Here is a 144,179-nt window from a genome sequence, read left to right on the forward strand (position 1 = left end):
TGATCAGATATGAATGAATGAATGAATGAATGAATGAATGAATGAATGAATGAATGAATGAATCAGTGAACAAACTTCTGATTCCTATTACAGACTCTGCAATTCTATAGATTTCAAAGATTAAGCAGCACATTTTATAGGAGGCATAGTGAGCTTGGTTTCAGAGAAGATGATGAATGGATCTGTACTTCTATTTGCAATTCCATAATGTGAAAAATATCTATGGATTTTTAATGAATATGTGCTATTGTATACATCCTCACACATACAGTTGAGGATGCATCATACTTTATGTTCTGTGGCAAATTTCTGTGATGCTCGGGCCCAGCAAAGTAGATATTCTATGTAGGTTCAGGTAAATTAGTGCTGGTGGTTCTGGTTCAGCTTGATGTGATATCAACTAATTGTGTTGATGGAGTAATTATTTGCACCATCTACCTTACTACATCTCATTAATCTCCCCTCAGTTTCTAGTTTGCTGTAAAATAGCATCAGAAGTGGATAAATTGCAGAACCTTGCAGGAGAGGCAGAAAGTTTTGTGAGCTTTGCAGAAGAATATTTGGGGCTCAGGATACCTAGACAAGTGTGGTAGACAGTTAGGGATTGATGAGTAAATGCAGAAGCCAGATATTTTTGCTGAAAAGGTTAGCAGTGGCATGATTACTCATTCTATAGTTCTAGTCTCTGATATCATCGGGCTTTGTTCGTCATTGAGGTACGTTGTATCTACCATCATTCCTCTTTGATTAGCTGAATTTTCTTTAGGAACCCAGATTCTGTGGCATTGTTTTTTCATTATCTCCAGCAATGGGATAGAAAGCTCTTCTAACTAAAATAAGGGTGTGAGAGAACCTGCAGCTTTACACAGAACAAGGATTTTTAAAGGAACATTCTTTGACTGGTCACTCAGCTAAGATGCAGTAGCAGTCAAGATCTCTCTGGAAAAAATGAAAGCCCATATTAGACAGGCACCCAAGATGATAGCAGACTTAGAAGGGTAAAGAAGAGAGGACTCATATTTTAAACTAATTTAAAATTGTTACCTTGGTTTAGAGCAGGCAAATAGTCCAGTTATGATAGCTTGAGAGCTGATGCTCTTAGTCGAGTGCCCATAACTGTCATTGTATAAACTTTTAAACCAGAAGAAATAGGTCAAAGCTAGGTCACACCCTTCAGCTTTGTATGTAAGTGTCTATAGTTATGCTACCCATTTAAATTTATGGAAATATAGGTAGGATTCAGTTTCCTATGTACATGTGTCTTGTGCCTCTTGAGATGCTTAGGTTTTCTGGGACACCCACTTGCAGCTGGTACATGTGACACAGGGCCTTTGGAATACCCATGTCTCTGTGCACTGGTAAATGAATTCCAGGCAAGCTGTCCCAGGGCATCTTGGATGGGAATCCCAGAGGTGTTCAGGCAGCTGCACTGAGCTTCTAAGCAGTACAGTCAGAAGAGTCGCTGGATCAATTCAGTTTACCCTAAAGTGGTTCAGAGGGTAGGTGAGAACCATACATCACTGGAGATATGACACAAGCCTTAGAGGAGACACATGCCCTTTTTGAAGCTCTGTTTGGAAGTCATTACAGACTTGATAGGGAATGTTAAATGGCTCTGGGCTCCTACCTTTGGACAACTGCATTACCTTACAGGCTCTACTGCTGTATTCACCAATTCTCTGTTGACAAAACCAGGATTTTAGACACCTAACTCATGCAGACACCTCCATGGAAACAGACATGTTCATCTCAGATTGAACCTTGTCCTTTACTTCAGCACTGAGACAGAGAGGTCATGCAGAGAGGCTGATTCAGCCAATGGGTTGTGCACCAGTAAGTCACTGTCTCCAGCACCTGAAACTCCTCTTTCTTGCTGGGGATTATGCTTGTCTGTGCCCAAGCATGCATGTGATGGTAAAAGCCAGAGGTCTTAAGCACAGCTGTGCGTAAAAGAGAGGCTGTTGCTAACAGGGCTGATGGCTGCAGCACTGGTCAAGGCTGCAAAGGCTTTTGTGCCCTGACAGCAGATGCTTAAGAATTGCATCCCATGAGCTTACACTTGTGTTCTTTTTAATATATAATGACATATACATAGAACTTCCCTCTGTGACGGCAGCAAAGAGACAACGTATACAAGGAACATCAAAGTTTTCATCTTTCCACTGTCCATCTGTTGGTAGTAAGGTGGAGTAACGCCATAATAGAATAATTACCATAATATTCTCTAACAATGGGAGTCTTGCTGATAGCTCAGCATATTCAAATAGGGGTATGTCATTTCTCATGATGCAGTGAAAGACAGTATTGTTGACTGCCAATATCCATAACTTTGCAGGTAATTGCAGCTGTGTATGAGCCATGCTCTTGTTTAATTAAATTTGTTTGCCCAATAATTGAAGGTTTATGGTAACATGATTATAACTGTAGTATACTGCGTTATTTCTGAACAATGGAAAAGTAAAAGTTAAAGGGTATCCAGTGGAACAAACTACCTCCTGCATGCAAATAAATTGCCCAGTTGCTGTTATAAACAAGAAGCATTGTGTTCTGCCAGACTTGCAACAAAGAAATCATTATATGTCTGGCCCATGTGTTGAAGAACAATAATCCCTATTTCCAAAATTAAAACCACAATTAACCTATTATTATGAGTCCACAACACAAGAATGAAGAAAATTATAGTGTTAGGGCCCTCTGAGTCTCAGATCTGCAATCAGAAACCCCTGAATCGATGATTCAAATTTTTCCCACATGAAGATTGCTTCATGTCTGACTCTGTTGATTATGGAGGCATCACTCCATGGTCTGAGTCACTGAAATGCTTCTCTCATTACCCACCTGCCAAGCAGAACATTGCCAGGAAAGGCAAAGCTTCACTGGGATGTACCTCAAATACCTTGGGAGGTGACTTATACTCTCTTAGTTACTGGAAATCAGAAAATGGTACAGAAACCATCCAACAGGTGAACAGTGGTGACACATTTTCTTTTTTTCTTTATTTGAGCTAATAGAAACAGGCTGAAATCACTTCTCATGCCCTTCTTCAGGGTTGCGTTTCATTTTCCTTTGGGTGTGGCTGGGAGTCTTGGTCTTGATCATTCACTTTTAATAAAATCATGGAAAATACAGTAAAAAAAGACAGAGGTGACATTTCAAGATTTCTACCACAAAGCAAATCCTCTAAATTACAGTTGAGAATATACTGATGTGTGTGTATGTAAGTATTTGTTCACATCCTTGTTGTTGTCTGATGTTAAGGCCAAGATCTTCATAAATCTTGTGTTTTGTATGTATTATTAATGCATAATTGAATTTAAAATGAAAACGTTGTTCAGATCAGTGGACACAGTGACAAATAGCAAAAGTTAGTAAAAAGTCCCCGGGTAGTCTTCAGTATTGCTTAAGCTTCTGTAGAAAATGAGTGAGAACACTGCAGCTAAGGAATTTGCTATGTTATTTAAGCTGTCTGACAGCGCAAAAACAACTTCAAATTTTGAAATGCAAATCTGCTGTGAGTCAGAAAATACAGAGAATAATTTTAACATGACTCACTCACATCCTATCTTCAGGTTTAAGGCTGAAGCCAATTGCTCAGTCTGGAATACTGTGCATGGGCAGGGTCAAAACAAAAGCTCAATGACTATGTTTTTTCTTTTTGTAATGGAAACTTGGAGGAAAAAACATGATCCAGAGCAGGAAGTAAAGAAGTTCTGGGTGAAACATGTTTTATTGACATATTATCATGACCAAGTTTTTTGTCTCATCTGTTATTCAAGTAGCTTCATTCTTCCTTGACACTTCTGATTTTTTTGCCTCCTGTGGTGCTTTTGATGGGACTCCTTTAACCATTGCCTTCCTTAAACTGCTCCTTCCTTGTACCCAGGTCAGTACTCCAGCCACATCGCTTTCTGCCCTGCACACCCATGTTTTTCTGGTGAGCAGATGTTACATTGCTCAGGCATTGAGGCCAGTGTCAAAGAGATCTCGAAACAGGTTTTCTTTTAAATAAATGTTCCTTGCCTTCCTGGCCACATGATCCTTGTTGCTTTGGCATGCATGCTCTAAGCTGGAACAGTCACACAGTAGGAACACTGCTCTGCCCTGATCTCTGCTCCGATCTCTGCTCCAAACTGGGACACTCAGCTGTGAGCCCAGCTGTCTACTAGTCCAGTACAATGTCACTGTCCTGGATCCTGGTATTTGTAGTAGAGGTCTCTCCCTGTCCCTTTGCATGTGTTCTTTTGACTTCCAGGTCACAGCATATGCATGAAATTACTTACCTGCTTGAGTGGGCGTAGACACTGATGCACATGGCTGGGAGATTCAGTCCAAGAATTCACTTTTTGATTCTGACAGCATTAGATAGCTCTTTGCTCTGCTTTCTGAGGATTCCTGTAGAGACCTTGTTTTCAGGATACACTTGGAGTGGGGGGAAGTGCCATACGTGACAGAAAAGGAAGAAGGTGGATTTCTAACCTAGCTTCAAGGCTTACAGAAAATCCAGTAAAAATCCTAATTTTTATTGATTTAGATCTAACGTGTATATCTTCAGATGACAGAATCAACAGTTCTCAAAATCTCATCTGTGTTCTTAGAGAGGGACTACTGGTGTGGCCCTGCTTTGCCATACCCCGTTGGCTTCTGTGCCCGGTGTCACTGGGGGATTGCACGCAGAGGGGGTACCAAGGGGACTGATGGAGCAGTGATGGGAGTGTGTTCCCTCTCTTGTATCTTCCCTCCCACTTTCTCTGGCTGGAGCAACCTGCAGTGCTCATCTGCCTCCTGCACTCAAGTCCACACTGGAGAAGCTTTCCCTGAGCTAAACAGGGTTGCAGCAGGTGTGGCACGTGGTATGTACAGTTCAGCTGCTTTGGTCATTAATGGGGTCCTCTAGAGACTGCCTGGGTAGGCTCATGTGTCATGTTAGCAGGGGCTCTGCTCTCCCAAGCAGTGTCCTTCAGGTGCGATGTAAAGCCACAATCCTGTCTGCTGACAGGAACCACTGATCCCGTGGTATATCTTCTGTGTGGAAATAGCGGTGTCCTACCAGGTACTTTAGAAATTATAAATTGTTTGCCTACACCCTTTCTTCCTCCCTCCAAAAACATGAAGATGAGTTAAAAATTTTAAGTTTAGAAAGTAAAATGAGCCACTCAATGAGCACTAAAAATGAGAAAGCCAGTTTTCCTTTGCATTTGTGCCTTTGGGCCCCAGCCCTTTCCCTTTTCCCCTGGTGGCCCTGTCTCTGCTGCATGTTCCCAGCACCCTTGCAAACAGGTCTAGAAGTCTGCATGTGTCAACTGGCAGACCAGGATCTGTCTGCTGAATGCTTGCCTTGTACAAACTGGAACTTTTTTGAATTTTTTTTCCCTCAGAGTGAAACTGGAAGGAAGGTGGAAGGTGGGACAGCTCCCTACCAGATGGCCAGCATGATAGTACAAGTTTTGTTCCTCTAAGAAGGATGATAAAGTTTATGTTTTGCAATTTTCTTCTGAATTTGGAGGCTCCAGTGTTTCTTTGAGTCACTGGGAAACAAGGAGGGTAAATTTTGTTTGGAAAAGAATAAGAAAGGTGTCATTCTTGTCTAAATGAATGGACGTGGGAGCTACAAATGCAAGCACTGCATATCCTGAGAAATGATAAAATTGTAAACTGGTTGCAGATGGCATGGAAGTGATATATTAATTTTAGTGCTGGGGTTTTTTATTTAGTGTTTTTTGGTTTTGTGGGTTTTGTTTGTTTGGTTTGGTTTTTATTGCTACCTGCCCTCAGTGAGTTATATTGTTTATTATATCCAGAAAAGGAAAAATTTTACAGATAAAGAATTCTTTATTGCTGTTTCTTTCTGGTGATTCTTGTTCGTGGCCATATCCCTCTCATTCTTGGCATTGTTTCTCTATACCTATTACTGCTTCATAGGTAGGTAGGTAGGTAGGTAGGTGTGGAAACATTTTTCTGAAGTTAATTTTTTGTGCTTTGATCATTCTCAGTTTTTGCCTGAACTATTTCTAGTTATACCACTTTTTTCTTGAACTGTGGTACCTTCATGGGACATTGTACTTCAGCTGAGAATTCTGGCACTACAGAGTAGAACAGAAGAATTTTTTCATATGTATTACAGACTATATTTCTGCATGTGTGTCCCAGTATGATGTTTGCTTTCTTTGTGATATCATGACACTATTTCCATTCAGCTGTGAATTACCACTGCTGCCTAAGGGTTCTTTTCTTCTTACTCTCTGAATTTGTATGCTCCTGCCTTCATGTGGTGCTATTCATTTTCCACTTTTATTTTCATCTTCCTGCTTTGCAGAAGCCCACAGGAACCTTCTCAGCCTTTGGCTGCAGCCTTCTGAGAGACTTGTTCTTGTGCTTAGCTGAGGAAAGAGACTGCATGAGCTTCAGATCAGCTTCAGAAGAGCTTGTGCAAGGGAACATGTGTTTGTGGTGATAGCTTTATATGGAATTATAAGTCTCTGTTGTTGCTTGCACAAAAAAATGGTGTGGAAAGAAACTTTGACTACAAATCTGTGTCGCTGTGGTAAAAAATCAAGTTAAAAATTGTTTAAGAAAATACAGAGTGGTGTCAATGCATTCTCTAAGTAATCTTCTAATTCTTTGCATTGCCTGCTGTCTTAAATCAAGCATGGAATGTCCACTTTTCAAATTAATATTGAAATTCCTTATGATACTGTCAACTATTTTTCAAAACTTGGCAATTATTGCTCTCCCACGGGGGAAGATAGCTGAAGGATGAGGGGGATGCTTCTGCCTTCTTGTAGTAATAAATAATAAAATGTACGGTGCTGCTAGTGTGATTTTTTATGAAGTAACAGTTCAGTAAAAAATGGTTACAAAACACACTAAGTATGATATATAGGCATGAAACTATGACTATCCAGCATTCCTGAGCAATGAATTATTAATTCTTGTAGTCAGAAGACAAAGCTTTCTATATTGAAAAATAGTTGATACCTCTTTAATTACAGCCTAGGTACAAAGCATACATTGTGCTTTTTAACCACCCACTGATAGACACTAAAGTGCAGTGGACCTGCATTTCCTGATGTATGAAATTGCTCCTAGGATTCTGCAGGACCCATGAGAAAATTGCGAAGAATTCTTACTTATCCCTTAGCAAGTTTGTCTCGGCTGAATAAAACTTCTAAGTCTTTCTAAAAGCTCCATTCTTAAGATCTTGTGTTTAGGTGGCCCCCTAATGGTGCACCAGAATCTCAGCTTAAGGTGCCCAGCTGACTTTCAAATACTTACTTTTAATTATAATTCTTTTCTTTCTCCTGGGCTTAATTTTGAAAATGTAAGTGTCAGGGGTGCATGTGCTTAAGAAATTGTGTTGATATTTCTCGCACGTATAAAAAAGCAAAACAAACCAAAACAAGAATCTGATAGCTCAAGCAATATTTCCACTGCGGTAAGAATACTTGGTTCTCTTTTTCTTTCCCTCTAAGCAGCAAGCACACTGTGTGTAGTCTTCAGTAATGCATTCGGCACAGCAAATGTAAGGTTGTAGGAAATAGGCTGTGAAAAGAAACCACAGATGCGAGATGCTAATTACGTTGTTTGATGTGCTACTGGAGCTCAGGTAATGCCAGCAAGGTAAAAGGACTCATAAAGAGTAGAATATGCACTCGTGCTTAAGATGATCCGGAAAGCTATTACCAAAAGATAATCCAAAGAGGATTCCTCGGATGGAAAACAGCAAGTGGCTCAGTCCTCACTATTCATTAACTATAATGTAAACAACTTAATTAACATTCAGGAAGACTGTTCATTTATTGCAAATCCCATTAGGAAGTGAGGTGAGTATCTGTAGTGAGGAGAATAATACAGAAATAACATGATATATTGTGTAGAAGTGGGCCAAATCACAGGGTCAGTCTCTACTCTTGGGATTCAATGCAAGAATGACTACAAGAGACTAGAATGTGTGAATTATCTCCCACAGGATTTCAAGGTGTTTTAAACTATACTTGTGACTTATCTAATATCCTCCTTCTTTCAGGGGGGTTTCATCCAAAATGCAGTCTCCACCAGTCCTTCCATCCCTGACCCCAGTGCACATACACGTGCACATGAGACATCTAAATTATGCAATCTTGTTCTTAGCAGAACTGGGTTGGTTATCCTACATATGGCATATCTATGGAACAGAAGGCAGGGGCTGGTGGGTAGAAATGTGTTTTAGAAAGAAGTAACTAGAATCTGGAAAAAAATAGAAGCTTATCACACTCTTTAAATAGTCAAAAATCACTCTTCAATGGAAGGGACACATTAGAAGAGCAGAGAGTCTCAGATATTATTAGTGAATAGTGTGACAGCAGGACATAAGCATCTGACATGGGAGACATCATCACCAAACACGACAGAATTGTGCATTTTGGCCATTGTTCAAGAAATTTCTTGGTTTAAAGGCTGAGTGACACCTCCTTGCTCACTGTTTAGTCTCTGACTTGCAAGATCAGATGCTTTTTTTATGATATAGATTAGGATTAACAGTAGGAGGAAACAGGTGGTAAAAGGATGACCATGGATTTATTTATTATTTTGGACATTATTTTCCAATAACTAGCAGGGATACACTGATATCTGTCAGTGTCATGTGGACATAATTTACCCATTTTTAGTCCCCTTCTGCTGTCTGAAACTCTAAATCCTGTTTCCAGAGAACAGAATTATTAGAGTAGCTATATGACAGATTGTGTTGTCATTTACTCACTGGAGGCTTCTTTTATGAATAAAGCATCACCGTGAAAAATAACTTGCTTTACCATTGTGCTGATTTAAAAGAAATGAACCCAACTCAAGAGATTAAAAGTCAGAGTTACACTTTACTAAAAAAGATTACAACAAATACAATGATACAGAGAAAACTGGTTTTAAACCCCCAAAGACAGACGTATAACCCAGCACCCTAGGACAAGAACGGGACAGTGTGTGTTAACCCCTGTGCTGAGCACCACGTGGCCCCCCAGTTGCGAAGTAAAAGGAAAGGAAAACCTGTTGGTGCAGATGATGGTGGCAGTTCTGCTGAAGTAATGATTGCAGTCCTGTCGAGAGTGGCAGTAGCACTCTTGTTGGCGTTCTTGTCCTCTGCATCCGAGGAGTGTTACCAGAAGGCCCAAAACCCCAAGACTAGATGTACTCATGTTCAGGTCCAGTATCTCTCCCAGGGCTGAGAGTTTCCCAATGGGTGATTTAACTCTGTGAGTCAAGGGATAATTTTGGGGTCTTTGATGGTCTAGCTCCTTGCAGCTGCATATTATGATAGTCCAGTATGGCCCATTAGCAGAGATGACCCCTCAGACTGGTTGGAGAAGGTGCTAATTCCTCCCCGGGATGGGGAGAGTTATCACAGCTGAGTCATTGGTGTGAAGACCAAGAAACACTCCTCACAGAGTTCTTTAATACCCAGCTTGTAGCCTGAGGTGTCAAATGTGCCCTGGGCAGCTGCTGCAAATGATCCATTATCAACAACCCATCAGAAATGACACAGAGGGTGTAGAATACACGGTTTTGGTTATACCTACATAGCGATAAACTGGTCCAGTCCCTGTAACTAGGACAACAATTTTGAATTGTGCTTTTGCTGTAAGATGTTTTTCAGTTTCTACCATCCTTCAACTTTGACAAAAGATTAAAACCATATGTCATTTCTTATAAAGAAGTAACATACCTCTGAACAGATTAGGTTGGTTTCTCCAAGAAATATTATCCACATTTTCCTTTTTCATAGCAGCTTGTTTTATGGACTGATTTATATTTAAACAGTATATTGATGATATAGTGAGGATCAAACCATTTGTAAAACCAGATATTTTGAGCTATAGCATAAAGCAGAAAGGGGAATTGCCCTCCTGACTGTTTTTCAGTCACAGAAAAAAACCCTTAAAATCACCAAAGCAGTTCCTTAATCTCATGCTCTGGGAAAACACCTGTTTCACTAATGCAAGGTATTGGTTGCTGTACTGGATTCTCTGGATAATGTCTGTATGAACATCTGTAGAACTTTAATAACCTGTTTAGCCATTGGTGTACTGGAGTAGACTATAAATGAGTAGAGATTATTTCATGCATAGATTAAATAATAGTGACAGCATGTTTTTCAGCTTTTGCTTATCTGCAGCCAGCCGGCCCTCTGTTCCCTTCTCTGCATTAATTTTTCTCATCTCTGATTTCCCTCTATTGGCATATGGAGAACTAAATTAACTGAAACCCATTGGTTTAATTCTGCAATCATTTATCCTACTGATTTGTTCCTTTATACAAGAAAATGTGGTTGCTGTTGCTGGTTTAATTTTGTTTACATCACCCTTTTAAAGGTGGCAAACCAGCTGACAACTCTTTCCCCTCCTGTCCTTGCTATATTGCCTCCTATTCTTGTGGTACTGCAGACTTTGTTCTGCCTCCACAGTAGTGACTACATAAAAAGTCACGCAGCCAATTTTATCCAAGAGAGACTGCTTACCCTACCCTCCTCTCCCCAGGCAGGCATGATTACAAGCAAGTCTGGTAGCAAGACAATTTTGCTTTACTTCATAGCCTTCATAAGAAGAAACAACCAAAGTAAGATAATCAGGGAAGAAGTGTGAAGAGAAGGAAGAAGATTCAGAAGGAAAGAAACTCAGAAATCAAATACACTCAGTTTGCAACTCAGGCAACAGATCTGTCAGTGAGGATACCCGAGGTGGATCAGAAATAGGAGAAAATAGTGGTAGTGCAAAAGAAAGAGGACACTCAGGTGGGCAGCAGAGAGGACAAGAGGAAGAAGCAAGAAAAGAGGTGAATGTGAGACCAGTCTTTTTTTTGTGTGACCACAATCACCAGAGGTTCAAAAGTTTGGCTGGAGACAGCAAATTCAGAAAGTATGTGTACCTAACTGAAGAAAAGCCAGTCATAAAGGACAATGGTTAATGACCTAAACCCAAATCCACTTACAGAGTCTGTGTGAGTAGTTTAGTAATAGTCATTTAGGTGTGTGCATAATGTAAGTGTGGGTGTGTGCGTGCATTGGGAAAGTGGAGAGTACTTTCCCGATTGTAACCTTTCCATAAACAGCACAGATCGGGTAATGTAAGTTTGAACTGGAAACAGAGCCACAGAGCTGAAAGACATCTTAAGGCTACTCCTTGGAAATATTTAGTAAATTCTAAAAAGCATCACCAGATGGTCAATTTCAAACATACTTAAATGTCCATTTTCTTGCTGACATATGAATGATCGTTCTCAGGCAGCTTTATATCTAAAAGATATTTAACTGATGTTTCTCAATCAAGATTCACTTTTAACCAGAATTCTGCAGGATTGCAGAGGGTTGATTTTTAGGAAATTAAATGACTGCCTTGTGATGAGGGATTGATATAGACGCTGTCAGTACTCTGAAATACTCTACAGAGCACTATCAGCAAGCATTTCATCTGCCTACGAAACCCCAGAAATTTCTGTGTTAAGCCAGTCAGTGTGTACTCTTGTTTCTTGAATACAGTTAGCATTTCAGATCTGAAAGGGCAGACTTAAACCCACTAGGAATATCACAGCTAAGTTAGGAGAGGAAGATGTAAGGGACAGATGGATTATTATAATGGTGAACAACCATGCTGACTTAATTTCTCTTTAAATTATGCTGATTTACTGCAAAATACTAGGAAAAAATCTAACTGCCCCATTAACAAGAGTCCACATGGGAGAATTATTGGAGGATGTGTAAATGCAGAGTGTGCTTGCTGTGTAAAAGTGCAAGGTCCTTGCTGTGTAAGCTTTGTGCTAAGTAACAGCAATGAAGTAACAGATCTAAGCCTGAAAATGTGACCAAGCCCTTGCTGCTGGAGTTAGGAAAGACTGAAGCTGCAGCTGATACTTGCAGAATGTCACTGTGAGGAGTGGCTCCCACGATCAGCTGTTATGTCATCCTGTGCAGATGTTTTTGTTTGAATTCGTGCAAGTTCATGTGAACCATGTGAACTAAATGCAGTGCTGTCTCTGCAAATAACAATGCACAGCAGTTAAGTACAAGCGTCATGGTAAATTCATGCTGCATCAGAAAGTTAAGCCTTCAATAAGTTTCAGAGCCTAAAACCACTGAAGCAAAAAATAAATGATAGTGACTCATGAGGGCTATAGAGGAATTCTTCTGAATTAATAACAATATTCATGTGCTGCTTTCCTGTCAGCACATCAACCGCAAGTATCCAGAGGCTGTTGGTAGAGTATACAAGGCAAGATCTTCATTGTGGGAAATGACTGGTGATGATGAGTGTCCCATTCTGCTGATGGATTCTTCTGCTGCCTCTTTGCTACAGGGTACAGCAAACCCTCTCATTTATTTAGTGCATCGGTCAGCCTGACAACTCAGCAGTGGTGGCTCAGAACAGAGCTGCTGGGACAAGTTCAATGAAGGGTTCAGCAGTTCAGCACTTAAACTGTTTATATGTTATGATGCCTTAACACTGAATTCCCTTATTCAGAGTTTTGGTAGCATGGAGCCAGGGGAGAGAACAAGCTACAGCTTGGTCAGACAGGTCTGAAGCCTGGGACAGAACAGTTGATGTTTGTGTTTTTCTGTCTCTCTGTTACTGATTATAATTCCTCAAGCAGCTTAACTGTCAGAAATAGCACCTGATTTGTTTTCATCTACTGGCCTTAACTGATATTTAGTATTTAATTTCAGGCATGTTCTTTAGTAATTAAAACACTATGAATTTGGCTGATAATTAATGTCCATTCTATTTAGCTCCCATTTGAAGAAAAGTTGTTCATAATTCTCTGAGAATTGCTTAAAATTAACTCTTAAGGTTTCGAGGTATTTTGTAACTGGGAATCAAGTGTCAGAGAAGAAGTTTCACACAGATTTAATCACAGTTACTTGTTCTACTCCATCAGATCTTCTCCAGTAAGGTCCTATGAGACCCCACTAGCTCTTATTCAGTTAGCATGTAAGATCACTGACTCCTGATTTTACATATTTACTACTGGGTGGCAAAAGGTATCATTGCAATTCATTTGGCCTAAAAGGTCCATATTCATCTTCAGTTTTCTGGGAGTACAAATGGAGTCTACATTCAGTGCCAGGACTCTAGAAAAATTTAGTTGCCCAGATGGCTGGGCATGTACTTATTAGTGCTCCCCCATGGCTACAGGCAATATTATCAAACATGATCCTGTGTGGGAGGGAACAACATGACAGCAACTTCCTTGTTCATTTCCAGGAAAAGTTGTAACATGGTTTTTCAGTGCTGTTGCTATATATTATTACTGCTATGGGCCAAATTCTGTTTACATTTCTATGCCTTGCTGAAAGGTGATAGTATTCCAAGTCCTGCTCTCTTGTCACTGTCACTTGTGTAAGTTCTGAGTTTGTAAAAAGGTTTACGTGACAGTGTGTAACAGAGCTCATATTTGAATCCTAAATTATTTTCTTTTCTTGTCTCCCTCTTTTTTTTCCCTTCAGTCTGTAACTCTTGAACTACTTGATGCTGCTTTTCCAGTCTTGTGTCCATCTTTGCCAGAAAATGACATTCCTTTGACTCCAAGTCTTGTAGTAGAGAATAACTGAGATCAGGGATGTTCTGAGTATAGCATCTTGTTTTGCTTTTTCCTTTTTTAAAATCCTCTCTCTGAACACTCATGTTAATTTTTATAGTTTTTGCTTGTGATTCTGTCAAAAGCCATTCTTCCATCCAAAAACCCTTTGCCATTTTGCACCTATATTTAATTAAGGTAGGGAAGAGACATAATCCTACTTGTCAGTTTTAAGAGTTGCAGACAAAGCTTCCCTGGGTTCAGCTATTCATGTAGCCACACTGCTAGTCTAGTTTGCTGAATCCAAGTAGGGTTGCTTCATCTGACCAACAACCTGTCCTCAGAGGAAGTAAATTGAACAATAAATTCTTCCCAAGTAGCTGAACATCCCTGTCTGCCCACCAGCACCACAGGCTGCAGCTGCAGCTGAGGGTTTGAAGCACCAGGTCCCATTTTCTGTTGTGATGCCAACGCCTCTCAGCCCAGAACTGCTGTTTACACCTTATCTTTTGTTGCCAGCTTCTGAATCTGGCAGCAGCATGATTTCTTCTTTCCTCTCTCTACCTCCCTTCAGCATCACCCAGTGCCTCAGTGCTGAACACAGGTCCTGCCCCCTCCACTTCTCAGAGGCCAGCTTCTCCTCAGCTGCTGCTGCCAAAAAGGTGGAAGTTGTTGGTGGAGGAAGATGACTACTCCTACTCAAATCAATAGTGGGAGACTGAGACCAGCTCACTCTGGAGGAGGATGTGTACAAATTATGTGATGGAGCTGGGAGCTCACAAATAGCCACCCCTGCTCCAGTTTCCCACTGCTAGGTGCCCCTCACAGGCACTCAGCACACCCTGATTTTCTGTCTCACCCATTCAGACTTGGTTGTATGAGAGGATTGTTACATGCATTTGATGCTCATCTCTGTAAAATTCAGCCTTTAGGTCTTCTCAGTAGCAAAAATATAATATGTGCATATAATCAGTCACTCGTTACAGAAAGTTTTGATTAATTGTCATGAATACTGGAGGTAAACTGTGGGAGTCTTAAACACCCATTTGTGTTAGACGACTGCATGTGCCCATGTATCGTTGAGACAAAGCTTTAACAAAGCACAATGTAGGAAGCAATCCTACATTGTTGTCTGGATGATTAGAATATTCCTTGAAAAGTCACTGAAGCCTGTCACTCAGGCTTCCTCAGTCTCAGAGACAGGCTTCAGTGTTGGGCAGAGTCTTTTTTAAGGTCCAATTCAGTGTGAGAAACAGAAATTGTGAACAGGGACAAGAACTGGCTGGGAAGGCTTGCCTGCCACCTCTTCTGGTCCACACACCACAGTGGGCAGGCTGTTACCCCTATGACAGCCGTCCTTGGTCAAAGCACGGCACCAAAACACATTCTGTGAGGTATATAGGTTCCTCAGCATATTTCTGTAAAGGGTAAATCCGTTTCTGAGCAGCAAGACAGTAAAACAGCATAGCCTGTGCTTCACTCTTGGGCCACTCTAGCCATGAATATACCCAGAATGGTACCACAGTGTTTGGTTTGTTCTATGAGAAGTGCAGATTTTCACCTCTGCTGTGTAAGAGAGAAGAACTAGAATAAGAATTTAAGTAAAGTTGGACAGAAGTTCATAATTTCTATACTTCCATAGATTTATTATCATGGATACTCTTTCGCTAGATACGTGTTGTGGATGTAAATTGTGTCCTCTTCTGTCTGTGAAGCTATACAATGATTCCCTCCCCCAGCAGAAAAAGTGACACTATCACTGTGAAAAACATACTTACATGATCTACTTTTCTGGTTTTTATTAACTCAACGTTGTCTCCTACAAATACGATTTGTCATTCATCAGAAGTTTTGAAATGTAGACTTAAGTTACACATAGGTATAAAAAGCATAAAACAGCACACACGGTACCACTGTTTAGACCAGAAAACATTGTGTTGTCCCACAGATAAGAGCACTATTCAAGCTCAGCTCAGTTTCCTTCTGCCTCAGGGATTCAGTCTTCAAAGCTGCAGATGTTTCTGCTTCTTTTCCCTCAGCTGGTGAAGCCCTGCTGGCTTTCCCCTGATGTTTCTCACCCATGTCTGAAGCACGGACCAGGGAACCACAGGGCAATCCCATCCTGCTCCACTAGAGCTTATAAAACCTTGGGCTCCTACTGGCTCTTCAGATACATTTTCCTCCTTCTCTTAATATTTATGTACAATATATGAAGGGATACGATTTTTGTCTTTGATTTAGACATATCTCTTGCCTCATACTTAAACAATAACTTGAAAAATATTTTACAAAGAAAAAGAACATTGTTCATCTGAACGTAATTCATTATTATATTGCTATATTTTATACCCTATTATTAATATATACAAAATTTCTTAATTGCCTTTTACAGATGCATGGAAGCATATAATATAACAGTTTTAAAGTATCCCATCTTTAGATTTTTTTTTCCTTGGCTCATGTCAATCTTTAATAAACTATGGTTGCTTGGAGAATATAGGAAGTATTTGGAATGTTGTTTAAAGTTTAATAATAACTGGTAGCATTGTCCATTTGCAGCCTGAATGGTTGGAACACCTGTCAGGGCGATCTGGTAGAGATAGCAGCATCATAAGACTTAAACAATCATGGAGGGATGTTAATGTGCAGTGTCAACAGGTGCCAGGTCCTGTTCTTTGTTTGGGGCTTTTCTTTTCTTCGGCTGGGTTTTGCTGTTGTTTTCCCTCTGTTCTCGGTTTTGTCTTCGGGCTGCTCGTCCTTTGCTTTCCTGTCTTGTCTCCTTGCTTTCATCTTTGTTGGGCTTTTTTCTTTTCTCCTCCCTATTTTTTTTCCCTGAAAAAAATGATGGCACATTAGAATATTTGCTCAGGCTGTTGCAATCTCTGAGTCCCTTGTTTTCCCATAACCTGTGAAACCAGATCTGGGCTATGGCAAAGCTCCTGTTAGGAGCTGGACACCCATATTAGTATTTGGAAATGCCCAACTCTTCATCAAACTACTAAATTTGGCCACTGGATTAGTACCTCCCATCAGTCTGACTCTGAGCAAAGAGCTGAGAGCTCCCTGGGTAGTCCCAGTGCTTTAGAGCTGGTATAAGTGTCTCACATATGCCTGTCTCCCATAGCCAGGGGCATAACTCCGAAAAACCACCACTGGCTATTTTGTGGACATCAATGGCTGAAGCTGGATAGCATGGAAGTTAGCAATTTTGTGACTCCTCTTCACTGTCAAAACTCAGCATCTGTGCCTCTCCCCTCCCTTAACCTCCACCACACCCACATCTCAGGGGATTTTTGTTATTTCAGCATAAATCCCATGACAAAGTATCAGCTCCAGCACAGGTATGTGATTGTCTTCAGACTAAAATGTTGTATTCCAAGTCTCAAGTCAGGCTTTAGGCCACTGTTGCAAAATTAGGTATTTGAGTACTTTATTGCTTTAAATACTTACAAGAGTAAGATGCTGAGGATTTTGTTACTGCTACAGACCTCTGCAATAAACCATCCCATCCCCTTAGGGACATTAAAAGTTTGTATATTGGCTGTGGAGATTGTATTACAGAGTGCATTTATGCTTACATATGAGGAGGAGTGTGGTGTGGCACTGGAACAGGTTGCCCACAGAAGCTGTGGACACCTCATCACTGAAGATGTTCAGGGTCAAGTTTCGAGCAATCTGATCTAGCAAATGATGTCCCTACCCACAGCAGGGAGGGGTTGGAACTAGATGATGTTCAAAGGTCCCGTCCAACCTAAACATTTCTGTGATTCTATGATTCTATTCCTTCTATTTCCTTTACAAACCAATGCAGGAATGACATTGGATTGAGCTTGTATGTACATACAAGCCTAAAAGAGATTAGATTTTTTTTTTTTTTTTAATGTGTGGAACTGGTTTATCAACTGATCCATGCAGCTGAAATTCACCTGTGGTTAGATGAATCCCAGTAATATCTTCAAAGGTAAGCTTGCTTGAGACTTTCATGACAGAATATCGTACTGACCCTTATGCCTCCTTACATGGAGAAATTTCTAGACAAGTATTGAAAAGCATCTGGCCAAACTCTCTTTTATGATATCCTGATAATGATACTACTGAAAATAGTCTATCCCTCTTTGTTACAGAAGAAAGTACTTTTTGCTTTTAAATATCAACAGGCATAATCCAGGTTTTCCTACACTGATATTGGGCAAGTTACTCAAATCTGGCGATAAGTTTTACTGTTAGGTTTTGCTGATAGGTTTTGAGGGTGGTGAATGCACAGAATTGTGCCCATTCCAGCCTCAAAACCAAAGCTTTTTTGATTTGATTTTTTGATGCCTCTCTGGGCTCTATGGGAATATGTCACAATGGGGGATTAGGTGCAGGGGAAGTGGCTTTGTTCTAAGAACAGATAACCATCCAAGGAGGTACTAGTCAGATAAAGGGAGAGAGATTCAGAGGAGGTGAAGAGAAGGCAGAAAGCAAAGAACAAGACTAAGATGTAAGAATATGCTCTATCCTCTTCTTATTGTGTAAGTCTATGGGATTATTTTAAAGCTTGTCCATTCCTTACCACCACTGGCATCAGAGAGCAAGGAAAGGTTTAGATACACTTTAGATGTTAAGTCAAACAGGGACAAATATCTGTTGTTATTGTCTGTTGTTCCTGAAATGTGCAGTAAGGCTTTAAATGTAAAATGACACCTTAAATTTTAGAGAACCAGTCAGATATTACCTGAATATACACCCACATACCTGCAGAATCCCTCTTAGTTTGTCAGTGCCATAAAAGATACATAGAGGTGATCAGGGGAGACCTGCAGGATGGACATGGGAGGCTCAGTGAGAGCTACCACCCACTGGGAGAACTGGGATTGCTCCATGCAGAAGTGAACATACATCTTACCCAGCTATAATAATGTCTCTTACTAATGGATAAATGACAGTATGGGATTTCATTCCAGTGGTTTGTAAATACAGTTGGCCCAAGATAAAATGTTATTCAAATGGAAACTGTCCAGACATTCAGTGTTTGACATTGCTCACTTGGTGATTAGCCAAAATCATTCAGCTGTGACTTCCCAGCTACAATTCTTTGAGTATGTTGGAACAACATGTAATGATTTTCCTTTCAGTTATGGACCAGGATGTATGTATTTATATGTATGTATGTATGTGGATATACTGAGAATCAGATATCTCTGTCTAGCTAGAGACTTATCTAGGCATGGCTTCACTGTCTGTGTTTTAATTATCGGTGTCTTTAAAAAGAACAAGGAAAACTGATTTCTGCAAAACACTTACAACTGAGTCTTAATTCTCTTCTACTCTGAGGATAGCTAGTTTGGACTTCTCTGTGCAAGTTTGTATATTGTTTAGTGCTATCACCTCCATGTTGTTGCCATTTCTGAAAAGATCTGCCCTCATGACCTGTGCTGTTCTAGTAATGCAGTAAAGCACAGAAGGTGCATCTCTGATGGTTCTTTAGTTCCTTTCACTTTTTTTTTTTTTAAATAGGAATTTTTATATGACAGTATAATGTTATTTCCAATAGTCCTTCATTCAGTTCAGACCCAAGGGAAGATTCTATCAGCAGTTATCTGCTAGAACTGGGGTGTAGCAAGAGCCATATTCTTGTGTACATCTCCCTCCCTGTTCATATCCCTGCTCTCTTCTTCCCAGAGGCTTGTTCCTGAATATTTTTTAATTCTTCTTACTACTTGCCGACACCCACTTCAGCAGCACATTGAGCTGGACACCAGAAGCTGTGGAAATTGACTGACTACCTGTGAAATGAAAAGTGGAAAAATTACATGGGCCATTATGTTTACAAGCTCATCTCTGAATAAGAGATGGCCTTTCAGTACTTAAAGAGAACTTATAAAAAAAGATGAAGAATTACTCTTTACATGGGCAGATAAATGATAGGACAAGGGAGAGTGGTTTGAAACTAAAAGAGAAGAGATTTAGATTAGTTGTTAGGAGGAAGTTCTTTTTTGTGAAGGTGGTGAGACACTGAAACAAGTTGTCCAGAGAAACTGTAATCACCCCACCCCTGAGAGTGTTCAAGGCCAGGTTGGACGGGGCTTTGAGCACCCTGGTCTGGTGTAAGGTATCCCCCCGCCCATGGCAGCGAGATTGGAGCTGGGTGATCTTTAAGCCTCTTCCAACCCAAATCATTCCATGATTCCGTGAACTGCTTTACCTTTGAAGAAGAAGACAAGGAAAGGGCTGCATGGGTTTAAACATGTAACGTATTATGTGTGTGTGTATATATATATATATATATATATGCATAAATCTATGTGCTGTGTAGGTAGCAGTGCTTTTTCCCTCGGCCGCGCTGCCGTTAGGGAGTCTCCCCTGGGAGCGGTTCCGGAGCCGCCCGCGCGGGGGCGCCGCGGGACCGCTCCAGGAGCGGGGGGTCCCTCCCGCAGGCCGGCAGGACCTCCCCGCTCTTTCCTTGCCCTCTCCTCACGCTCTCGGGAGCTAGCGAGGAGCGCTTCCCTCTTCGCTTTGCCTTGCCTGCGTGTGAACTTTTCTCAGTCGGCCAGGAAGAGGATGTTAAAAAAAAAAAAAAAGGGCAGCGTGTTGTTGTGACAGCATGGGAATGTCGTACTTTCCCGGTGGGTCGCAAATTCATACAGTGATGGACTAGCGCTGCTAATGTCTATTTCTTCTTCAATAAACCCTTTCAAAACAAGTAGATAAATAATAAAAATTTAGGATAAGTCGTTTTAGACGGGAGATAATGAAGCATTTTCCAAGAGAATGTTATGCTCATGAAGATGTGGATTCATGAGATTCTAATACTTCTCTGATACTACATGCTACTACTATTGTATAACAAACGTAAAATACTTCCAATATATATTACAGTAAAGTAATTATTTGGCATTAAAATAGCTTTTATTCCAGAACCGAAACTTTGTATGGGCAACTGTACTGGAAGAATTAGCCTGCAGGCACTGTCCAAAGAGTTTTCTGGTACACAGGAGACACTTTGCTGCTTCTAATAATAGCAAATCTGTATATTGAAGAAGATGTAGAGACGTGCTATAACTTTGAGAAATGCAATAGTTCAAATTAAATGCAGACATGAAATTAATTTATATGACAATATAATTACATGTCAAATCAGATTCAAGGTGCTGAATTCTTGTTAATCTAATTTATAGACCCTGGTCAAAGAAACTCCTGAATCTATATTTACGCAATCCCTCTCTGAATACATCAATAAGTATGCAAACTAGAGTATTTCAGAGAAACCTTTGCATTTTCAGGTGTGGTGTTTCCATTAGACCTATAGCTGTATTTTACTGATTACAGGGAGGAGGTGTTGGTAGTGACTTAGGAGACCTTGGTACTCAAGATCACTGTGTGACAGAGAGTTACTTAGAAAGTCATGACTGGCATGGATTAACTACCACAGAAGACAAATTTCATCTGCTTTAGGCATTGTCACTTAGTCCCACCTATTATATTCAGTGGTAATTATTACAGGGAACTCAGTGCAGCGTATTTGTTCATTTCTCCATTCTGTGGGCACTGAAACCCCAAACCACCATAGGAAGACATAAAATCTCATTGTGCAATCTGCTTTGCTTTGATGGGGGGTGTGTTACAGGGTAGGCCTCGTGGAAAACCCAGAGGGATTAGAATCTGGCATCAGACATTTGGGATGATTGCATTTCTTTCATCACTCCCATGAAGAAATTTGGCCTGGGAGAGCAGAAGGGGCAAGAGGAATAATGGAACTGTGCCTGTTGGGGTTGCAGACACTGATGTAATAGTCTCTGCTCTGGAAGGGTACTGGTGCTCTTCTACTGTGCCTGCCACCACAGACCACAAAAAGTCTCCCCACTACACTGTAAAAAGCTGAAGAGCTGTAACAAAAGACCACGAGCCACTGCTGTAATAGGACACAGTGTTCTTTCACACTCTTCACAGCCTTGTATCACCTCTTGGCACTTTCCTGGCTGCAGGAGCACTGTCAGCACCAGTGCTCCAGTACCAGTGCCCCAATCCCTCCGTACCCCAGAGGTTACAAGGACAAAGCTTGAGGGTTAAGTGCCACCATGCTGTGCCACTCTCCTTCCCACCTGTCCATACCCTTCTCAGAGACATTTTTAGTCCTCTCAGACTAAAAGTCTGTCATGCTTTCATCATGACATGACCTGGACAACAACAGCATGGCATGTGCTGAGCAATGATTCCAGGAAGATGAGCATGCCTCAGGCTCTAAACTCACTATAGCTCCGTCTACAATACAGTCATGCCATATTATGCAAATGAGTGGATCATAATAATTTTCAAATAAAGTGACTTTTTTTTTTCTATAACACAGCCTATAGCATGTATTCGTACTACTTGCTAGGATAACAAGCCTCCAAACGCCCATCTGCCTAGTGATGCAATGGACATTCTACTTTCATTCCCAAGTCACAAGTGGCTGATTCGTTTGGTAAATCTTTTTGAAGTTTAAACGGTATAACTTTCTTAACACCAATTTTTTTTTTTCCCCTAGCTACTGGGGCCCTATTTTATTATCAGAAGATTTCCAGGTTACCAGGGTGGTGAGGATCAAAAACTTCAGAACAACTCAGGTGCTAATGACTTAGTGCATTTCTTGGCCTTACTTTCTCCTAAAGATGGCCCAACTGAAGAGAATATAGGTAAAAATTTTAACAGAGCTAAGGTCCAAAGGCATTCAAGGAGCAATTAACTTGGCCAAACCTATGTTCTCCTGCTGTTGAGATGCATGTAGGCTATCCTCATTCTGAACAATGGCTTCCCATACCACTCCAGATGGATACAGAACTCAAAGCATGTGTCGTATCCACATGGATACTTCTCTAGATGTTGACTTCAGATGTCTTTGTATGAGATTTATGATCCTTGAGGGTTCACTTGCCTCTGAAAATAGGATCTGAACCACTAGGCTACATTCACTTGAAAAATATTCTTATTTACATTGTGTGTGCTAGCTTGTTCTTGCAAGAAGAGAACAGCGCTGAAACAGGCACATTAGTAGGAATGAGAATGTTGTTTCCAGTTACAGAAATAGCTCAGGCCTGTGCCACAACCATTTGCATAAAATGGGCAGAGAGGAATGGGAGGAGGCTGAGGAGCAGATTAGCTATGCCAAGACAGGAGATGTCAGGTTTTACTGGTGTAGGAGATAAGTATAAAGCTGTATCCTGTTAGGTGCGTGGGAAGTCATAAGTATGTGGGCTGCTTGGGAAATGACCCTGCTATGTTCATGAGCTCATAAGCAAGGTTTATGAAAAGTCCCTGGCTTGTGATGAGGTCTTTGCAAACGTGTTGGTTCTGCCTTTCCTGTGTCATAGAAAAGACATTACCAATGCCTGAAAATAGAAGAATATCCACCAGTCAAAGAAGCAGACAGAGGAGAAGGATTGCTATAATGAGTTCTGTTTGCTGTTTCCTTCTCACTTGTCTGTTGGGACCGAGGGAATTTGTTAACAGCCTTGTTTTAATCAGGACTAATGTGCTAACAACAGCAATTTTGTAATTACGTAACAGTTTTCATCTTATAAGAACCCACAGCTTATAAAGTTTGAACACAGCTTCCAAAGAGAGGAAAGTAATGTCTGTTTAGCAGAGTAGAAAATCACTCCCCATTGCTTCTCACAGGAAGTGACATACGCCATGCTGGTATTCAGGAAACTGGCATTTTCTGCCTTGAGACTTTTAACAGTGACTTCTGAATGGGATTTGGTGTTTACAGCTCTTCTAAAAGTGTCAGAAAAGGTACATCAGTGTCCAAATCCACTTGATAGGCCTCTTTTAAGACTGTTGGAATCAGGTGCAAATACGAAGGTTGGGAATAAGAGTGATTGGTAGTAAAAGCCCTCACCCTGTCATTAGAGCATCAGAATACTGGGAGGAATCTCCAATAGCTTGTTTTCCTTTTAGGCACCAATAATTCAAGCCCTCCTGTTAACTTGGATTGAGGTCATAAATAAAGTCCTTTTTAGAGACTTAGTTCAGCTGGTGCAGGCTTTTGAACGAACCAGAAATAAAAATGTGATGCTGCATTATGTCAGAGCTGCATGTTTAGTCTGCCTCTCTAGAAATAATCAAGAAAAGTTATACATGATAAGAGACAGATGCTAGTGCCTCAGTGGACATTTGAAGTCTTTCTAGTACAGTAGTAAAAAGGCGAAAACACACAAAGAAACTTTTTTCTTTAGTACTCAAATTTGTGCTCGAAGTGCTCTGAAGCAAGAGGTAAATGAGAAAAAATGCTTTCCTTGGCTTTACTTACACTGATTGCCTTAATATAACCTGCTAATTCAGATGATACCTCTGTGACACCAATGCCTGGATGCATCTCTAGGAATGCCTGTTTCCATAAGCAGTGTTCCATAGTTCAGAGCTGGGCTACGCTGATGGTTGAGTACAGATCCTGGAGAGAATTTGCAAGTGCTGACTCCAACATTTGGGCCAGGCCAGCAGTTCCTGCCCAGGTACTACACACCAGGACCAGGGAGCCCAGGCATCTTCCACCATTTCATTTGCTGATATAGGAGCAGTTATACCCTCCCCTAGAACCTCCTCCTTACATTTTCTTAAGCTTTCTGATATGCCAGGAGGGTGAGGAGTCAACAGGATGCAGCTCTGGCTCCTCTCAGCACGGTTCACTTGTCCTCTCCTCTCTGAGCATGGTTTGTTTGTGTTTCTGCCTGGGGTGACACCTGTGCTGACAGGTAGATGGGAGTCCCTGTGCATCCCACAGGTAACCCAGGCCAGCCAGATGACTGGATCAGACTGTCAGCAGTAGGTAACATGCAGGGGGACAGCAGCTCCTGATGGATCCACTCAGCAAAACCATCAGCACAGAGCCGGGTGCTATTACCTAAATTCACTGGAGGCTGGATTCTGCTCTCTGTTGTACTTGTTCAAACATATGGAGGTCACCAAGGTTGGTGTCTGGTGTAAATGAAGGGAGAATTTGCTTTCAAGGATACTTTTCAAATCAAGGTGTTGAAAGTTGACTGTCTCTTTCTGTTTTGTGTCTCCAATGTGTGTGTACTATTTCTGCTGGCCAAAACATTGATCCTCCCCTCTCAAAGTAGCGCAAATATGTCCAAATGCATTTTCCTGCTGATTAAAATGACATGTCAGGTTTCTAAATTTCATACAGATCAGAGCATCCAAAGGTCCCCTCTCAAAAAAGGTGACATGAGATTTCACTTTGACCATCTCCATATGCTGCTGAAGAATTTTGCTCATCTGTTGAGAGAATACCTGGCAGTTTACCATGTAGAGAGATGCTTGTGGAAAAGTACACTGGGATCACCAAGACTCTTGGGCTGCCTCTGAAAAAGGCTCAGGAAATTTTTATGCCAAAAGGATTCAGAACATAGCCCTAGGAAGATCAGGAAGCTTGGATGAACAAGTTGTCAGAGGCATATCAGATTTTCAGGCTGTTGAGTTTTTGTCAGCCTGCCAGGTGGGTTGCCAGAGGTCAACCCGATGGACAAACTGCCAGGATATTAGGTAGAAACCTAACAAAAAGACAAAATTGTTTCAAAAGCCTACGGACTTTCTAATAGGAATTAATTGAAGTCAGCAAGTTTCTGGGAAATGTGATGACTAATAATCTGGTATTTTCCATTTATTTGGAAAATTACGGTCTATAAAATATTAAAAATAATATTTCTAAGTTGGTGTCAAGGAGGATATGCATGAAAAAAACTTGAATGTAAATATTTGAACATTGCCCATAAGTCTTCAATTTAACATGAATCACAGATACGAATTTTTTTTTTTTTCCAAAAATGTGATAAGTTTATTCTTTTTAAATCCCTCTGAGGATAAACTGTGCATTTAGAGCTTTTTGTAGTAACACAGCTTTGCACACTGAAGTGAGCTGCTGGCTTTATGAGTAGCCTGAAGTGGAATGTGAAGAATGATTATGCCTTGTGCATCACTGGAGTCCACTTCACTTAGTATACTTTATAAACTGACTGCCATGCCATTTAGTTTGGCCCAAAGGCTAGAGGAGATGCAGCCCCCATTGAGATGAGAAAGCAGCCTCTCATGACAGAGGGCTCCTCCAAGTGCTGAGGATGGTCTGTAACCCCTGATCCACACCTCTCCAGGAGATCTGACCCGTGTCTCGTCTCACACAGCTTCTACTGGCAGTGTACGATGGCAACTCAGCAGAACTTGCTGCAGGCATGTTTTATTTTTTAACTTAGTGCTTGGCTGGTACCTTAAGAGTGTTACAGCAGTGCTGGTACATTGGTAACAGCCCTAGGTGTGCCTGTGGTCTGTGTGCAGACCATACATCAGGGCTGGTTACAAGAGTTGAACTACTGCAATGCAAGAAAGGTTAAAGGGAACCTGAAGCAAAAGTTCAGCAAGTGATATTTTCAGTGCAACAATGTATTGCAACAAGTCAGGACCTTTTCTAGCCTCTGAAATCTGGGACTGTGGGGACCAGCACTCTCTCTTTCCAGCTGCCTCCTACCTCCAGATGAAGAAGCCCACTGCACATTAGTCAGCAAATATATTCATGCTTCTCTTTAAAACTGAGTAACTAATCACTTTCCTACCTCCTCCAAGAGTTTTTGCTTTAGTCAAAAGTAGAAACTGCTCACTATCTGAGCACCACCTGCTTTAGTTGGTGACTTGTTAGGCAATCTTTTATAACATCCGAGACAAACCCTGTAGCCACTAAACCCAATAATATTTTGCAAGGGTTTGGTATGGCATTCTCCGAAACACTTTACAGACTGTCATATGGAAGTGTAGAAGTCTCAGGGGCAAGAAAACAGCAAATAGTTGGTGCACACATACTGTAGCAAGATACTATAAGGGACAAGGTGCTTTGTTCAAGGAATTCAGAGCAAATAGACCCTTACTCCAACCTCAACCAGAAACTCTAAGAAGTAACTTAAAATTCTTCATGTACTTTTGAAAATGCTACCCAAAATGTCTCTTTGTCCAAGAAATTAATATATGTGCTCTGAAAGAGTGAGTTGCTTTCAGATAGAAAACAGAGACTCCATCAGCCTTAAGCCTGAAGTATTTAGAGGTATTCACAGAGACCCTTCCATCTCCATATTGCATCTTCCATTGTGTCACATTTAAACTTGAGAGATTTATCCATTGAGGCTTTAGTTCAATTTCAGACCACTGTGGAAAAAAATCCAGGAACAAAAAATATGCCGTGTCTGGGAATGTGATCCTTTGTCTCAGTGACAAAAACTTCTACTCTTTATAATATGGTCTTTATATGATTTCCTCAGGTTCCACAAGTGTGAAACAGAGAGAAGAGTACCTTAATTTTGGGATCTATTGATATCTTTGGGATCTATGGTTAAAAACCACTACTACTGCAAATCAGAGGCACCGAAAGGGACAGAGAGTCCTCCTTGCCTCAATTAATGGTTTGAAGGACCAAATGTCATACTTCAAATGGAGAGCTCACAATTCTTCTTTACAGAAATATTGTTTCCTTGCACATACTTAAAGGTAGTAGGGGCTGGATCACCCACTGGCATTCCCTCCCACCACCCACATCATATGAGAAATAAAGTCAGTTCCTCTGGATTTAAACTAAATCCTTCTGGTTTAGCAATGCACATTTCTACTTAGGCAATAAACATCTGTCGTCTGCCATTCATTAATATTAATTATAAATGGTCACTAGCTCATGGGATCCAAGTCCACCAGCTGAGATTTTTCTAAATTTGACCTTGTTAGGTTTGTATAAAAAGTGTTCAGAAGGGTTCTTCGAAGCTCGAAGCCAGCAATAAGTGCAATTTGCAGAGTACAGCATTTAGATTACGCACTTAGAACAAGGGCAGTCAGAAGGGGTGATGGGGAGCGGAGAAGGGGAGGGAAGAGGGAAGACAGAGCCTGAAACAGAGCTCCTTTAAATGCTTAAGAGTTTTAGACCTTTCTGCAGGCTAATGACAGGGAGAGGCATTGTCCATAATGAAACCAGCCCATCCATTAAACATTACTGTAAATGAAAGGTTGCGTGAATTAAAGGTTGTTCATCTCATGTTTCAGGAATGTAGCTGTGTTTCATGTCTGAAGCCTGTTTTCCTTTTAAATGGAGTTCTTTGGATGACAAATGAGAGAGAATTTCAGAAAGCAAATGGGCAGAAGTAAATACATGCTTAAGAACAAAGCAGAGACATAACTGTAGCTGTAAATCTTTATACTGAGGCTACTGTTTGCCTTAGATATTGGGAAGGATTAGATTAGAATTGAAAAATTTCATTACTGGGTCATTTTGCTTATGTACCAAAACAACAATAGAAAATTTGTTTGTCAAATCCTGCCTTAATACTACCTGTATATGTTTCATACATGAAACACTGCTGAAATATTTTGCTATTAATTTGGATTTCAAGGAACTAAAAATAGAAAATTTAGAAAATGCTTTTTCTGAATTTTGCATGACTACCACATTTTTAAATTATAAGTGTTGTTTTTTTCCTCCCTGTTAATTTTTTACTACTGAAAAATCACTTCAACAAAAATTACTTGAAAATAATAGTTGTTTTCATCTGTCCTTATTTTAGCCCTTTTTTTTTCAGGCCTAAGCACACAGCAATATGTCCCTCATGGGCCATATCTTCATCTGCTCTTAAAATATACACACCTTCATTGGCAGAGAGATGCTAGCTCATATCTCTGGTGAATTAGTAAGAAAATCCAGCCTTAAAATCTTTCCTATAACAAAGATGCAAAACTGATGAAGGCAAAGAAAAACATGAACAAATATCTCAGCAATGCAAATTACTAAACTGGACAAAACGAAAGGAAAATTGAATTCAGTTCTTTGACTCAGGCCCAAAAAAAGTCTGAGGTTGGTAAAGACAGCAGGAGGCCTTATCCTGATGTCAGTGAACAGAGGTACTTGGATTTGTGCTCTGTAAACGTACAGTATGTTGCCTGTAAGACTCCCTGGGAGTCTTACAAAAGGCAACAGATAAGAAAAAAAATTTGTGGAAATTCTGTAGCCATTTTATAAATGTTTATCAAAGCATTATCTAGTCCATTACTAGTCTATGAAGCTGAACTACTATACTTAGGCTCTCTTTGATGGATGTTTGTCTAACCTCCTAAAAATCTTCCACGATAGATGTTCCCTCAACCTCCCTCCTGTTCTTTACGATATCTGATAATAATATTGGATGTTATCATCTCGTTGGGAATGTTGTGAAGCTTCTTTGGACCTTTATAAACAAAGGTATGGCAGCAAGTGTTTAAAGTCGTAAGTTTTCAAAGTTATGAAGGAGGAAGAGAGCTGGGAGGTGGCAGCCTAAGCAAACCAAAGGCTGCATCAGGTGTCAGAGCTGGCAGGGAGAGTGAGCTGAGAAGAGACAACGAGACTGGAGATGTAGAGACTTGGGTGGGGAAAAGCAAACAGAGCTGACTGGGTGGGGAAGGACAGGCAAATATCCAGAAAGACGAAGAGAAACAACAGCCGAGAAAGTGCTCCTTTGTTTTCGCTTTATTACAAAGGAATGCTGAAAATCCTTGCTTTTTGGTTAGATCCACAGTACCCTGAAGTCAATGGGATTTCAGTGGGTCTTGGATCAGGCCCTTTAAAATAAGACCAGCTTTAACACAATAATGAATAAGTGCCACTGCTGCCCATGACTGCAGTATTATAACAGCATGGCTATACATGGAAGTGTTCCACAGCCCAGGATTTAGCTGATTAAACAATGCTGGATGTGTCGCCATTAGACTCGAAACATCCACTGCCTGATTTACTCTGTAGCTCACATACCCCAGATGTTTTGCATTCTTGGACTAAATTTGATAGATGTGCTATCAAACTCCTCTTGCATTTGTTCTTCTTTCCAGGACAGACAGGTCAAAATAGGGAAGGGTTTAGATCTCCATGTGGTGAGGGCCAGGTGAGCTCTGCTGTCAGCAGTCACCTCCCTTCACTTTTACTTTGTAATAATATTGTCCAAAGGTGAGAAAACAGCTCGCTATGGTCTTCTGAAGAGTGAACAAGATATCCTGCTGTGGCACACAGTCTGGAAGAGTCTCATTTCCTCTTCCAGCAGTGACAAACATGCATCTCCCTCAGAAAAAACTCCTTAAATCAGTAGAAGTTAGGGGAAGGACTTTGGAAGCATCAGCTGTGAGATGTGACAGAAGACCATTGTGGAGAGAAAGATGAGTATGTGATGATGTTCTGGCAGAGGAGGGAAAGGAGGTGGGGTAGGAGAGAATGATGTGCTCTCTGCACATGGTCTCTGCCCTGTGGTGCCAAGAGGCGAGAGCAGCCACAGTTTCCTATTTGCCTCTCCCTGAAACTCAACAATATGAAGTTGCTGAAGGTGAATATGCCATGAATAAGTTTAGTACAGCTGTACCAGGGCAGAAGGCCAGAGACTAGGCAGACCCCTGCATGTCTGCACAACATAACTGGTACTTTGTTTAAAGACTCTGACCTGCAACAGTGCTCTCTCTTCTCCAGTCAAACCTACTGTGGAGGGAATAGCCCCAGTTAGTTTGGCTGCAAGCCAGAAGGTGGCCCTTGGCCATGTGGGCAAGGAGTAGACTTCTGCCTGGTGTTTTGCAGGATAGACATGGATGTGGATTTCACCTTCTAGAGCTGGAGCTCTCAATCCCAGACATTTTTATTGAAGGGGGAAGACTTTAGGTAGGTGCTGGAAATTTGGTGTGGAATGAATATCTGATGGATACTTTGGAAGAGGGAGTTCTTGGGTGTTTCGTATTTCTTTCTGTTTTTACTGCAAAGCTCAGGCATCTAAAATATAGTCAACTAGCCAATTCTGGAGCACAAGGAGGCACCAGAAGGGAAGACCAGAAAGAAAAAGAGCTGATTTCTATCCCTTATTTGGTTTAGGGATCTGAGGAGGACTGCTCTCACATTGTTCACATTTTAATAAAATAATGCAATCAGCGTTTTTCTGATTCACTTCCCTTATGAGAGCAATTGACTACACACTTCTGTCTCAGCTTTGACACTATTCCTTAATACAAGGTTGATATTTTTTATCACCAGCATGTCCACCACATTTTTTATAGTTTGCTGCAGAGGACCTCAAGTCATCTGAGTGACCTCCCCACTCAAGGTCCCCCAGGAAAGGGAGGAAGCAGAAGGTGGCAAGAGAGGAGCTAGCAGCCAGAAAGGAGAACATACTCTGAGGAGCACAGAGACAGTGTCAGCCCAGCACCCTGTGGGGCTAAAACTGATTTTGTTACCTGAGGGCACAGCCATTTTCACCTGACTGTTCATCAAGATGCATATTATTCAGAGAGTACAACCTTGGCATGGTACACACGTACACAGCGTCCGCAGTCAAGCGTACCACGTGTGCAGAAGTGCACAGCATGTATGTAACACTAGCTTGTGTGGTTCATACGTGTCTGTCAGAACTGGAAGATATGATGAGAATTTAGTGTTCATACTAGCACAAGCAAAATGAACATACTTTTAGCAAAACAAAATATTATTATTAATTAGTTCAGATTTTAATGTCTCCCTTTTAGGTAGTAACCTAGTAAAACTTTCAAAAACTGTCTGTGATTAAATCTTTCAAATGCTCTAAGGTTAAAAACAACTTTTTCCAACCTTTTCAGCCCTTGATTTGTAGAGTCAGTACATTCTTTACTATTAGCTATTTGAGATTCACAAATATTTCAACTCATTTCAACCTTATTTCCCCCTGTGAACCCTTCTCACCCAGATTTCTTCTCTAGGTCGTGTCCCTGTCTGGTGGCCAGCAGCAGTGGGCAGCCCTGTGCTGTCTATGCCCTGCCTCACTCAGGATATCCCCAGGATGCCATTTCACTTCGTGTTGCAACTAGCAGATTCCCGGTCTCAGCAGCCCTACTCTTGGAGGCTGGAAATGTGTTAAAGTTAAAGAGTCAAAACCCCTGCAAGGAAAGGAAATGAGAAGTCCTCTTGGCAGCAACAAACGGAAAATAAACAACCAAACTCTTCACAAGACAGATTCCTCAATTATAGTAACTCAGGCTCGCAAAGGCCAGAGTTAGGGCCCATTGGCGTATGCAGTATGTAAACACAGGGTTGCAGTAATTAGTTTCGTGTTCATTTTGAGGTTTCAGAAGTCCTGTGACCTGCTGTGGAGTAAGGTCATTAACCATAACCACACTAGTGACCTTCACACAGGACACCCCATCTCTCACAGTTATTCGAGAGAACTGCGTACTGTGATGTCTCCCTGGCTCACATGTTCCAGCCCTCTTGTTTTAAAGGCAACTGAGCTATACATGAGGGAGAAGAAGTGACTTTTGGGATGGGCTGTGACTGGAATATCCTGCTTTCCCACACAGCAATGCTAAGGACTTAAATGTGATTAAGTAAAATTACTAAATACCAGAAATATACAGAATTTCCTCCAATTCTTTTTTCTTTAATCAGAAAAAGTTGTTTCAAAATAGTATATTGAGGAATTACTGAAGTTGTGTGGGCCTCCACTGCACTGGTAAGAGAGTTTTATCCTTGGTGTGTGGAGTGTATAGGGACAGACTATTCAGAGCTTGTTCTCTAAAAGGCAACCTTTGAATAAGCAGATGTGCAGCCATTACTAGATATTTACCAACACAACAAAATGCTGCTCTAACCTTGATTTTGCCAACGCTTGGTGAAATTAGTAGTGGACATGAGTATTATTCAACTCTGATTTTTGTTTTACTGTGGCTGACCCATGGATCCTCTGAAACACACTCATCTTGCTCACAGAGTCTGTCTGAGTGAACTTTGATTTAGATTTTGCAGTGTTGCAAAGTCATTACCATGCACATGGAGAAAATGTGCCCTTTAATTTGAAAGTTAGCAGCTAAAAGTCCACATCACTCATACTAGTCTGTACTTAAAAATCATTAGAAAGAAACAGCACTTTCAGGAAGCAGATTATTTTGCCCTTCTTAGAATCTATCTTACAGCATCATAGGTGCAGTATTAAACCCACCATTAACATGACCCTTGTTTTGACAATAGCAAGCAGCTTAAATGGAATGAACCCCATCATACCCTTGCAAATCCTACAGAGGCTCAGTGGAGTCCCAGCTTGTCATTCCTATTCTGAATTTTCAGATGGCAAAACCATCTCTGTGAAAATTGCATCCAGATAAAATTCAGATTGTCCAGTGTGACAAAACAACTCAGCAAAATGCACAAGCAACTGTTCCAGAGGCCTGGCAGTCAAGAATTTTTGGGGAAAAAGGTGTATTGCCACATTAATAAACACGTTGATGTGGCACATACTTATGCAAGTCTTAAGTCGCTACAGAGAAGTTTCAGTGGGTTGTGAAGATCATGAAACCCTGATTTTACATATCAAGGTTTAAAGTCTTGTACAAAGAAGTGCGGAAACTCACGCTGATTTCAAATGACTTCTTTCACTACTGTACTGCCACCTACATTTTGATATGTAATGCAACTTACACATCTTTTCTTCTCTTTTAGTAGGGACTATTTTTAATCTGTTTTGCTTGGGATGGCTTATTGGACTGCTAATGTAATTAGTACACCTCAGTGGGGTTTGGTGCAGAATTGCTGCAGAAGCTTTTCTTTGTGAGAAATACTCACAGGGCAACTTAATTTAGACTCCAGAGCCCTCTGTGCTCCATTGCTACACTAATCTATATGGCATCAGAGTGTTTACATTAGGGTGGGTAACTCATTGAGCCTAAATTAAATGAGTGAAATTAATTTATTGACTGATATTTTAAGTTTGCACTAAGTTAAATTGTTTTCAACTACAGTAAATTCTTGATGAATGGCTTGGGATTTTTAGCTGAGTGGTGGTTTTGGAAATCTGATTGTTACCTGATAGGATTCCTTCATCACACCATAGCCAACTGAAGACTTTTTCAGACATAATCTGATTAATATGTTGGAAGCATTATGTGGATGTATAGCAATAAGGGATGGAGTAACTAGTTCAGAGAAACAAAAGAGATGAGTCTCAGTTCTCTAAGTTATTAAATCAAACCTGCATTTTTATATTCACATGTATGCAGTACAAGATAGGAGGATTTATTTTACTTTATTTACCCAAAATATATACATGCTAATTAAAACTGTTCAGCAATAAATCCTCTTTCCTTGGTTCCCTTCTCTTTACCAGTCTTGCAAATTGCAGAATTCAGCTCCTCATCTCAAAGACCCTGCTCCCTCTCTTATTCCTGCTGTATTATGAGACATTATGCTGCAGACTACAAAAAAAATCACAGCATAATGTCTCTATTCTCCTTACAGCACAAGCCATTAACTAACAAGCTACCTTGCCTCCAGGGGGTTGTAGTCTTTTGAATTTTGACTAAAATTACTCCTCTTCCTCTCATAACAATATCCTGCTTTCAGTCTGTACAAGGTGGTACATTTCTACATTCCATAGTCCAAAAGAAATATGCTATTCTACATTCATGCCACCACGTCTTCATTTCTAATGCTTGAATTTTTGCCTGTCAGGAGCAGGAACCTTCTTTGGTCTGTGTTTGCACAGAATGGGATGCAGTTAGCATTGCTTCTCTGCTTTGAACATCTAAACACCACAAGCAGGCAAATATTCAATATATGAATGAGCAACAATTGAAATGTATTTTTTATTTGCTTACAGCAACACAGCTGTGTAACCCATGTCATCTATCTATTGGCTTGCGTAATACTCAGATTTCTAAGGTGTCTTCCTTGTTCATAACTAATACTAGTTTTGATGAGTGCTTTTAGTCTCTTCAAACCGATCAGAACATGTTCTCTGAAAGCACTTAAACTGTCTGATCTCTGTGGGGGTTTAGTTGGGACTCCACAGAAAGTCATGTGGTAAAAATTCTCTTCTTGGCAGAATTACTCAAGAAAACATGCAATTCTTTCCCCACAAATACTTTTGTATGCAGAATATCAGAATTTCAGAATATTTGTCTTTTGGCCAGTAAAAGTCAATCTCACACATTTGCAGACAGCAGTCCAAAGGGACTTGTGTTTGGCCAGAGGACATTTATTAAGGGAAAGAAATAATATTGATGAATAATTTGCAGTGTTTGAAGAGCTCTGCATGTTATGATTTTCCAGTACATCTATTTGCCATTTGCCACGAATGGACATGGCTACAAGAAACGTGTGACTCAATGATCCTATGATTCTATGAACGTGTATCTGTCAGTGAATGGTAGGAGTCAAGAAAGTGTTAAGTGTGGGAAGGCAAAAGTAACAGTGCACTCCACTGGAGGAGAAAAACAAAAAGTGTGAGGGAAAGAAGGAAAGAAGAAAAAATAGAACTTAATATGCAGACTAAAATGAACTCCCCATCATGGGACTAAAAGAGAAAAATGATGAAGTAAATTACAGTGAAGTTTGGATAGGACTGAACTGTAAGAGAATCCTGTATATGAAACACATGGAAATTACCATGTCAGAACACCCTAGAATCAACTAATTTAGTGCTAAAATAAGCAAAAAGAACCTTTTAGGCTAGTTGGGCTATTTGTTTCCTCATTATTCCCATTTGTTTGCATCCATTCTGAAAATACTAGCACCTTCTCACAGTAAAACATCATTTTGCAGCCAGTGAGGGGAAAAAACCAGGGTTGCAATAGATCTCACCAGCTTCAACAACACAACAGCAGATGGAAACAAGCAAAAGAAACCTCTCTTCATCTGCTTTATCTCGTTTTGCGTAGCAGTTCCAGAGACATGTCCTTGCTGCTGTGCGATAGCAGAGCCTTAACTGACTAACATCCTGTCTCTGACCTCAACTTCTTGAGCAAAGTCTTTGAGGCATCTGTGACGAGCTCACCCCGTCATCATGTGGTCTTTGCCCTAGCTCCCTCAGCCACAGACATCTATTCAGCATGGAAATGGCCGAGGCTGACCGAGCTAACTCTCTTGTCATGGCCATGGAGAAAAGATTAACAGCGCTGTTGGTAACTGCTGGGTCTGCTGCTACACTTCAAAAGCCAATGCCATGGAAGCTAAACTCTAAAGCAACGCCTGAGTGGCCATGGGGAGTTGTACAATAAAAAAAGAGAATTTTCAGTATTTCTCAACAGTAAATACAAACTTATTTACTTTCCCTTTCAAGTGTTTCTGTTGCTACCTCCTTCTGCACTCACTGACTGGGCACAACTAGCCATAAGAACAGAGCCTGGCTTGGTTTCTCAGGCAATTACTCTATTGTTCAAAGGGGAAGAGAAATTTCTTTTTGTGTAATAAGGGACAGTAGCAGTAGGGAAGATATGTTGCCTGGAGTAAAGTTGGAAAGCTTTATTTCCCCATTCCAGTAAGAACAGAAGGAAAACTTGTAGTTTAATTCTCAGTTTCCTGTCTTGTCACCCTAAAGCTTGAAGCTATTTTAACCTGATGTTTTATATATGAATTTCCTCATATTTATTAAGAGTTGTCTTCCTTTAAAAAAAAAAAATCATCTCCCTGAGAAGGTGTATGAAAATGAATGGAAAGACTTTTGTGGATACTGAGAAGGTGGATTTCAGAACATTAAAAAATGACTTTCAGATGTAGACACATGAATCCCAAGAGCAAAGATAGAGTTGGAACATAGGCTTCATCAGCCTGCACTGGTTTTGAAGAAATTGTCTACTGAGCATAAAACAGGTTAGGATATAGACTGTGACTTGCTCAAAAGGAACAAAAAAACCCCACCTTTAAGCACACTGTAGAAAAGAAGGAAAGAAAAAGATTTGTGATTGTGAATGAATTCTTGTGGTGCACAGTATTTTTCAAGTATGGTTTGGCTTATATCCTGTAAAATAAGAATGGACAGTAAAATACGTGAGTAGTTTCTTCTAAAGTTCTTATTACACAGGAACAGCAGTCATTTCTCAAAGAGAAACGTCTTGTCCAATCTGAAGCTATTGCCAAAATACCATAGGCAAATACACAATATCGTCGCCTCAAAAAACCCCAGTTTCACAGTTCCAAAATTGCAGTTCATTCCTGTATTTTCACCTCTGTCAAAAGCAGGCTTTGGTAAGGGAAAAAAAATAACTCTTCCCCCAGTTACAGTGGGCTAATGAGAGGCTGTTTCAAGTTGCATCACTGAGCAGGAGAAGAAGCAAGCATGGGCATTCTGGACACAGAAATCTGTAGCATTTTTACAGGAATGTGTAAATGAGTTGCCTTGGCTTCTACCTTGATGCAGATGCACCTCTTTACCTCTTCAAGACACCTCCTGACAAAAGCAGGAGGAGGTCACACCTACTGCCTATAGGCTCCCATTAATCAGTAGATCTAACCAGTTCTTGGGTGAGGGGGAGGCACCTGTAGCTGTCTGATTCATAAGATCCTCCTTCTAACCATAGAATCACAGAATATGCTGAGTTGAAAGGGATCCATCAGGATCATAAAGTCCAACCTCTGGCCCTACTCAGGACACCCCAATAATCACACCATGCCCCTGAGAGCATTGTCAAAACTCTTCTTGAACTCAGTTTTGGTGCTGAGACCACTTCCCTGGGGAGCCTGTTCCAGTGCCCAATCACATGCTGGGTGAAAAGCTTTTTCCTGATATCCAACCTAAACCTCCCTTGACTCAGCTTCATGCCATTTCTTCAAGTCCTATCACTGGTCACAAGAGTGAAGAGAGTGGTACTTGCCCTGCCGCTTCCCCTCGTGAGGATGTTGAAGACTGGAGCAGACTCCCCTCAGTCTCCCCTGCTCCAGGCTGAACAGGGCAAGTGCCTTCATCCGCTCCTCTTACGGCTTCCACCCAAGACTTCACCATCTTAGTGGCCTTCCTTTGGACACTCTCTAATAACATTCTGTCCCTTGTCATGAAGTTCATCCCCAGGGAACAAGCAAACCTTCAAAAGGGTTATGAGTTCCGAACCCTTTGAGCATTTATGTAAGTAATTTCAGCAATCTTTGCCACCATTTAACACCGAAACAGTCAGTTAGTACTTATTACCAGCAGCTGCTTCTGACTCACAGATGTTCACACAGGGGGAGAGCTGCTCCACCGGTTCCATTCACCCTCAAAAGGGGTGAGAGGAAAAGAGAAAATAGGCAGGATGGGAAAATGGGAAGGATAGGGAAAACGGGACAGATGGGGAAAAAGAAATATTCCATAGACCCTCCTATGTCAACCAGAGTAACCACACTGGGGACAGACTAAGGAACTTTCCCTCTGCAAGAAGGGGAGAAAAGGGAACAACGGAACAACAATATCTACTGGGTGGAATTTGTGATGCTTATTATTTCATAGACTTCTTAACATGTGGGATACCATGCACTAGCCGCTGAGCTAGGGAATAAGTCCAACAAGCTGCCTTGCGTGGAGGGATGGTTCTGCCGGCAGTCTTGCTTTTTAGGTGAAATCAAGTGGAGTTTCCCTTGTCTGCCATGCAGTGTTGTGGTCTTTCTCCCATGCTGGAACTCCATGACCTAGATGCAAATCAGGCCATGTTGTTCAGATAAAGCAAGTAGAAAGAGTTCAGGAGAGAGGCCACAGCACTGCATTTGCACAGGTTATAGTCTTACCTGTAGGGAAGCATGAAATACGAACTGTTTTGGAGGAATCCCATGGTTGAAGCATGGCTGCCTGATACCCAACAAACTACAACCACCATTACATCTTTTATGATGGGTCTTTTTGTTCTGAGTGCCACATGCAACCCGTCATTTTGGTAGCTCTTTCAGCAGACAGAACTGAAAGACAAAGTGCCTTCCCATCCAACCCACCCTGTCCTCTCTAGATCACACAAAGCACATTTTTTGAGCAGTGTTAGGACTTTATTTACTCCAGGCAAAGTCACAGTTCTCTCCAGCCTGAAGAACACCACATCAATGGGAGCTTTGGTGAAGCCTGCAATCAAGGCCTAAGAATTCAGGCGTGAGTTATTAAAAAAGCACAATACCAATCTCATATTATGATGATAACGTGGTACCTTTTCCTTCCTTCTGACATCTCTTTCTTTGTACAATACATTTTCTGCTCTCGCTTGTAGGTGGGCAGGGATTGCCCTTTGCTGATGGATGCTGTACGATCTCTCTGACCCTTACTTCATTTCCTCTTTTGAAACCACATGTTTTTCCTTTCTTTGTGCAAGGGCTCCATGGACTCCACTCACTAGCTTCACAGTGCACTGCAATAAACATAGGACAAACTGAGCCTGGCCAATATATTTTTGGTAGACACAATAGATATGGTACATTAATTTTATTCTGCATCAGCCAAAAGGTGGTAAAAACTAATGGAATTAATTAGCAGTGACCTACAGAAGTGAATTGACAGAAATTGGACAGCTGAGGATATACAGCACAAACTAATGTCAAATAATTATGTTGGTTACTACTTTCTACTTGTTGTTTTCTAATTCTATTCCTGAAACAAGGCAACAACAACAAAACTGGTCTCAATGAAATCAGTTATTGGGATTTGTTCTTAGGTTCCTTTGGTTTGATGCAGGTACCTCGTAGCTTCAGTGGAAGTAAACTTTGGTCATGCCTGTGTGAAAGGTGAGTGAAGTTATTGGGTCAAGCTGCTGCAGCTGGTCTCAAAGGTATTGAATTTGGAAACCAATAGTTATAAAGGACCAATTGATATTGAAAGATGTTACAGTAGGAGTCAAGTATTTTTGGTGATCTGCTGCTTGGTATTCAGCTTAAATTCTGAAAGAGCTGTCATCTGTAGTATATACAAGCTGGAAATAGGCAAAGCAGAGGAGAACTTGGATTGGGATGGGGTTTCAAGCTTTTCTGAACAGTGTAGGTTGCAGTTTCTAAACCAGAGTGATGTGAATGCGTATCCTGTACTATTTGGAATTCAAAATGTGTTTCACTGCACACTTGTCCCAACAGCGTAAACAAAAACGAGAGTAATTTTTGAAACTTAACAATATGCTCTTATTAGCCATCCTTCTCTTGTGCCATGTCCTCAGTATCCTTCTCTTGATAAATGATAGTAAATATTTTTATTTACTTAATGTATAACTGCATGTTTAAAACTATAGAAGATTGAAGACTGAAGAAGGAAAGACTTCCAGCCCCTATGTAAGGAGAAATTTGTAAGTCAGCATTTTTTCCAGCTCCAGAATTTACTTCTGAATTTTCCAAAATCTAGAAAATATAATTGACTTCAGGTAATCTCTGAGGTTTCCTTCAGCGAATTACCATGTGGGTCATTTTTTTTCATACTACACTGGTGCTGTCCCGTTAAAAAAATTGGCCTTCACAAAAATGGCTTTCACAAAAATGTTCTGTTTTTACTCCATAGCTTTAAATGGCTTCTCTTAGTTGAGTCTGACTCATTGTTAAAGCAGCTAAGTGTACAGCACTTGGAAACAGCCACCAATAAACAAAAGCGATCCTTTGAATTTCTTTCAAAGATGAAAGTCTTTGCTTGAAAATAAAACTGTGAAAGCCTACACTACCACCTGAACTAATATATATTTGAGAAGGAAAATGCCAAACTAGTGCACATTATTTTTATTTCTACATTACTTTCCCTCCAAAATGCTTGATGCCGGGGAGAGCTGTGTGCATGATACTGTGGGGGAGGAGATTTCCATCATGACCAGACTGTGCCTAAGTGCTCCCTGGTTGCTAGTGGCTGAAGAGTTTGCTGCTTGCACCATAATTCACAGCCCTCAGCCACCACAATTCACAGCCAATGTACCAAAATAAGCTGAACCCTGCTGCAGCTTCAGCGTGTCCATGGCAGGGGATGCTATCTGCACCAGCCCAGAGGCAAATATATCACTCAGTCTTCTTTCAGTTGAAGGGGTGGCAGAGGGATGGAGCAGACAGTTAGGTGTGGTGACCTCCAAAACTGACCCTGAGTGAATAATCGGAGCTTGTGAGTCAGAGGCTGTAGATACAAAAGCAGGTCTCTTTTCCACAGCCAGTGAGTCACAGTGACATCAATCGCACTACTTCAGTGTCAGTGCCACCCTATTTGGTGTTTAATTTTCTGGACTCAGGTGTTTATGCACATATACCATATTGGGGATTGGAGGGTTTTTTTTGGGGGGGGGAGTGTTTCCTTAATATTTTAGTTGGTAGCCTTCACCCTTGTGAAGGTAAGCTTCAAAGTGTTGTCGCATGCATGCTTTGAAGACTCAGGGAGTACAAGGGAGCTAAGCCAGAGTGTTTTATTCTTTCCACTACATATGGGGTCTGACACAGGGTTTTTGAACCTTTGATGTTAGTGGTGCTGCGTAACACTGGAACAAAGCAAGTAAGAGAGGTATGTCATTCTGCCTCAGGGCAGACCAAACAGGCCGTATGTCCTGTGGCAGAGCATCAAGGCTGTGTTTGTGGGCCACAGCCAAGTCTGCACCTCTTGTGAAGAGGCAGATTTGGGCAATACCTTGACCTTTTTGTACTGAGGAATATATCTTGTTATGCAGAACATTTTCAAGTTGCACTTCCCTGGTGTTGTAATTGGACATGCCTTCCTTAGATTCCCCATCCCCTGGAAGAAAACCAGGCAGGATTGTGGGGACTGGACTTACCGATGCTAGTGCATTCCATCGTGTGGTTGTTGGCTTCCAGCCCATCAGGACACTTTTCAAGGCACTTTCCACTGTATAAGTAAAACCCACTTTTACACTTTGTGCAGAAGTTTTTGGTGAAGCAGGTATCACAGTCAGCTTTACATTCTGAAATGCAAACAGTAAACAACAATGTTGTTGCTCTTTGCCATGAAATAACATGGGCTCTCTCACATATACAAGAATCACATAAATTCTAGCAATGTCAATCTTCAAAGGAAGCAAATTATATTTAGATCTTCTTCATGGCCTGTACACACAGTGAGGCCAGCCACAAATGACCTTGGCATGGGTGAGGATTTAAAAAGGATCGCCTGATGCTGAACAGCCTCACATTGATAATCTTCTTGAAGACCTATGCAAATGGCAGACAGAGCACAACACGTGAGAATAACAGTATACTGCTTCTGCTCTACACTGACAAAGCATAGGGGCACAACTCCACACTATCTATCTCCATTCATCCAGGAGGAATAAAAATATGCCAGAATTTAGAATCTGCTAAGGACTGTTTTGAATCAACATATCTTTCTTTTTTCTTCAAATGGGTCCCTGATATTCAATCAGGTGTCCTGTAGTACTTCATGTATTGTCTATATGACTACCCAAATTTGCGTTACTATTTCCCAGTTCTCAGAAACTTTTAGGAGAAATGCATAAAACCTTATGTATGGCACAGCTCATGTCTGATATGCAAGGCCACACACTGCTAAAAAGTGAGCAAATACTTTACAGTGTCAAGTTACTCTGTAAGACTTTACTCTGGGGTCCATTCATTAAATAACTTTTATTACCAGGTAAAAACTGGGAGAGTTTCTTGGCCGTCGCTCTTATGTTTTTATATCACCTGTGGGATTAAAAACAGTGAATTCAACAACACAAAGAGGAGTGGGGAGGACATTGCGATCTTTTCCAGTTCATTTATGGTTCAAAATCCATACTGGGGTCAAAATGCTGCCTGAGTAGTAAAGAATAGAGTTGGCTTCTCTGTCCCCCAGCCCGGAGACAACATGAATCAGTAACTTCCCCCAAAATCAGGCTGAAAGCTGGCCAGCTGAAGCCTGGCCAGCCTCTACAGGCATTTAGAGGACTACACTGAGTGTGAGACAAGCTATAAAGAGACCAGGGCAAACCACATCTCCGAAGAATGCCACCTGCCATCTTCTCTCCTTGTCTCAGGGGTCAGGCGGGTAAGGGCAGAGGGTTAAACAGCTCCAGCCACCAAGATTCAGCATTCCTCGGTCCCCGCTTGCTCTTCAGTGCTGCGGCCATTCCCTTGCTGCTGGAGGGCAGTGCCTGGTGCCCACCTGTGCTTCCTTTTCACATGGGGTTGTAGAGCAGGAGGTCATCACATGGGTTCTAGGCAGGTCATTCTTGCAGAGCTGGGATCCCTGAGCTTTAGGCCATTTTGTGATCTTTCACCTTAGCTTCTTGCTCAGGTTAATATTTACTGCACTACTATAAGGAACTGAACATTAAAGACATGGCTTGTCCATCTGCTTCTCTGTTGACTTGACTCCTAAGGGGACACAGCATTCAAGAGAAAACAAACAAATCCATGAGCTTCCCCTTTCCCCCACACTTACTTGCACACTTATTAATGTCGGGATACCGTGTCCCATAATATCCGCTTGGACACGAAGAAAGACATACTCCAATCTGTTTCATGCCAATCCTCTCCAGAACAAAAAAGAGCCTGGGCTTACATGACAGGCATCCGTTGTAGTCAGAACATGTAGCACACCCTCCTTGGCAACCCTGGCTCACATTAGGATGCACTGAGAAGACAAACATTAAAGAAAACAAACTGTGAGAGAACAGGACATTAGACAAGACCATGAAATAATGGTTCCTCTGTACTTGGAAGGGTGGGCCATCCATCTCTCTGACAGCTTTTAAAGATTGCTTCATTTTTCTCTGTGTCGCTTATGACCTGACTTTCCATTTCAGAGATTATATCACCAGCATAAAAAAAAAAATCGAGCAGCTCAGCTGATATGTTCACATCTTGCAGAAATAGCTAACAGCAAGTATTTGAAATAGATTGTATGGAACAGCAGCATCCTAGAGAACATTAATTTTTCTTTTCCTTATTTTCAGTGGCTTTTCTGCCTTGTATGCATTTGGCTCAGCAGATAAATACATGTTCACTTATCCTTGCTTTTCCTAGCTGGATGATTAAAAATCAATCTAGTATATAATTTCCTTCATTGACTAAATGCCATTTGATTAAGTTCTGCTGTGCAGGAATATGCCCTTGTAAGACGGGATGATAATTTGCCTTAATAAAAAAACACAGGAGAGCCATACTTCTCACCCTCCTTCTTTTCCTGGAATGTTCTCTCTGGCATGTTTTTAATCTCTAACAATTACAACCTGATGTTTAGACTCAACTGTGGCATTTACCCTGCTCCAGTCCCAGCATGGAGCATAGGTAGGATTCTATTTGTCTTTCAGTTGGATTGTTCTAATTCTTCAGGCAAGGAAAGGTAAACTTATTACACTCACTGCTTAAATTCTCCAGGGGCTTGGGAATAGCAGAAAAGAGGATGCTATTGCAGACTATGTTTTCAGTAGCAGACATTAATCAGTGTGTTACTTCTCAGTGGTAGAGAATAAAGTTTTGCACTTTCCCATACTTTAAAAGTTATTACCTACTTTTAATTTCTACTTGCTTGCTTTCTTAAATAAATTAGAAGTAAAAAGGAATTAAGCATTAAGTAGGTGCAGACCCTGTGTCCCCTTTCTTTTGGCCTTGTCTTGTACAAAAAACCCAGGCATTTTTCTAAGTGTAAGCTTTCATCTCTCAGCCTGAGACATCTGGTTATATTTCATATATAGGAGAAATACAGTCCTCATTTACTTTTGTAACTTGCATTTGTAAATACCAGAGGCTTCCTGTTCTGCCTTCTTCTCAGGGCAGTGATAATTTTATAAATATACACATGCCATGCTTTGATTGTCTATTTTAGTGCTTTGATTTAATATTGGTCTGCAGACACTGCTAAATAGCTTGCATACACAATGAACTTGCTTTTGTCAACTCCCTTCTGTGGATCCCTTGGAGTAGACCAGAAGTCCATATGAATCCATGTCTTACATGTTGAGAGGCACCACTGCCTGCTGCTCAGGTGGGTTTGCCTAGTAAGGAAGTTCAGGAATACCTCTGTACTTTGTTCACTTTTACACTCTTGGCAGAAAAGACATGCCCCATGAATGGGAAAAGCACTCCTCTGTGCTCTGAGGTTTCGATGACAAGTCCTACAGTCTGAAGAACCTCAAAGGGAATTCAAGTTCACTTTTTCTCTTTCATTACTAAAATGAAGAAATGAGGGTTATTTCTCTCAGTAGGGCTGGACATGCAGGAGAAGTGCAAACTTTGACCCTGATGTGCATAAACAGTTCCAGTGAGAATATGAGAACCCAATTCTCTGTATGCCCCAAAGCACCCATTTTACAGCACAACCTAGAGGAAAGTGTTTTTACCATGAGGACACAGCACTACTGTGAGAATAAATGGCATTCTGCATAGTGAGAAGTTGCAACATAAATTCAGTTATCAGACTTGCTTTCACAAGACTCTCAAAATACTGAGTACTCAATAAATATAACCTATTTCTTTCTGAAAATATTCCAAAGGTACAGAGCTTATTGATTTTGAAATTAAGAACCTAGAAAATAACTTTTCAAAGTTAAGTAAAGGAAAATGTCCTTGCCTCTCTCTCCTCTGTCTTGTGGATCTTGTATGAAACTATTTTTAAAGGAAGACACAGTAATGTGATCTAAGGAGCTGATATTATTTAAAAACTGTCTGTGACTTTCCTTCATTAAGTCTGACAGTTAGAAGAAAAAGCAGATGAAGTACAAAATATTTGTCATCAAAGCTGCTATATAAAATATGGATGATCACTTTTGATGGGAAACATATTATGTGTGAGCACCTGCGACACATCATTAGGAATAGATTCTCTTGACAGAGAAAACATTATGTGCAACTGCTCTGAGGTCAAGCTGTGTGTGTGAGGCGAGACAGGCAATACTTCATTATAAAAATATGATAATTCTCTATAGCTAAGATCCATTACAATTTCAATCTCCCCTTTAACTGCAGAAGTATTAAGTATAATATAATAGGTACTCCTAGCCATTTCCACAATTCCTGCTTCTTTTTATGCATTCCAGATACTTCTTATACAAATAACACAACCACAGAAAAAAAAAAAAAAAAAAAAAAAAAGCCTATGTTTCCAAATGGAGAGTTTTTTTGCTAGTGTTAAGGAACAAGGCATAAGATAAACTACGCAAGTCAAGCTCCATTTAAAGCTTGATTTCATGTCAAGTTATAGGTAAAAGTGTGAAGCCAAATAAGCTCCTGTTCTTGGAAATTTTTAGAGCAGAAGTCTCACTGAAAAGTCAGAATTAACATTTTAAATTAAGTAAGCATTTTTCCTCTTAAAAGCTATCAAAAGGATGCTTTTTTTTATTGTATCCAACTGTGCCTGGCATTTCTTTGAGCCCTGTATCTGTGCTGTATCTGTAATAAAATATTCTCTCATTGTACTTGCTCTGAATGCTAGGTAGACCCTTATCCTGGCTCAGGCAACAATCAATGCAGGGATAGCCAAGTGCTCCAGAAATTGACACTGTTTTTAAGCACAGCACTGGACTTTGTCACTGAACCTGGGAAAAAACAAATGGTGGAGCATGTTTGAAATAAGATGTCTCCAAGCTGCAGCTGAAGATCTCATTCTTGTTACCTCTCAGCCTCCTCCCTGCCTAGTTCAGATCCAGATGCTTGCCTGATGTCTGTAACGTAGGGCCCTCCCCTCCTGCAAAGGCCGAGTGGGATGAAAGGGGTTCCGGAAGGAAACAGAGCAAACTCAGGCTCTGAAACATATTTCTGACATAGGGAGGGAACTTATCACTGCTGATTACACAACTGGCCCTTAGTATTCTTCTCTCATTGCAGCAAAGTGTTAGAGCCTGCAGATCCCAAGTACTTCAGCAACTGCACACCATAACCCCGAGGAAGCAACCAGAAGTTTCATCCCTTTTCCCCCCATATCAGAAACTGTGAGCCCAGAGTTTAAGCGATGTGCTGGGAACATAAACCCTATATGGTGAAATCCAGTCATGGTACACAGGATGTAAGTATTTCTTCAAATTTCTGTGCTTAGGTCAGCAGTAGAAATGGGTAAGTAATGTATATCCACTTTAAGAAACGCTTTGAAATCTGTAGGTGAAAAAGCATTAGAGGAGCACAGACCACTTCTGTTAGCCACAAGTTTTCCACGTGGTAAGAGGGACAAAGAGAAGTCCAGTGTCTTGGAAAAGAGTTAGGCACTCATGGGTTAGACACTGGCACTTGTGGGTTAGACCCAGAATCAGGAGGTATGGACTATAGCACTGCAAATAGGTCCAAGAAATGCTCTTGCTAAATACGCTTGCTTGAACCACTTTGTCTTCGGTGCAACCTTCTCCATCATAAAGACATATAAAATGAAATATAAAAATTTCTCCACAACCTTCAGAACTGACTTCAGTGAGGGTGAAGTACTCTATGCATGGGCTTTAGAGATGACCCTACCAGCCATATAGCACTTCTGCTCTCTAGTATTCAAACACTCTGAGCACAGTGAAATCACAGACTCTCAGGGACAAAAAATCCAGCACAGTGATGGGCAAAGCAAGTGGTGGGAGCCCAGAGACTCAACAGACAAGTTCTTTCTCATCTCTTAAACAAACGTCAACCAGGAGTAAGACAAAGTACGTATGTACAGACTTGTGACGGGCTATAAGTCTATAGCCAATAAATCTGTCTTTTTTTTTTTTTTTTTTTTTTTTTTGTAAAACCTAAATAATGGAGATTAGAGAAGACTCTAAGTTAATTCTGAACTATTTTCTTGTCCTGTCTGCATTTAAACCTTTTTTTTTCTCAGTGGCCTCTTTTTGTGAGAGACATTTGTCCAGATACTACTTTTAAGTCTCATTAGCAAATGAAATCTCAGAATATTTTCCAAAGCTCTACTCTGGAAACAATGCGTTGTGGTCTCTATTAAAAATAGAAAGTTAAGGATAAGAAGCTGAATTTGAATCTGAACTTCCAGTGATGAGGTGCTAGACTTTGACCATACCTGGCAAATAAATCTTAAACTTTTGCAATGACATTTTTCAATCAGTATTACTTCATTTTGAGATTAAAATTTATTGAATTAAAAAAAAAAAGAAAACAACAGAAAACAAAATGGAGGAGGAATCCAGCTGACATTCTGACAGCCAGAGAAAAACCTCAGAGTAGAAGAATATTTCTGTCTGTTTGCTGCAGCTGAGGTGCACTGACTCATCACTGCTCTCCAAAGACAAGATGTCCATTTAGAAGTTCGCTCTTGAAATGGATGTGCTATGCAACTGAAATTCATCCCTGTTAGAGAGCTGCTGCTACTCCTGGTTTCTCAGGCTTGCGCATTCTCACAGGAAATATTTTCACAGCAGAGCTGCTCTGGAATTTGGCCTTCCCAGCTGGGCTGCCCCTTGCCGCAAGACCCAGACCCCACCTCAGCTTTACCCAGCACGCAGCACCCACGCAGACACTAGCCCTTTTGGTGGTGGAGATTTGGGATGGGATATCCCCTGGGTTTTCCTATTGCTCTACTGCATTATGTGCTCACTAACATTCCTTTCTTTTTCTCTTTCCTGGTGGGAAGCAGCTGCCTGTGGTGGTGGCCTGAAAACAATACTTCATATAAAGCAGAGCTACTCTTAATCATGTGGACTGTCCTTTAGGCAAATGTAAACAGCATTTGGCAGTCAGCTCTTCTAATGAGAAAGTCATTAAGGAATTCAGTTTGCAAACCACAGGGTATTTCCTCAGACTCTTTCTTGGACAGCGTTTCTTTGTGCAGAAATGCATCAGAGGTGGGACGGACAATGGTGTGGCAAAAACGCTGAACCAATGTGTAGTCAGCAGGTAGTTTTGGAGCAAGGGCAAAGCCCAGGAGGGGTGAGACAGCACCGGGACAGACAGTATGCATGGGTTTGATAAAACTGTATTATCAGTGCTAAATAGATTGCCAGCTTGAGCCAAGGTGAAACCTGAGCTCAGTCTTGTGGGCTAAGCTCTGCTTGATCACTTGGCCTTAATTCACCTGCAGGGACTTGGTGTGTTGTGATGGTACAGCAGCTGGGCTCAGTGGGGAAGATGGATCCATATATGACAATTGCTACATTGGATTGGCCATAAGTCTTCTGGAATGTAACTGAACCAGTGGTGATAGACAAGGAGTGTGGACTCTCTGTCCAACCTCCTCGAGATCTACAGGAGTCTGAGGCAGTCGCAAAAGAGGGAAAGAGGAAAAATCAGTCTAAAAGTCAACTGTTTAAGCATTAAAGTCTTCTGTTTCTCTTTGTGATTTGTGCTTCCCAAATACTTTAAGATTTCTTTCTAGGAGGGTGGTAACTCCTCCGGAGATTTGCTTCGATTTTACTTCAGAGCATTTCTGCTTTCTACAGTACGAAACATGTAGCAAAGAGGATCCTCAAGTGTCCTCCTGTTTTGAAGGAAGAAGATCCCATGAGGACTGAAAAAAATATTACCCAAACATCTGCCTGGCTTGACAGAATGTTTTCTTCCTCAAGAGGCACTTCACATCTGAGGGAAAAGAAACCAACCTATTTTGTTCACCAAGTGTCAACAGTTCTAAAAAAGCAACAGAAACATGAGTATGGGACTGTCCCACAGTCTCAAGGAGTATCTGTAACTGTTTTGTAGTGGTGTCTATGAGCAAGGAGGCCCTCAGCCCAAATGGCCAAGATCTCACTGGTGATTGCCTCATCATCATTAAACACATGTCTGGCAGAGTGAGTCTGAAAATTAAGTATACTGGCAGCCAGAACACATTTCCCCTGAATTCGGTTAGAAAGAGCATCAACAGGCTGAAAAATCTCACCAGGGGTGAAGAGTTTTGTGCAGTCTCCTAGCATCTTCAGCACAACAGAAATCAGCCACAGCAACCACAAATGGCTCCTTGTCATTCCAGAGAGTTTTGTAAATAAACTGAAAAATTCTTTTCATGGAGAGAGAAGGGAAATTGACCTTTTTTTTTTTCCCCCCCACATACTACAGAGCACCACCAAAATTCAAGGATACAGGAAGATTAACCAGTATAGTAACCAATAAGGATCCCTGAGATAAGCTGATTTAAGCACCCTGGTAATGACAGAAAAGGTAGGACCAAGTCATGCAATACCTTCTCACATCAAGTTGTAAATCCTATAAGCAAGTACAGATCTTGCTTTTAGAGTCAGCTGTAGTTGTTTCCAATACCTAGCCTTCAAGACTGTACATTATGATTTTTTTCTAAAAATGTAGATCTCAGTTATATTAGGTCCTTATTGTCTAGATAAAAAGAGCTGTTATAAAAGGGCAACTATGCTACTATGCTACTATGCTACTATGGAGAGTAGTAACCTAATAGTTGTATTAACCAACATGCTGTGACAGTTGTGAGACTCAGTTACTTGCAAAGAAAGCATCTGTGCTCAGATAAAAAGGAGGTGTGAGTTTTGGAAAGAGATTGTATTTGATGCACATTTATTTAGACAGTACTTTAGTACTGTAATCCTGCAAGATGCTGTCATGAAGCTGATTTTACACAATTCGTAATTGCACAGAACTGTTTTTAAACAAAGTTGTCAACATTGCTGTGGCTCCCTTGACTCCCCAGTCTCTTCTCTACAAGAAATGCATGCTTCTATCAAGTAAAAAACTAAAAATGTACATTATTTGAAATATGTAGTCTTTCTGCTTGATGTGCTGCTTCATGGTAGTACCCAATCTACCATTAATGTGCTTCTAACAAAGCTCATTGATACTCAGGTTGTTCTGGTGGCAGCAGACCCTGTCCCCCACACACCCCATTTGCTTCCCCTGTTTTATTTCTCTTAATGTACTGGAGACTTTTATTATTGTGTATTACACAGATGCTCGTGCATTTCCAAGCTGTATAAGGATCACTCGGCTCGTACTGTCAACATTACACAACTACAGTAGCATTTGCAAGTTTCTCGTTTCCCACAGGGTCTTTTGAGACCAGAGTTTTTCTCTCAAAGTTTTGTTTTAGTAACCACAGAAAGAACAGCAGGATGTAACAGATTTTACTTTCCATGCTGGGGACTAGGGAGAAGGGTTTAGACAGTAAAAGCCTGTAATCCCGTGTCGAAACTATGATTTTCTACTATGATGTTTATAGCGTTAAAAAATTAATAAGCCAGACAGCAAGCCAGCCCACTGCCTTGGCAACGCTCAGATGTGCCTTTGGTCAATTACTTAATATCCTTTCAATTTAGTGTATTTTTTGAAGTGAAACTGATCAAAAGTGTGTACTGAATGAAATAATTTTTTCTGTGTAATGATTAAATTCATACCATACCAAAGCTAACTGAAGGCCCGAAGTATACTGTTTGCAATGGAACTGTTCTGGACTGATGCCTGCAAACATTTAAATGGAACCTATTTCTTTAAATTCAAGACTTACATCAAGATTTGCATGCAGAATATAGACACTAAGGAGTACCGCAGTGTCAGAAGTTCTCTAAAAATTGTGTTCTACAGTTTGTAACAAAGAGAAACTCTGATCTCAAATTTTCATTAAGGAAAAAGGCTAACTTCTCCAGGCTGACTGGACCATCCATCCATCAGTGACACAACTTGAAATCAATAATTGAAGTACTAGCTCTAGTGACTGCTTCTGTGCTGCAGTAGTGATGTACATGCTACTAACACTCAGCAAATGATGATCCGGCTGCTTTTACCTTTCCCTCATGTCACTGGGACTCATGCTAGTCTAAAAGAAAAAGTAAATGTTTTTGAGTGCAAAACATGAACAGTATGATACGAAACTGAATTCAACTCTAAAGGAAAACAGACAAGAGACATCATCACCATCCGTTTTGGACGAACTGATGAAAATCCTGGCCCACTAAAATCAATAGCAAGGCTCCTACAAAGAGACAGAGGTGAGGATTTCACTTATTTCTTAATTGATGTGAGGGTAGTTCATGGTTTCGAGTAGTTGTCTGATTTTTAGAGGGCAATGTGATTAGCCTGTTTAGATTGGGATTAAATAATACGATGGGCGAGAATTAAGTAGGCATCCGATTCTTGAGTAACTGAGTCAGTTTAACAGCTCTGTGTGCCTGGCTCTTCTTGTGAAGTAGCTATGAATGGCACGTAGTTAGGGCTTGTTTCATCACCCCTTCTGCTCTGCCCTCCCTTTGAAGTCTGAGCCTTTCCCTCACAAACGGCTTCACTGCAGCACACACTGACCCACATGAAAGAAATTTAGCGCTCACACCGAGCATCATTCAGTTCCCCAAAACTGTAATACATCTGACATCACTGCAATGATACACAGCAGGCAATTTACCATCAGGCTACAGCTGTGCTACAAAGTATTTGAGCTGAATTATTGGGGTGCTGATGATGAAATCAAGGCTATCATCCATTTTGTGCAGGTTCATTTTTTATGTAGGGGTATACCACCACTTCCCTGGGGATTTGCATGCCAATCAGCTAAGTTGATTGCAAGAGAAAATGAATTTAACTGAATTAAAACTGCTTGCTTGTTTGTTTGTTTTTAGTTAATATATCATCTGTAATAATATGTTTGTTATCCAAAATACAATTAATGGTTTAATGCTGGCACATCAAATTTTCCAGATAGTTAAATTAATTGAAAGCTTATGCACAGGCTGTATTTGAAAAGAGAAGCTTCAGACTGCACATGGCTGTAGGAAACTGTTTTAGCCAGTGGCTGCACAGACCAAATGCCCTGTTGTCCCCTTGCTGCCACCTCCAGGGTACAAATCACCCCCTGCAGTTACTGAGTGAACGTAGAAGGAAGACAGGTCCTCGTACACACCTTCACCCTCATTCTTCCTGTTAAGAGGAGCCCCATGGCTACCACCTCCATTGCTCCAACCTCTTGAGAATGCCACGGAGAGGATGTGCAGCAGCCGGGAAATCAGTTTAATTGATTAAAGGTCTTTACGAATGTTTTGCTTTACTGCAATGTCTGCCCATGAGGATCACTCCTAGGGGATGACAGGAATGCTATTTCACAAGGACTTTTGAAAGTGGGATTCATGTGAAATTGCCATAAATGCAAAAAATTAAACATTCCACAAGAATTAAAAGATAATCTCCTTCACTCTGCTGGGAATACTTGGTTTCAGTTATTTGAAAAAAATGTTAACAAAATGTTGTCAAAGCTTTTTAGCAAAATGCTTCTATTTTTAAAGAGTGACTTGTTCTAATGGAGTTTTATTATATCAGTGATTGTTCAAGTGGCTTTTATTTGAAATAGAGATAGCAATATTGTAAAGGTGATAAGGAATTATAAGATACAAAATTTCAATTTAAAAGAAAAAAGTGAAAAAAAATAAACTGAGGCCACCTATTGACAATATTAGGTAAAGAAAAACAACCCCCCAAATTTAGATAATTATATATAAAATCAAGAATTAAAGATCTGGGAAATATAGGGTTAGTATTATGAGTCTTATTAAACATTTTACAGTAAGAATTGTAAAGTCAAAGATTTTGGAGCCACTTTAATGTTTCTCTACAACAGCAAAAAAAAAAAAAAAGTGGAAAAAAAGGTCTAATTTTTCTTTGAAATCAGTTTAACTGAAACTGTAGAAAAAGGCATTTGGAGACATTAATGGGTAACCTATTAATTATAAATTTTAAGGATGACTTTTTTATTTGCCTGATATATTATTTAACATTGCTGATGCACATACAAAGTGACATCTGAGACTTTTTATGCGCAACTGAAGAAACAGTCTTAAAACTATGCTTTTGCTAAGGTATTTCATTGGTAACAATGCTAGGAGTCACATAATTTAGGCTGGATCACAGTAGCATCCCGAGGGCACATGTTTAACCTTACTCTGCACATGCAAGTACAAATCTGTGAGATGTGTCTTCCTATCCAAGGTGCTGCACAAGGAAATGATCCATCGTGTCCCAAGAGAGGTACTTTTTTGGGTGCCAGATGCCTTAGCCAGCTTGCGAAATTTCCTTGGCACTTTGCAACACGCTCTGCTGAAGAATATTTTTCTAATAACTACAGCAATGAGGAAGAGAGAACTGTTCAGTTCTGGTTTGTCACTCTGTAATAAAATCAAGTTAAGCTGATGCAGAATAAATGATAGAAATAGAACTCATTACTTCAAATAGAACTGCCTAATATAAGTTATACCAACAACTAGTTAGGCTTCAGTGAAAACCAAACATCCCTTAGATATTAGAAAAACATGAAATCACAGCAGTTATTTTTAAAGCATCCAATATGATGAATATTTGGCAGCTCGACTGGTGGCTAGTGGCTTGCGGCACCATGTTGGGCTGCCATGAGACAGGGCTCGGATATGAGATGACCGCAACAACACCACTCAAAATGCCAGGCTGCTGCAGAAAAATTGTGCTAAAAAATTTCACAAGCAGATGCCAAAATGCAATAAGTGAAAGGAAAGGCTGAACTGTGCCCTAGTACGAAAACATCCTTCTTAACTGGCTCCTTGACTTCTTGGAGCTGCCTGAAGCAAGTCAAGCCATTTGCTCTCACAGAGGTAGCAAAATGCCGTGCCAAATACTCCACAAGTACATGTCCCTAGTGACAGCAACCAAAATTATACATGAAGGGATAGAGTCCTGGGATAGAATGATGGACCCACTTGTCAACCTGTAATTTGTAGACTACCAGAGCTCTGCATAATGTTAGAAATGAGGAAAAATTATTGCAATGGTATCAATTCCCCACTACCAAAGCAAAAAAATACACAGTCCAGTACACAGTATGGAAGAAAATAAAAACCAGAGGTGAACTTTTCAACATCAGCACCACTGAGTTATGTGTTTTTGGAGAAAGTTAGGGGTTCTTGGATTTGAAAGTTGGTAAAGTTGCCTGGTTATGGTCCCTCTCTGGCATTGGAAAGTTTAAAGTATTAGTATCCACATTTTCAAACCCAGAGCCTCCAGTGAGACAATTGATCTACTGCTTCATTCTAATGTCTATACCCTGTTTTTCAGAATGCCTGTGGAGGTCTGACAATGCAGCTATTTATTCAGGAGTCCAATCAAAGGATTGCTGCTTCACTTCCAGAGCCAAACTTATAAGTTTTGGTTTTGTCATCTTTGGGCTTCAATTTTTTTGTCTGCAAAGGAGAAATGATACCTATCTTTTAGGATTGCTGAGGTGTTTAATTCATGGATGTTTACAATATGTCCTCAACTTTGGCTGAAATTCCTGGCTTCTCTGCGCATGCAAGCCTTCATGAGTGAGTCTGTTCCTGGCACCACATAAAACCTTGTTTTATATGGGTTTCTTTCATATACATCAGATTGTTATGGGCACAACTACTGAGTCATGGGTGCAAGTGTGGTAACAATTTATTGTAGTCATTTGCACAACATTTCCATGCACAGATTTCAAAGGCAGACTGAGACAAGTTGGGAAGCCAGTTCTTTTAACTTTCTGATTTCTACCCTGTGACTGAAGAGATTAGATTATTGGAAAACATGCTATTAGCACTGGCTTGCAGCCAAAGGGTCTGCTATGCGTTCTGCAAGGGGTGCTGTACTCACTGTAAATTAAGGAAAAGAGCTGGGTAAGTTACTCCAGTGAGGAATGTTCCCCTTGGGAATTGTTCACAGCAAATGAGAGCTGTGGTTGGTGAGCGAAGAGCAACAGGGAGAAGAAAAATAACAAAAAAGGTCAGAAATTTCAGGGAAATAAAAGGCCCTTTTTCTCCCTACACCGAGCAACAAGTTAACAAGTTTTAATGTTTCTTGATCCGTTTTATGCTACTTTCTGCCTACCCAGGCCCAACTGGAAAAAACAAACCAAACAATTACCCTGTAAGCCCATGCTTAAATTCCTCCCCATTCAAAAAAGCACATCAGCTTATGGTTACCTTCACACATGTGTTACAGACTCCTTGACTTCAATTAGACTTAAATACCTGATTAAAACTAAGGACACATTCTTGAATAGAGGCTGTTGTGCTTGGAGCAGACTCATATCTTCCTGAAGTAGGCAGAAGCCTAACTCTTAACATACTAACTTTGAAAATAGTGCCTTGAACTTCTCAGTCATTAACTAATTCAAAGTTTAAACTATTTTTACTTTTTAACTTTTCAATAGTTTTAGGTAATTTTGTGGGGAGAAAAAAACCCAAAATATTTTCAGCATAATGACCATATTTTCATGGTGTTCCAGAGAGCAAAATAATTTTCATTTTCTCCTTTCTTTCAGAAGATTGGAAAAAAAAGTCACTAATACTGCAGGGAAAAGCATAGCTATGTGAATTCAAAAGATCTATGAAAGGCTTCTAGTACTACTTCATTAACTTTTTAAATTAATGTTCCTGCATTTTAAATGACTGTTATTATATCTGGGAGTAAGATTCCTACTGTGCTTGGAGTCAACAGCCCTGTTTCTTTGGTTCTCAGTGTAAGACCCAACAAAGATGATAATTTCATTGCTTTTTGAATATAAAGATGTTCAACTTTTAGAATATTAAAAAGTTTTATAAGGGGCTACTAAACTATATCCTCATAGGAAGGCAGACAGATTGCTTTGATTTTAGTAAGAATCAAACCAGCATCCTATAAAAGGAGAGACCCAAAGTGTGTTCATTAATCTCTAAAGTATCTTTTTCAACTCAAATCTGCTGTTTGCTGTGTAATACTTTCCATACCAACATCATATGTAACACTCCATATGGAAAAAAGCCAGTACCACAAAGGTGTTCTCACAGAAAACTAAAAAGAGGTGTTTGAAGGGGAGCTAGGTAAAAAGGAGGCCAAGTGATCAGGGAAAATTATTACAAAGTTTATCACGTACATGGCAAAAATAAAAAAAAAGTATAATTATTGCGAATATTGTGATTTCAACTATCCTTAAAAACCCTGAGAAAATTATACAATCACATAGCAACAGCAGCTGTAACAGTAAGACTCCAAATGTACATGCAGTTCTGTAGGATCTTTCACCCTATGGTCCTCATAAGCACCTCATAGCAATCAACCAAGATGCAGCTCCATGATGCTAAGCAAATGTTCTAGGGCCCATGTTGCCTTTCTCTTAGATGACTGTAGCAGCTCTTTAACAACATGTTTGGAGAAGAAAGGGAATGCACTGCCTGTTGATGGCTGCAATGATCAGTCTGAACTGAGATATTTGGAGCACCCCTGGGATTGAAAATGTGACTAACTAGCAAATGCAATTTGGTTGCTATCAGCCTTATTCTGCTTTACATTGTAAGGAGGAGGCATAGCCATCCCAATGCCCATGCTGAAGCAATAGTTCAGTACTAGGGATTAAGGAGTGCATCACCTCACTGCTGTTTTCTTCCTCTGAAGATCTCTAAGTTTTAAAGTTGTTGCTTCATAATGCCTAAGAGCTGCTGGTGACAGGTAGGGCACAGAAATGAAGGAAACTGGCACTGGGATGTCTTCATGGTCTTCACTCTCACCAGGAACACAGTTTCTCAGCCACAACACAGGGACAGTACCGTGTTAGACTCTGCCCCAATTCTCCTGTTATGACTTTGTAAGCAAAGAACAGGCACAAGAAAGTTTACCACCAGAGGTCTTCTGCTGGCATAGAACAGGACTGAGCTAAGATACACTAAAGACTCAGTCATGCCTGCTCTTAGCAACAAAAAAGCCTAGTAAAATCTGCATCTAGCTTAGTGGAGTGTTTTCTTCAAAATCAGCACTGTCTGAGGCACACTCCACAATAGCAACCCCTTTTTCTAGGAAAAAAACCCAAACAAACAGCCTGTAATAAAGAATTGCCTCTAAAATATCTATGCTATAAAGCTATCTGCTTCTGGAAGTAAAGGTATCAGCGTAGTAAGTAAAGAGATCAATGGCTGGAGATAGGTATCAGTGAGATTCAACTACATCAATTAAGACAAAATTCAGTAAGTCTTGGTAGTTGAAATCATTGCAGCAGTCTCAGGGAGGCAGTATAATCTCAGACGCATGTATGTCTCAAATAAGAGGTCAGACATCTTTCTAAAAACATGCTCTGGTTTATCCATAAATTATTGTGCCTGAGAAAGGAACCATTGAGTGGGTCCAACGGTTCATGCTAGGCACCTTCAGACACCCCTTGCAGCTGTATGCCTGGCTAGGGGTTGCACATGCTGGCAAGCCAGGCATTTGTTAGCATTTTACCTTAAGATAACATCAGCAATATCACTGTTTTCTTACTCACAGTGAATTGTGTTATGCTCATCAATCTGATTCTGATGACATGAAAAAAAAAAGAATGAAATAATTCTAAATAAAAGTAAATAAAAATGCCATATTTCTAATATAAGCTGATGATCCAATATTTTCTTTGTGATTTGAGAATTATTTGTTTCACAGAAGTTTTCAGAACTAAAATAAACTTCAATTTCCTTAAAACAAACTCTACATTGTTGCTTTGTGAAGAAAATTAGACTTTTATGTCTAGTAAGGTTTCAATGTAGCATATCTGCTGGATAAGGCATCAGTGTAAGCAAACAGATGGTAGGAGACTTGCTGATTTTACCATTATATATTTGTGCAGAATGGAGAAGGGGAGAATATCAAGAAAGTATCCTTCTGATTTCATGCAATTTCCTCTTGTTGAGTCTTAGCCACTTCTCTAACGCAGTTTAACATTCATACAAAATTACTGACAAAACAAAAGAAAATAAACAGTACCTTTTAATTTTTTCTGCCTAAACACATATCTAAATTTCTTCAACTGTGTGGTCTCTTCCTCAGTTTGTTTATTCTTTATATCAGAGAAAATTAAGAAAGCACTATTAAGTTATTATTTTAAAGATGATGTAAAGATGGAACTGTGTTTCATATAAAAAATGGAATGAAACGATGCAACTCTCTTCCTTTTTAAAAAAGTTGAAGGAATAACAAGCCAAGTTGTTCACACCTCCTGTCTGTTATGAACTATGGCATATATTCCACTTTCTTCAAACTAGCATCTTGGAGGAGTGTTTACGGTGCTGTCTCATACAGAACTTAGAGACACGATTACCCTAAAAAGCACATTCCCACAGCCAGTTTCACACTCAAATTCCATATGTTTAAGCTGCAACAGACCTTATGGCCATGGAACAGCAAATTTTGAGAATTGTTTTCATTGTGGTCATAAAGTTGTAAGATAAGTGGAAATGCCCCACAGCATCACAAGTTTGAGGCAAAATGATACCCCAGGAATTCCCCTAAAATGATGCAGAGTTAAAATGTCTGCTGCCCTTGAACATTCAAGCATGGCTCGAGTAGCAATTAAGAGATCTGGAGGTTCGGTTGCCTTTTAACTACAGCTTAGGACCTCTGAAATTTTTTTATTCAGTTTTACAAATTAAGGGGTCTGCGCTTAAGGATTCATGCAGGGATTTGTTTTCCCTTGTAGGTACTGAAGATTCGGACACCCATGATTGAGCCAGCTGTCCAGGCTCCTCAAGAGTCAACATGGATCTAGTTAGATTTAATTCTTCTGTAGATGGAGAGGGTGAGATCCTCTGGGGTTGGGGACAGAAGGCTTTGTAGTCATTGGAGATGAATAAAAGGGGTCAGTCCATTTGAACTGTTTTAAACCTCTGCCTTGGGATGAGGTGGCCCAGGAGTTGCCATTTTATGTCCTATGACTAGATCAGTTTTTATGTTTATACTTCCAATGTTTTCAGTCAAGGAATGCAGACAAATTACTTATTTGAGCCAAATGTCACTGTCCTGTAAAAAATCAACAGATCCCTGCCAAATTATCCAGTGAAAGATGTGTTCTTGGAGATAAAGAGGTCTGACCACCTGGACTTTAGCAAGATTTTCAAGTGGTCTGTGTATCTTAAAATGAGATCACTGCTGTTGGCTAGTCTTAGAAGAGAACTTACTTCCCTCCTTTTCAATTTTTGAAAAATTATGACAATGCCCTCTTGCAAACCTGTCAAGAGGATTAATATGAAAAATGAACTGATATTTGTACAGGTTTTGAAAGGTGCATTATTGCTTCTGCTTCTTGCTGTTATTAAGGTGAATAGAATCACTCAAGGGAGTTTTGTGCCAAACAACTCCAGTTGCTCTCAGCTGTCCAAGCCCACTAGCTTAGAAACACTCTCTACTTATGTTCCTCTAAGTGGAAGAGACCATCTAGTCTGTCCCTCTACAGATTTTCTAGAACATGAGTATCTCTTCTGCCTGGATTTCTGAAGCTCTTACATGTGCACCCATGGAGGTACAGAAGAAGATAAATTGCCTTACATCCTCCCTTCTTCCATGATGTGACACAGAAGCCAACAACTCCATAAGTCACCATGGTCAGAGATGGGAGTACCCAAAAAGTCAGCAGATTCCTACTTGGTTGTCCAGGTTGGTTTTATTTCTTCAGTAGAGGTCTAAACTGATGTATAGAAAATGGTGACTAATTTTGAAAGGTAAGATATAACTGTGAAACTGAAATGGAAGGATGAACACAGGTTGAGGTCTAGGATAGCCTGGAGACTATCCAGACATTTTATTTAAGGGGACAAGAAAGGAGAGGGAGACTTCTAGCTTCAAAAATTAGATGTGATGCTAAGAGGTCTGCTTTACCTGCATTATTTTTGAGTACCAGACATTACTACCTTAGGAAAGCATCATAAGTGGCCTGGATAAGCCCCAGACCTTTTTTTTGCAGGACTTCAACTGTTCAAGGTATACACTGGAACCAAGTCTTGTGATCCAATTTTTACCCCTTCTATATTCAAACCAGCACATTCTACTCACTGATAACTGACAATTAATAGTGTAATTAAAATTTAAAAAATCAGAATCACCAACCTGTGTTTTGATAACCCTGAGAGTAGCTCAATTGGTTAGAGCATGGTGCTAATAACACCAAGGTCGTGGATTTGATTCTCTCATGGGCTACTCGATGGCATTGATGATCCTTGTGGCTCCCTTCCAACTCAGAATATTCTGAGATTCTGTGATAGAAAATTCTGCTATAGTAAGCACATGCATTGGCATATACTCACTGTTCACTGTGTTCCTAGAACACCATTTATTTTTTAAGCAAAGAAATTGGCTAACATGTAGATGCATTTATAAATCTTCATTCATCTCAGCTTGTTGTAAATGTGGCATTTCTTATCCTCAAAATTATATCCACTGGAAAGTGACTTCTGCCAGCATTACTTTTTAAGTATCTCATCATCAGCCCTGGGACATTGCGAGTGACCATCCTTTCCCTGCTACTCATATCACACTGCACAGGAAACATTTAAGATACTATAAAAACAGGATAATTTTGGAATACAATAAAAGTTTAAAAATCCACCAGAGGAGTGATTGTCTTCTCCCTATAATACATGGCAATTCTTGACACATATTGGAGGTGGGAGGGGGCTTGGTGGTTTGGAATTTTGGGGGGGATTTTTTTTATTTTTGGGGCAGACCAGAGAAAGGCAAAGGTGTCTAAACTGGGAGTCAGTACTTCTGCAGCCTGATATGGATCATTTAAAATACATCGGTCAGGGTAACGCACTCTACCTGTTGCTGACTGGAAGATTTGCAAGCATGGAACACACACTATCGAATGATGTCTCTGCAGTGATATTTATAATGAAAACACACTGCTGCTCAAATTACACTGTGTTCTGGCTGCTGCCTTCTGTCTTGCCCTTTCTTACAAGCAACCTAGGGGTAGGACTTTCATATGCATTTGCCCAGTGCCTATTGCTGCAAACATTAACAAGAGCTATCACTTAGGAGCAGTTACTTACACTTTGTTTAATCTCGAATGGATTCTTCTAAATATTTACAGTAGAACAGTTGTCAGACCAAATGCTGGACATTACATGCAACTTCCCAGCAGGACAGGAGGGAGGAGGGGAGGGGAGGGGAGGAGGGAGGGGAGGAGGGAGGGGAGGGGAGGGGAGGAGGGGGAGGGGAGGGGAGGGAGGGGAGGGAGGGGAGGAGGAGGGGAGGGGAGGGGAGGGGACCCACTTGTTGCATTCTTCTGTGGGGTAGTAAGTAGTAACTAGTAAGTCAGATTAGGCATTCTGTAACTTGATGGCACTGAGCAAGAATGGTCCAGAGAATCTGGCATGCCTCAGCATCAAGTTGTGCTTCAGTCACGTAAAACTGTCTCTAATCTTGTTTATCCTGAGGGAAATGACTGTTTGAGGGTTTGCTTCACAGACCCTGAAGTAAATAAACTGCATGAAAGGCCAGTGGCTCCTACAAGAGGTAGAGGAGCTCCAAATTGTTTGGGAACGTCAGCATAGCACCTACTGCTGCTTTTGGGAAGTCTCTTGGCTGTTAGATCAGGAGCCTGCATTATTCCCCTGTTGTGGCTCCCTGGCACAGGCTGATAAGAACTTTAAAATAAATAAAGCTAATCCTGTGAGGCTGAAAGAAAGCCTTTGGTGGACTTCATCTCCTCAGCCTCTGCAGTTACCTTGGCTCTAATGAGAAAGGTGTGTGTGCAGAGGTGGAGGAGGAACAAGTGGATGGGCAGCAGCGGGAGCCTGTGGCTCCTGGGAGAGACTCAAGTGCCAGCAGCAGCTGGCTGGCAGATCACCCATCAGGCTGTCCAACTGTGTCCAGAAAGTGGGGCCTTGGGCCGGCAGGAGGAGAGGATGGTGGCTGCATGGCTGCTTTACAGCTGGCAGAAGTGCTCATGCATGGGAGGGGGACCTGAGACAGGAGGCACTTCTTTTCCTTGCTATTCCCTACTGTGACACAGCATGTCCGTACTTACACAAAAAGGCTTCAAGGATTGTTGTCTTTCTTCGGAAAAATTTCCATTGACTTGAAAATGAGAACCTTGCCCGAATAAGGATCTATGAATTTATCCAGATGTAGGAGTTTTCTGTAGGATTTGCTATTGTAAGGGACTGTCCTAATTTTAAGATGCATGTGTGTGTGTGTGAATGTGTATGTGTACGAATGCATGTGCGAGAGAGAGAGAACTCTCACTGCCTACAACTGTTCTGCCAAGATAAACTTTGGAGCATTTTATAAATTAACTCTGCTTTATGTGTTTATTTTTCTTTTGAAGATTCTAAAAAGAGACTGTTCAACTCATCTTATTAGGGGCAGCATATTTTTTTAAAGAGAAAAACAAGTTCCTACTCTTCACTGGAAAGTATTTGCTATTTTCAGCGAAAAGTATTCTTTCCTTATGACCTGGCATATTAGATAAGATTTATACTTCTGACCTGACATTAGGTAGTTAAGATTTATTCTTCTATATTAACTTTACTGAGTTTGCAAGCTATTCATTTACAGCATAGGGAATATATTTATGGCGGAAGCAAAGAAAGTTCACTACAAAGTAGTAAAATATGTTATTAGGAGTGTCCTGTAGACTGATGAAAATTGTGAGTACCATTGCAGCTGGCTCCCTTCTGGTTTTTTTTCCTTCTTTGTTATTTCAACTTTAAAACTTGAATTTGAAGTCAGTTTCAATGGCAAATAACTTAAAAGAGTCCAGATGATTCTAATATATCCACATATATGTACATACGTTTATGCTGTGATTGAGAGGTGCAGGGAAGGGGATAACAAGTGACTTGAATTCTCTCCGTGTTCTGCTGGCAATGACCCAGGCATAAGTAACATTGGACCTCGCTCTCCTGCCAGAATAAATCAGGAGAAACTCCACTGAGGTATAAAGCTGATGTGTGAGTGAGAGCTGAATCAGATCTAGAGCTTCTCTCTATCCAAAGGTGTGGACCCAGGCAATCTGTTAATGTCAAATTGACTTAAAGAGGGGAACACAGAGTATGATGGAAACCTGGAAGCACTTCAAGCCTTTATAGACAAAAAGTTGGAAAGTTCGAGGCATTCTATTGAAATCAGTGACAAAACCTCCAATTAACTTCAGTAAGAAAAGAATCAGGCCCTAGAAATGGCTGAAAGCCAGAGAACTGGATGGCTCAAGAAACAGGTAATAGAAGCTGATGTCTTTCACCAATAAATCATCAATGCAAACCTGGCCATGCTTAGTTTAGACTCAAAATTGCTTTCATCTGATGTTTGTTTGAAGCTTTCACATTGTAAAACCTTCAAGAAGAACTGGCAGTTGTGATAGCTGTCTCAACATGAGGCCAGCGACTGGGTGGGTGGGGTATCTCCTCTGTCCCCACATTATCGGAGAGAGTCCATCTTAAAGAGAAGCAAGAAGCACTGGCCTGCCTATAGAGACAGCAGAGCTTGTGAACCAGAGGTTTTCTATTTCAGAAACTGTCAGACTAACTCTGTAAATCCACTTAGACTGAACATACTGGGGGAAGGGAGTTATGGCTCCACAGCAAGCCAAGAGGAGGAGCAGATATTTCCATTTGTGGACATTATTCAACTGTTGTCACAAGAGAGAATAGAGATGTGCAGAGGTTTGAGGAATTAAATGTGTTGGAGAAAGGACTTGGCATAGGGAAAGTTAGGACCATCAGGCATTATGAAGGCTGGAAGCTTCTTATAGAGTGCAGTGAGCACACTGCAGTGAGCACACTGCAGTTCAGCTGATGAACTCTGCTGCCCACCCTGTCTGCAACAATGGATTGCTCTGCAGCTGAGGAGGAGGATTTTGTAAGTTGTACTAACTTGAGTCCAGTTGCCCTGCCAGCCATCCTGGCACTCCCTGATAAAGTTGTGGGGAGATGTATAACATTATGGAGAGGGCTTTCCTCCCCCTTCAATATTTTTGCAAACAGTGCACTGTTTCTGCTGGTCCCTGAAGGGGAGAGCAGTAGACGAACTGGGTGAATAATTTGGTGTCTGTGCTTGGTCAAACAGCCATAGCCATGTTTGATGTCAGCTGACACATTCAGAATAGTTCACACTTTTACAAACTCCACACTTCATATTCTTGTATTTGATAGACCTCAGGGCTACATACTCTATTACACTATGCAAACCTTTCCATCCTTCCTTATGTCTGACATAGGCTCCAAGGATTCACATATTTTTGTATATGCAAAGATTCATTGCTTGTTTTTATAATCTGTCTCTGTAAATCAAATAAGCTGTTCACTGCTTCTTTTCTCTCACCAAGAAACCCACTGCTATCATCAAGTCATCACACCACAACTCAAGGGCGTTCTTTCTCTTTCTACCATTTCTCCTCAAAACCTGGGCTCAGCACTGTAAGTTGATAACTTGTGGCTTGGCATCAAAAAGGAAAAGTATGCTGAGGAAGAAACTTTCTTGCAGGTACCAGTGGGAAAGTGAGGGTGGGAAACACTAAGGATGTGGTTTTTGAGGTGACACTAAGAAAAAACAGGAATTATAAGGACTATGAAAAAATTGACAAAGGGCACATTATCATATATCCTATATGTTGGGTATATAATCACGTGTGAATTCCTCTGGTTCAATATATTCATTTGCTACTTCTTATTTCCAGTAGGCTTGGGTAGGATTCAGGTATTGTATGGATCATGAGCAGTACATGGAACACGACTGTATTAAATCAGGCAGGCCAATAGAGCTGATCTAGGCTTCTTACTTCCTCTATAACTTGACACTTCAGAAAATGCAACATTTTGAGTCTATTCACTTATTCAACTAGTTTAGTTTAGTGTATGTTCTTACTCTGTGAATTACTTCAGTCACTACTTTGAGAAATAGTGCCCTAGTTCAAGACCTGTAAAGGTAAGGGAGAATCTTGTCATCTCCAACTGAGCAGATGGCACACTAGGAAAAAGCTCATGAGGACACAGTGAGGGGCAGGGCGAATAAGTATAGATAGCATGGGGAAAGCTCTAAAAGTATCCCTTCTACACTTTTAAGTGGCAAATTGTAGCTGTTCTCTGACAAGAGGTTGGAATGTCCTCACGCCCTTTAGAAGCACCTCACAAAGAGAATTGCAGACTGCACTTCTGCTCCTTTTCTTGCTGATGGGGAACAAAAATCCCCCACCTATCATGGTTTTTTAATAGATGGTATAAACATTTTGACTGGATTCTGAGCACATGCAAATTTTTTTGCTGGCAGGGCTCTTGTGAGTTATTTGCTTCCTGATATGAGTTGTAACTAGAAACAGAATCAGTCCCTTAACCTTTATGACATGTTTATCCTGCCTAAACCATCTCACACAATGGGAAACGTTGGGTTAGTATGGCATGAGCCTTATGATCAAGACATTTCTATTTGCTGATAAAAGGAAGGACTACTGTCGTTCCTTGCTGTTCCCTCAGCACATGCACAGATGCAGGTACAGAAATGCACCCATGTGCATTGTCGGCTCCCAGGAACATCAGCAGCAGGGCTGCTGGATTGTCACAGGGGCAAGAAAAGACCCTTTTTCACTATTATCACTGATTTTCCCTGCCCAGAGCACAACCTATGGAATATTGCTTTCCTTCTCAGTGGCTGAATAAAATTTCCAGCCTAGTGATACAGGTCATATGAAAAGCCAGAAAGATTTTATACCAAAAAGGGAAGGGTCCATGTAACTTTCTAGTATAGTTTGAAATATGCCAGGCTCATCAGGAAGAGAAGAGTCACATACTAGGCTTCCCATGCAACTTTTTTGTTGTTCTCTAATTTAGGATTAAGTTTAACCCACACAAAACTAACTATTTTGTTTTCCAAACAGACTATAAGGACAGCGGGTGAAGAGATTGAGTTTCCAGGTGAACCAAAGGACTTTGCATGGTTTCAAACAAAACTTCTATCTGAGGTTATCAGTATCCATTTTACCTATATTTTAAATGAAAATACTTTAAGAACACATCAAAACTTTTAATTCTTTCTTATGTCTAAGTGAATTTTTGTGTATGTATATGAATGTGTATATACAGATATAGATATTAATGTGTAGGTGAGAAGGAAGAGATGACAATGCATGAGCATTTATATTTTTATTTTTAGTTATTTCTAATTTTATATTTTATAAAATATTATATTTTTCCATCAAAATTATTAATTTTGTCAATATATTGTGGAAGGTTTTTAACACAATCCCACATTTTTTGTGGGTTTGTGGTTTTCTGACACCTTTTTCTACTGTTATACATGCAGATGATCGAAAAGGTCTTTTTAGCAGATCATGGGCATAGACTGTGTAAAGGAGTTTTTCCAACTCTAGTCCTACAACTGTGAAGTCAAAGGGTTCCAGGGGGTGAACTACATGAGCTGAAGAAGGTTTACATAGGAGTCAAGGAGTATGAGATGGAAGATTCTACTTCTGAATAAGCTCTCTTATATGCAATACTGCAATTTCTGTTGCTGATCTCTTTTGAACAAGATGTGACCAAGGTCTTTGCATGCTTTCAGAGGAAAAACACAGTCTCTTTTTGGTGTTCCCAGTAGTAACCACAGTCAGTTATGGAACCAGGCTGGAAGGCTAAACCAGCAAGTTCCATACATGAATAACTTATTTTTCAAGAAATTATGAAAGGTTTCAGAAAGGATTATGAATTGACTTTCATAATTCTTGGTGGTCTTTTAGTGTAGTTAAGTTAGAATCCTCCTCTCTTACAAAATCAAGGAAGCATGAAAATGCAAGAGAAGATTACTCTTTTGATTAACCTCTTTTATCTGGACTCAGGTGTGATTTATCCTGAGGGAGAAATGAACTTCTCTGCTCACTGGGTAGCTGGAAATGATGTGATTTCTGAAAGATGTGAATAGCAGCCCATCCTCATCAACACCCCCAATCAATGTACAGTTCACAGTTTCCTTTGTGGCTAGCCAGATCCTGGCAAACAGTAGTAAGATCCTCCCACTCTGGTCACTCCCCACCCAGTGCTTCTAACTTCTGTAAAACTTGAGAAGACTTGTGTTCCTCAGAGTATCCAGGCACAATAGATAACTTATAAATGAAAGCCTATTTGAAACCTCCTCCCTAATTTTCACATTCATGGAGTGATGGGTCAGTCTCTAAGAGACCATACAACCATAATATATGTCACCATTTGTTAGATTATTTCCTCAAATATACTGAACTCAGAGTTAGTAATGTGACAGTTTACTAGCTGTAAGACATACTTTTGAAAGAAACTGGGGCTTTAAAGCGGGATTAGTATCTTAGCAAACTACTCAGATGAGAGAACGTGGTGCCCAGTCATGGCAGGCAATAAGCACTTTCAAATCTTATTGATTTTGTAGATTGTTAGCATAAAAAAAAATGATGTCAACAGAGAAAAAGAAAATAATTTTGTCCACAGGGGAACTTCTTTTTATGTTTACCTGTTCCTCAAAATCACTTAGGTCTTTTCTTCAGAAATAATATATGACCTAAGCAGCCATGGATGATGTCCTTTTGCTGACATTTGCTTGAAACTGAATCCTACTGACAAATTCTCACACCACTCAAGCTTCACCTTAATGGATAGCTTAAATAGCACATATAAATAGTTTCATTCCTAAAGTCAGGGCCTTAGTCTTAAAAATACTTGTCTAGGACATAGAACAAGTTATAAATTCTACACTCTCATACAGAATTCTACTTTCCCTTTTAATACACCCTCAACTCTGAAACTTTTTAATTGCCCAGCTCTTCATAAAACAGCCAGGAAAGACAATTGTTTGACTTCATTTTGGACTGCAAAACAGAAACCGTTCTGTTTGGTTTTGTTGTTGTTGTTGGTTGTTTGTTTGTTTTGTTTTGTTTTGTTTTTGTTTTTGTTTTCCAAAACACAATATTTTGCCATTTATTTACCTTCCTTGCCTTCAGGATCTTGTCCATTAGATTTTATGACATCTGCAGCCATCATGCCCTGTGCACGGTCTCATCTTAGTTGATTATTTTTAGTTCTGTGTTATACTAAAACTTTCTGGAATCTTCATCCATCTCCGTGTGTTTGCGAAATACATGCACTTAACATCTTCTGACTCCTATGTTAAATAAATAGCCTTTGCTCACACTTGGTTCTATTTTGGAGAGCTAGTTCTTCACTTGTCAGTGTTACAGCAAGTAAAACAACACCAGCAACTCATTATTCAGTGGCATGGAAAAAAGTGAAATTAATTATGAACATTCTAGGAAAAGGAAACAAGGTTATGAAACACTTGCCGACACTGGTGTTTGTAATCTTCATGAATAAGCAACGCAATAATGCTGGGCAAGTGTGCGTGGGAGGTGCGCTCTGGAGAAACTGGCTGTTTTCCTCTCTCTGACCATTTGAGCTGTTATGATAAAAAATGTTGTTGCTAAAGAAACCTGTAATAAATCCTGTTGGGAGTATTGCATGTGCTGATAACATACATAAACTTTGTAAACATATTAAAGTGTCAGGTTTTAGTAGCTCTGGTTCATGTGGATGTTTGTAAAAGTTAGTCGAGAAATGCAGTGGAAATCTTGTTGCACCAGCTGGCTGCTCCTACCATGTGAACCTGTTTCTGGTTCACATGAGAACCTTGTCTTCCTTCCCCTCCAAGCAGAGCCTCACTCTATAGGGAAGCTGAAAAAAAAAAGATGTCAAGCCCTACCTCAGCTGTAACTTCCCACCAGAACACTATCACCAGTGAAACTGTGCACCTACTGAGTTATTTGGAGAGAAGTGGGATGGATGAGCTGGTCCTTGGTAAAGGATTTATGCTGTTCTGAATGTTGTGAGGCCCTCCACTGATGACTCCATCAAAATACAGATGGCAGCCCTGAGCAAGACATTTCAGTTGCCTTTCAGTAGGTGGGAAGAATTGGGCGCCTTCAAAAGAGACCAACAAAAACCACCATACTGGGATTCTAAGCCTAGTATGAAATGTTGAGGTCAGAAACTATATCAAATCCTGGATGTCCAGGGGTTTCAGGTGCCCTGGCACTACTGCCCAGCCTCACAAGCCAGTATGCTCTTTAACAAAAGAAAGGAGATTTTACTCTTTTCTTTTGAAACACACCAAGAAGGAAGCAGCAGCCTTGCTGCTCTTAATGTATCCAAAAACTTCGCAGCTAAAATATTTGACCAGGAATTGAAAATCTAAGCTAAATTAATTCTACTATATAGCATGACTCTAGCCTACCTGTGTTGACCTACTCTAATAAACTGACTTTTTATCACCTGGATTTGCACGTAATCTCAGGTCATTGGCTCACACCCCTTTGAGTTTGCACAGGGGAGACAAGGGCTTGGGGGACCAGGTATGAGAGCAGAGCTGCACAAGATTATATTCCAATGTCAGTAAGCAATCATCAGCAATATTGTGTACTCCTGATGGAGGAAGTTAGTATTTTTATTTTTATTACTTGCCAACTTATGTATTGCCTTTTTTTTCTTTACACATAGGGTTTCTTTAAGAAAAAATTTAAGTCTCTGCATGAAGGGACTTGAGCTCAGAAACCTCTCATGCCAGGTGGACGCTCAAAGTCATTAAACTGAAACTTCATGTTAGAAATGACAAAGCATCCGAGAAATGTCCATGCGTCAAGGGTGAGGTGGTAGTTAGGCAGGGCTTTGAAGGTGAGGGACTCATATTTAAATCCTGTCCTAGACACACCTTGGGCACCTATACTCTGTTCTTGGATCTGAGCCTTGCTGTGTTTGCCCTTGCACTTTACAGAAAGCTACAGGAATCACATATTGTTACTACTTCAACATCCATCGGTGACCTCCTGTTTTATTTTACAGTGCCCCAAAATATTCTTTACCCTGCAGGAAATATCAAACTGAAATCCCATCTAGGACCTTTCAATTTTAAACTGTACTGAAACATGTCAGCATGTAAAATTGACACACGTTAAGAAGCTTGAAATGATCAAGTTTATAGCAGCACTACCAGAACTTGGTGTAGACCTGTGGTTGGGGGTTTTACTTTCATTTCTAAGTATTACTATAATCATTCCTTTATGTTCTTCCCCCTAATTACTCTGTTGTGCAAAGCCAGAGCATCAGTGCAAGGCTAGGGTGCTGTTTGGAGCCGGCAGGAGCTTGATGTTGTTTCCACAGCCAAAGGGTCTCCCGGTTCAGCTCTAGTCCCCATAGCTGAGTTCTTGCCAGCAGCACTGGAGCAAGATATGTTTTGTGCCTCCTTTGCTTCAGAGGGTACTAGTTTTGATCACAGGAATAAATGACACTATTTTAAAATGCAAGGTTGATAGCTCATAATCTAGAAATTGAAACATATGAAAAAGTCTATTCCTCATCTATCGTATAACCACAGCAGAATCGTTCCTTCTTTTTAAGTAGCGTTGCTCATAGCAGTGCTCTGTACTAGCAACAAAAATAAAGTACTCATTAATAAAATCTGTTGGATTTTATTATGACAAAGCATCTCATTGTAATCATTCTGCTGTCATCAGAAACTCAGTTATTCAATTATTTATATAAAAAGTTACAGCTCATGTCTCTTTTTTTTTTTTGAGAACCATAACATATTTTGCATTAATAAATATTCTGTGAGTATTTTTATCTGTGGCATTGTTTGTGGTAATTGCAGACAGACAGACTTTTGTATAAAAATGTACATGGTTTCAGCTGCCTTTTGTCATCCGATAAGATTGCTTTGTTCAGAATTATTTTGGCAAAAAAATGGCAGTGATTTTGAATAGTTTAGACTCCAAAATTAGAAGTGAGACAAAAATATTATTTTTTTATTAGCTTTTATATCTCCTCCACCAAGCTTTCGCAATTTTTAATTTAATTTTGAGCAAAAGGGACAATTCAGTGTAGGAGGAAAAAAGTTTTAAAGAACCATTGTAGTTTTAACAGAGGAATGTTGCTAGTAGTCACAGTCTATAAGTGATTGAATATGAAACAATAGACAGCTTATTAATGTTAGTGATAAAGTGCAATGGTCAAACCAGCACACTCGCTTTATTAACTAAGAAAGTAAAATGAGCACTGTAAGCAAGAGAAAATGAGTAAGTCTGATTTTTGAGTCCTTGCTCAGATTTTATCAGGTATAACTTTCATTATCTTCAGTGAAAAATTTACAGCGAGAAGAAAGAGCAGAATGGGGATTTGCAAAGGCTTGATACATTAACAGCGAAGTTCAAAAGAAATTAATCTCACAAGTTAACTTGATTGACTTTAGTTGGCTCAATAGGTGAAAGTAGAAAAAAAGTAGTACTTTTGATATGACTAAGAAAGAGACTGACTCCCAAGCAGGCTATGTATTACAGTTTTGAAAGGTAAAGGGCATTGTTTTATCCTATATAGGGGCTGTATATATTTGGAGCATACAGTTCTGCAAGTACTCTAGTACAGGAATTCTTCTGAACTCAAAATGTATACTGAGGTCCTGAAAAAAAAGACCCCATTCCAGCTCCAGCAAAGTCCGTGGGACTTTCTCCACTGAAAGCAAAGCAGTCAGATTCAAGCTCTAAAACCATTTCATTAATAATAGCGATATTTTATTCTGCCTGCAAAGTGAAATTGGACATTTCATGTATTTGCCGATATACCATCCCACATCAATGTCTTTGAAAAATTGTGGTAATATATGTATTTGGAGTCTAACTTGAATTTTATATAGTATAAGAAATGTCTTCAGCAGCAGACAAAAACAAAATTTGAAATTATCACCCTGTCAGGAACGAAACGGGAACTGATCTGTAATATCCTTTAGACTCTTGGGATAATAACACATATTGTTCCACCTTACTGTGGTATGATCAGGCACAGATCTACATACATACAGAGGTATTTACTAAAATAAAATAACAACACAAGTAGTCTATACCTATCAAGCTTCTAAAGCTTTCAGCAGTGGGTGGTGATTTTCTGATATTTAATTATTTAAGATATTGTTACAACAAGATACACTCACAGTTTATGACAATATAATGAAAAAGCTCTCCGTCCGCTTTTGTTCCTAATGATTGCAATAGGAATTTTACTGTCTATGTCAAAACAAACATGTTCCCATCCAAAAATTAGAAATATAGTTTCATTGCAAAAAAAAAAAAAAAAAAAAAGATGCACTTGTCAGCAGCAAAGTATTTACCCTGAGAATACTAATATGAAGACATCACAGAAAAAAATTATCAGCAGGATACAAACATTTTGAAAGAGAACTAATACTGAGTAATTCAATCCTGCCCAAGGGGGCTGCTTGATGGCTGCTTGCTTGGCTAACTTCTGCTTTAAACTGTTGCAATGAGATACCAAATTATTCCTTTTTTAAAAAGTTGGTAACAACACCTATCTTATACGTAGACTATGCAGCATTGCCATCTGTGCCATGCCAATCACTAAATGTACATCTAGATATGAATAATATATATAGATGGTGAACTATTTAAAAAATTGTTTCCAGAATGCAGTGTTATTTTAATTAATAATGTAATTCCTCTTTTCTTGTTGACATTTTACCTCCATGTGAATTGCACCCTCCACGAGGTAAAAGGACTGAAGATGCAATTTCATCAGCTTGTATTTTGTCAGTACTTTCTTGGCTTTGTTTTAATTTATGTAGTTATTTTACAAATGGACTGTTACACATCTCCTTCATTTTGAGTTTTTAAGTAGTTGAATGCAAACCCAGCCAGAGAGGCAGAGTGTTTGCAGAGTGGAGACCTTCACTCATGATTGTGACCTCAAGCAGATGCTGGAAGACCTGCAGTCCCACACTGGCAGAGGAATGGACAGAGGAGCACTGGCTGGCAGGCCAGGGAGGCAAGCAGGCAGGAAGGAAGGAAGGAAGGAAGGAAGGAAGGAAGGAAGGAAGGAAGGAAGGAAGGAAGGAACATTAGGGATCCTAAACATGCTATTATAGCAAAAGGTAGGAGGAAAAACATCAGATGGGCTACCAAAAATCATGGGAGTTCTACATCCAAATTGGTCTTCCACAGCCATACAAATTGTTTTAGTCCCAAATGTAGGAGTTGTGATAAAACTACAGAATTTTCTATCACTTTGTTTATTCTAGAGATTTCCAAATTTAGTCTATGGTTCTCTGGTAGTCCATAGGGTCATGGCAAATGGTCTGCCGGTCATTCACAGACCCGTAGCTAATAATACTTCATTTCCGTCCATTAGAAGGTCAATTAGAAAGATATACATAACTATCAGTACTAAGTTTTGGGGGCTGGTGGTGGCAGAGCCAAAATATTTTTGGACTATTGACTTAATCCTACTTTTTTTCTAAGCAAATTTTAATCACTGGCAGATGCATAGAATTTCTTATTCACTGGTATATTACTCTGTACTCAGTTGCATTTTACTCCGTCTTGTAGGACTCAAACAACTTTATTAGACTTAATTACTCTTATCAGAACAAACTCACAAATCTCTTTGCTAATAGCATGATTGCTTTTGAACTTTTATCGATCTTTTCCTATGTCTAATTATGGACCTGATCCTCTGTTTGCACTGCGTTCTTGACTTCAGGGGCGTTTAATCTCTGCACAGCCAACTACGTCTTTACGACAGGTCATGAGACAGAGATTTTGGATTCTCCAACTAGAAATTTCAGTAGTATGTAGTATGGAGAGTGAAAGGATTGCAGACTAGACATTTCTTATAGTAAAGATTACTTTAGCAATAGGTACAAAATAAGCAATGTTTCGGGACCAGATTCTTCTCATGGGGTAATTTAGTAAAGGAATTTCAATTTATATCAGCAGAGAGTCTGGCATAGCGTATTCTGAATTAGTCAGTCCAGACTTTGTTATTTCTTTATGCTAAAATGTGCGAGTCTACAATACAATACATGGAATGGAGGACTTGGATAATAAACAAAATGAAGTAACATGGACTCACTGATTGCTTGATGACAAGTGGTTTGTACTGTATTTAAAAATACACAGGTTAAGGAGAAATTTGAAAACACTTCCCTAGCTATGGGTTTATGGTTTCTGGTTAAAGGAGACTATCTGATCAAAAAATACAGAAATCCAGAGAAAGTCTTCCATGTAGTAGATGAATTTGACAGGTGCCTTCTTTATCCACACGCTACAATTTATTCCAAGTTGTACTATTCACTAAAAGCAGTTTATGGATTTTTAAAGCCAAAGTGATCAGTGAAAGTGACTGTAACCACTTTTACAATGACTTTCATAAACACTCACTCTCTAATTTTTGCTTCAGGCCGAGTAACAACTAGTTACACTAAAGCATGTTTTACAACCAGCTGGATTTGAAGACCTCAGCCAGTGGATCGATGTACACCATGGCCAGGCAAGATGTTCTGAAAGGCTTTTTGTCTTCACTGCCAAAATAATAAGCCAGATTTCCATCCTGACTCTCTAGCTGTGATTTCTTTCAGCCACTTGCTCTGCTGTGAATTTATCTTAACTCTTGCACTTTAACCATAAAACTTTGAGCAAGCACTCGGTACCTCCTCGACTTTGTCCCAACCGGCTAAACACCCGCGGCCAACGCTCCCGCCTCTATTTCCTGAAAAGTTTCGCTGCTTTGAGGGGTGTCTGAGAACGACCGAGACGGAACGGCGCTCGCCTGGAGATTACACCGCGTCTACCCCGATTCCTAGGAAGAGGCGGCTGCATCGAGAGTGGCCGGGGGGCAGGAGGGAGACCTGCCTTCCCTGGCCGAAACGGGGCACGGACCGTGCCGTGCCGATGCGAGCCGAGCACCTGCAGCCGGGGCTGCCCGCCGAGCGCGGGACAGCAGAGGTCGCCGCCGGCCCGGCGCTGGCCCGGCGCGCCGCGCACCAGGTGCCGGAGCGAGGACGGGCGGAGGGGGCCAGATCCGCGACCCTTGCCCCGCGGGGGATCCTGCCCCCCGACCCCTACCGTGCCCCCGACCCGGGGCTGAACCTCTCCGCCGCGCCTGTCGGGGTACCCCCACGGCCGGGAGGGTGGCGGGTGGGCTGGGGGCAGCCGCAGCCTGCGGGCCCGCGGTTGCCAGGGTTTAAAGGAGTGGGTGGGAAGTGATGGAGGCTGCGGAGCTCCCCCTTGCCAAAGATAATAAATCGGATGCCCTGACATGTTTTACTTAGCCCTTAGTGCTCCCTCGCTGCGCGGCCGTGGGGATCGGAGGGCTGGAATCCCGGTCTCTCTCGTCCTCAGCTCCGCTTTAGGGGCACTTTAGGTGAATCAAACCTTGTTTGCAGGAGGCAAACCACACAAAGGAGGCTTTCAAGGGCCAGCCATGCCAAGCAGGGCAAGGGAGCGAAGGCTGAGCAAGAGAAAATTAAAATAATAGTACCTCCCCTCCCTGAGGAAGTAACTCAGTTACTTCTTGCTGATTAAATGCAGGCTGCTGTGTTTTATGACATTTCCTCGGTGTCTGCAGCTGTCAGGGAGAGCGGACAGGCATGAGCAGCCTCTCCGCGGTAGGTGCGCAGAAAATGCTTCCTCCCCAGAAACAGCGGCGGGTCCGAAGCAGGCGGGGTGGTGAGGCCGGGTCGGGGGCACGTCCCGGAGGCCCCGCTGCCTCGTGCCCGCGGCTCCTTGCGGCGCCCCGGCAGAGCTCTGCCCCGTGGCCCTGCCGGAGGGGTCACTGAGGATCCGGGCCCACGCCGGAGGCACAGCCCGCCCGCCCGTGGCAGCGCCCGCGACCTGGACAGCGCCTTCCCGACGGGGCGACTCGCTGCTGCCTCCTTGTTGTTCCCTCCCCGATGATGGGGGGACTTTCCTAGCCTCCTCGGGGCGACAGCTCCCTGGGAGTTGCTACCAGCACCCTGGGTACTGCCCCGCGCCCTTCGATGCCCCGCCTGCCTCTTGCCTTCGCCTCTGACCCAGTCGGCGACGGACAGGGTTCGGTTAAATCAGAAGGGAAGAACCCACCTCATTCCATGCGATTAAAATTAAAAATGTAAAATAAAATAAAAATAAAAATTCGGGAGCCACAGTCCCAGGACAGTGGCGATGGGTGACTAGTGGTGAGTGGATGTTGGAAGGCAAAGGGACGGACAGCGCCGCGACAACCCACCCCCCCCACACACACATTCCGCATCGCCGGGCGCCAGGCTTAACCTATAGCGATAATCTGTACTGCTGGTTCTTGGGGTGGGGGTTTCTTGACCGGGATGGAGAAAGGCGTTTGGGGCATACCGGCAAAAAGTTACCTGTCGTGCCATCGCCCTTTCCCTTCAGGAAGAGGAAAAACCTAAGAAAGGACGTTCTCCTTTACCAGAAACCAAAATGTAAAGGACCAGACTCAGGTCTTCCCAGAGTCCGCGCTGTTCATCCCGGTGAGGCGAGAAAGAAGAGCAGAAAGAGGTCAAAAATCTCCTTCATCCCTCCAATTGAATGAAACTGCCCGCAAATCCACTCGGCCACGCCGCGGGAGCGGGATTTGGTTCCCCAGCGCACTCGCTCGGGCACCGGGGGCACAGAACCCCCCGGACAGGTGAACAGCACAAAGCGAGGAAGCAGAAGTTATCAAAGTATAAATCTCTTCGCACTTACTTCTTCCCTGTCGCCGTACCCTGGAGGCGTGCTGGCTGCCAATGTATTCCATAAAGTTCAAAGTGATAAAAAACCAAGAAATCAGTCGCAATTGCATAGTAACCCTTTGAGAGTTCAACTTCTCCTTTTCGTCCTTTTTTTCTTTCCTTAAAAAAAGAAATAATAAACCGGGGTGGTAGGCGGCAAGGGATGAACACAGCAGCAGAAATACCTGCACTGAGATCCAAAGCTGGGCTTGGCCGGCTTGATGGCTTTTGCCTTTTTTTTTTTTTTTTCTCTTCCTTTTTTTTTTTTTTTCCTTTCCCCTTCCCCTTCGCTTTTCCTATTGCACTTTCCAGCAGTCTGCCCCGCTACCTGCCGCAAACCTCAGAGGGCAGTCAGCAGCGGAGAGGAGCCGAGCAGCCGCCGCCGGGGTCCATGCCGGACCGGTGGCCGGCAGCATGTTGTGCGGGTGCCGGGGTGCGTGCGGCTGTGCGCGCCCGTGTGTGCGCCGGGCGGGCGAGGTGCCGACAGGACGGATGGATGGATGGCGGTGGGAGAGGAGTGTGCGAGGGCGGGAGCGGCGGGGGGGCAGAGGGAGGAGGCCCCAGCCCCGCCGCCGCCGCTCCGGAGCAGCCGCGCTGTGCGCCGCGGGCACCGCCAGCCGCCGGGCGCAGGTGGGCCGGGCCCCCCCGGCTCTCCCGCCCGCCGACCAGGAGCCTCCGGGCTTCATGCGGGAGCTGCTCCTGAGCGAGGCCCCGGGGGAGAGGCCCCGGGGCGGGGCGGGCCGGGAGGAGCCGAGACCCAGCGCCCCGGCACGGCAGGGGGAGGCTCTCGGTGCCCGGCCGAGTCCTCTCGGGGCACAGGCTCCCGAGCATCCTCCAGCGGCGGGGCCCGCGGGCGGAGGGGCTCTGCGGTCTCGCCAGCAACCCCCGCCTGGAGGTCTCCACTCGCCTCCCCTCCGCCGCCGGCCTTCCAGGGGTCACTGCGGAGGTGCCGCTGCCCCCCGCGCCCCGGCCTCTCCGTGGGGAGGAGCCCCCCCACTCGCCGGGGGGACGGGGCGGGGTGCTCAGCCCCTTCCCTGCGGAGGGGGACACAGCGCGGCACCCCCTTCTTCCCTGAATCTGCTTACATCCCTGCTCGAAATGGAGACGGGGAGATGGGAGGGGGGCTGTGAGGGATTTTCTCCATTGTGGACTTTCCCCACGGGACAGGGGTTTTTCGAGGTGGCTTCTCTGAAGGGACGGGACAGAGCAAATCCGCATGTCCTGCCGGGGCCGGGAGCCATCTCCACGGCCGGCTGGCGGCAGGCAAGGCACAGGGCTGGCCCCGGGCTGGGGCCGAGCGGAGTCCTGCGCCCACGGGTGGACACAGCAGCCTGACGCCGGTGCCACCGGGACCCTCGGCAGAGCCCCGGCACCGAGGGCACAGCTCAGCTGCACCTCGTCGAGGCTAGGCCGCCTGTTTGACAGAAGGGTATCGCGTTTCTTTCCTCCGTCAAGGGTTTATTTTTGGGGTGAAGGGGAAGGCTACAAAGGGGGAGGTGAGGCTGATTCAAGGGAAAACCGGTGACTTCACTGAGCCCTTTCTTGCTTCCCTTCTTATCTCAGTCCTTATCCTCCCAGCCTATCTCTGCGACGAGAGAGCGAGCCGTGTAAATCGGCGCTGACCGCATCAAGAACTTCAGTGGTGTGAGGAGCAGCCACTCTAATTGTAACTGTTTTCCTCAGTCTTTCCCCCCGCTGCCCCTCTCAGAGCTGTTAAATATCTGTACCATAAAATGTGCGGGATTTAAAGGTCTGTGGGAGGCTCCCTTTGAAAAGGACTCTGGGGAAAGCTTTTCTAATCCAGGATACTTGAGCCGGATGGGGTGGGATTGCCAGAGAGGCATAAAATAAAAATCATTCGGCAGACAAAACTAGGGGCTACCCTGACATGAAGAAAGTGCATTTGTCTCGATGTTTTGTTTTTTTGGAGATTGAGACTTCTCGTGTGCTAGTGTGTGTGTGTAAATATCTGAGCAAGTCAGGCGAGTGACATAAATAAACAAGGCTGTGGAGAAAGGATGGGACATGTATGCGAGCCAACCTGCAGCTAGCCAGCCAGCTCACTCGAGCAGCATTAGCACCAGTGGGCAGAGAAAGCATGTCAAAAAATAAACGCTCTGTGAGAAACATAAGGAAAACATTAAACAAACGGGGAGTGCACTCCCTCTCCTTACCCTGACAAAGCACGGCTGAGAAAACTCTGCTTGCTGTCTCTCCAGCCTCTTCCCTTCCCTGTGTCCCTGCTACAGCAGAGATGCATGGGGCAGATGTGTTGGGAGACAGACCCAGGAACTACATGGGTCACCCAAGACCCTCAGCAAAACCGACTTGTGAGGTGTGTGCCAACCGAGGGCCAAGCAGTAGGGCAGGGTATGCATGAGTGACCAGCAGCGGTGGAGGGGGGGTGGGGGAAGAGGTCGTTTACTTGCTGTGGTAGAGGAGCAGAGGCATAGACAGAGGAGAAAACAAAAGCTGTGCCTTGACTCCAGATGAGATCCAAAAAGCAGCGAGGCAAGAGAGCACCAGAAAGTCAGGTTACTCTCCCCAAACCAGCCCCATTAGAGGGGGAAAAAAAGCCACCCAACAACAATCACAAACTGAACCCATAAACAGTTATTGCCGTCCTGCAATAAAAGGGGAAGATTTGTATCGTTGAAATGTGTGGAAGGAGCTTGTTCCAGAGCAAAACTTTGGCATGCAATTCTCTGTTTATGTCGCTCATCCCGATGGATGAGATATCGGTGGCAAAGTTCAGGCTGACATCAGCCCTGGGGAGGCAGAGCCAGCGGCCAGGCTGGGCTGCGTGGGGCTGCACAGCTGTGCCTGGGCCTGCGGCCTGTGGATGACCGGCTTTGGGGGGATCCGGCACACAGAACACCTCCCCTCACCAGGCCCGGGGATGCGAGGAGCCAGCAGCAGCACACACTGTGGAGGGAGCTGGATGTAGTGTGTTCCTTGCAACTGCAACGGATGAATCAGAAACAGTTCCCAGGGTGGTTTTATGTGCTGCTCTGTTTGGGGGTTTATTAAAAAGGGTGGGGAGGGAGAGAATGGCTGATGATCTGTATGTTGCTGGAAAGTCAAATATATCTGTTTTACTGAACTGCATTGAAACCAGCAGCAGGAGACTGTAAAATCAGCAAGATATTGTTTTGCTGGGGGCTTTTTTTTTTTTTTTTTTTTTTAAGAAGAGTAATCCTTTAGTGAAAGAGTAATAGTGTGTGGTGTTTTCACTATTGCAATTCTTACCCTGTGGTTTTTCTGTGTGAATTTCTACAGCTAGAAAATGTTTATTTCAGTTTTCTGAATAGCTAATAGATTGTGGAAAAAAGAAGGTGACCTCAGGATACTTAGATTATACCCAAAATAAGATAATAATATTCAATTAATAGCTGATATTTTGCTTGCTTAAAATGGCACTCTAGTCGTAAAAACTAGCCATGTGAACAGGACAGCTGAATGCTAACCCTTTGTCATTCTTCTCTAGACTGGAAATAGTTTGTGTAAGTGAACAAAAGGGTCACTAATTTGCCTTTTCAACTTGGGAAACACAGTAAAGAAATAAAGGCCTTGGGTTACTTCTGATATAAAACTTGAAAACGAAACATACTGTGTCCAATACAATATCCTAATTTTTCATGTGCTGATCAGGACTCAGGTGGCATAGGTCAGATTTCACCACAAAGGACTCATCCCTTTAGCATCCCCACAGACCTGAGTTGGTCATGTCTGCTGAAGGGAGAAGGGCTGGAGGACTGCAGCAGGCATCCTGAGTACGGGTTGTACAACCCAACACGTCTACGATTTGTTAAATACCAACAATACTCTTGGCACTACACAGGACTCCAAATCATGACATTCATTGCACCAGATTTTTTTGTGTGTGTACAAACCAAGGGGCAAGTAAAAAATGAGCAAATCACTCAGAGAGACACAAATGTATAAGAAATTACCCAAAACACACATGCACACACATATTTATATCTGTAAGTATGTGTGTGTATTACAGTTCTTTTCCATGTTTCCCAATCTGACAGTTGTTACATTTCTCTGTGTTTCCTAACATAACCCATTTGTTCTTTAGCCATGTTCAGTTTAGGAGGTTAATCTTCTGTAACATCATGAACATTCTCAAAAGCTGTTAATATCACAGAACAGAAGATCTTATTTCCATAGTCTTATGTATACTGAAAGAAGTGAGTGATGAGAAATGCTTTACTCACAAGTTGAACCTATGTGTACTTTTTAAGAAACAAACTTATTCCTAAAGATCCAGTCCCAATATCCTTAATAATGTCTTTACATTTCAGATATTTAATATATCTAATGGCAGAACATTAACAGAGAACAATCCTTCACTGGCAACAAATAGATTAGATTACCTAATTGATTTTTCCCATCTCCAACTTGTGCAATTCTGTCATTGTAATAAAATCCCAGTGTAATCAGAGTTTGTAGGATCAGGCCCTAAATTAACATGTCAGACTGGACTACCCCTCAGCCTGGGTCAGGTCCAAAGCCTGCTGCTGTCAGCTTGACCTTTTATCAGTCTGAGAGAGGTTTGGATCTAGTCTTCTGGATGACACTGGAGGAGAGATGAATTATTGTTTTATTGTACATGAAAGAGAAAAAAAAAGCATATTTGTGGGAAAAACACACAAATTCTGCAGCACAAACCTTCCAGATGCAGTTTAGTTAAGGAAGTCCAACAGAAAAGACTCAAAATGAGAGCTTTTTGGCACAGAGGAAGTTTTAGCAGTTAATACGAGGATGATCAAACCATGCTAAGTCATTGTTTCCCTGTATTCATCTATCAGTTGGTCGTCTCTTGGACTTGCAATCAGATTGTAAAACTTTTGGGATGCAGACCAACTTTTTGTTCTGTGTTTGCAGAATCTGTGCCTAGAGCAATTGTGTCTACCAGAAAAAATCTCAGCATTGCCATAGAAGTATCTGTGTATTTTGAGTGTAAATACTCATTCTAGAACAGAAGCAATTAACATAAATGTCTTTTTTTTAATGTATGCTAAACTGGGGAAAAAAAAAAAAAGCTTTTGATCTGGGTAACTTCAACCACCTAGAAGGCAATACTAGAATAACTGTACTGACTTAAATTCATGCATCAGTTTACCCAAGTATCCTTCTCCTGTGGTGGCAGCATGTAGGGTGGAACTGTAACTGAGTAAATCTGGAGGATGTGAGTAACCAGCAACAAAGGTTTCACAGCCTTCTGACACATCCATTTGTCTAGGCATTGATTTCTCTATGATTTGGGAGTATTTGGCAGTGTTTCCTGTGAATTTCTTTGGTGCTAATGTCAGTTTAAGTAGATTCCACACTTGCCTGAGTGACTTGCTCATTCCTACTTCCTGGGCTGTGTTAGTCCAAGGATTTGGGAAATATCAGGTTGAAAAATGAAATCCTAAAAAAACAAGTTGTGGTTTTTTTGTTTTTTGTTTTTTGTTGGGGTTTTTTTTTTTTTTTTTTTTTTGTAGATTCACTTTCCTGATCTGGTTCACCATAAGGAAACAGGAATGAAAAACCTGACATGTAAATAAATACATGTTAATAAATACAGTAAAACAGCAGCTCTGTCTCTTCTAAACAAGGGCTGGCACAGGAGAAAATGCTGTTCCACTGGTCACACTTTGTGACATTTAATCAGGATTTTAACAGGTGAAGACAACTACAGTGCTACTTAAAATGGGACAAGAGACGGTCCTTCACTAAACATTGGTAAGTAAATGAGTCACTGATACTTATTCTATGAGACCTTTCAGTGACATATGATTGCATTCGGCCGATAGTGCTGAGTAATCTAGAAACAATTCTGTACTCAATTGCTTTTGTTGCTTATTTCAAGGTGTAAATTGCAAGTTCTGAAAAACTGCAAAATAGTAGTCCTGAAGAAGACTATTCTCTGCTTGACTGTGATGCACTTGTGACATGGTGTTCTTGAGAAGAACTTTTAAGCACAAACTGATGTTTGTCACTATGACTAGAGAGTTTGAAGCAATTGCATATGTTGAATCAGTTCATATTTTTATTCAGTTCATCGGAGCTGAAATAAGCCCTCACACTTTTCCAGAGAGAAAAACATTCCCTAATCAGACCCTTACCCTTTTTGTGTACCTTCCAGCATATTTCTGACCACTGTTAATGACTGGAAAGGATCCCACTGTGTTTTACTTCTGAATTTAGTTCTCTTTTCATATGAGGCTGATGACTGGTAGAAGAATAACAAGAATTTAGTGATGTGCAGCTTCTGCTAAGCTAATATGTACATCTACTACATTGAATAAATTACAAATCAGGGATCAGGCAGCTACAACTTGAAAACCAAGATTTCATGAAATATGAAGACATCTTAAACTTAGGAGTAACAAATCCTAACTTGTAGGCATATGGCTTTGCAAATAACATCCAACATTCAATAATTAGACATCTAAAGTATACGAATAAATTATGGGAATTAGGTGTACCCAACAAACTACTATCAGAACCAAAATTCATCCTGAACTGAGAGCCATCAGGAGCTGGCAATAAGGAAACACCCAGTCCAGCTGGATTTTCTGCCCATCTAAATATCTATCCATGCCTAATTCACCCAGCCTCCTCCACCTGGGTAGAAATGAAGATCCTTTCTTTCAAAAACAGAGAATCAATTTTATGGTTTTCTTGAGTTCCCTTTAGTATAGCAGCCCAATGGCAATGAAACTTGGCCAGTGTGTGGACCTATGCTCCATGTGTACCTTTCACATGAGTGTGATTCAGGGCGCAATTGCACCCCACACTCTAGACTCCCAGTTATTCTGCACAAGCTGCTTTGCTGCATCTGTGCCACTTCATAGATTCTTGGTGTCAGACGATTACAAGAAACTGATTTTAAGGCACATGAAGAGAAGTTTTATTTACTGTCTCTCTCTCTTTTTTTTTTTTTTTTTAAAGAATGCTTGCACATTTCACGTTAAATGGAAACGTATGAGCAGAAGCTGGTCTCTCCAGGCTGCATATATCCTACACACTGAGCAAAGTCACTATCGTTACCAATTCTATTTTTCTGTCCTTGTTTTGTAAACAAACTTGCTGAGAGGGGCCTGGTTCCACTGGTGGCTGAGTCTATCTCCTCAGTGAATTTAGCTCTGTTACACTCATCTTTGGCCCACAAGTTCTCACATGAGAGTCCTGCCTGGGCTGGCTCTGGGTCTCTGCAGGGGCCGTACTCTGAGGAGCATTCACCCCAAACAAGGAAGGACATTGTAAATTTAATTAGGTGCTTCCAGCCTAAGCTGCTGCTGAAGATGATTCTTAAATCACAGCTTTCTGCACAGCTATGGAAGTCCCTGTTTTGGTCAAGCCTCTCGTACCAACCTACTTTAATGTGCCTGCAAAGTTGCATACACTAATAACATTCAGGACATTGCAGGGAAGAGTTTCAGGGTTCCTTATGTGATACTGTCCCACGAACCCTCCACCTAAAGTGAAATAAAATCTCCAACTGCTTAATGTATTAGTTACTTATCTTTAATAGTTAACCATTTGGAAGGGGTTTAGTACCCACAGAGTCATAGAAAGGCATCTAGAGTAGCCCTTTGCAGCAGGACTTATTAAGACTTATTAAGGACATTGTTAAGAAATTGAAGATTCCCATATAAAACATTTATTTATTAAGTGTGGAGTTAAGAGTGATTTTTATCTGCATCAGTAGCTTCTACAGTTGTTACTGGCAGGCCATTTAACGGAGACCAGGCGGTTTAACCATGGGGTATGGATATAAGGAGCATATGTGTATGTATTTCAGGAAGAAGAAGCTAATTTTGTAATATGGAGTCAAGCAGGGCATATGGTAGATAACAGTACCCTTTCACATTCTAACACAGGATTGAGATTTCTTAACAAAGGCAATAGAATTGCAAAACAGCATGACTTTGTTGCAGTCAGTAATTAATGAGGTGCTAAAAGTGCCTAAACAGAGGATCCCAGACAGAGAATGCATGACTCAAGAGGATAAGAAGCCCCCATCATTTCAAACAACAGTGTCATTTAAATAAACAAGCAGCAAGTCGCTGGGTGTGTGAGGTGGAAAGGGAGCAGCAGCAGCAACATGCTCTGTTAGCCAGCGCTGTTTTGCCTGTGAGAAACCAGTTGTGCTTTTCCAAATGCAGCCAGAGCTTTAAGGTGTGAAACATTTGTTTAATTCATTATTGGGGCGGGGGGAATCACTCACTCATCGGCGCTGCAGGTTTTCTGATGGCATGTCGGTCAATTCGATTTATAATCAATGAGTAGTGATTGCCCCGAAGGCTTTTACCGGCTCCATACTGTGAAGGATGAAGTCTACCTGGCAGGCCTTTTTTTTTTCCCCTCATAAAAGATGTCATTTTCTGTGCTCTCAGATGAGATATAAACTTTTTTTTTTTAATTTTTTAATTTAACAAGCTTGGGAGATTTTGTGTCATTCTGCAGTGCACTCCAGGATTATTATTTATTTTAAGCAAAACCAATTCCAGTTCGAGTATTAAATGAAAATAGCAAAGGTTTATAAAGTGTTTGTCCTGTAATGTTTACTTTCTTTCCAACCAAACATTTATAAATAGATTGAGAGAAATGTGGCAAAGCACCAGTCATCCACTAAGATATTTCATAAGAAACTATAATGTAAAAGTGGAATAAAGGACCACTTTTGGAAGTGATGTCTGTTAGTGAAATCTTTTTTTTTGTAGGGGGATATGATGCAATGTCATGTTACCCTTTGGAGCCTATAGCATAGTGATCCAAATTTATTCCTGGAGGGACTGCAGTGCAGTACATGTGTTGTAGTTAGACTGAATTTACACGTTCATGCAGCTAAAAAGGAGGTAGACACTGGGTTTCTTTTCCAGTTTCTTTTGTGGCTTTAGAAAACTAGCAACTGAGAATCCTTGGAAGCAATGGACCTAGTTAGCAAGAAATCCAAATTCTCTATTTTCAGATCCAGGTAGCTCAGTATACTTACTTGTTTGTTTGTTTTTTTTTGTTTGGTTGGTTGGTTTTTGTTTGTTTGTTTTTTTGTTTTCTCCTCCAGGTATTTTTTCATCTTACTGTCTTGCATAGAGAGAAGCAAAATTGTGCATGTCCTGTATTCCCTTTCTACCATTACATACAAAACTTACATAATGCATTTGATGCTTCTTTTTCATTAGAAACATAGATACAAATACTTTGAAAGATTCCGTGTCTGTTTCCACTGAGTCTTTCTTGAAAATTCAGCTGTTTTTTCTGTGCTACCTTTTCTTGTGTTTGATATCTCACTACTACCTGTATGCCTCTGCTGCTCCTCCAGAGTGATAGTGGGAGCATTAGCAGATACAGAGTGGATACATTGGTGTTTCTTGTGTCCTGCACAACGGGACTGAGAGAGTTTCACTGAAAGGATTGAGGCAACCTCGGTAACTACATTGGCACTGCTCATTTTGAAAGGGGTAACTGATTCTCCTTTTAGAAAAAATAGACATTTGGGATCTGCAGATGTTACAACACTGTTTGAATCCCCAAGGGCCAAAGTGAATGAAGGTCCTGTTCTACAACAGGTCCCTAGAGACATGGGTCTACTCCTTTCCAGCTCATCACTACAGATCAAAGGCAAGACATCCTATTGCCTTTAGCTGATGCAGACAGGCAGGATTTGGTCTCCTTTCTGGAAAATGTAGGTATGTACTATTACAGCTCTTTCCTCTCTTATTGAAAAGAAGATATACTTTTGGTTTTTTGGTGTCAGCAAGGCACCGAGGTCTAAACCCTGCAGGGGCCTGTCTGTAACTGGCACCAGGCAGAGAGCTCTACTGAACAGATGCTGCTGGGCACAGAGGGATTCTTGCACTTGGAGAGAAGTTTGATGTGGCTGCCGTGAGTTTCTGCAACAAAAAAGGAATTTCCTGATTCAAGCTTTTCCTTAAATATACTCTAGAGGGAGTCAAATCTAAAAGTTTATTTATCTTTAAGGTATTTCAGTTGCAGATAATTCTTTTAAAAGGTTCTGTTTGTTTCCTGTTTATTTCTTTCAGGCTTGTCTATTAGTACAGAAATTTTGGTTGAATGTGTTTGTACATTTTCAGATCAGATATGTGCTAATAGTACTTAAAAGGCATTACTCAAAGTGATGTGTCACTGTCACAGCAACAAATAGCCCTTGAAACCTGCAGACACAAGTATTATCTTGGAAAGAAGCAGAGTCCTAGGAGACAAAAGGAGAAAAGAAAGTGAAGGAGTTTCGTATTCCAAAGAAATTGAAATATTACTCGTATTGAAGCTAATTTTCTATAGTGCTTAATATGACTTCAGTGTCTGGTGACACTAAGTCTGTAACAAGGTAACTTCATATTGGAAACATAACTCTGAACCAGAGATAACATCCTGTCAATTACAGACTAATATCTTGGATGAAGGCTGTGACCATATTCTATTTAAAGAAATGAGTCCACTTTTAAAATTGATTTGTAGTTTGAATATGCAACTATCCTCAGTGTACAGTGATCACTGGACTGTGTTTTATGGAATTTAAACCTATATCAGGTGGGAGGGGAGGGAGGACTGTGCCATTTCAAAAATTATTTTGGGTGACAGTGTCTCCTAGAGTAGAGCTACCTCTCTTTAACCTTATTTTGCATACTTACCCAGTGTAGCAGCCGACAGGAAATTTTCTGCTTTTATTTAGCTGTTACAGCTGCTAAATGTCTCCTGGCTTTCTGACAACAGCAGAAAACAAGCATTTGTCAGAAAACCATGAATTTAATTTTTTTCCTTAGAGGAAAGAGCAAGCAATGCTCATGAAGTTCCCCTTTAGAGATTCCTCTGCAATTGTCGAAGGAATTACGCCCACTGCCTCACAGAAAATATTATCAAGTATCTGGAAACCCAGAAACTTCACAAATTCCCTGAGATCTAAACACCCAGCAGAGATAATGAGTGGGAGGCTAGAGCTAGTAGTTGAATTTTGACCTGTTTTCACTCATCAATGAATACAACCCAGTGTAACTCTGTAAGCAGAGCCCTGCTTTTGCTGAGCCTTGTGCTGTGAGGGGATCTGTATCTTTTCATGGGGGAAATGGGAAGGATGTGAGGGGAATAGTCAGGGGGATATACCTGATCTGAGCACATATATGCATATAAACTCGTCATTTAGGCTGCTTTTGTAGTCAGTGGAAAGACATAGGTATTTTAAAACTGTTTTATTTGTCTTGTGATAGATGTCTAAAAGAGGTGAGCTGAATTATGTCCTAAAATATGTAAATGTCTATGCCTGAAGTTAGATGAAATATCTTCCCTTCTGCACTATTGTGGATAGACAAAGGAATGTGTAGAGGGAAGGTCAGGCAACTGACAGAGTATGAGAAATTAAACCCTAGCTCATTGATATTTCTGATTTCCAAAATCATTCTTGTTGGCTTTGTTTCACACAGGCTTGAAAGATTTTGAATAAACCCCTGGATAGCACTGCTCCCTTCCCCTCTTATGTCTGTGTCTCCTAGGGTAATGAGGGTGTTGTCCATCCTGTGGGAAAACCATGCTCATGTGCCTTTTTGCCATTACAGTTGCGATGGACTCTGCAGCAAGAAATTGAATGGGACATCTTACTTAACAGTGTTCACCACATGGACACAGGCTTTTCCAGCCCATCATTTGAAGCTTACCATCAACGTTCTCAGGGTAGCACATTGCTCAGGTTGCTCTCACTGCCTGTCTGATGAACTGCAAGGGTGAGTGACCAGGTCTCTGCAGACAGCTGAGCATCTCTGTCACTGCATGCTGGAGGACGTCCCTTCCTCTGTGACAGTTTCCCAGCTGGAAAAGTCCTAAGTGATTTTGGAAAAAGGAAATAATTGATCAGAAATCACTGGTTATGTTAGGGGAGAGCCACCTTGATATTCTTGTTTGGAGCCAGGAGGAACAAGGGTTTGATTTCCAGCTCTCTGTATCCTCAGAAGGTACTTTACCCAACCCAACCAGACCCAGTCCTGCATGATCCAATGGTTTCTCTCTGGCCCTAGCTGGAAATACTCCAAACTTTCCTGATAGCATCAATTAAACTACCACAACTTCCATCAGAAACTTTAGCTTCAGTATATCCTCTTTTCTTACAAAGCTTCTAGATTGAGAAATCTGGTTAAATTCCTCTGCAATATTTTCCCTTTAGTTCTTTCTAACCATAACATTGAACCTCCCTGAGAAACAACATAGGCCATAGGACCAGTGGGTGAACTATGGCTGTGTTTTTCAAAGAAATAGGCTGTATGAAGAGGAAACCAGGGTTAATATGAAACATTGCCCTACACCTCACATTGGCTCAGAGAACATATTTTCCTTCTCTCTCGCTCTCTTTCCCTTCCTTATTTTTCTTTTCAGTATTAAATGAGATGGATCAGATTTTCCAAAGTTCATGAAGAGGAAGTGCATCTCCTGGTGTCATTGTTTATGTACAGAGATTGGCTGCTGCCTGACACATTCAAAAACCAACATCACTAGAACTTTATAAAGGGACATTTTATTTATATTAGATGACTGGCTGTTGCTTTGGCCTCATCTATGCTTTTGTAACTAAATGGAATATTTCACACTTTTCATATTCAAAGCCCTTCATAAGTGTTTACTCATTAGTCTTCACAGTGACCTTGAGAAATAGTATTACTTTTTTTTGTGTCCATGAATAAACTGGAGGCAGAGAAGGCCTGATGAAAACCACATTTTCCTTACGAGCTGCCCCTCAGCAGAACTTCTGTTGTGATACTGATGATGAGACATCTGGTGCGGACAAGCCAGAAACAGCGATCAGCATAGATTACAAACACTGAAGTCTGGCCTGGGCCACGATTAGAAGATATGGTTGTTAAATTAACAGTGATCAGTCACAACAGTGTTACAATTATTCCTACCTATTGGTGGAACTGAAGCAGTGGGAACATTCTTTGGACCAGAAACAATATAGACACAGCTAAACAGACTTGTCCACAACCAAACCTTTTAGGTATTGCAACACAACTCTTGTGTAAATATTCCTATTAAGTTCATCTGGAATTATGAACACTTAACTCAGGATGCTCTGGGAGTCATGACTAGGTTGTGGAGAGGTGAAAATAGTAATGTCAGAAATTCAGTTTAAATGGCTTTTCCTGTTTTGTTTTCATCTCCCAAATCAACTGTTGATCTTAAAAGGAGATGTTTCCAAGCCTATCTTCTCTGTCCTGTGGAGGACTGTGTTGCAAACATTCTTACATGGCAATGAGGTCTGCCTTGAAGGGCTTAAAAGGCAGAGGGGATGTAGCAAAAATCGGGGATGTTGAACAGTTCTTGAAGGACAGTGAGTAGCACTAGTCCCATGAGATGCTCATTAATGATAGAAATGCAATGCTTCATGAGGAGTGTTTTGGCCCAGATTTGTACTCTCAGGTGATCCAGCCTGCAGAGTTGTCTGCCTGAGGACAAGAATGCCTACATATATATAAAATTATATATAAAACCATTTAGGGATGGCTAATTAACTTTAAATTAATATGCAGTCTTCATCCATATTATTTTTCAGTAATCATCAGTTCCTAAAATTTTGGTTTCCCATAGTTTAGCTAAAGAGGTGCAGTCAAACCCATCCAAGCCCTATATAAACATTTTTATTTTATTTCTTAAAGCTGCCTCATTTTAATTCACTTAACACCTCTTCTTGACAATTAAAAGGTCATTTTAAAAGAGGTGGAACTACCTCACTAGCTGAGGTTTATGCCAGCTATTAAAACCACAGAGAATGTTGCACTGAGGCAAATTAAGTTGCATCTGCCCTCCTGGGGTTTCTTATTCCTGCCTCTGCAGTGCCTTTTCCACATTATTGCCAAAGGCAAACACTTCAATATTTGTAGATTCAGGGTGGTTATGTCTCTGTTGCACCATAAGTCCCTGGTTCAACTAAATCAGTTACACACAGAGCCCTAAGAAGATCCTGTCTCCTACTCAGGCTTAAAGAGTAAAGTTCTCAGGTTTTTTTCTTAGATTTTTCTGGCTCGTCACCAAAACCACTGAGGAGTTCTCCTTCTGTCCTTTGCAAAATCTCACAGAAGCAACATGTTCCCTGGCATTTCACACAGCACCTGTGTGAAAGAGGGAAGAATAAGGACACAGACAGTAACTAAACTCAATTTTCTTTGAGTTGAAGTTGGAGGAAAAAATGCTGAAAAAAACAGAAGGAAAAAAGCTTAGCAGCCTGAGCTCTTTTGTAAATGTCATTCTTACTTGCAGCATTGATATTTTGTGGTGGATTTTGGTGGAACTGGGTCCTGAATGGGTATTAGATATGATTCTGCAATCTCACCCAGTGTTGGTCAGCATTAACATCCGCACAGTTTTTTGTTCGTGGTGTGCCAATTTATGTGGATAGCAGGGCAGTTGTGCCATGATTAAAGACAGACACCATGCTAAAGGTTTGTAACTGAGGGATGACCTCATGAGAATAGGATTGTACTACCTCCAGTGCCTGCTGGAAGCAAGGTAGCTGCTTTGCTTGAGGATGACCCCCAAGCCAGGACGCTCTGCTGGACCTGGGCTGGTGCTGTGAGGAGTCTACTTGGAGGGCCTTGTGCTGATTCAGGATGCCAGATGATGTTGTCCCTCAGGCGCAAGGTCACATGAAGGCAGATGCTTAGCTGAAGCCTGGCCTTGTGCAAAAGCTCTCATCTCCTCATGGATGCCCAGGCACTTACGGGGTAGGTGTATGCAGAGGTAGCTCTGTCGTGGCACTGCTGACACTGCCCCACAGGACCTCAACTACCTCGGTGCTCCAGAGCCCCCCACTCATCTCTGCCTTCCTGAGCTTCATCCAGGATCCCTGTCCTCTTCAGGCCCCACTCCAGACAACACAGGGTTAATCGAATCTGTTGGAGTGACTGAGCCTAAATCTTGGTTTCCTCCTGCAAAAATAGGCTTCAGAAAAGGCTTTGGTCAGAGATTGGTCTGACTATGAAAAGAGGTATCCGTCTGAAGAATAAGAATAAAAGTGCCACCCTAAAATGAAAACCCCAGAAAAGACCAAGAAAACAGGAGAAATGCATCCACTTAATGATGCCCCAGACTGTGTAGGTGGCAGCCTGCTGGGGCAAGCGCCCTGGGTTAATGGAATAACCTCTCACCCCTGGAAACTAGTTTAAATCTTGCCTTAGGGTAATAAAGGAAAATTGCATCTGATGGTGTCAAATTAGTCCCTAGTGGACCTTTCTCCACATCACAAATTCACCACAAATTTCACACAGTTTGTCATGATTGGTAGAATCTGCTGAGGAGAAGTTTAGGATGGGAATAGCTAAGATTTTGTAGACTGGAAATCATATTCTTTTTGCAAATGGCTTAGCGCTATTGGCCCTTTGCTGTCAGAACAAAGCCTTAGATTCATTCCCACTCCTCAAAGTAAAGGAAACAAATAGAGGAACTGTCATCTCATGACAGAATTAAACCATTATTCACTTCTAGATACAAGGTAGTTTGTCAGAGATAGATCTAGCCTATCCCAGATTGACATTAGTGTCTCATTTGTGAAGATATTTGGGATTTTCATCAATCCATATGAGATTAAAAAAAAATACAATCACATTCCAGGGTTTAAAATAATCAAACCTTTTAAAAGACAGTGGACTTGACATAAATAAAACTGCAGATTCTCTTGAACTGTGACCATTTCACACATCCCACAGTGTATGAAATGCCATTTGGGAGACTCCCTGTCTGAAACTGCAGGTGTGCATCTGCTTTGTGCACAGGGTTATGTGCACACTGAGTCTCACACTTGCTCTGTACACACAGAATTTGAGGATAAACAACTTAAAGAGCATATCCTGTCCATTAGAATTTCTGACAAATTATTTCTAATGAAATAAAAAGACCCTTTTAAAAGGCTTCAAAGAAGATTTACAAGGGCAGGGGAACAAAGAGGAAAAAAAAAAGAATGCAGAAAAGAAGCAGAAAGATGGAGTCTGGATTTATTTTCAGAGCTGGTGGGATGTCAGGTCCCTCTTCTCTTGGTTTTGGTGCTTGAGCAAAACCACCTCTGATACAGCTGCTAAATAATGGAATGGAGAATTTAGTCCAAAGTCCTTTCATTCAACGATGTAATTTGAGAAATAAAGACCTTATCTCTGGATGCTGTGAGAAAGAGACAGTGTGCTGGCCCACATGGTTTTGGAGTAATAACACTACGTACTGATGCAGTCTTGTGTGTTACCATACACTGCTTTGAAAATATCACAGCCCCTTTTTATGTTACTACTGGTTGTCCTTACTGCCAGTTATAGGACTTGTCAAATGGCTTCTTTCCAGAACTATTGATTTTGCTCAGATCCTATTGAAAATTCTTAATAATGGTGCTGAACTGGATATAAACATGTGCTTAATGTCTTTGAACATGAAACTGCAGCACTTTGCAAAGATTAGCAGAAATAATTGACATTAACGTGGCAGTGCATTTTCGTTTAAACAACAATCAGAAACACTGTACCTGTTTTTATGAACAGGATCACTTGACAAAACATACTGTAGAAATACAGAGCTACTCTGTTGTGCTGGTCATTTTGGCTGATTCCTCCCCAGGATGGAGATGGCAGTGTGCTGCTGCAAGCCTGGTGCTTCCCTGCGCCCATGGTGGAGATGTGCATGGGTAGGAGGATGGCTGCCAGTGAGCTTGTAAGTGAGAAAGGGTTAGGATAATATCGGTGGGTTTGGGAGCATGAAGACAGCACCAAATCCAGCCCTTGATCTGTTATGTAGCCCATGGGAGGTGCAGTTCCATGGACACAGTTCATCTCTCACAGTGGAGCCAACCCAGGGAGCTCTGTTTTGCTGCTTCTTCTGCCTATTCCTCTTCCCCTGCCTGCCAGGATGTTCTGGCTTGGCATTTTGTGGAGACCCCTCAGCACAGTGCCTGTGTCTGCTACAGGGAGTGGCCACTGCATAATGCAAATGAATAGTATGGTGGAGAACACAAATTTTTTTTGCCAATATATAAATGTATAATACATTAGTTTTCTACATAACTAAAATAAAAGAGATAATGTTAATCAAATAAATCTTGGAAGTTCTGGCTGAACAAAAAAACCCTAAACCCTAATGTCCATTTCTACCTGTTCACACCCTTAACAGCTCCCTTTGAATGGTTAATATCACAATTTTGGATAAAGCTTTTATTTAGCGTAGTATAGCTCCCTGTAGCTATACCTCAGTATAGATTTAGCTATCTACCTCACTAATATGAGTAAGTGCTAACATTTAAACAAAACAGATTTATTTTCTGGTGGAAGCAATTGGGTGGATCAAGCTTCAAATGAAGTGAGCTATTGTAGCTATAAAGGCCGACTACAAAACTGAGTTAAGAAGTCCATTAAGGTGAAATAGGCTCAAGTCATAGAATCGCAGAATTACAGAATAGTTTGTGTTGGAAGGAACTTTCAAAGGTCATCTAGTCCAACCCCTCTGCAATTAACATGGACACCTGCAACTAAATCAGGTTGCTCATAGCCCTGTCCAACCTGGCCTTGGATGCTTCCAGGGATGAGGCATCTACCACCTCTCTGAATTACAGAATCACAGAATCATTTAGGTTGGAAAAGACCTCTAAGATCAAGTTCAGCCTCTGACCGATCACTAACCTGTCAGCTAGACCATGGCACTATGTGCCATGTCCGGTCATTTCTTGAACACATCCAGGGATGGAGACTTCACTACCTCCCTAGGCAGTCCATTCCAATGCTTAACAACCCTTCCTATGAAGAAATTATTTTTGATTTCCAACCTGAGCTCCTCCTGAGCAACCAGAACCCTAGCTTCTCGTCTGGGCAACCTTTGCCAGTGTTTCACCACCCTCATAACAAAACCAGTTTTGTTATATCTACTCTAAATGTACCCTTTTTCAGTTTATAACAATTGTCCCTGGTCTTATTGCAACAGGTCCTACTAAAAAATTTGTCTCTATCTTTCTGATAAGCCCTCTTGAAATACTGAAAGGCTGGAGTGTTCTTTTCTACAGGCCGAATAGTCCCAACTCTCTCAGCCTGTCTTCATGGGAGAGGTGCTCCAGCCCTCTGATTATCTTCACGGCTCTTCTTTGGATCTGCTCCAACACATCCTCATCTTTCCTGTGCCAAGGGTTTCAAAGCTGGACAAGTTACTCCAGATGGGGTCTCTCATCAGAACAGTGTTGAGGGGCAGAATCATCTCCCTAAGCCTGGTGGTCATGCTTCTTTTGATGCAGCCCAGGATGCAGTTGGCCTTTTGGGCTCCAATTGCACATTGGCAGGTCAAGTCCAACTTGCCAAGTTCATCTCCAGCTGCACCTTGGCCTTCCTGAATCCATCCCTACACAATTGGACAGCATCCCTTAACTTATCTCGAGATACCTGTCCTTGCTTCCACTGCCTGTGCATTTGCTCCTTTCCCTTTATTTTGGGCAGCAGGTCTCTACTCAGTCATGGCAGTCTCTTGCTATTCTTGCCCAGTTTCTTGCACATGGGGACTGAGAGTTCTTGCACTCTCTGGAGGACTTTGTTCAGGTTGTATCTTTCTAGATACACAGTGGCTTTCAGCTTCTCCTGTTTGTCCTGAGTAGGTACTGGGAAGATAAGGAAGGGAGAGAGAGGACTCAGAGATGAAATATATTAAAATTGCTTACAAAAACTTAGCCTTTTTTCCAAAGTACTCTCTTAATTGCTGTTTTTCTAAAAATCAAAAATAATCCCCAGAGTGCCCTGAATCAAAACCTCCTATACCATTTCCCACTACTTAGGAGTAAAGTTAACCTGGAATTTGACTTCAGTTCAATTTCGTCTTCAATAGAAGCAAAAGAGCAAATGATCCTCAGCATGTACACAGATGAATAGAGACAAGTTCGTTCCCTGTATCACATAACCCTGCCATAACCTCTTCAAAAAATACTTTCATCAAAAAATACTGATAGAGGGAAAGGTCATGGGATATGATGTACAATGGGTAGCTGAGGACAACCAGAGATGATGTCACGGCCAAGGTCTGACAGCAGAGGAAGGATACAGATCTACACTTACATTAGTCATGGTTTCTGTGCAAATCCATGTAGATTTTTTTTTCCTTCAAAAAAATACATCCCTTAACTATTTTAATCTAAAACAGCACTCTGTTAACTAGTAAAAATAGTGAGGTCTCATCTTCTTGCTGGCTACTCGCTAACAGCATAAATTAGACTTAGAAAATTCTTTCTGCTGTACATGTCTGAGGCATAAATAACACCATATGTTCAGCAGCAGTTTAAATAAAATATCATTCTTACCTTAACAATGACACAGTAATTTAGGAGCCATGGCTGCAATCACAATGGGAACACTGAAGTGTTCTGCTTAATTTTTGTAAAATGCTACATTGCTTTTGTGCTGCCCTTAAACTGCTTTAAAAATAGGGCATTATATTTACAAGGGGAAAACCCCATCATCCTCTAACTTTGTCCTGACAATATATACCAATCAGAAAATCTAAATGTCATGAGGAACAACCCACAGATTGAAAAACTTTTTCCTAAGAACATATGGACCCCACTGGCCTCAGGAAATATTTGAAGAGTGAACACACATTTCATCAAGATTTTTGAAATCCCAGGGGTAAGGAAGGAATGAAAACATGACAGAGTAATTTAAAATGGCAGGTATTGCACTTTTCCTGTTCAGCACTGGAAATCAGATACCTAATATTAACAGAAGTCATTATTTTTATTACTCCGAATAAAGAGGTTAATACCTGCCATCTCCCAGATTTCTGAGAAGGGTTTAGTTTTTTCTTCCCCCTGCAGACGTGGTTATATTGCTCTGGGTATGGGCATTATGCCATTACTTTATAGATTGACATCTATTTTATCTTCCCAGGAGACTGTACCTGGAAGAGTCTGTTCTGAGTAGAGGGAGAAATAAACTCTCACTGCTGGACCTGAAGCAAAGGCAGAAGCCTCTGAACCCAGCAGGACCAGGCCTTTCTTTAAGGGAGGATACCCTGCTGCCTGCTCATCCTGAGGATGACCTTCCCTGCTGCAGCCTGGCTGCTGGAAGAGGTGGAGGTCAGGATGCTCAACACTGCACCATGGGGATCTGCTTTCCCCTTAGTTCTTCTGCTATCCCATAGCTTGACTTTGGGAAAGTCATTCACCTCCTGTGTTTCCCTCTGCCCTTTGAGGGGCTTATTTAGAGGGCAAGGGATGAACTCCTTGCCTTATTCAGGGCTGAACAATTTTTTAAACCCACTTCCACAAATAGAAATGGAAACAACTTACACTTGATGACAGGCAGTTGAATTCCTCCCTTTCCTGAGTACTTTTCACTGACTGCTTCAGCCTCTTGCCTGCACATTGAACCCATTTTGTTTCCAAAGTTCTGAGATTACACTTTTAAACAGTTCAGTCCTGCAACTGAAACACCTTTTCAATGCTAGATATAAACATATCTTTTCCCCATCCCGCCTTCCTCCCCCCCACCCCTATACTTAGGCAAACTTTTTAATATTCTGGCTATATGGAAAAGTGATTTTTGTAGTTTGATACAAGGCCTGATACCAGGGAATTTTTGGAGCTGCAGGTGTTGTAGAAGTCTCTCAGCACTGGCAGGTAGCCATACTGGATGCTGAAGAGAAATTTTCTACCAGCCCTCAACTGTAGGATTTTCAAAGGCATTGCACATATTTTTCAGGCTACTGCATGAAACATTCTCTTGAGAGCATAGAGGGCTTAGATTTACTGCTGCTGGTGCTAGGTATGTGTTACACTCTAACTAGATGAGTTTTGACTATAAATCACATTCATGTTACCTGTTTTTGCCTTTGCTGCAAAGGAGTGAGAAACAACCCCTTGGTGCTGTAGAGCTTAATATTCAATGCTATCTAGTAGTGTGTAGCTGAAATATTGCAAAGTCTAAGCATTTTACAGAGGTGAGTTTGCTGCAGAGGCATTCAATGCCAGAAAACACTGTCACCACTTCTGAATTTCTCAGAGGTTTTCACAAGGTTGGTTTTCCTTGGGTTCAAGGGCATGAGTCATGTTACTGTCATCAGGCGGAAGAAAGTTTTTTTGACAGAGTCCTCCTCAAGACTTCTTCTTCATCTGAGCTTGTTGTGTGGTCACTGAATTCCTCAGAGAGACAGTAAGTCAGAGAGGTTCTCACACAGGCAATGCTCTAAGTATATTCCTGCAACTTTGAGGCCTTTACTTCTGCCAAACCCCACTATGAGACAAGTTAAGAGAAGCAATGGCACTGAGCATCACTGGGCACAGATACATTTTGAGTGGGTGTTGTGGAGAAAAGAACCTGCCTTGGTGAAATGATTGTGTGGAACAGAACTGCAGAGATAAGAAATACGAGCTGCTAAGATACATCAGGCTGGTACCAGTTTTCAGTACCCACATTGGTTGGTGCTGCGCCTAGAAGCAGACCAAGCAGTCAGCCTTGCAAACTCCATGAACAAATGACATCGGTGTCTCCTGCAGGTGGCTTTGTGCCTATATGAGAAGATCTAGCCAGCACATGCTGGGAAAAGGAAGAAGAAGTGAAGAAGAAATATGAGACATTAACTGACAAGTAACTTCACTGTGTGCATAGAACTCCAGGTTTAGAGACATGAGCACAATTTTAGCTCTTCCATGGGCACCTGTGGTTAACATGCCCTAATTTTCAGTGGATACATAAGTAGTAGAGGGAATTAGAAATATGGACTGGTAATTACCCTTCACAAATTTCACGGTTAACACAGGTCCCTGTGAAGAGATTCGGTGCCAGATATCTGGACTGGCATTGGATGAGGTTGCTCCAGGAACAGAAAGAGTGTCACCACATTGGTATGGCACGGGACCCAAGCAAATGAGTCATGCTGGGAGAAGTGGTTCAGTGTAGCACTGCACTGTGCTGCTTATCTTATTTCTAGTGTTGCTGCTCATCTCTTTGCATGGTACTGCATGGTGTCATGTGGTGCCGAGAGCATGCCAAGAGGTAATGTAAAGACGTAAAATCTGGATGGATGGTAGTTCCCATGCCAGGGCAGAACCATAGAGGAAACAGTCCTCATTGCTGCCAATGCAAAATCAAAGGGGGACTTTGAACAATCTTTACTGTAGGATGCAGAGGGATTTGTTTCAACCCACAAATCTCTCCTTGGTAAGTTTTTACTTTTCAGCACTTCTCTGTCTTATAGAACAGGGATGCTAGAAGCTTGCAGGAAGCATCTGGACTGTAGATTTGATCTCTCCTTCAAGAAGAGGGTATACAAAGCCAACACCGCATGCACCTAAGTAATCCTTCCTTTTTTTTCAGGGAAGATGTTTCTGGACAGGAAGCATGTGCTTCCTGGCTGGCTTTTCCCTCTCAATCTCTTTCTCCTGTAGGCCAAAAACATTGCACTAGAAATGCACTAGACTGGAGAAGGGAGTGGAATTATTAAGAAATTGATGAATAGGAAGGTAGAAATAGCAGATATTTGAACTGGGTACTTCTGATCTCACCAGTCTCATTAGTTTATGCAGACTATTAATTAACCATGTCACGGGTGCAGAAACACCAGAATAGACCCATTTATCACTATTTTCAATCTAGCAGTATTTATGAAGTCAGGCTTTGCAATCTGCAGGTCAGCTATGCTACTTCCAAGGCCACTCAACCACTTTCCAATGTTGTCCAGGCTAGTAAACCCTGACAAGTTTATTTTGATTCCCTCCTAGGCACTCCTGGCATATTGGGGTCCAGAGAGTTTATTAATAATGTGGGCACTGCAGTGATTTGGTTGAGGCTGGGGTTCACCAATACACCAGCTCCATCTTAGAGGCTCAGGAGGCATCAGAAAAACATGATGCAAAATACTAATTAACCTTTCTAGCGAATAATCTCATTTTGCTAATACGGATTTGTTGAGTAAATTGTGTTGGCTTAGCTTTCCATCAGTTAGGTTTATGTAGCTCCGGCACTGTCCATCCTGTGGTTGCTACCTTAAAAGGATAAAATTAACAAATTTTAAATAATGTGTTCAGGTGTTGGAAGAAGGGTTGCACAGATTGTATCCAGACAAAATGTTCATATCTGTATCACCTGAGAGGGGTCAAGTCTTGTGTTACTACTGTGGATCCATGGCCAAGCACAGGAAGAGTCTGGAAGGGAGTGGAGGAGTCAGAACTGGTTCCAGTTCCAGGAAGATGCTATGGTCAGTGTCTCAGTGTTTCTCACTATTCTGACCCTCTTTCTTGCTCAGTCAGGGCTTTTACATTAGCTGGGGAAATTTCAGCCTCGCAATCATCCTGTGACACCCCGTGGGAAAAAAAAATACAGTAAAGCATAAGAAAAATAGCTGCTTCTGGTAGTTCTCCCACAATTAAAACTCAGATTTTGGATTCCCCATGGAACTGTAAAAGTCCTCAAAGGCAGAAAAGCATTTATGTAGGTGGGAAAAAAACTCCAGAGATATAAAGTTATTTATAACAAAGAACATTTCCCTCATGAACAAAGGATTCTTGCTGGTTTAGAAATCCAAACCAAAACCTTCCAAAGTCCTTGATTGTTTTCTCTGCACATTCTGCTGTAGCATGCATAAATTCTGCTTTATGATAACATGATAGCACTGGTCAGCATGCACGTGATTTTAGGAGGTGGGTGGCAAGAATACCCAGTGCACATGCATTGTTTCTGTACACGTGATAGAGTACTGAGGTGGTGACATCCCTGGATTTTCTTTCTGCTGGCTTAAAATTTATTTAACATATATTTTGCTTTCTGCTTTAACCAAATGATGATTTCATTGATTTGAGTTCTGTCTTACGAACCACGTAACATCTCGTATCATCATGGCTGCCTACAATGAAACAGCCCTTCTAGTGAGAAACAAAATGCCAGGTCAACATGGATGCATATTGGAGATAGTAATATGCGCCTTATTTACAAAGAGCAGAAGAGGATAAAACAGTGTGGGTGGAAAGCAAGTTTTAGAGCAACAAGGAGTGTTTCCAAGGGTCAGGCAATCACGTTTCAAAAGCCAGAGCTTATCTTGATTGGTAGACTTCACTATTGTGATTAAAAATCCAATTGTTGTCAAAGTTTCATGGTGACAGATTCATGGCCTACACATCTTGCCAAAGAAAAGGTAAAATCAGTTGGGAATTAGACTTTTGTATTATACACGTGTATGCAAACTAACAACTCTTTGTTCTATATTTGAGAATTTTATTAACTAATTGTTTAGCTTTTCATTCTTGAGTGATTTTAAACCAGGTCTTTTAGTCACAAAAAAAAGCAAGTGTATGTCTTCCAGCCAAGCCTGGGTTTGAAGCAGCCCGTGGTGGTTTGCTCATCTCACTATACTTATCTCAGAATAGGTACGTCTTTCATTTTCATGGCCAATTAGTGTTAATGTCTGCAGGAAAACTTGGATGACTGGAGCTAACCCCCTGAGCACCATATCCCCCCTTCAGCTGGTTAAGGTAATGCAATGGACTCTTTTCTTATTAACCTACTCCTCCTGAAACAAGGGCACACCAGGGAGCAATAACAAGGTGAAAAGGGTTGATATTTTGGCAGGTACCCCATTTACTTTGGAATAGCCCTGGAAATAGTACCTGCCCAAATTAGCATAGGTAGGACTAAATTCTGCCTTTTACTTAACCCTGACTTTGTTACTGAAGTCAGTGGGAACAGAACGTACTCCCAGGAAAAGATGTTTTTTTCTAAAGCTCCATCGTTTTCTTTGCCTGGCCAAAGTGAACAAGGCTTACATGAACAAGTGGCTTCACGAAACACAGCTTTTGCTGGAAAAACCCAATTCACGGCTGTGAAGTATGCAGCTGGCTTTCAGACAACCCCAGTCAAGCCATTGCCAAGGGGTAGGTGTGTGCCACGAGGCCGTGCCATCCTGGCTGAAGCAGGGATTCAAGGCTGTTGCCTCTGCTACTTGAAGTTGCATAGTGCTGTGGATGCACAAAATCTGTCACTGGGGGGGAGGAACTATCAAGATAGCCAGCACAGAAAACCACCTTCACGGAGCAATCCTTGTTAATGCTTGTCCATCAACAAAATGCCTCTATTCCCATCAGCCCTGATATCCTGCGTCCTCTTCATGTGATACACAGAGGAGAGCAGAGAGCTTCACTTCCTTCATCCTCTTGCAAGCTGAAGTTTCTGATCTACATTTGCTCTTTCTCTTTGCTGGCAGGCAGCACAGCTTTGTGTTTGAAGCTGTAAGAAAGGAGTTGATTCAGCAATAAGTGTAGCCTGTGCTGATTTGGTTTTTTTAGTGGCTGTCAGCAGTGAGTAGTATTCATACCATACCTCCAGGATCATTTGAATTTGGTATAAATCCAATCTGCTGCTGAAAATGGTGGTCTCATCCTGTCCTGTGGGCTCAGTCTTTCACTCCTACAGCACTCCCTGGTGCTGTTACTAGCACTTATGTGGACCTGTGGTGAGCTGGATCAAAGAGGGCATCCCACGGCAAACCAAACTCCCTCACCCACTCCGCTACCCATGAAGAACTCCATACTGATATAAGAAAGTGCTACCTCAGAAGTGCTTAATCTGTCTCTGGGAGAAGTTTGCTTCCCATAAATGTCTCAGTATACCAAAGGAGGAAATTAAAATGGCAGGAAGCAACTTCTTACTTCTCTGCAGTTGTAGTATTTGTATTATGCTTGTTTTTAGATTGTCTCCAAATGCCAAAAAAGGAGTAAGATCAAACTCAAAACACTTGTGACTTCATAACATCTTTGAGTACAGGTCATGAAAGCTGCACCTGCTAAGTCCACACTGAATTATGTTGTTTCGTGTAGTGCTTCAATGTTCCTTGCTATTTGAGAGAATTAGACTTAGGGTGCCAGGAAACCTGATTGAAAATATGTACAATAAACTTCCCAGGGCAGTTTGTGAAAAAGACGGTGTAGTTTAAGTAGCATCACACATGTTTAAAATTGCAACAGACACTTTGAAACCATGTGTTGTGTAATGATCAGGGTGCTAAATCATGTGTCAAAGTTGAGGGATCTGGTTTCTCTGAAAAGTGCTAATGTTTTTTTGATGCTGAATAGAAGCTGTGTTTAAAAGAAATGATCAGAAAGCAGAAGTCAGTTTATGAGAGCATTAGTGCTTCAGATGTGGTTTATCTACTTAGCAGCAAACCCAGCCTGCAGCAAACATATTTTGGACATAAGAAACAAATCATCCTATCTGTGCACAAACCTCACATAATAATTTGCCTTGGTAGTAAAAGTAACCAGTGATTAAGTTGCTGCAAGAGTGAAGTTGGTAAAAGGCAATGTGTCAGGGAGAACACGTTTAATGGTTGGTGCCCTTCTGTTGCAAATGAAGGCTTACTGCTGCTTCTTGGCCAAATCTGAAATGCATTAGTCATTTCAGTGATTTTAACTTCATCCAAGACTTCCTCAGAACTGTTCTTAGTAATCTGTCTGCACTGTCTTGCACTTCGAGTTGCCCCAGAATTTCCCTGCAAATCTATTGCACCTGACATATTTGGTGTCCATAAGCCCAACCAGTATTTTGATCTGGTAGTTCACTAAGAAGCTGTCTATATGATGATGAGCTGGACCAATTGCTCAGTGTTTCCCTAAGCAGAAAGTCCATTTCCATTCTGAAAAATGGGAGCTACTAAAACTCAACTAGGAACAGAAAGATAAGTAGAGCTGGAACAGCAATTAGTAGTTCTGGGACCAGAGGGAGTTTAGCAGCTTTCAGTCAAGACAACCTGAAACTGGGATTCTTTGACCTCTGTAAGAATAAGAAAGAAGCACAGACTGGAGAGGCCAATAGAGAAAAGCCAGCCACACAGCAACCCAGAGACCACTGTCCTTAGTCTTTCCATTGGGCCATTAACAGGTCCAGATTTTGCCTAGTACTGAGAAATCACTTAAATAAAGCATAAAATATTCCCTGAGCTAAACTGAGATTTTTCACCTAAAGCTTTAGTTGAAGGTAGGACTACAAATTTCTTTATTTCACTTTTTGTCCCTAGCAGGTGTGACTCAGGACAGACTCTAAGTAGAGAAACAACATCTTCAAATATGTAAAAAATGGTTTATGGTATCAAATGGAGCATAATGCAGGCATTAGTGATAGAAATCCACAATTCTTGCAAGTGAAGTTGCAGGATGCACCAGTATAGGTATATTGATCAATACATCTGGGTTTTTTTGACTTACTTGGGAATTCAGAGGAAATTTGGACTGAAAGCCCAGTGTATAACTTCAGACTACTGGGCGACCTGAGATCACTTTAAGACCCAAGCACTTGCAGAGTGCACAGATCTCACAGCAACTTGCAATGAACAGGGTTTCTGCAACATCACTTAGCATCCTGTTCCTATTAGCCCAGATTTCAATCCCTGCCAGCACAGTTTATAGTGGAAATTTCAAGGCAGTGTGTTGGAGAATGAACTCCTATTGGTTTTTTTGATAACACACATATTACCTCAGTCTTCCTTGTCACCAAAGCTTAGAAAAGGTCCATAAACACAGGCAGTTTTTATCCTACCAAGCATCTACTCCTTAGCTAAGCTCAGCTCTTCCAGTGCCACCTTAGCCTCAAAATATGTCAGCATTATAAGCTAGTAAGAGTTCATTAGTCTAGTGTCTCTTTTCTCTTCACAATGTCCCACTCAAGAAAACAGATGGAAGCTCCGAAACTTGAATTGTTTGAGTGTCTTATGAATTTTAGAAGACTTCAGTAATACCCCAGCAACAGCTCACTTCTCTGTCCCTACAGTCCTTGCAATTGGCAGCCTTAAACTGCTGTAAACCACAAAGCTTTGGTCATTTGAAGGTCAGTTTACAGGGAGATGTTTAACAACAACTCATTTCTGTCTTAATGGGATTTTACTGATTTGTGTGTTCTTATCTGGGTTGGAGCATGTCCCTGATGCAACTGCTTAAAGGCTACCCCAGAAAGTGCGATGAGACAGTGCTGGCACTCTGTTCCAATACTGACATTCAGCATGAGGAAATGCTGTAGTTATTAAAACCTGCTGTATCCACTTGTAATCTGTGTGATCTTCTTAACAAAGCCAAGCTGCCTTCCTCAGATGCCAGGTTTGCCCTACTGTACCTCTCACGTCACAAAATATGCTCTGAGGATTCAAAATGAAAGCTGGATTAATGTCAGTAGTTAGAACAGGTCTGGAGAGTCTGTGTCTTACCATCTGTTAAAGTCCTAGACAGAAATATGGTGCTTAACAAATAAGAAGGAAATGTTGCTGAGTTGGTGGGCTGTGAGCACTTCAGTGTAGGCACCTGGAAAGGAACAGGGTCTTTCCCAACACATAACGAAAACAATTCAGAGTAATGCCACTTTGTACTGCACTGTGAGCCACAAGATATGTCCTTATGAGTCCTAGCACCTCACACGAGAGCTGTGCACATCTGGATGCGGTAACGAGAGGATGGCTTCCTGCTGTAGCTGTTCACATCCACACTCAGATAACCCAGATGCCAGAGAGCACCTGAATTAAGTTCTCCAGGGGTGGCATATTCTGATACACTCTGTGAAGCAATAGGACACACACAGTCCAAGTCAGTGTTTAGTATGAGGATCTGTGTTCAGGGACCAAAACAAAGTCAGTAGCCAAAAGCCAAGCTGAAGGTCAGGGGAAGGGCTAACAACAACAGGCTTCAGTTGTCAGCCAGCTCAGGAGCAACTGCAAGTTCTGGTTGCTCTCTCTGGCCAGTAAACTGGGGCTGCTTTAGCATGACCCAAAGCAGTTGCTTATTCAGTCATTCTTGCCAGGCCTCCCTGGCAGGGAGGTCTAATCCAAACCTAGGACCCAGAAACATGCTCTCTGTTTTTATTTGAGAAAATAAACAGAGCTAGAATTTCAAACTGTGGGTGTTAAACGCCCATGAAGAACTTGCACGGTACAGGTCATTCTCCCTTCTCGTCTTGAAATACTCCACATGAAAATCTGGCAGACCATATCTAAGCAACAAACACATTTGTCCCACTGTGGGATCTATTTTGAGGCAATACTTAACCAAAGAAGGGCTCAGCCTAAGGAAAACATTTTTTCCCAGTCACTTGTAACTTGCAGAAGCAATTTCCAAACATGCTTAATGTTGAACAAAATCTATTATTAAAGTGAATGTCTAAATTCGTGGGCATCAACAGCAGCCAATTAAGAGCAGACAGAAAACACATTTGACAGTCTCTCCCACATAATTCCCTGTGTTGGAAACAGCATAGGAAGATTAATATCCAATGAAGTTAATATGAAGAAATACGGAAAGTGATCATTCTTTCAGCTTCTTGCATTTGTGTAATTCTCTTCTTGCAAATGGTAATCCTGTCAAATGTCATGTCAGCTTTGTAATTTTTTTTTTTTTTTTTTTTAATGACAGGATACTTTAATGGCCATTACTAATATCTTTCGGTATGCAAAGCATGACCACGATACAATGCAGGAAAACTTCACTATTCAGAGAGTAAAATGATTAAATGCAAGACTCAAAAACCTTTTCCACTTGTGTATATGTTTGTATGAATGAATTTCTTTAGAAGAGATTTGCAGATTGTGGACAATATTATTATGTTCCTCATGAGTGAAAATTGAGTGATGATACCAGTTACATCACAGTGCAACTTCTTTGGAAAGCTGAAGTAATTTGATTGACCTAAACTGGAAGCATTCCAGATTTGTCTTAATATATCTGAGAACAGAACTTAGTATCTATCTTTTCTTTAATCAAGGAAGTAGCTCTGTCTCTTATAGGAAGTCTCAGTGAAGCTGATGAAATACCCATTTGTTGTGTGTGGCACAACTGATTTGTTAAGTTTGCACAAATTACATATGCCAAGGAGGTTCGTCATGTACCAAAACACAAGTTTTAGTAAACATTTCAAGAATTTTTGTGCTTCTGATATGATATTTTGATGTGCTGACAAAATAAGTATTGTAACTTTTAAAAAAATGCAATTCATAGGAAACTGAAAAATAAATTTGCTGCAATTCTAAATTAAAGCTACTAACACAACTTCTACATTTATAACAAAGCATAAATACTCACTTTTTATTGGTTTTATCCATTAAAACAAGAATGGATATTAATTTAAACAAGTAGGAGATCCTAAATTTTCTAGAAGGTTGTGTATGGATTTCCTTGTAGCTCTAGAAATCCCCAATAGAATGGAACTGAAAATAAAAATACAAAATTTAGCTTCTTTGTAAGAGATATAGTTGGAATGTCATATGTCCTCAGGAAAGTTATGTGAACAACAATTTTGATAACAGACATATATTCTTTGTTTCTTTTCCCTGCATTCTTTACTTCACTGCACCTTCTCACAGTCCTGCTCTGAGGCTCCTGACTCTTTCAGGCAGGCCAGGGAAAGCTGCTTGTGGGTCCACACTATAAATCAAGCTACTGTGAAGTTACATGAATAAAGAAAAAATAAAGATTGATATTTGCTTAACAAGGGAAGAAAACCTCCAAATTCCCACAGACATGTGGCTGTTTTCATAGAATTGCAGAATATTCTGAGCTAATCTCAGGGTTTCTCTTTCAAAAATGCTTTTTAAAGAAGACACTGGGAATCTTAGACAAAGTTCAATTTTCCCTTTCTCTTTAATTTTATTTTATTTTATTTAATAGTTTCGCTTTTTCTCTTTCCTTTTCTTCTCTTTTTGATAGACCAGATCAAGAGGTTAAGCAGGCCTTCATATACAAGCTGAGACTGAAACACAGTCATGTGGTAAGAACATAATTTTTATCCATTGGGATTCCTGATTCCTTTGCTGCAGAATATGACAAGTTTGTAGTGAAAAAAGGGTTCACAAAGAAGGGACAAGCTTACAGGAAAGGAAGCCAAGTGCTCTCCCAGGTGACCCTAATTCCATCATAGCACATTTTCCTGTATAGAGATTGGCAAAACTTATCCATATCATAACTAATTTCAACAAAGATGGCATATTAGCTTGTAAGATATACAGTCTTTGGGACTTCTCATAAATATGGAGTCCAAACACAAATATGAAGATGTAAATCTAAGCCTTTCATAAATATCTTTCCATATTTTGTATTTTTTGGGGGGAAGCATAGTGAGATTTTACTTCCTGGCAGCTTTTTTCCATGTCTGTAATATGGAAGTATTCAGAAAGCCACAGTCTAGCTAAGAAATGTGTTATACATTTCCAGTGTATTCTCTGTTGTTTGGCTACTAAACCTGCCATAACAAATGTAATTCTGTTGAGTAGTGTGACCCTAGTTCTCTCCAACAAAAGCGATTCCATTCAGCACAGGGAGGCTTCACAGTCTCATTTTGATGATTTTCTAGGTAATTTGCTAAGGTATTGTATTATTCAGAGCAATGGAAAAACTCTTGCTTTTTCATTTAATTGTCAATACATTTTTTTACCATCCAAATATAAACATGGGATTTACTTATACTTTGTGTTAATACAATTAAATTTGTTAGTCTCCATTTTCTCAACTTGCATAAACTGTCATTCTTTAACTCTCCCTTCTTGCTAGAAACCAGTCTGTTACACAGCAAAAAGCTTCCCTGGCAGTTCTGTTTCTGTTACATGCAAGAGATGATTTTGATTGTTCTCTTGCTGATTTTTCTGGTAAAAATTATCTCTTCTGTCTCATGCTGTTTTACTGTTAGTATCTCAAAAATTCTTTTTCAGAATATTTAGTCTGTAAGCATTTATGGGGAAGAGATATTTGCTTCCATGTTTTTTTCTTTTCTGAAAGACACACGCAACTGATTGCTTATTCTTAGAATATGGAAAGAGCTGATGCCAAGGAATTTCCCCAGCACAGGGAATTTTTTCTTTATTCATCAGACTTGCAGCACAGCCAAATTGATATAAATTCATTTGAGACAATGAATGACATATTGTTAATTTGTATGGTGATAATCTATCTAATGCATTTTTGTTTAATTGTTTTGTAACATATGGAAGGTTGGTAAGTATGTATAATTTTGATCAATTCATATGTCTCATGTTAAATACCTAAGGAAGATGAATTCAGGAATAAATTTAGAGACATCAAAAACTGTAAAATTGTTTGTCTTGAGAAATATAGGTGAAGGCTAATGGCCTTACGAGATTCTTTTCTGCACAGTGGTATTTTTTCTACATCAGCATCAACAGGTCTCTGCATTGCTTTATGGTTGGTAAATTCAATCCTTATCTAAAGGCTTTTTAGGAGGCCTCAATGTCTGAAAAAAACAAGGCAATAATGACAGCTTATGAAAAATGGAAAACTAAAGGGAAAAAAGCTCCCAACACTTTGATAGAAAGACTATTAATGATGTTCATGTAATTAGTTATTCATATTGCTGTGCATGTGGTTTTAATCAAATCTCATTTTTCCCTTACCATTTCACACATAAGATGAAAAAAAGGCACTAACTTGACATTTGCAGGACAGAAATAGCATTTTCTGAAGTTAGTTTTGGTCTTTTCAGATATTGTTTTCCATTCTGTCAATAAAGAAAGAAGCCACAACAGACTTGAACACAACTTTGTAATCTGTCTGCTGTGGACTGTGCCAGCATACTGATTGTCTGCTTCTTTTAAGGAGCATAGATTCACTAAAAGCAATTATAACCACATGAGAACATTCAAGACAGGCAAAAAAGAGAATGAATTAAAAATGAAAGAACCTGGAAAAGTATCTGGTACAAAAATCAATGGGAAGAGGAACTAGTGTTTTGCAGGAATGAAACCATGCAAATATTATCCACATCGCATAGTGAGAGAGGGAGAGTAAGAGGCATTGCTACACAGATGATGTGGAAAGGAGTCCTGCCAAATGACAGTTCCTGGATGAAGCCAAGAGCAAACATAATTGTGTGGTGTTGTGCTGTGCTCGGACAATCTGTCACCCTTGTTGCACATATATTTTTGCTCTCTTTGGTTACAAACCAGGATGACTCAGCACACCTAACCTTTTCGATTTGCTTTAGGCATTTGGTACTTCTTGGGAGGTGAGTTTGACCAGATGTCCACGGCTACCCAGGTGGCATGGGTGGAAGCGGAAACCTGGACACAGATGAGGAAACCTGGTGAGGAAACATAGGCCTTCCCTTCTTTTTGAGATTGATGGTGGTCTCACACAACATCTGGGCACTTCCAAAGAGGGAAACTTGAGCATTTCCAGTACCGGGGGATGGACTGGAAATACTCCAGTGCCTGCTGCAATTGTAAAAAGGGAAACACCATGAGAAAGATATATGTCCTAACAAAATCAGAAAGTCCAGAAAGCCAAAGTAACTTATGCTCTAATTGATCCTGGGATCCACAAGCTGGACATTGCTTTGCCTTCCTCACTCAAAGGTGAGAAAATGCCTACACAAACCAGGCCTCTGCAAGGCAGTGTCTTTAGCCATTCCCCCTCACGACAACTGGAAGAGGTAACAGTTCTTTCTTACCCTCTTCAGAAAATGTGCCTTTTGTGACAGCATTCAAGAAGTCTGAGCATTACTGAATACTCTCCTGCCCCTGAGAAGGTGTTTACTTTCCATCAAGGGAAAGGCTCTAAACCACAGAGGAGAACTTACACTAGTTTCTGCTTATCCTGCTCATGAATATTTCATTCCTAAACCAAAAAGTTAAAACGTTGCCAGGGAAATGATATGTTGCATTCCCCTCATTAGTTCCTCCCCTCAAAAATGGATTGCAGGAGCACGGGAGATGTGGCATCACCTATTTTCAGCCAGAGAAGGGAACGAGACCGAGATGGACAGCTGTGCCACAGTGGTGCTGGGAAGGGTGTTTAACATGGAAATGGAAGGAGCATTTAAAGTATTCTTCTGCTTTCCACGTTTCATAGTAGTTGTGATGTCCACATCTGTGTGGAACAAACTGGCTTCTCCAAACTTCCTGCAGATCTCCCTTATTCCCTTTGCAGCTATAGACCAAGGGAGACTGGGAGCTTCACTTCAGGTTGTTAGCTGTGTACAGCAGGAGCTGTCAGCATAAAAAAAGGTGACACACAGCATACAGACCAAATAGATTTGGAGATCCAATCTTTTATTTTATTAAGGTTTAGTTACAGATCTGTAGGATAACTATTTTTTTAATTCTCAGACTGATCAGTGGAAATATCTCTTGTTAAAGACAATGAGAAACAGAAAGGAAGCCTTATACTTATGTAACTACTTATATTTGTACAGATCTTTTTTAAAATGGAATTGGGCTTGCAGTATTAGTAAGACAACAATAGCTTTTATGGCAGCTGGAAATTCATCAAATAGCACTTAGGACTTTTAGAATAAGTAAAAGTTCTCCTTAGACACTACAGATAAAAGCCTAGCTCCTGGAATTCAGTGGGAGTTTCATCATCCATTTTAGTGGAGTCTGTATTTCAACACACAAGTATGAAGTCATAGAAATTAGAGATGGAAAAAGCTGCTTAATCATTCAGACCAGACCTTTTTTTGTTCCTTTTTATTTTTATCCTTAAGGACTTCTTTGGTGCCTGAGAACCTTTTGCAGGCTCTTTTTTTTTTTTTTTTTCTGAGATATTCCTTCCTCCCTAAACATCTCAGACCTCTGTTTTTTTGTGGGCAACTGAAAAGTAGGGGAAGCAACTTTGAACTCTTGATGTTCCTTGAGTTCCTTGATGAGTTCATTCCCCCTTCTCCTTTCTATACCTTGCCAGCAACAATACCTTCTCACGTTCCCAGAAGGATGGGAAAGAGTTTCTGGACCCCTACTTCACCTTTAGGATGCTTTCTAGTCACAATGCATACAGGAAAATCCCTGCCAACTGACAACACACAGCAGCCTCCAGTAACCCAGGTTTGCCCACTATGACTTTAATCTGTCCTGTGCCAGTTCAGCATCACACTCTGCAACAGAGCTTCTCTGTCTTTTGTAGGCTTGCCACACTGAATTTTTCACATAGTGTAAAATAAACTCTGTTAAGGCATATCCTAACCTTAGCAATCAGGGTGCATAAGGAAAAGGAAAACCAAAACGCTGTTTTCCAAGTGGGAAGAGGATGACACCTACTCATAAAACATTGTTTGAAAACTTAGCAGATTTGGTCTGCATTATTCAAACTACTATCTACAGTCAGTCAGGTTTCCTAAAAGGGGTGGATAAATTAGAGAGGGAGCAGGTATGAGAACCTGGATATTTTTATTCATACCCTGGAAACTTAGTGGAAAGCAGTAATCTGATGGAGCATCACAGGAGATCTTGTGAAGAGAGTTGAGCAGGTGCACTAGTAAGGTTAAAGAAGGTGGAGAAAAGTGTCAAATAGCTAAAGTTATTAAAGTAGCTAAAGCATCAGATTACATGCAGAGGTATTTTCAGGAGTGTCAGGGGACCTCATTCATTTTGATCACAGGTCTGGCAATCTGTGAGTATACTGTGACTGTCTGCTGTGTAACGCCTCTGAAGGTCAGGCTTGAAGACATTGAAGAAAATGCCTTTAAATGATGAACTGTCTTTTATGCCTGTTGAGACTTCACTGTTTGTAAGTTTGGAAACTTTTTTTTCTGTATACTTATTCTGCATGGTTTTATTTCTGCTTCATTGTTTTTAGTCATATATCTTAGTACAGTCTTCTTGACCCCTAGTGATCTCTCACAGTGTCTTCATAAGGTGGTGAAAGATAAGAAAGATGCAGGATGGATGGTGAAAAGGGGCTCCCAGGTGTGGGTGCAAGCACAGGAGATGGCAGTAACTTCTACAGGGCCCATATCTTCACTACAATGCAGGTGGGATGCTGGTACCCGCTGGTCTCCTTCCTCCCACCAAAGACTGAGTCATCCCAGCAGACTGCAGGGACGCTCAGCCTTATTGACAGCACATCACAAAAATTTCTACCTTGCTTTTTTCCTTCCTCCCTTCCTGCCTTCCTTCCTGCCTTCCTTCATTCCCTCCTCCCTCCCTCCCTCCTTCCCTCCTTCCTTCCTTTCTTCCTTCCTTCTTTCCTTCCTTCTTTCTTTATTTTCTTCTTTCTTTCCTGCCTGCCTTTTTCTCTCTTTCTCTCCTTCTCTCTCTCTCTCTCTTTATCTCTCTTTCTCTCTCTTTCTGTTTAGGATGCTAAAGAACATGAAGTAGGGTTTGTGTAACAGCTTAACCAGGCTGTATTAGTGTATTAGCAGCTCTACTCTTTCCTCATTTGATGTCCCTCTTGCTTCCAGTTGTTAAACTTAGTTGTGTGCCATTTGCTCTGTGGGTTAGCATGCAAGGTGTGTGTAATATCCACACTGCAGATGTCCATATAGGGGCTAACTCCCAAGCTTCTCTTTACTGCAAAGGTATGGGAAAAAAAAAATTGGGTGTGGTTAAAAGATCTACTTTAAAACTCTACTTCTGGAAGACATGAGGAGTGCCTTACAGGAGCCTCTTCCTCTTCCTCTCTTAAAGAAGAGTTAGATGACCAGCTCAGATGTACACATCTATGCTACTGACACACACATGAGAAGCCCATCTATTAAGACATCTATATACCTGGATGACATTTTCATTTGGAGGTGTTGAAATAAAGTTCACAGCACTGAAGTAAGCTAAAAGCTAGAAATTGATGTATGAGTTCTAGACATTCAAATGCGAAAATTGTACCTTTCAAGTTTACAGTGAAGAAATGTATTAATCTTTTCATCATATTCTAGTTCCTCTAAGACAAAATCCTATATTATTATCCCTATAGGACTACATCCTATATCTACAGATCAAGACCTAAGGATCTGGTGATTGGGACATCTGTAAAATCTTAGATAGGGTCTAGAAGATGTAAACCATATGTTTGTCATGCCCATCAAATCCTGGAATTAGAGTCATCTGTAGATCTGTGTTTTATCCACTACCATATGGGATGGGCATATTATACAAAATAAAGATGAAGATACAGGTCTAGGTAGAGATAAAAAGTAGCTGGTAAGAGCACTTTGCCTTGGAGAAGGAATGCATTAATAAACATGTCATTGCTCTTTATGATGGATATGGGCATTACATTTTGCATACATTTACCCAAGGGCCTGAACTGCAGCACAGTGTCAACAATTTCCCAGTTTTCCTCTCTTCCTATCAACAGTTCCATTCTATGGAGCTTTATAGTTTAATGTATGATTGTTGGAGAGGTAGATCACATTCTCCAAAGTTTCCAGCACATGAAAAAATGGCATAACACTTACTTAATTTAAAATACTACTTGTCAAAAATCATATAGCAAATCACACATGATCTCTCCCCTTTCCAATTAAAAACCTACCTTTAAGAAATGTGGCAATAAGCAGAGGCACATGGGCTGCTTGGCAGTTTGCCTAAAAATCTCTGCAGCCAATGAATAATGATTACACCACAAAGCATCTGCCATCCAGAAATAGACTGTACTGTTTCCTAAACTTGTGATTATATCTTTGTATACAACACAGTGGAGGTGAATGTATTTTTTCTTCTAGTCACAGTAAGGAGCCAGATTTTAATTTAAATTAAAAATGTGATTAAACAAAGTCTAATAATGCATAATGTTAGTAGAATATTAAAATATATCAACTATTCTGCTTCAGATTTTTCTATAAGAATGTTAAGTATTTTGCTGTAAAACCAGAACAGTTCTAACAGAAAGTTGTTTTCCAATAGTCTCCTGCAAAAAAATTCAGCATTAATTGAGATTAACACCTGACATCCCAAAACAAATGTTTCAGGCAAGTTAATAAACACAGAGAGCTCTCAGGCCAGGTCAAGCCATTGCAAGCACTCTTTCTCCACCACAGCAGGAAAAGTATTTTCGTTCTCATCAGAGATAAATCAAAACCCAACCCTATCTGTCTTTACAGGCAGAGGCATCCAGAAAAAGTGCTGAAGAGTCAAGAGAAACAAAAATACCTTCAGAAGGTTGGGTGGAAACAGCCAGCCATAAATAGCTAAAACAGTTATGAATTGGAGAAAACGAAGAAAATAATTGCTTTCCTGCTTCTGTTTGTTTGTTACGAAGCCATGGTGTTTCTCTGTTAGAAATGAATAGGCACTCAGCTCCTTGATATGGCACCACTCTTTCATCAAACCAGATCCCGTTGTATTGTCTAACATTTATGGTACATGGACAGTGGCACTTCTTCTTCTCCTCTATGTTTCAGTGACTTGAGTCTCAACCACAGAGATTTCTTCTTCTAGTGAGCAAGGGAAATGAAAATGATGCTCAGTTCCTAGGACTTATAAAAGAATATGATGTTGTCAACTGAATGGGAATTTGGCAAGTTTAACTATGGACAGCTTATTCCAATCTATGCCTGGGTTTGGCAATCAAATAGAATATAAGAAGGAAAGATTACATGTTAGTACTGGACCACATTAATAGAAATGCCAGCTCTTCCATATGCTAAGTGGCTCAATTTGAAAACTTGTGGATTTAGGATATAAAACTGAACATAACACATGTAAAAACAAATGACTGAACTCAGAAAAAAGTTTCAGAAATTTTGGAATTTGTGGATTCAGCTTTACTCCAAAAGTCCTGAAGTTAAAAAATTGATATATATTCTGAGCAAGGATTTGCTTTTGTTTGCTTCTTAGTGCCTTAGGAATAGGAAGTGTGTAAATTTTAGTCAGGTTATCACAATTTGAAAAGATGTCCAAAGGTGAAAAAGATGATCCCTCCTGTGCTGTGATATTGTTTAGGATGTTAATCTGCAATTAGTTATGCACTAGATGAATCTTCTTTTTTATTGACTGCACGAAGGTCAGAATATATAAAATTATGCACAGCCGTAGACAGTGGCTGGATCAAAGTCACAGACAAAGTAACCAGATAGCTCTGGAATAATGGATCTAAAAGTTCACTTGGATAGTCTGTAACTGTATTATCTTTTTCTTCTTTTTATAAACAAAAAAAGGTTCACCTGATCTTTCAGGATTGGAAGTCTGGCCCTCAAGAAATTTTTGAATTCTTGTAAGTCAATAAAGAGAGCTATATATGTCTTCATTTGTTATAAATATCAAACAAACTGAAACAACCCTTGTAATTTTATTACATGAAGTGAAATTTATCCTCTGACATACAAGCAATTACTAAAATGTAAAGTGGTAGAACTATGTATATTTTTTCTGATTCTTTTCCTTATGAGGAAGGTTATTTATTGCAATTGTTTTCTCTTAACATCATTTTCTTATTATATATCAACTTTGGTTCAAGCATCTTGATACTATTGTCCCACATCAAACTAAATAGTACTTGGCAACAGGCAAGGACAAACAGATAGGCTTACAATTTGCTTTTATAATTAGCTACTTGTGTCAGTGTGAAAGCTAGGATACATGCACAAGGTACATGACCATGAAGTGCCATGCAAGACTACCTGCTAGGCTCATTTGTAGCACTGACCACCATGAACAAATAGGTAGCAGTGTGTAATCTCAGGCTGGGAAAGGGCAATTTCAGTGATTGAAATACCTGATTACTGAAGATGCATCTAGAAATTTAAGTAGAGATGGACCATGACAGGTCATCAACAGAAAGTTAGAATCATCCCACCTAATTTCAAGTTCTCAACAATGGCTTAAATTATGGGCAGAGACTTGCCTAATTTCTTTTTCTGTCACTGGAGAGAGAGAAGATCACTGCCGGAGGCAGACAGTCTAAAGTTAGGGAGGATGAGTGAAAGCACAGCTGTTTTCAGGCACAGGGAAGGTGGCATGTATTGCCTTAACTTCTCTCCACATGTATTTCCATAGAAGGGTAGTTCACATAAGGTCTAACTGAAGTGGGGCTACTACAGTTCAGACTTGCCTTCCCTCCCCACCCACAATGAGTAGACGCTACTCATGATACGAGAACTTCAGAGTTTATGGGTTACATGCAGACCATCTCCTTAAAGCACTTGCCTTGTAGATTGAGAATTATTCTAGAGTGTTCTTCATGCATTATAACATGGCAAAGGAATTGTCTGGATATAGAGGAGACATGACAGTGCTGGGAAACATCACTCAGGGTTCTGGTACAAGAGGAAGTTTAGGACCTCCTTAGGTCCCTACCAGCCCACTCAGGAAATTCACCAGAAAATAATCCATTTGCTTAAGCTGAATGAAGTTACGCTGAGTTTCTAATTATTTCACATTCTGTTTGATAGGGGAATGTGCTATGGTAGGCTACTTGACTGTGTTGTCTTATGCCTTACAAGAGCTTAGGAAGTAATGCAAACACATTTAGGCAGTATATGTGTAGATGAGTTTGTACATATATATAATGCAAAAACTGTATATTTGGCTTGATAATTTCTGTGAGTTGAAACTACATATTAGATGCAACCACAGACAGAGGTTTTGTACTGTTTTAAGCTATGTGATTTGATACAACAGAACATACCAGAAAACCAGGACCACATTTTCCAGCTTCACTTCTAGAAAAATAAGAGATTAGTTTTGTATTTTGAATACACTTTGACCAAGTGATTATGTTTTACTCTGAACAAAATGTTTAAATACTGTTCTTTGTCAGGGTTATATATTGGTTATATTTATGTTTTTGTTTTTTACCATGAATATATCCGGTCATAATTTTCCTCATGGCAAGACCTCCCTGTGTAATGCGTGCATTTGTTTTCTTGAAGATGTAATGAATTTGAAACATTTCAGTAAAACAAAGAAATGCTCTGCAAATTCTCTTCATTCTTGACAGCTCTGCCCTAAAGACAGGACCACTGGGTTCCCAGTTTCGGACAATCATTTTTGTCTGAGAAGAGTGAAACCATAAGAAACTCCTCTTAGTGCTCAGAAAATGTGTTGATTTCACTACATAGCTGAAGGATAGAGAAAGAAATTATTTGGGCTTAACCGTTATTTGGTCCAGAATGGATTAGAAGAAATCTTGTCCCCTTCTCCTCATCTTATCTTCCTAAAAAGCAGTAAATCTGTTTCCTTATTGACTCCATCTGTAAATATTTTTTAATAACTCCAGACTGATAGCTTAAAGTCTCAGAACATTCGCTCAGTCATTTTAATTCACAGCATGATGGAGATAAGAGGTAAAGCATTTAAATACTTTAGTGATAACAGAGGTTTGCAGAGAATCCATATCTATTTCACTGAGCTCAACAGAAAGCAGAACATTTTCCTGGAGCTTAGAAAAGATCTATACATTCTGTGCTATTGTGTGTCAAAATAGACACCTCTGTGTTGCCAGCTGATTCAGATTACTTAACTAATTCTCTAACCAGACACTTATTGCTCCCTACCTTTTATTTCTCTGATCTAAAGCAGCCATAAGTTGCAAGTGTGGATTAATCACAGAGGTGAGAGGAGACAGTTTTAGTTCCCTGCGCCATCAACCAGGATAATACGTGTTCTGTATTACATCAGGCAGTTGTGGCCACGCAGTTGTTCAGCCTTTCCATTCAGATCAGGGCCTCAGCTACCTCTGTCTTAAAAGCACTGCCTCTCCAAGAGCCTCACTCCAAATGCCTCTGGGGGTAAGATCTGAATAATAAGGATAAGATTTGAAAAATAAAATGAAGACAACTTCCAGCTAGTTTCTATACACTCTTACCCCTCCTTTGGAGAAGGGGTTTGGGCAATTTTAGAGTGTGTCATGAAAAAATACCATGGTAAACACCTTCTTTTCCTCGTAAATGGCTGTAAAGGGAAGCAAAAATGGGCATTTCAGGGACTGGTACCTGCTGTAGAGATACTTAGAGTCAAATGGCTAGTTTTGTGACTGTAAGAAAATGATAATATATTACATATATTATACATAATATAATGTATATATATACATAACATATTACATATATTACAGATAATATAATATCCTCATCGTGGCTGGGCTTCGCGAACGAAGATTTAAGGAGGGTTCTACCCATGCTTGCTACAAGTGCGCTGATGGCTAAAAAGGCCGATGCAAGATAGACAAGTCCGGTTGCAGAAGGCACAGCAGAAACACTCCCCAGGTGATATCAGACGAGACGCGATTCTTTCTGCGTTGTCTTTTCTCCTCGAGAGTGATCCTGCGTGTGTTCTCAAAAGCAGCAGCAGCGTTATAGATGGTGTGTCTCCAGGCCTCCCGATTGGAGGCCAGGGTAGACCAGTGGTGGTGATCAATATGGCCAAGGCTGAGGGATTGTTTCAGGCAGTCCTTGTATCTCCTCTTCAGGGCTCCTCTCTTGCGGTAGCCAGTGGCAAGTTCCCCATAGAGCACGATCTTAGGGAGGCGGTAGTCCTGCATCCTGGAGACGTGCCCTGCCCAGCGCAGCTGTGTTCTCAGCAGCATGGCCTCAATGCTCGTGACTGCTGCCTGATCAAGGACAGACGTGTTGGTCACATAGTCAGTCCAGTGGATGTTTAGGATTGTACGGAGGCAATGCTGATGGAAGCATTCTGAGAGATGCAAGTGGTGGCAGTAAATGACCCATGATAGATCCACATAAAAGAGTAGACAGTACAATGGCTCTGTAAACACTGATCATAGTACTTTTCTTCAGGTGTTTGTTTTGCCACACTCTTTTATGGAGTTTACCGAAAGCTCTGTACGCCTTTGCTAACCTGTTGTCTATTTCTGCATCAATCTTACCGTCTGAGGAGATGATGCTTCCCAGGTAATTAAACTGCTGGACTGATATGAGCTCTGTTTCACCAATGGTGATATGGGGATGATGGGAGACTTCCTGAGGTGCAGGCTGATATAAAACTATTATACATAATATAATATACACATATATACATAACATATTACATATATTACAGATAATATAATATACACAGATATATATATACCTAACATATTGCATATATTACAGTGCATACTGGCCTGAAAATCAAGGTACTGTTAGGGTGATGTGAACTGGTTGAATTTTTAATACTGAAAATTTGGCCTCAAAAATGTGAGGGCCAGTTACTGTGAAGAAAGGTACCTCTTCAGAAGGGAGCATTGTCCCTATTCTTGTGGTCTGTGGGCAGACATACTTTTATTTAGCTAGCTAGAATAGTTTATTAGTTCAGTACTCTGTCAGTTTGTTACTATAAGCCCATCAGAGCTTAATGCCACATCCCTCATTGGAATTACATGAGTATTAAATAGAAAAAGAGTCAGTAAAGATTACATGTTGAAAGCAGACTTTGCAATACCTGGGATGAATTTATCCTCTAGTGGTTTTTTTCACTTCGTTAACTTCACCATATTCATGAACAGTGGGATAAGGCAACAGTCACGTGGTAAAATAGATGGGGCTTTTTAAAGGTAAGATGCTGTCTTGTACTTTTGTTTGAAGTGAACTGCTCCATAATTCCACCTTGGCAGCCATGGGCTATTCCAAATTGTCCAGACTCACTTATTAAAGATATTCACTCTTCTGGCTCTTGCCAAGATTATTAAAAGCATCAAAACTTGCATAAAATGGAAAGTAGATGCAGTAGAGGTGGAAAAAATAAAACCTAAAAAACCCCTCAAACCTCTAAAAAAAAAAAAAAGCCACACCCAAACCCCAACAATTTACATCAATGCTGAGTGAAGTAATTCAAATTATTTAGAACTGATGTTACTTAAAATTCACGAGCATAGATCAACCTGTTGAAGAGTAAGAAAGTTTATCATTTAAAGATTGTGTTAGAACTCAGGAGCCAAGAAACTATAGGCAGAAGAGAGGCTACATTAGGATTTGGTAAGGCTATAAGCCTGGATTCAGAGATGGCAACTCCTATGTACTCATTAAATGTTCTTTAAAAAGTTACATTCAGAGTCATTTTCTGTGGTCATAGGAAAACAGCATAACTAGTTTGCTGGCATTTCAGATTTTCTGCATCTTGTTTTAAATTCTTTAGATTCACCGTACTACATAAAAATGCTATAGTTTGCATGTAGGGAGTTGTGGTTTGCTTCAGATCTGTGGTTTTTGCATCCTGGAAGTCTTGTTTTGAGACCAAATCTGGTCATTCCAAATTGATTACACAAAAACTATAGACTAGGTTATAATTTCCATCGTGTATGTAATATGTGGTGTTGCTGATTGGGCACTCAGAATTTGTGGTAGACCCTCCAGCTTGCTAACTTCCTAACTCAGCAGATCACAAGCCTTTAGATATATATGTCCTGTAACAAGGATGGTGATGTTATTACTGTAGGTCTAATTAGATGTCCTTTAATGTTGCTTTCACTCAAAAATCTTGGAGATGCATTTCATCCAGATTTGTTTCTTTTCCAGATTTGTTAAGAAAAAACATTATTCTGTATTTCTACCACAATTAAAAAAAACACTAAATACTTGTAGGACATTGCAGACTGGAGGGAATTAAAATAAAACCTCATCAGGAAAAGGAAACTTACACCAAGTTACAAAAAAACCCCAAAAAACCCTGCATGAGTAATTGGATCCCAAAATGTAATGAAATGTTGGCTGAATGCTGTGCTACATACCAAATACTCCCTTTAACAAGCTGAAATCTGAAAACAGTGGAAACGTAGATCAGAGTGTCTGCTCAGAAATGATATGGTAAGAACAAGGACCTGTATTGGAAATAGTAATAGGTTTCCCATTCACAAATATCTTCAAGTTGAGCACATTTCTGAAGAGACCTTTTTTTTTTTTTTTTTTTTTTTCCTCATATAAAAACATACCAAGGCTTAAGGGAACTGTCATATCCCATTAGGGAAATAACATTTTTACTCCTGAGATTGTATTGTCATTTGGTAGAAATTAAGAGGAGAAAGAGGAAATAGAAAATGTAATTTATACTCTGGTAATAAATATGAATTGGACAATTTTAAATAAAAATACAGTCTCACAAAAATACATAAAGTGGCAGATGCATTTGTTTTAAACACTGGATCTATTAATAACACAGACTCAGGTTTGTCTGGGAAAAAAAGTCAAAGGTGAGATGTTGCATGAATGCACTTGAAAGATCTCTTTCTTCTTTTCCTCTCCACTTCTGGAGTTTCCTGTGCTGTGTAGGGCAAGGATGATTTCAGGCAGAAACTGAAGCTGGACAAGATTGCTGCCTCCCAAGGTATCAACAGAAAAGCCACTGCAAGCTTAACACAGTCCAAATGTTACTTGACTAACTCTGACACAACAGTGGGATGCTGAAAGAAAGCAGATCTGTACAGGATGAGCAGTTGCAGGAACGAAGGAGAAGGAGGACTGTCGTGTGCCTTCTGCTCAGTAGTCAATTCCACACCCCTATTCCAGTTAGTTCCATGGGACTCCACTGTCCCCTCTCTAAAGAGGAACTTCAGTATCTTTTGATGGTGCCTGACCCTAGGAACAGTTGCAAAATTATGGAGAAATAGCTGCTTTAGGTCCAGGTTTACTTTATAAGGTCCTGAACGTCACTGTATTAAAAAGCTATTCACTGTATTTAAAGGTTATAAAAAACTTCAAAACTGAGACAAGCACCAAGTCAAAGTTTCTCCTCACTATCTATCCTCATGACAGGTCTAGTAATATTGCATCCTTTGATTCTTCATAATAGCAAAAATCCCAGGAAGAGGAATCTTGACACATCCTTTGCTTAACTGTGGCACAGTAACATCTCCCCACCGAAGTGATTGGATCTCCTCTGAATTTTACTGACTGGTTATGTGGCACACATGCTTCTTTTCCATAAGGAATAAAAGTAAGTGAGCTTCTTTATACACTATGTATGTCTCATTTCTTTATCAGAAATTGTCTTTGGTTTGATAATTTTGAATGTAAACTTGCTACAATCAGGAGAGGTTAGACATATGTGCATGGTCGGACACCTAGGGTTTAATTCTCCTAAGCATATGAGAACTTCCCCCCTCCTCCTCTGCCCTTATCATAAAGATATTCAAGCTGTGGTCCAGAAATGTCTGATTCTCTTGAAGGTCCTATTTATATCTACCAGTCCTGTGTGTCAGATATCCTCTGTCAGATATTGTAAGGTCTCTGGAGTGACACTAAGTATCTGTGTATGAGAAACTGAATCAAACCCATTAAGACATTTATCACAGTATTTTCAAGAGCATTTTGTCACTCATCTCCCACTAAAAGCCACTGGAGATGGATTTGGATCATTATCATCATTAGCAACCTCAATAACTGGACTAAAGTACTCTAACCTGTCACTGTGCAGCTATTGTATATCTTGCATAATGGCTGACACACATCTACTGGATAGTTTGCAAGACAGCAGGAAAGGTGTAGAAGTGTATCTCTGGGTAGGATAAAACACAATTGCAAATCAGTACAGGGCTGACTATGTTTAGAAGATGGTTTTATTGCCATATAAAAGCATTATAAACATTCATTAGCAATATCAACCTGTAATTGCAGAAATAAAGAATTATATATAAACTTGACTGTATTTCAAGTAAAAAATAAATATTTTAAAATGTTTATACCTAAACTTAGGAGTAAGAGAATTAGCTCTGCTCCGTGCATTGAATGTGTGAATAAGTAAGAATCACTATAGGCATCCATCCATACCTTTGAGGCTGTGAATAGGGTTTCTCTCACCTCTGGGTTTTCTTCTTTTCTCTCTTCTCCTCCCCTCACCCCAACATGTTTGGCACTTGGGAGTTTTGAAGTAATTTCCTCCTCTGGCCTCACCTGGGATCTTTGCTGTCCCAGAACCTCCTCCTGACCTCAGGGTTGTGTTTTCATTTAAAGTTGGGATGTCTATAAATGTCAGCAGTGCAGGGCAATTAGAACTTTGAAAAGGGCTGTAACATAAACCAGCATTATAGTGAAATGGATACCGCCTTAAGCTGCCTGAAATTCACTTGCTGTTGGAAAGACAATATCCTGCCATTCTCCCATGGTGGCCTTCAACTGAACACACTTGGCTGAGGGTTGACCCATTATTAGAATAAGTCTCTGCATGGCTTGAAACAATGAAGAAACACAGGGAGAGAGAAGCCAGCAAATTGGGCTGGTAGTTAGCCAGCACTGAGCAGAAATGTGACACTGGATTAGGCCTTAATAGCTGTCTGTGGTGCTATCTGTGAAATCCAATGCTCTCCTTGTTTTCCTGCATTGCAGAGCAGAAGCATGTGGTTAGATGTTGAGCGAAATCCTTCTCTTTTTTTTTTTTTTGACTAATAGCCTCTAAAACATACCTTCTGTATCTCTAAAAATAAACATTCAATGCAATAGCAATTTAGTTTGTTAATAAGGGCCCTTTTTCTTCATGTGTCATCACACTGTGTTAATTTATGATGTTTATGGGTAGCTCTGTCCTTGTCCCTCCAGTGCACATGTGCTGCTTTCCCTTGCTGCTCTAAGCTGCTTTATATAAACCCTAATTCTGCCTTCACATCAGCTCCATTAAAGCCATCTAAACAGCTCCATTAAAGCCATTTGAACACCCTCAAAACTCACCATGAAGGAGGAGAGGAGTTTTTGTACAGAATATGTTCTGAATTTGTCAACACTACATTTTATTTTTTTCATGATGCAACCTAATGTAAAAGCAATATGGCAACATTCTCTGAGCAACTGGGAGTATGTATTAAAATCAAGTAGGAGAAAAGGAAAAATACAAAAGCTCCAAAGTGATCTATTCAATGGATTTCTTAGCAAATGCATATATTCCTGTAGAGAGATTTAACAGAACCTCTCTCTGCTCCTGAGACATTTCACGTTAATGCACTTTGATATATACAAAAAATATATACAGGCAGAATTTTGCTAATTTTCTGACAAGTAATTTTGAAAAGAGTTTTCTCTGATTTACAAATGTTTAAATTCATACATTGCATTTTTTTCCTCTTTGAACCTAGCATGGAAGCACAGAGCCATGAAACATGCCTGAGAAAATAATTGTCTTTTACTGCAACTCCTTGAAGTTCAGCTAGTTCACTGATCCCACCTAGCACCTCCTAGGGATAGGGATGGACAGGGATGTTCCTTTATGGTAACTTGACTTTTCTCAAAGTTTTCATACTGCATATTCACCTAAACACATTTAATCACAGTCAGACCAGGATGTTCCGAAGCAAAATTCTGAAAAGGTTCCCAGTAGACTTTGAGTCAGGCTGTGAAGATTTTTGAAAGGATGCTCTAGCACAATGGTAGGGTTTCAGCAGAGCCACCATACCCAACAGGGACTGTCTTGGGCTGGTTGCTGAGCATAGCGCTGTTTCATGAGTGTTCCTGGTATATATACATGGCCATATGGTGCTAGGACATGCGCGTTGAAAAATGCAGGTACAGTGATATGTTATAAAGGCCAATTTCAGAGCACGTGTCTAAACTTCCTAGTCAGTGTGATGCCATTTTAACATATGTAATAAAACTAGTTCTGTACATGAGATATGCAAACAGGTCATGGCCTGTGAAGTTATCAGAGGTGTCAAGGGAAAAACAAAGTATGAGGTTGACGCTGGAAAAAAAAACGTGTCATTTACTACACAATGGCCAGTGCAAGTTCTTGTTCCAAGTAGAACTAACTTCCCAGAAGCAAATCTTTGTGGCTCCATAGGGTATAATACAGCTGTTCCAGCACATTTCTAGTCACCCTGAGATGTTTTGCAAACAGCATGGTGTGCAAGCCTTATCTCTGATCTTAGCACTCCTGTGATGAAACTTAAAGCTTACATTGTCTCAAGTAAATATGTTGCTTACACAGCAAGCAGTATAGTGCTGTACTCCTCATCTCCTCAAGGGTCAAGTTCACCTTTGGGAAAGAGGTAGGACTGTAAAAAGACTACCAAATTTGTCTAAAAATCTATGTTGTCAGCTGAAGAGAGAGAGTTATATGAGATCTGGAACAGGAAAAACTTCAAACACAGGAATGGATACCTTTTTGACATATATATATTATTTTTGTTTCCAATATAAAGTATAAGTAAGCCTTTAGTTCTTTTTATGCAAGTTATTTTAGGTATTTTTCTTGAAAGTTGTATAATCTACCACGTCCAATCTCTCACCTCTACAGTACCTGGTTTATATTCCATTATGGAAGATAAAACTCCTAGATTATATCTTTCACTAACAGTTTTTAGCGATGAGCGGACTGTAGGAACCATGATATTGTTGCTTGCAAACTCTTTCTCAGCTGTGGATTCACAGCCATCCAAGTGTCTAACCTATGACTCTACAAAGGCCCACATCTCCCAAAGTATACAGACATCTATGGTTCCAGTCTTTGTTAAGCTTTCAGATACTGAAAGCTGAACCATCCTCATGCTGTGAGTCATGCTCTGCAGGAAACATAACACTGCCAAAACCCTACTGTGGTACTAGTTCTAGATGCAATTCTTTTCTGAATGCACTCAGCAGGATACCTCAAGAGAAGGATAGTTACTGTATGCAACCAAAGTAAAAGCACAGAGGAAATATCCTTTTTATATGGGCTTGGAAGAACCCAGTCCCAGCTGTACATCAAAACATGGGCTCATGAAGACTGGACATTGAATTTAATACAGCTCCCTACTTTCAAACACTAGTGCAGGAGCTACCAAACATTCTGCATGTCATAGATTTTTCCTTATTACACAGTGAAATACCATGTCCTATACGAAAACAAAAAGGACATGGTTTTTGCCACATTTTTGCAACAAACACTTTCCAAGGTGCCCATAAAATGGGATCTTGGAAAGACACTACAGGGCACATACAGACTTTCTAAGGGGAACGAGTAATGCCACGCTGAACTTACCATGAACCTAATCAAATCACTCCCAGGTGCAGGTGTGAGTCAGAACTGGTTCATGCCATTGCCCTGCCCGCAGCCTCCAGGGTCTTCCCCTGATCCTACCCTGCTTGCAGATTTGGCTGCCTCCCACAGGCATGCAGTCCCTTTGACTCTCCGTGTTCAGCCCAGACTTCTGTTGCTCTGCAGTACAGGTAGAACCTCATCAAAAGTCTTCACTATGAGCATTACAGTCTCAGTGGCATCAGCTTGAAAGTCAGCACATTTTACCTGCTTTCCTGCCTTCAGTTGGTGTAGGATAAAGACATGACCAAATGCTTTCCAGAATGATGACCTAATATGAACGACTGTTTTAACTGATATAAATCAGCACAACTCTGAGGAATACTCATTTTCTCCTTTGCTTTGACTATACTTACTGTCTTCTTTAGGACAAAAACATTCAACTGTTGGGGTAAATTCTGTACTCAGTTATGACTGTGTAAAACTTTATTATTCCTTCAGCAAAAAGTACTCATTCCAGCCTTACATGAGATTCACTGAGAAAAGGGTTTAACCACAATTTACAGTATTTCTCACAATACCAGCTGCACATTAGCCACAAAAACATCTCAGAGATGCTTGGATTTGTTTCAGTGGTAAATGAAAACAGGTAATCCCTTCTTTAGAGATGATTGTGTGGGATGCTTTTCCCCCTTTCATGAGTAAACTTCCACAGGGCCCTAAACCATCTTCTGACTTGAGACTTTGGTTCTAATCTTTCCTACATGACTTTAGACCACAGTGAGTACAAGCCAAGCCCAAATCTGTATATAGCAAGCCACAAGATTGTACTGCAGAACACCACCAGTTTGCAGGCAAAATGCAGCACAAAATGTGAGATGCCCATAGACCACCTGATTGCCTTCTGGAATGCCCAACATGACAGGGAACAGAAGGGGCTGCAACTCCAGGGACTGTGTTCAAGGAAGATGCAGAGACTACTTTTGCCTTCTCAGGGGAATATTTGCAAATGGTTCTAAGGACAAGTGTGCTGAACTTCCTGAGAGTAATTTGAGCTCTACCAAAGTGAGTGAGGCTCTGCTAGGAATCCATCATGCAGCCAGAAAGCTACAACTTAGCTGCCATTACTGAAACTTGTGTGGGACAAATCCCATTATTGGAGTGAGACTATTGATGGCTCCAGGATGTATAGGCCTCACCTGGACAAGGAAGGAGGGGTGGAGAGATTGCCCTCTACATCAAGAAATGGATAGAGTGTGAAGAGCTGTCTCTTAAGAACAGCCACAAGCAGGTTGAAAGCTTATGGGTAAAGGCAGAGACTGAGGCAATAAGGGGAACCCTGTGTCTACTACAGGCCACCTGACGAAAGGGAACCTATTGGCAAAGCCTTCTTGCTCCAGCTACAGGAGGCATCACACCCACAGGCTCTTGTCCTGCTGAGGGACTTCAACCACCCTTAGATCTGCTGGAAAAGTAGCATGTTGAGGTGTAGGCAACCCAGGAGGCTCCTGGAATGCATGGAGGATAACTTCCTAAGCCAGGTAACAGTCAGCCCTACCAAAGGGGATGTGATACTGGACCCGTTGTTCACCAACGTAAGGGAGTTAATTGGGTGAGAAGTCTGAGGTACTGAGTAACACTTTGCCTTAGCTTTACTGGCAATCTCTCTTCCCAAACCATTTGAATGGCTGGATTGCAATGGGAAGTGGAGGAGCAAAGCCCTCCACACAGGGAGAAGTGGCTGATGTAGGTGCCAAGTCACTCCCCGTGATATTTGAGAAGTTATGGCAGTCAGGTGAAGTCTCAAGTTATCTAAAAAGAGAAACATTGTATTCATTTTCAAAAAGGGTAGAAAGTTGGACCCTGGGAACCAGCAACCTGTCAGCCTCACCTCTGTGCTTGGGAAGATTATGAAACAGATCTTCTTAGAAGCTGTGCTAAAGCACATGATGATCAGGGAGACAACCAGCACAACTTCACCAAGGCCAAGTCCTGCCTTACCAACCCAGTGGCCTTCTACAGTGGAGAGACTACAACAGTTTGCAAGGCAAGAGTTATTGGTGTTGTCTATCTGGACTTCTACAAAGCCTTTGACAAGATCCCCCTGAAACCTCCTTCTCTCTACAATGGATTTGATGGGTGGACTGTTCAGTGGATAAGGAACTGTTGGGACCATTGCATCCAGAAGGAAGTGGTCAACGGCTCAGAGTTCTGACAGACATCAGTAACAACTGGTGTCCCTCAGGGGTCTGTATTAAGACCAGTGTTGTATTAATGTCTCCATCAGTGACATAGACAGTGGGATCACATGCACCCTCAGCAAATTTGCAAACAACAACAAGCTGATTGGTGTGGCTGTCTCTCCTAAAGGTCGGGATGCCATACAGAGGGAATTTAATAGGCTTGAGTGGTGGGCCTGTACAAATGTGATGAGGTTCAACAAGGCCAACTGCAAGGTGCTGCCCCTGAGTCAGAGCAATCCCAAACAGAAATACAGGGTGGGTGGAGAACAAACTGAGAGCAGCCCTGCTGAGAAGGAGTCAGAACAAAAAGCTGATCATTTGCTGACAATGTGTGTTCACAGCCCAAAAGGCCAACCATCCTGGGCTGTATCAAAAGAAGCATGGGCAGCAGGTTGAGGGAGGTAATGCTCCCTCTCTACTCCACTCTTGTGAGACCCTGTCTGGAATATTGTATCTAAGTCTGGAGCCCCAAACATTGGAAGGATGTGGACCTGTGGGAGCAGATCCAGAGCAGGGCCACAAAGATGATCAGAGGTCTGGAGCACCTCTCCTATGAAGACAGGCTGAGAGAGTTGGGATTGTTCAGCCTGGAGAGGAGAAAGTTTCAGTGAAACTTTACAGTAGACTCTCATTTCAGGACTAGATGACCTTTAAAAGTTCCTTCCAACCCAAGCTAATCTGTCATTTTATGATTCTATGAAATATCAGTATAAAATTTTGGTGATTGTACCAAAAATTTATACAAGTCTATTGTTACCTTGTGGTTAAAAAATATACAAATAGGGAAAATCACGTCCATTTCAGTTATGATCTCATTTCTGTAAATGCTGGATGGCCATTCCCCAAGTCCTCTATTAATAGCAGCCAACTGAATACACATGAAACAAGAATTATCACTGAATTTACAATCATATTTGTCACACAGATAAATTATCTTGTAGATCAATGTCCACGTTACTGAACCAGAGTGCAAAAGACATGGGGCAATACGTTTGTGGAAAAGTGTGCAAAGAGTGACATAAACCACTGATACTTTCACTCAAATAAACTGAAATATCATCTTTCAATATGTTATGCAAAAACCAAATAAATAAATAAATAGTTATCTTCAAATGAATTTTTCTTGGTATTCTTAAACTGAAGAGTTTGGTTTAACCAACTCATAGGTGTTGTCTCTGGTACAATTTTAAAAAGACGAATAATGAAGGGAGGTAATACACATACTTTAATCTATTCTCTTATAAGTCTGTCTGCTAAAGCTCAAGAATGCAAGATAAAATGAATGCAAGACTTCCTTGGGAACCTTGATCAAACTCCTTGTGCACCACACTGACATTTTATTGCATAATTAAATTTATTGGAAAGGTACTTCACCTTCATTACACAAGTCAACTTTACTTTTTTCCCCCCTGAAATCTTCTATTTAGGTCTTTAATTTCAGATATTCTTGATTCTCCAAACTTAGATGCACATGCAGTTTAACAAATTACAGAAATAATTTATCTGGGAAGAGTCAGAGTATATTTTTTACTTTATACCTCAATCAGAGTTGTCAGACAGGCACAGTTAATGCCATGTGTTGCACTCTGACCCACCACTTATCTGCACGAATGTTGAACTCACTGTGTTCCATACTGTTTCTCTCTGTGTGGTTACATGACTACACTGATTGCAACATCATGAAAAATAGAAGTCAGTTGTAATTGAGTGGTACCAAATAGTCTTTAGCTATCACATACCAAACACAAACAGCACTGAATTTTAGAGCTGAACAGTGATTTGTCTTTGAAATCATCCACGTAAAACTCTAGCACTCTTCAAAGTCACCCAAGCTTGTATCCTGGTTGATAAGATGTAGCAGAATTTATAGGTCAGCTGCTCTCAATGAGTGAGGAACTCAAACTAGGGCCAGAGGACTCTAGGAAACTAAAGAAGGAAATTACCTTCTAGAATCCTGTTCAGGTCTTTAATGGGATGTAGATGAAAGAGAACCAGAAGACAAAAAGTGGGAGGCAATTGGGTACCTGGAAAAAGTGCAGGTGGAAGGAAGCTGCAGACAAGGAGTAGCCCAAGGTGGTAGCCATGGAGGATAAAGCACAGGGACGTGTCCCACAAAGATGAGAACATGCCCACTTTGGCTGTCCTAAGCACCTGTGGGGAAAGGGATACAGACAGGCAGAGAGGGGGATACAGGGGGACATGATCAAGGAATGATACAAGGAAGGATACAGAGGGATACAAGGGACATGATCAAGGAAAAGAACAGCATAAAGCCATACTGATTTTCTGAAATCTTTTTGGAGAGGATGTAGAAATTGTAGACTGCATCTGAAGGGAGGAACCTGTCATGGTTTAGAAATTGTATTCTCCAATTTAGTCCTTCCGGTGAAACCACTCCTCTCCTCCCCCTCCACCTCCCCTTCGTGAGGCTGGGAAGGGGAAACATAGGCAAAAAAGGTAAAGATCATGGACTGAGCTAAGAAACAATAACAGCAACAATACTAATGACAAAGGGTATAAGAAAAAGGTGAATGATTCACATGGAAACAACAATACCCAATCACTCCCTCTGCCATGCTATGGTCACTCAGAAGGGACCCCTTCCCCCTGAAGTAACTCCCTTCCCCCTGCCTGGAACAATGATGTGAGGTGGTAGAGAATAACCTCTGGGTCCTAGATATGCCCTTTCCTGGCTACTGCAAAATTTAGCCCTGTCCTGGTGCTGGAACCAGGGTAGAACCCAAATTCTGAGCAGACCAGGAGACAAAGCACCAGGAGGGCAGACTTGAGGGGTGGATGGGAAGAAAAGAAAACAAATGGCATCTGTTTTTGGAGGAGCTGAGAAGGGAGCCCATGAAATGAGGTCTGCAGTTGTGCTGGGAAAGGGAAAGAGATTTGGTGGAGATCAGCCTGATGGCATCATGGTGATGAGCTGTGGGGAAGAGTGATGGCAACAGGAGACTGAGGGTTTGATATCTCACAAGTAGTGAATGAGAAAATTTTCTGAAAAAGGCTGAACCTGAAAACTCAATGAGTTTTTGCAGAAAAACCTCATCATGTTGAGCCACCTGCGAGGAATGTTGTTCATATCTGACACAGGAAAAAGGTGGAAGAATGGTATCTCTCCCCTTTCTTGTGACAGCTGTCCCTTTCTAATCCACCAAAGTTTCCTCGTTTCACTGTTTTTCATCATGTAGGGTATGTAATGTTAAACCTGACTTTCCCTGTTGAGCTTCAATAAATAGGTATGGCAGAGCCAACAACTGATTATTTTTTTCCATGCTTTTTAACAAATTTGCCTGGAGCCTTGCAGTCAAATAAAAGACATGTTCCATGGTCTGCAAACCTTATCATCTAGCTGGGATTTGAATGAGATTTGTGGCTTCAGGATACTCCTACAAGGGGTTACACAGACATTCCTCCCAACTATCACACCACATTTTTTACAGTCCACAGTGCTGGAACAGATTGAAAGTCTGACTCTTAGTTTTGAGCATCTGGTTTTGGACAAGACCTGGGACATTTTTTGATCTGCCTCACAGATTATTCTGTTCCTTTTTTTTTGTCAAAACCAGCAGAGTGGACTATGGGAATCAAGACTACTGTGATTGCACTGAAACAACCTTTTGGCTGCGTGCTTCCAGTTTCATCAAATACTAAAAGCAGTTTTGGAGGTCTTAAGGAGAAAGGGACCCCTCAACTGCTTGTGCCCTGCTTGTTGACCCTGTTGCCAGTGCTTGTGCTCTGGGAGGAAAACAGGGTCACAGGCTGTGAAAGTAAAAAAACTAGAAGAGTGAAAACTGCTTAGACTGGATTCTTCTGCCTCATTTATGTCCCTTTCTGTCACATGGTGTTCATGGGGGTCATGGTAGCAATGCAGATTGTGGCAGAGAGCAGGAGTAGTGTGCATTCCTTCTTCCACTGCTTCCAAAAAGTGCTAAAATACATTAATGATTTATACCCTGGTCTGTGCAGTAAGATTATATATCGCTGTATATTTAGAACAGTTATACCTGAGATGCTAATGGTTTCTATTTCAAAGCACATTAAAACATACAGCAGTGATGTTCACGGCAGCCTGGACCTCAGTAAGCTCATATTACATTTATAACTACAGCCTTTCTTTTGTTTCCTTTTTTGTATAGCAAATGCTTGATATTTTATTTTTATATTATGGTTCAGGGAGTCTTTTAGTGAAGCCTCACGGCTAATTCTGGGGGGCTGAAGACATCCAGACTTACACAACCGTGCCAGCCACCTGCTACATCTACATGACAGAAGCAGGGAGGTGGTATCAGTCTGGATTTGATACTTGCCTCTTGTAACCAGCATGTGAGAATCTGAAGAAACATTGATATGGCTCATGTGTGCACGATATGTCAGCAACCTCTCCTGGGCACAAATGTCAGCTCTGTTTATGAATGTAGGTTAAAATGTTGGTTATAATAGCACAGTTGGTATTGCTACCTCAGAGATGAACTCTGATCAAACCTTTTGTGGTTTCTAATTGCAGCAGGTTTGTCTTCCCTTCTCTTTCTCAAAGTCTTGGGAAAGGACAGGTTTGGGATTTTCTACAATACTAAGCAGTAACAATAACATTTATATGAGAGGGAGATATCTATTAAACTGTTACCACTGCAGCAGCACCTATGTAAACAGAAAACCCACCATGCCAGGAGCTGCATGGGTAGGTATCTGACAACAGTGACTGTCCCCAGGGAACCCTCAGCCCAGCCATGTAAGTAGAAACTAGAGGAGAGATGTGAGAAAAGTACCTGTGTAGGTAACTGGGATAGCCAGGATCTGGGGAAAGCAAATCCTGTTTCTCAGATCTTGCATCACAACATGAGTCTACTGTCACTGGCCAAAGGCAACCAACCCTTAAGTAACTCAAAGAAATTATTCTGTGGGACCCCAGAATAAAACACTCTGCTTTCCATCAATTAAAGACCTCTCTCTTTTACTTAAAATTGTAGCCCAACATCAAAATAAAACTGATATTCTGAAATGAAAAATTAAATTCTCTTTTTTTAAGGTCACTAAAACAAAACATTTAGACTTTAGAAATGCCTACATCTTCTCCTTGTTTTGACTGAAGCATGTCTATTAGTTCACAGCTGTATTACAAAGCAGATATATTTTATATTTATATTTTTTATTTGCCAAAAATGCATTTGCTCAGGTCTATACATAACCTTCCAACTTCTGGGGTGAAAGAAATGAAATGAAATATTATGTTTAACTTTTTTAACTACATGGTATAGAACAAGAATCATAAAATCATAGAACAGTTTAAGTTGGAAGGGATCTTAAAGATAATCTGGTTTCATATGGTTGCTCAGAACCGCATCCAACCTGGTCTTGAACACTTCCAGGGATGGGCAACCACAGCTTCTCTGGGCAACCTGTTCCAGTCTCTCACCACCTGCATAGTGATGATTTTTTTCCTAATATTTGATGTAAACCTACCTTCTTTCAGTTAAAAGCTATTCTCCCTCTTCCTATGGCATGCCCTCCCTCTTCAGCTGTCTGTATTTGGAAGGCTGCTATAAGGTCTCCCTGGAGCCTGCTCCTCTTCAGGCTGAATAATCCCAATTGTCTGGGAGTATTCATAGGAGAGGTACTCTGATCATCTTTGTGGCCCTGAGTAGCCTGTTCCAGTGCCTGACCAGCCACTGGGTAAAGAATCTTTTCCTGATATTCAACTTAAATCTCCCCTGACACGGCCTTTCGCCATTCCCTCATGTCCTGTCACTGGTCACCACAGAGAAGAGATCAATGCCTGTCCCTTCACTTTCTCTTGTGAGGAAGCTGTAGATCAATCTCTTCTTCTCCAGGCTGAACAAGGCAAGTGACCTCAGCCCCTCCTCATATGACTTCCCCTCTAGAACTTTCACAGTCTTTCAAGTCCTCTTTGGATGATGTCTAGTAGCTTTATATCTCTCTTATATTGTGACAACCAAAACTGCACAAGGGACTTGAGATGAGACCTCAAGACAAGGTACTTGAGGTGGGGCTAAGGGTGCACTCAGTTCCTAAGTGCATGTCACTAATAAAGATGTTAAACACCACAGGTTCCAATACTGATCCTCGAGAAACACCACTCAGTACTGGTCTCCACTTGGACATCAGGCCCTTGATTACAACACTTGGAGTGTGTCCATCCAGCCAACTCCTTATCCATTGAGTGGTCTACACACCAAATCTATGTCTTCTCACTTTAGAGATGTTCTGCACAAGTCCAGATAGACGTGATCTGAAGAGTACAACACAGTTGCTATTCAGACACCCCAAAAGAAACCTCCCTAACAATCTAATAGACCATCTTCATTGCTTCTGTCAGAGAAGGTCTGATATCCAGCCCAATAATTTTTTTGGCAACCCTGCATCTCCATATCAGAGCATGAACAAACAACATCCACAGATACAGCAAATGGAGGCAAAGTGAGAAGGGTATCTATCTGGTCAAAGACACTGAGCCAGCAATGATTGGTGCACATACCTCTCACATGGCAGCTTTAGCTGCGTGTCTTGGTTGTCCCCTGCTTGGTGGATGTTGCTGCATGGTGAGCTCATTGTTGGCAGCACTGAAGGATTGCTTAACCCTCTGCAGTAACCTGACCTTCAGCTGTTTTCACTGAGTCACAATAACTTGAATGAAAAGGATGCTGATAAACTGGATTCAGATAGAACCCTCTGAAGTGACCCTTTGCATTTCATAAGCTGAACCATATCAGAGTGTAAGCAGCAATCAAGAGTGCTCTGATATGACACAGGGTGCCCAACTCCTTTTCTACTAGTCTCCTGCTCCCCACCACAGCTTGTCTCACTTCTCAAGATTGTTCTATCTGGGGGAAGGGTGAAATTACTGACTCTTGATCTTTTAATTTTCATTGAAGCTGATTTTCTAATGGCTGGGCTCATGTTGAACATGGTGCACAGGGTGGGCTTCAACACCTGTTGTGTGACCTGGCTCTTTGCAGCAGTGTGGGTTTGGGTATGTAGGAGAGCACAGGCTTCAAACCCAAACGCTTCATCTAATTCACCAAATGAGTTTCATCCTTCTTCATACCAGAGGCTCTCAACTGATTAGAGCAACCCCAAATGTCCCTGCTCTCCCACCCCCACTGCAACCCCTGAATAGTGCTGATAATCCGGTTGACCTCTTCCAGAAATGAGTGTGTTATTAGCCAGATAAAGTTTTCATCCTGGCTGTCTGGCAAGGCAGCAGCCTGCTCTGGGAGCAGTATGGCTCCTGCAGTGGATGGGCTCAGGTTTTCACTTTGTGAGCCGTTCATCTTTGCAAATAAGGGAATATGAGGAGCTTGTCTCTGATTTCTCCAGTGACATCAAGTTATGCAAACACGCTTGCTACCATTAACAGCTCGCCATTTTTACTGTTTGAAACATAATCAGTTTGTATAACAGTATGGACTGATTTGGGTATGCAGTCCAACACACCCTGATTGCTTGCTGGCTAAAGATTTTATTGCTGTTAATTTATGGGAACTGTGCTGGCCTCTTTGAAAGACCTTTCAGAATCACAGCAGTTTATAATGATACCACAATGCAATTCAGCATTACCAAGAATTACTTTTGTTTTCTTTAGAATAGAAAGGACTTTCTTTTAAGGTTGTTTTTTTCTGCTTCTAACCAAACAAAAATGTGTCTATTGATGCACTTTAAAATAAGCATTCCCAGGTGGGTTTTTTATTGTTTGGATTTTTTTGGTGTTGTTTCTTTTTCCTAAGTGTTGGCCTCACCTCCTAGCTTCAGCAGGAGCCTGAGAGGGGTGTCATAGTACCTTGCTGAAAAGACTGTAAGCATCCTGCCCAAAGCTACATGACTGTCCAATGGGTCCTGCCACTGTGCCCCAGAACCTAGTCACAGACACTGGGGAATGTATGCCTTGGCAAATCTGAGCGCAGAGGAAACTATCAAACATGCAGAGCAATTGCTGACGATTTCCAGTCACCACTAATTGCTTGGGGCTTTCTTGGACCTCTGCCACATCTATACCTTTGTGTCCCTAATCACTAGGCACCCTTTGGATAATATGTCACACCTGGGACATAAGATAATTTATCACTTGCAGATGGATTATCATCACAGCTCGCTTAGATAAATTTTACTTTATCCTCAGTCCCAGAGGCCCTTCTTTTATAGCACAGTTTTATCCATTAAAATTATGACTTCCAAAATTCTGTTGTATTTTATGGCTTCCATGAGATATTTATGACTCTTACTGTTTAAGTGGACATTTCTCAAGATTTACTGAAGAAATAATTCAAGCAAATAACTCAGAAGAGGTACTGCCAATAGCAGTTTGGTGTTGTTAAAAGACACGCTGTTTTCAGTGTACGTTATGTATAAATGGAGTCTTAATGCATAATACTGAAATGCCACTAAACATGTATTCAAAAAATCCTGTCAATATGCACTAGTTCTAGACAAAATCCAAACACTGAGTTTTAATCATCTTCCAAACTCCCTCTCTCCCCAAAGCTGTTCATATTCTTTGCTTTTCTGCAAAGTGTGAGAGATGAAAGCAAAAGCCAATTAAAAACAATTCATAGAGTCAGGCACTTCCACAGGCCCTGTGAAGGGAGACATATGAGAGGTGTTTCTCTTCTCCTGCTCACTTAGTTGTGTCCTAATTGGGATAATATTATGGGTAGCCAGGGCCCAAAAGACAGAGCTCAGGTTACAGCTTGACAAAACCAGTGGAGGCTTAACTTGCTGCAAGAGGAAAGTTGAGCTGTGCCTTCTTGATCCTTTTAGGACTAGAACTGGTCCTCTGTTTTATACTATAGAAAGTCTGAGGATTAGAAAAGTAGACTTGATGGTTTACAGCTTGTCTCTGTGAGAAGTGACTGATGCTGTCAAGCAACTCTGTAATATACTTCTTAGCTTTTTTTCTCTTTAAGGTGAGTGTGAAGTCTTTTACAGCACTGCGGCACAGGAGCAGAAAGTGATCTTGTCAGCATGCCAGCTTCCATGCTTCTAGTGTGCACCTATTTTATGACTTTCAACATCCTGATCTTTTGGTGAAACTGCTCCCTTGGGAAGCTGAGAGGAACCCTAAGGAAGGTCTCCGAATGCCTCGCTGGTAATGGCACACCAGGTAATACAGGTGCTGGGCTCAATTGGTTACAGAGCAGCAAGAGGTATTTCAGAAAGTACCTCAGTCCCATGGATTTTAGGTAAAAATCGGACTTATTATATTAGGCTTGCAACACACACTTTGAATTAGGAATTGGATTCCTAAATACTTCTGAAATTTGACACAAATTACTCTTCAAAACATGGAAATCACTGCAGCATCGATAATTTTTCACTGATTAAGTTAGTGTAATTCAAGACAAAAGACCAAATCCTTCCCTGCAGCTAGTTCTTCAATGTGTTTTACAGCATCACAGTATTTTCCCAAGGAGTTACCTTGTATGTGTGAAAGGTATGAATACAGACCCCCACAAATTCTTAAAGTAACTGATTCCAAGAGGGTTTATCTGTTTGCAGGAGCAGATTCATAAGAAGTGACAGGAGGAAGACTGCCAAGTTTAACCAAGTTAAAGGTAGACAGTCTTCGTTTATTTGGGAAAGAGATAAATGCCCCTGTGGAAGATATCCTGACTGCATGTTGCATCAGCTTCAGCTTACTAATGGCTCACTTTGGTCCTAGCATCCCTGGCCCTGTCAAGGAACTGCAGCCAATAGCTGAGCTGCTGCAGAAAGAGAAGAGATTTAAGTTATAATAATGTGATTTAAGACTGATGTGGGTCTTGGACTGACCTTTACACATGGCAAATTTCATCCTTCAAGTTTCTTTCCTCCCCTTTCCCTCCCCTCTCTGCCCCAAAATATGCTCCTTTTCCCTTCACTGCTCTCCCCTGGTGAACTTACTCTATAGAGTTTTGTAACAGAACTGAAAAAAACAAGAAACAGACACACTATTGTATGCTCAAGCTCATGCAGGACTCTAAAACTAATCTTTGGTCTGGCAAATCTCATGCAGCATTGACTGCTTTGCTGGCTACTTCATTCATCATGTGGAAAATGCATTTTACTGACTACCAATTACAAGAGCCAAACAGTGGCTTTGTCAGTATTACATGGTAACCATTACCTTTGTAATTGCATAGTGACTGATGTACAGTATGATGTAATGACAGGTTAAATAAATGCATCCTAATTTGTCCTGTTAAAAGAAACACCAGCACGTTAACACAATTGCAAGTTATTTTATAAGATTATACATAAAGGTATATATTTATCATAAAAGTCCTGTGTAGCTGCTATTTTTCTACTTTTAAAAAATCTTTTTCACCTTTACAATGTTTAGAGATGTATATTTTCTCTGCATTCTTGCTAACAGTGTTTGCAGAAGAAACATTTCAAAATGTGTTAAATATGTTGGAGTTCCCTTGTTATAAGACCTGATTTTTCTTTTTTGTCTGTTTGGTTGGTTGGTGGTTTGTTTTGTTGGTTTGTTGTTTTTTTTTTTTTTAAGGTAAAATGTTATCTTAGACATTTTCTTTTACTTACTGAAAACTCAGTGCAAATTACTAGAAAATTGGTGTGAGGTCAGTTATTTACAAAAGCATACTTCATATAGTTAAAGGAAAGGACATCCTGAAGAGAAAAATGTCAGTGAAACATAATTGTGAGGCTGGGAATTAATCTAAGCTAAGTTTCACATATGGAGAAATAGAAGTAAAATTAATGGCACAAAATGAAGAAACCAATTACCACTGCTGGGAGTAGAGAGCACTAACTCAGGAACCCAAATGAAGAGCACAAGAGTGATGTTTCCCTGAACCAGAAAGCCCAAACAGTCACAAAACAGATTTCCTCTGCATTCATATTTCAGTTTGGGTATTTGGGTTAGTTTTCCTCCTAGGTCATTGAAAGCCTAGATTTCCCAATTCACAACCTGTAGATAGGACTGCCTCTGCCACAGTACCAAAATGGCAGGAAATGACAGGGTTACAGTTGTCTTGCTTTGGATTTGGCAGGTCCAGAGGAAAAGAAGGAAATTGAGCAATTTGAAAATTTTTGTGCCAGGAAAACCCATGCCTGAAATCTTTCAGATCCTTTCCCCCACACAATGTCTTACCTCTTTCCTGCATCTAAATTCACCTTTGAAAACTTCCTTTTCTCTCTGAAACTGATGTGTCTTTCTTCCTGTTCTCCAGATTATGTCTGTCCTAAGTGTTTTAACATTTCATGCTCTTGCTATAGGATGTCTTCTCTTCCCTTGAAATAGCCTGATCTTTCATTCTACCAACAAGTTCTGGGGCAACTAATAGTTTATAGAGGAAAAGGATTATTTTTCCCTATGTGGGGAAACTCACAATCATCTGGAGCTGTAATTTAGCTTTTGTATGTTCCGTGTCTAAATCTTCTGTGGAAATATTCTTACTTGCAAATGCAGTGATGTTTGCAAGTGTTTCCATTTTTGTGATAATACCAGTAGCAATTTTGTAATACAGAGGAAAAGGAAAGGGAGTGACAAGGGGATTTCAAAACCTGTAGGATAGCCTTGAAGGTAAGGTTTTGACTAGATACATTTCCTACACACAGTCAAAGAATGGCTCAGGCCTTGAGAATGGTTGGAAGTCTTTCCTCTCTGATTGGAAGTTAGCAATGTCCACATTTTGGTGCAAGAGGTGCCCAAATTGAGAAGTTATATCCCTCTTGTTTTATCCTATAGCCTTGTCTTCTTATAAGCCGCAGAGGTAGGATTTGTCATTTCAGGTTGGCTTTGTAAAAGTGAGGAGGCTAAATGTGATTTTATGCTGTTATGGAACAGAAGTCATGCATTCTCGCTGTATTTCTTATCTGTGTGGCATGAGGCCAAACACAATGAACCTAAACACTTTGGAAGAAGCCAAAATGCTCCTGTTGCACCCAGAGCCTTGTGGTGTGGTGGCATCCAAGTACATCCACAGGAAAAGCTGGGTGAAAGCAGCATCCATAGGGCTGGTCCATGAAGGGGTAGTTCCAGTGGCATTGGTCTTCTGGTACCACCTCCACTGCTACTGCCATCCAGAAAAACTGGCTTCACACACAGTGGTAAGAAGTAGCACTGACCATGATAGAAATATAGTAAGAAGAGGTGAGGGAGCAAAGTCCAGGAGGTAGAGAATGAAGGAGAAGAAGCTACTGAAGTAAGAGTTGAGTATCACATCATTGTCTGGGCTTTCTGTTCCTATTTTCTTATAATAATTTCTTAAAATTAGAAAATTACTGTTCCTTGTCATACTGAGTACAGTAATATTTTTTTGTACATCTTTATGAAGACACGTGAACCTTTGGAATCTCATCCATTGTCTACATTCTCTCAGATATCTTATACTAAAACACAAAGGAAGCAGTGAAATGTAATGACATCTGCAGGACAGAACCTTTTTCTCATTCATAAAAAAAAAAAGTAAAGTTACGTTCTTATGCAGAAGGAATGAGTGCCTCCTTCTTCCCAAACATGCAGTAGACGTTAGAACCTGTTAGAACACTGCAGAACAGCAGTATTATATGAGTGATCTTCAAATTCTTATGTCTGGTAAGACTTCAGAACTGATTGCACAGTATACCTTCCATACATAGATGTGGTAATTATTACTGTATCATTAAAACATAAATACATGATTGATCTGTCATCCAAGCTAGGAGTTTAATTCAGTGAAATTATACTATTACCAGGGAGGAGCAATTGCCTAGATTGACACACAATCTCAGCAAATTCTACTAACTGTGTAAAGGTGCATAATTACATTCAGTTATTCAACAGTATTTTTTTTTCTAATTTCAGCTTACTGTCATGTAATTATTATATAATTACATGGTTATTTCACCTTATAAAAGAAAGTAAACCGCAGAGATTCAGAGCTTGCTTCACAGGTCCTGCTTAGCTTTAAGCAGAAGGACAACCTTAGACAAAGATACTGTGGCTTTCCCTGGCCTTGATGTTAAGCAGGACTGTGGCAAAACATTGTGCAGTGTGCCAAATTTCTAAACTCACTTTGAGTCTAAACAGGGAAAGTCTATCTCATTTTGGAATTTTAGCTTACTTAAATGCATTGATCTCCATTTGCAGATGTGAGCACAATTTTGTTCATTTCCAATAAGAAACAAAAGGGGGACAAAGGATAAGGGAAAAAAAGAACAGTAGAAAGTACATAGTTTAGACAACTCATATATATGTTTCTAACTAGACTTCTATCTAAATTCATTCATCTTTGAAATAAAATGTGTTTAAATTACAGAGGGATAGCAAACCCAAACTTGCCACTGGTTTTGTGAGTGCTGCAAATGCTGTTGCCCAGGAAGTCCACCTTCCATAGGCAGTAGTCACAGAAATAGATATCTAGAGGCCCAAACACTCCTCCAACACAATAGACTCTCCACGGGCAATGGTTGCCCTTGCTACTTCAACTTCAACCTCTTGTGCTGGAAGAGCTAGAGCTGTCAAAGATTATTTTTCAAATGCTGCATATCTAGCCTTAAAAAATCCAGAATACATCAAAACGTTTTAGACCTGGCATATGGGTGCTGCAGCACTCCAGACCACTAATTGCTCATGACCGAAGTAAGGATTAATTGCTAAGTAACTAAGTAAGTAAATACTGAGTGGGGTACAAGAAGGTAAAGTCAGGCTGTCCCAGCTGTATGTATGGGGAAGTAGCCGAAATACCTGAGAAGTATGAAATGCAGTTGTGTGTGACTCTTCAGGAAGGCTCAAATGGCTACCCAAGACAAATTATTTAAGAAAATTGGACTTCAATGAACACAGACAAAGGGTAGAGACATCATTTGGGGCAGTGCTTTCTAGCGATCACCTACTCTTTAAGGACAGCATTCCCACCTCAACTTTTCCTCAACAATGTAAACTTTCAAGATCTGAAAAAAGCCACACATAATTGCCTCTAGTATTGACAGTTTTATGGAAATAATGAAGCCTACTAAAATGCTGGATTTGGAACATTCAGTTCTATATGACATACAATAGGAAACATATACAACTATCTGTTTTCCTTCTGTCAGATGGTTAAAGGAAAAAACCCAAGTATACTCTAATGAATAGCAGACAACATAATCATTTTTTTTTTAATTTTCTGCTGTAGTTTAACCCAGCAGGCGGCTAAACACATCACAGCCATTCCTTCACCCTTCCTGCAATGTGAAAAAAAGTAAAACTTGTGGTTGAGATAAAGGTAGTTTAATAGGATAAGAAAAGAATAATAATTATGATAAAAAGAATATACAAATTAAGTGGTACACTGCCTGCTGACCACTGTTCAGCCAGTCCCTGAGCAGCAGCCATTGCCCCAAACCAACACCCCTCCATGATTTATGGGATGACACCATATGATATGGAATATCCCTTCTGCCAATTGGGGTCAGCTATCCTGGTTGTGTCCCCTCCCAATTTCTGGAGCACCCTCAGTGTCCCTGATGGCAGGGCAGCAAGGAATGCTTGAGTCTGTGTGAGCACTGCTGAACAATGACTAAAACATCAGAGTGTTATCAACATTCCTTTTATCCTAAATTCAAAACACAACACTGTACCAGCTATTAGGAAAAAAACTGACTGTATTCCAGCTGAAATTAGGACATCTTCAAAGTCATTATCAAATAATAATAACAAAAAAGACATTTTTTCAAATCTATGTGATAATGAACAATGAGATTTTGTGTGTATATTAGTTCGTAGAGTAGCATGCAGTTGCTCTGTTTCAGGGAAAGCTGCAACCTGTTTTATTTTGTATCATGTATGTGCATATTTTGAATTAATAAAAATTGTAAAGGTTCGAAAGTCTAAATGCCTTTATTAAGCATTAAGGCAGCTGAGGTCTCTTTTAAACTCTGCTCATCTTCGGGCAATCACATTTTAAAATGAATATAGTGAATAACACTTATAAAAATGAATGTTTTTAAAATAAACATTTTGAAAAGTATTGCTTTCTCAGTTCTCTGTTCTGTCATTTTAAAAGTGGTAAATTTACCAGGTCATCTCAACCCTCAGCCTTGCAGCTCTTCTTGGCAACATCTGAAATAAATAGAATTTTTTTCTTCAGGTATGTCTGTGCAACTCCCCTTGATCTCAAGAGATTTGCATGTGCATATTGGTGTTTTTTTCTTGTGAAATGAAACCTTTTGTATGAATTGTCTTTATAAGACAGATTTTCCTCTTTTCCTTCAACTTTCTTTTGGTCTTGAAACATGAAAATGGTAAAAAGTATAGAAGCAGAAAGCATAATCCCATGTCAAAATAGGTTCAACCTGGAAAATTTACAGGTAATGCGACTTTGCCACTTAAAAATATCTGGTTGAACCAAATTCTCACTAGTAAGTTACATCTGTGGAGAGTAAAGATAAAAATTGAAAAGTTGGCAAAGGGCAAGGGTAAGAAGAGCGCAGAAGAATAAGACACTTGAAGGCCATCCCATGTAAGATATTGTCATGAACAACAGATAAAGTTTGTCATTGAAGGAAAACCTTTCTTAGTTGCATGTAGTCCTATAATCTTTCAAGATACTTATCACAGAACCACAGAAACATTAAGGTTGGAGAAGGCCTTTGAGATCAAGTCTGGCCATCAACCTGACACTAACAGATCCACCATTAAGCACCACATCTGCATTTCTTTTTCTTTGGGAAAGCCTCTACTTTCTTGGGCAGCCCATAGGGATAGACACCTAGCTTATGATCCGTAAGTATCAGAGCAAGTGGGAATATCAAGCTGGGTTGAGGGAATTCTGTTCCCTGGTATTTTAATTTTTTTTTTTTAATCAGTAATATTATATTTCATTGAGATTTGACTTTTCAAATCAGGAAATATGTAAAACATTCAGATTTGAGGTGGCCAAGGGTCTTGTAAAAATGGCAGTTTTGCCTTCTAAATTCACATGAGACCATTAAAAAGTCTGTTAGGAACAAGAAACAAGATAGTGGTATTGACTTTTGTTTCTATTTTCTGAGCTCCGAAGTTTTGGAAACAAAATGCTATTTATGAC

At 40.8% G+C, this 144,179-nt stretch overlaps 1 protein-coding gene across 2 annotated transcripts; it reads right to left on the reverse strand.

The window, feature by feature from the left end:
• Positions 1-15,320: 15,320 nt before the first annotated feature.
• Positions 15,321-88,089, reverse strand: RSPO3 (R-spondin 3). 2 transcript variants are annotated; one of them, XM_050316239.1, is made up of 5 exons: positions 88,036-88,089; positions 42,621-42,812; positions 40,996-41,142; positions 38,428-38,625; positions 15,321-16,368 (listed from the first exon to the last, which is right to left on the reverse strand). In XM_050316239.1, exons 1-5 carry the CDS (start codon positions 88,058-88,060, stop codon positions 16,175-16,177), a joined length of 756 nt encoding a protein of 251 aa, XP_050172196.1. In that variant the 5' UTR covers positions 88,061-88,089; the 3' UTR covers positions 15,321-16,174. The 2 variants fall into 2 exon arrangements, with proteins under 2 accessions (XP_050172196.1, XP_050172195.1); XM_050316238.1 differs by lacking the exon at positions 88,036-88,089 and adding an exon at positions 76,341-76,818.
• Between the last annotated feature and the right edge of the window lie 56,090 nt (positions 88,090-144,179).

Source organism: Myiozetetes cayanensis, unplaced genomic scaffold, assembly GCF_022539395.1.
Source record: "Myiozetetes cayanensis isolate MyiCay16 unplaced genomic scaffold, myiCay2020 scf2-11, whole genome shotgun sequence".
Classification (NCBI taxonomy): Eukaryota; Metazoa; Chordata; class Aves; order Passeriformes; family Tyrannidae; genus Myiozetetes; species Myiozetetes cayanensis.

Coding starts and splice junctions, on each gene's coding strand:
- RSPO3 (XM_050316238.1), bottom strand. CDS start 76,437: ATGCAATTGCGACTGATTTCTTGGTTTTTTATCACTTTGAACTTTATG. Junction 42,813..76,340: donor GGTACGGCGACAGGGAAGAA/GTAAGTGCGAAG, acceptor TTGTCTTCTCAG/TGCATCCTAATGTGAGCCAG. Junction 38,626..40,995: donor GATGGAATGCACTAGCATCG/GTAAGTCCAGTC, acceptor TGTTTATTGCAG/TGCACTGTGAAGCTAGTGAG.